The following is a 143,105-nucleotide window of genomic DNA, read 5'->3' on the forward strand; positions in this document are numbered from 1 at the left end:
TTTTCAGAAAGCAATGGGAACTCGACTAAATCTAAGTACTGCATATCATCCACAAACAGACGGACAGAGTGAAAGGACAATACAAACGCTAGAAGACATGCTCCGAGCATGTGTAATTGACTTTGGTGGTAATTGGGATAGCCATTTGCCATTAATTGAATTCTCCTATAACAATAGTTATCATTCAAGCATCGAAGCTGCACCATTTGAAGCACTGTATGGACGTAAGTGCAGAACTCCAGTATGTTGGGCAGAAATCGGAGAAAGTCAATTATCAGGTCCTGAAATTGTACAAGAAACTACTGACAAGATAACTCAGATCAAGGAAAGACTGAAAACAGCTCGAGATCGTCAGAAGAGCTATGCAGACAATCGTCGTAAGCCTTTAGAATTTCAAGTAGGAGATAAGGTACTTTTAAAAGTCTCTCCTTGGAAAGGAGTAGTACGATTCGGTAAGAAAGGAAAGCTAAGTCCAAGATACGTTGGACCATTCCCCGTGATTCAACGAATAGGACCAGTTGCTTATCGTTTACAACTACCAGAAGAATTGGCTGGAGTACATGATGTATTTCATGTATCCAATCTTAAGAAATGTTTAGCAGACGAATCCCTGGTAGTACCTCTTCAAGATGTAGAGGTGAACGAAAAGTTGAAGTTTATAGAGAAACCACTACAGATTGAAGATAAAAAAAGTCAAGTTTCTCAAACACAAACGACTGGTGTTGGTCAAAGTCAAATGGAATTCAAGAAGAGGACCAGAATACACTTGGGAACTGGAATCGGAAATGAAGCAAAAGTACCCTCATCTATTCCAGTAAATCTCGAGGACGAGATTTTTCTTAAGGTGGGGAGGATGTAACAACTGCCACTAAAATCCATAATTAGGATGGTAATTAGCTATTAAGAAAACCCTAATTAAGAAATCCAAGTAATCCTGCACTAACCCTAAAATTTCCAGAACAATCAGAATCAGGATCAGGGCCCTAAAACTCAGGGGGGAATAAACCCTAGCCAACGATTATCCTCATAACTAATTGTAAAATTCGAAAATTGAAAGACTGTCGACACAGCAAGCCTACATGCACGAAGGGCTACTCTATGAAAGTAGGGTGACCACTCGCGTAGCGCGACGCCTATAAGGGTACCCCCTCGCGCTACGCGACGGTGTCAAATTTTCAGTATAAATAGAGGGGGTTGGGACTTGAATTTTGGCACTTGATCGATGAAGAAACTCGCTGTATACGCTGAGTTATAGCAGAATTCATCCAACACACACACAATTATCGAAACGCTGCCGCAATCAGGGTAATAACTCGATCGCTATTACGATTCAACGTCCGATCGATTATAGCTATTCAACGATAGTCCGAGTGCTGCTCAATTGAGCTTGTACTTTGATTATTCATCGTGATTTCGACTTGAATATTAGAGTGCTGTTCGAATTCGGACTATGCTCTGTTATTCGTTGTGAATCCGATTGAATTATCGAGTATTGCACTGATTAATCGTTGTGAAGGTTTAATCTCGTGAATTGACGTAATTGTTGTATTAGTTACTAACCTGTGTGTGTGCATTGTGTTAAATTAGGTTTAAGCAAGGCTAATCAGTAGGCTTATATCTATTGCTCGTTAATCTGCAATGTGAGTCATTCTTCTTTTTAAACTCTTTTCTCACAGTTTGTGAGTCATTCTCCTTTTTAAATGGTTTTCTCACAGTTTGTGAGTAAGTATTACAATACCTCAAATTATTTTCAAGTTTATAATTACAGGGATTAAGTCTTTGTAATCACCAAATTACAGCTGGTATGTGGGGTATTGTGCACATTACTGTTATTATCACTCTATGTGAGTGAATATTACTCTATGTGAGTTATTATTACTCTGTGTGAGTACAACGTCACTATTTGGGCAACGGGACCCAATAGTGGTATGACCACAGTCACAGAAATGAATCGAGTGACAAATACCCATTCTTGATAATTGGTTGATAGAAACATTGTAATCGCTCTTAATACTGTAAATTATAACTAACGGGTCGTTTTAGAAAACATAATGATTCACTCAGTATTTCCCCGCTGACAAAACCTTTTTTCAAACATGTTTCAGGTGATCTGTGTGATCCAGAAAAAGTGCAGTAAAGCACTATCAAACTCAGAGAAGTGGCTCAGTGTAAATAAATGAATAAAACATGTTTTGGAAAATAAAGATTTCTGTGTGAAATCAACTATTGTACATTATGGGATTTATCCCTTAGACTTTGTATCATATATTAAACGAGCATTTTACGGATAAAAGATCCTGTTATAAAAAGACTTCCGCTGTCGCATAAATTAAATACCACGGGAACTGCCTCGCGGGCCCCGACTCCGTCCAGGGTGGGTCGGGGGCCGTGACAGTAGGACTTAATTAAGAGATTCAGATTCCTTGTTAACCGCTGCAAGCATGTTAACAACCATGGCAGATGTGATTCGTTAAAATCACGCGCGTCATTCTTATACAATCATCCTTTAAGGATTTCAAAGCCCAACTAAATGATTTATAAATCGTGGGTTAAATCACCTATGCAAGTGACCAATCTTATTAAAACATCCATTAGTGATGTAGTGCCTACGGGCCAATCTTATTAAAACATCCATTAGTGATGTAGTGCCTACGGACCAATCTTATTAAAACATCCATTAGTGATGTAGTGCCTACGGGCCAACCATATTAAAACATCCATTAGAGGTGTAGTGCCTATGGGCCGTAATAATTGTCTTATAAAGACAAAAGGCAGTGGTGGTCTATGACTCTCTGTCAGAAGGAGATAAAAGAACTACGGTTCAAATCTCTATGCCTTTGATTCTCTGAAATCTCGGCTAACGGTATAAAACATCCTCGTGATTAGGCTTTATGCCGCCAATACTATTTATATAGCTGAAATAGGATATATTCAAATCCTAATATTTAATGAAGTAATAAGTTAACCAAATATGGTCTCTGTTACCATGGTTGACAAGTTGTCATAAAAGACAATTATATAATAATCTCCTGAATAAAATTTTGTTATCTTCTGTAACAGATTCAAGTTACAATGGCGGATTCCAATGGAGAGAACAGCCATACAAATGAAGATGACTACGACAATGCGCCAGTGCATCTGACAGGCGCACAGCTAAAGGCTCTGATTGACAATGCTGTTCAGGCAGCCCTTGATCGTCAATATACTGAGTCCCAAGGCAGAACCGTATCAAAACCACCCTCCAAACCAAAGACACACTCCAAACCACCCTCTCAACCCAAGAAAGATGACGACAAACACTCATCCACTGAGAACAGCGTTCATCGCGATAGGGAATATACTGATGCATCAAATGCTAAGGGTTGCACCTACAAATACTTTGTATCTTGTAAGCCCCGGGAATTTACAGGGGAGAAAGGTGCTGTTGATTGTATCACCTGGATAGATGAGATGGACACTATTGTGGACATCAGCGGGTGTGCAGAGAGAGATGTGGTGAAGTATGTGTCCCAGTCATTTAAGGGCGAGGCCCTGGCGTGGTGGAGAGCGTTGGTGCAGGCATCAGGTAAGTCCGCTTTATACAAGATGACATGGGAGGAATTTATTGCTCTCATTAAGGAAAACTACTGCCCTCAGCATGAGGTTGAGAAGATCGAGGCTGACTTTGTGTCACTGGTGATGACGAACCTGGACTGCCAGGCATATTTGACGAGCTTCAATACGATGTCTCGCCTGGTCCCATACCTTGTGACACCAGAACCCCGAAGAATTGCTCGTTTCATTGGGGGCTTGGAGCCTGCGATAAAGGCGAGTGTAAAGGCCTCCCGGCCGAGGACCTTCAGGTCAGTTACTGACCTCTCCTTGTCTCTCACCTTAGACGCTGTCCGTCTGAGGACACTAAGGAGCAAGGAGGCTGAGAAGAGGAAACGTGAGGATGATACCTCACGAAGGTCTGGAAAGAAGCACCGTGGAAACGGTGACGGTAAGAGAGGGGCTGAGACAAAGAAAGATGGGCAAGCTGGTGAAAAGCCCAACTGCAAAATCTGCAAGAAACCCCACTCTGGGAAGTGCAGGTTTGCATCGAATTCACAGTCACAACCAAAGACTCCTTCCTGTGGACTGTGCAAGTCTAAGGATCATAAGACTGTGGAATGCAAGAAGATCAAGGATGCAACCTACTATGGTTGCAATGAAAAGGGGCATATCAAGAGCAACTGCCCTAAGAATGCCAGGAAACCGGAGGAGACAAATAAGACTAATGCTAGAGTCTTCCGCATGGATGCAAAGGAGGCAGTACAGAACGACAATGTGCTTACAGGTACTTTTCTCGTAAATAATATATTTGCAAGAGTACTTTTCGATTCTGGCGCTGATAAGTCCTTTGTAGACCGAAAGTTTTGTAAACTATTGAACATGCCGATCAAAACCCTAGATGTAAAATACGAGGTAGAGTTAGCAGACGGCACGATAGAAACCGTCTCCACTGTTCTAGAAGAATGTGAAATGTCCATTAAGAACCATTCTTTTCCTCTATCTCTACTTCCCTTCAAACTAGCGGGTTTCGACATAGTCCTAGGCATGGACTGGTTATCCCGTAATCAGGCCCAAATCATTTGCGGCAAAAGGCATATAGTGCTAAAGACTCCGAGTGGTGAATCACTTACCATTCGAGGAGATACGCAGTACGGATTACCCGAGGACGTATCTATGCTCAAAGCTTTAAGGTGTTTGAACAGAGGCTGCGTAATTTACATGGCTCAGGTGATAATAGAAGAACCTAAGCCGAAGATCGAGGATATTCCTGTCATTTCTGAATACCCCGAGGTTTTTCCTGAAGAACTACCTGGTTTGCCACCAGATAGACAAGTGGAGTTCAGAATAGACATCATTCCTGGAGCAGCTCCGATAGCAAGAGCACCTTACAGGCTAGCTCCAACGGAAATGAAAGAACTAAGGACCCAGTTGGATGAACTGCTGGCGAAAGGTTTTATCAGACCTAGTTCATCTCCCTGGGGAGCACCAGTCCTATTTGTAAAGAAGAAGGACGGATCGATGCGGTTGTGCATCGACTATCGAGAGCTAAATAAAGTGACCATCAAGAATAGATATCCTTTGCCAAGGATCGACGATCTGTTCGATCAGCTGCAAGGAGCGAGCTACTTCTCAAAGATCGACTTGAGGTCGGGCTATCATCAGCTAAGGGTCAGAGATGAGTATGTACATAAGACATCATTTAGGACTCGCTATGGTCATTACGAGTTCCTAGTGATGCCTTTTGGGCTCACAAATGCACCGGCTGCGTTCATGGATCTCATGAATCGCGTCTGCAAGCCGTATTTGGACAAATTTGTCATAGTCTTCATCGACGATATCCTTATATATTCCAAGAACCAAGCTGACCACGAGAAGCACCTCCGTTGCATTCTCGAATTACTACAGCGTGAGAAACTCTACGCCAAATTCTCGAAATGTGAATTCTGGCTACGAGAGGTTCAGTTTTTAGGTCACGTTGTGAGTGAGCGTGGTATCCAAGTGGATCCCGCTAAGGTAGAGGCAGTCATGAACTGGCAAGAGCCAAAAACGCCTACCGAAATTCGTAGTTTCCTGGGGTTAGCGGGATACTACAGGAGATTTATTGAAAATTTTTCAAGGATTGCTGCACCCTTGACTTCCCTGACCAAGAAGAAAGAAAAGTTTATTTGGGGCCCAAAGCAGCAAGAGTCCTTCGAAATACTGAAGCAAAAGCTAAGCAACGCACCTGTGTTGACATTACCGGAAGGCACTGATGAATTCGTAGTGTACTGCGATGCATCACACACAGGCATGGGGTGTGTGCTTATGCAGAAGGGCAAGGTGATTGCCTATGCTTCAAGGCAATTAAAGGTGCATGAAAAGAATTACACCACCCACGACTTGGAGTTGGGTGCCGTTGTATTTGCACTGAAATTGTGGAGGCATTACCTTTATGGTATTAAATTTGTGATTTATTCTGATCACAAAAGCCTCCAGCACCTGTTCAACCAGAAGGAGTTGAACATGAGGCAGCGCCGTTGGATGGAAACCTTGAATGACTATGATTGCGAGATCAGGTACCATCCCGGCAAAGCGAATGTGGTCGCTGATGCCTTAAGCAGGAAAGAAAGGGTAAAACCTATTCGAATCAATGCCAAGAGCATTGAGGTCAAGAACAATTTAATTGAAAGGATTTTAGCTGCACAGCGAGAGGCTGTGTTGGAAGCTAATTATCCTAATGAAAAGTTAGGAGTGACTGAAGAGCAGTTGACTCTTAGCAAGGATGGAATCCTTAGACTGAACGGACGTATATGGGTTCCGATTCATGGGGGACTACGAGATGTTATCCTCCAGGAGGCCCATAGTTCCAAATATTCGGTCCATCCTGGTGCAGACAAGATGTATCAAGATTTAAAGGCAAACTATTGGTGGATAGGCTTGAAAAAGTCTGTGGCCGCCCACGTAGCAAAGTGCTTGACTTGTGCTCAAGTCAAAGCCGAGCACCAAAAGCCGTCTGGCTTGCTACAACAGCCTGAACTTCCCGAGTGGAAGTGGGAATGCGTAACTATGGACTTCATAACCAAGTTACCCAAAACCAGGAAAGGAAACGATACAATATGGGTCATAGTTGATAGGCTGACTAAATCAGCTCATTTTCTACCCATCAAGGAGACGTATAGCTCCGATATGTTAGCCCAACTTTATGTGGATAAGATTGTAGCCTTACACGGCATACCTGTGTCTATTATCTCCGACCGGGATACTAGATACACGTCTCACTTCTGGAAGAGTTTCCAGCAATCTTTGGGCACGCGTTTGAACTTCAGTACGGCTTACCATCCACCGACGGACGGTCAGAGTGAGCGTACCATTCAAACGTTGGAAGACATGCTTCGTGCGTGTGCGATCGATTTAGGTGGTAACTGGGATAAGAATCTACCCCTAATCGAGTTCTCCTACATTAATAGCTACCATACCAGCATAAAGGTTGCGCCTTTCGAGGCATTATACGGTAGGAAATGCAGATCGCCTGTTTGTTGGGCGGAAGTAGGAGAGGTCCAATTATCGGGACCAGAGATAGTTTTCCAGACAACGGACAAGATTGTCCAGATTCGGGAACGTCTCAAGGCTGCCCGCGATAGGCAGAAGAGCTACGCTGATCCAAAGAGTAAGGATTTTCACTTCGAAGTGGGTGAAAAGGTATTGCTTAAAGTATCGCCCTGGAAAGGGGTAATGCGTTTCGGCAAGAAAGGCAAACTGAGTCCGAGATACATAGGACCTTTTGAGGTCATTGAACGTGTCGGATCAATTGCCTATAAGTTGAACTTGCCTGAAGAGCTCAATGGAATTCACAACGTGTTCCACGTCTGCAATCTCAAAAAGTGCTTCGCCGATGAATCATTGGTGATTCCACACACAGATGTGCATATAGATGAGAGCTTAAAGTTTGTAGAAAAACCTTTGTCGATTGAAGATCGACAGGTGAAAAAACTTCGAAGAAAGCACGTACCGATTGTAAAAGTCAAATGGGATGCTCGTAGAGGTCCCGAATATACGTGGGAAGTCGAAGACACAATGAAAGAAAAATACCCCTATTTATTTGAGTAAATCTCGGGTCGAGATTTATTTTAAGGGGGTGAGGATGTAACACCTCGAATTTTTGCGTCCAATAATGTGTTAACACGTGTCATTTGATTACACGTGGCATTTATATTAAATAAAGGACAAATTTTGACAAACCTTGAAAGTATATAAATTCGAGGGTTATAAATGTCAACAAGGGTAAATATACTGTATAGTAACCCTAAATAATGCTTGAACCTTCAAACGAATAAATCATAGATCGTACAGAAGCGAAACGCGAAAGAAAGTGAGAGATTACAAGCTACAGGGGTTAACCGTGTCAACATGTTTAATTATACCTCTGAGTGACCCTTTGACGTTCCCAAGGCTTTGTAACGGTATTGTACACTCACTAAAATATAATATATAAATTTCGCGAAGTTTCGTTATGAAACGAGAAAGTTACGATCGAATTCGTAGGAGAAGGGTTAAAAGCGCCAATAATGAAAGTTAAGGCTTTCTGAATAATTAATAAACTAAATAGGGACTTAACAACGCGGGTAAATAACACGAGGTCCTTAGTTGTAATTAACCGAGGGCCAAACCGCAAAGTTACCCCTTCAAACCCGAAAGGTCAGGTAAATCATTACGAAAGATTTCGTTATTAATTACCAGATTTTGTCATCATTACAAAAGATTCAAAAAAATTCAGAAATTTTGCCCTCTCGCGGCCCGAGTGAAGTTTTGGCCTAAGTTGAGGCGGGCCGCGAGCCACCTCAGATACGCGCCTGATATTTGAATCTCAGGCGACCCGCATTAAACATGCATGGAACTCCCATGCGGGCCGCGTGGGACGCCCAGATGCAGAAAACTTGGCTTTTTATGCCTTTTGAGCTTGTGAACGATCAAAACATCAATTAATGAAGCATGGGCGCCCCCTACTCGACCCATAACACTTAGGGACACCTGCCCATCATCCATGATCACTTGTAGCATGTGTTGTGATGATCTAATGGCCTTGTAAACACTATAAATAGCCACAATTGGCTCATAAGTTCACCACACCTCAAACACACTCATCTGATCATTCCAAGAGCTCTCAAGCATTCCTCTGTGTTCTTAAGTCTTGCCTTAAACTTCTGTAAGTGATCTAACCCTTTGTGGTTTCACATTTCCTTAGTAAATAGCTAAAAACCAAACCGTCGTAAATACGGTTTGACTTTAAAATAAATCAGTGATGGTTCAGTCTTATGACGAATCAAAAGTGGTTATGAGTTGGTATTTATGTGGGTAATAAACCCCTAAAAGGGTTCCCTCTGATCACCACTCTAACTATGTCAAATATCGAGTCAAACGCGCACTTAAAAAGTCAACAGAAAGTTGTTTTACCATTTTGTACATAATCTGCAATGTATATGCTATGAAACCTGTTTTGATGATCATAAAACATGATATTAAGAATATAAACTTGTTTGCGCTCGTTTGAATCGACCATTTGCTATATTGACACGGTTCGGAGCCGAATGTCGCAAAAGTTTGACTTTTGCTTTGACTTCAGTTCTGACCCGTTTTAGTGAGGTATAGATATACCTTAGGACTCTCTTAGGACCAGGTTACATGATGGTATAAACCTCTGTGATCGGTTCATGAGTTATCCGAGTCTTTTGCACATTTCCGTTAATCGCCTAAAAGTTGGCCGTAACGTCATTTTGAAAATAAAACGAGTATTTCGGACACGTGAATGGACCAGAACCTTGCTTATTAAATTATAAGCATGTCCTTAAAGTTTCACGTCAATCCGAGGTCTAGAATGAGAGTTATGCTAAATAGCGCAATTAAAGTAAACTTTTGTAATAAACGGCGCAATTAGCATAACACCTATCTAAACCAAGATTTCGTCACCAAAACTTTTACCCACTGTTATAAAATAATATTTTGGGAATTTTAGAGATTTTTAATAATTTTTACCTTGCTCATAACCTGCGGTTATGGCTACGGTTCGGTAAATACCGAATATGCCCTTTTCGGCCAAAACTTGAGTTCTACAAGGTCTTTTGACCCGATTCCGGTTGCTACTGATTTTAAATAATAAATAAAGTATTTTAGACTTTGTAAACTGTTCGGGAAACTCAGATTTCCTGTAGAACTCGAAAAGCTCTTTAAAAGTCTTTAAAATGACCGAAAAGCCCCTACGGGGCATAATATTAACTTAAACTCGTTACGGGCATCACGGGAGGTATCCTACTGATACCACAACCTCTTTAAGGCATATTGACTTAGGAAATAAGCGTAAGACTCTCATGGTTAACCGTTTCGCCTATCGCGCGCACGGTTCGGCTTACGAAACTAGTTTTCATAATTTAGCCGATACGGGTCAAACTATATTATTTGAACCCCAAAATCCAGAGTGTGAACCTTGAACCCATATAAAACAAGTCTCTGAACTCGTTTGGGGCAGAGTCACATTCCATTCTCGGTTTTCGCCTTTTCGCGCGATTAAACCATATTTATATTCCGGAACCAACCGGTCTAGGCTACGGCCAATATAAAGACCCGTTAGGATTCTAAGAGGTTAATTAAAACCTTCGTTCCAGATTAGGAGCCCCAGTAAAAGCTATCGGTGATTTAATCAAACTAAGGAATAATACTTGCAAAGGTAAATACTTTAACTTATTTCCCCTATATGGGCTTGGGTTACGGTATAATAATACCGCTTGATTGAGCATTATATTTTTCCATCGCTTAGGTGGTTAATTAAATAATATGATCGGCTCATTTAAACAGTTTTGTTTCTTAAAAGCCTTTGGGGGGTTTAATGACCGTTGTCCCGGATATCCTTGGCATCATTTTACGAAATGACCACGACCATCGACATCCCAGTGTAGGCGTACACCCGGTATATATTGTCGACATTAAATTAAAAGACGTAGCCGTTGGTTTTTATACTACGGTTTTACGCAATGTGGTGTGTCTATAAATCTTTAACCCGGCACGACCCGGGCTACTGAACGCATAAAAGAACATGTAAAACGTTCACAAGATTTTAATAATTTTCCCAAGTTATAAAAGAGTTTGTGCCTTGTGCATTCAAATCAATTTTAATAAACATTTTCAAATGTGTCAGTTGAACGTATTTACCAGTGTAAACTGACGTATTTTCCCCAAAAAGATTAAGTGCAGGTACTATACGAAATTGGCTGGTATTAGCTTCCTAAGCATCACGAACAGTCTCGCAAACTCGATGCCGTATCTGAATGAACAATATTTTATTATTTTGATCCGCTGTGGATATATTCGACTTCTGTAATACATTTGATATTATAACCAGAGGTTGAAGTATATATTATCTTTAAAGCTTCCACTGTGCATTTATATAATTGTGTGGTTTGACTATATTGTTGCCAACATCGTCACGGTAATCCCCCACCGGGCCCACCGGTAAGACACGTGGAAATCGGGATGTGACAGTTTAGGGTTACTATACAGTATACTTACCCTTATTTGACATTTGTAACCCTCGAATTTTACATACTTTCAAGGTTTGTCAACTTTAGTCCTTTATTTAATATTAAATGCCACGTGTAAACCAAGACACGTGTCAATACATTATTGGACACAAAATTTCGAGGTGTTACAGACCCGTTTATCTACCATCGCCATCGGTTAACCTAAACACTCGCTGGAGAGGGTAATTGCTATCGTTTCCGCCGCCGTGACCCCACCAGAAACAACCACCCAGTTCCCTATCTTTTCTTCTACAGTGTGTATGGTCGTATGGATGTAAATGAATGGTGTTGGTTAGGTCAGAGGTGGGATGGTGTTGAAGGTTTAAAGACAGAGGTGGTGTGCGGTGGTAAAAGTCTGTTTCAGGTTATGTGTGGTAGGTGGCGACGGATTGTGGTGGTTGTTGTGGGATATGCAGAGAATTAGAGAGAGAAATAAGATTGAGAGAGTGCTTGTTATACTTTCTTTCCATTCAATGGGGAGAAGTGATGAGAGAGAGAGGAGAGAGAGAAGAGAGAGAGTGAGGGGGGAGTTTAGTTTTTATATTTCTTTTTTATTTTTCAGTGTTTTACAAATAGTCCCCTGAATAATAATTCATTGCAAAATAGCCCCTGAAAGATAAAATGACAAAGATGCCCTTATGTGCAAGTCACATGACCATACTTAACTAAAAAATCTAACTGAGTTTGAGCTAAATGACATAACGTGTAGAATTTTGAAGCATTAAGGACAAAACTCGTCAAATTTTGAAGCAATTTGATACAAACATAAATGACAAAACTTGTAATTTACCCCATTCTAAATTTATACAAAACATATTCTGTTTTCTTTTTTAAATTCAAAACAATGGCTTATCAGTTAGTCTCAACTGTATTACTTTTGACAAATCATAAGTACCGTGTGTGCAATTTAATCTAAATGAAAATAAAGATGAAAGTTATCCAAGCAAATGGTCTTAGCAAGTGGAAATGTTGTGACTGAGCCAACATGTTTACGAGCGAGCCAACAAACGAGCTTACATTGGTTTGTTACTTCAAACGAGTTGTTCACAATCTTCTCCTAAGCGAACCATGAGCCATTGGCTTTTTAGATAGCAAATGATATGATTGATCTTAGGTGTTCTTATCGTTAAAATCACTTAATGAATAAGGGAATGAGTGATAGATGTTATTATGCTGGGTGGTGTGAAGTGGCTCCCCATGCCATCTTAAACCATAACGTCCTCAACACCGCCCCACCATGATTAAAGGGGGGTGTCTAAAAAGAGCCAGCCAAAGAGATGGCGAGCGATTTTTATGTATGTGTTGGTCCCAAAGAGATGGCGAGCACTGTTTATGTATGTGTTGGTCCCTGTACTTTTCCACCAATCTAACCTTTTCTTTTTTATTTAATGATGAGAGAGCCCACATCACTTGTTAAAATCACTTAATGAATAAATGTAATTAAAAATACTAATCAATAAGATACAAATGAGTAAACTGCCAAAATGGTCCCTGAGATTTGGTCAACTTTGCCACTTTAGTTCAAAATTCAAACCTTTTAAATCTGGGTCCCTGTGGTTTCAAGTCTGTTGCCATTTTCATCCAAAAGTAAAATATGGTCAGATTTTTCTGTTAACATCCAACTTTTTTGTTCTTTTCCTCCCTTTTAATAAAGGGTAAAATGGTCAGATTTTTTTAATTTGTTATAATAAAACGCTAAAGATCATTTTGCCATTAATTAAAAGGGAGGAAAAAAAAACTGGATGTTAACTGAAAAATCTGACTAGATTTTGATTTTGATTTTGGATGAAAATGAAAACAAAATTAAAACCACAGGAACCTAGATTCAAAAGGTTTAAGCTTTAGACTAATTTGGCAAAAGTTACCAAACCTTATGGACCATTTTCACCTTTTACTCTTAAGATTGCAGGGAGTGGGGCGTTGGTTGGGACGGGTGATGCCCTTCAACGCCAGCTGCTCCACTTCGGGTTGGTGTTGGTTGGGGCGGGGCATCACATTGCCCCTTTAGTGTGGGTATTCAGACTAGTGTGGAGCGAGGGTGCAGGGTGAGTTGGCTGGTTTAACATAGCTTGCTTTGGTTGGCTACTTTAATTAAAAAAAAAGGTTCATATGGCTGGCCACGCCACGCCACGCCACGCCACACCACACCACACCCCTCATTTTTCACCATAAGTTTATGTATCTCACAGCACGTGTCAAATATTGCCCCTAATCGAAACCCCTCAACTCCCCGCACTGCAGTCTAAAGGTTTAAAGTTGAAGGTTCGGGAAAATTGCTCGTGATTATTTTTGTAATAAGTTAGACAAACGTCATGCTTACGGACAAAAACACAACTCACGGATCATCATCCACTCGTCTCTTATGACAGCACAGCACTCACACCGTCCCCCACCCCACCACTTTATCTCTTCACCACCAACCTTTTCACCCAATTTTCCACCTTCTTTATTCCCCAGTCTTCCCCACCATACTCTCATCCCATTTTCCACTCACTGCCACTGTACCCACTTCTTCTCTCCATGAACACACTTCATATCTCTCAATTCCACCCTACATTCTTCTCACAATCGTCCCCTCACCACATTTTCTGAAAAACCCACAACATATTTCAACAAAAATGGATACAAATTTCCTATTTTTTTACCTTCTCTCTCTGTTTCTGTTTACGTTTTCCATTGCTTTCACACCCCAAGACAACTTCCTCATCAACTGCGGTTCAAACACCAACGCCATGGTCTCCGGCAGACAGTTCGTGGCTGATTCTGTTAAACCCGGGTCGGGTTTTCTATCTCCAGAAAAATCAATCACTCTCTCAAACCCGAACCCGAATTCTCCCAAACTTTACACCACTGCCAGAGTTTTCACTACTGTTTCCCGTTACCGTTTTGAGATCAATAAAACCGGAACCCATTTGGTACGTCTCCATTTTTCACCTTTTAACCATTTGAATTACAACTTGAGCAATTCAAATTTCAGCGTTTTAGTAAATGGGGTTTTAGTTTTACCCAATTTTCGAGCTGAGGTCACCGTTGTTAAGGAGTTTATACTCATGGTGGATATAACTCATCTTGATATAACGTTTGATCCTTTGGGGAATAAAGGGGTTGCGTTTGTTAATGCTATTGAGGTATTCTCTGCTCCAGTTGATCTTATTGTTGACGGTGGAGCAAAGTCAGTTGGTGTGAGTGGAATTCAAGAATTTAAAAATTTATCATCTCATATTTTAGAAACTGTTTATAGAATCAATGTAGGAGGGCCAAAGTTGACACCTTTTAATGATACCCTTTGGAGGAATTGGGTTCCTGACGAAGAGTATTTAGATATAAAATCATCTGCAAAAACTGTCGCCACCACACAGCTCCCAAATTATCAAACTGGTGGTGCTTCGAAAGAGATTGCTCCAGATAATGTTTATATGACTGCTCAAGAAATGAATAGGGGGAGTTTGATTATAAATTCTGTGTTTAATCTGACATGGGGTTTTCCGGTTGATTCGCGTGGGGGTTTACGGCATTTCGTTAGGTTACATTTCTGCGATATCGTTAGTCTTTCGGTTAATCAGTTGTATTTTAATGTGTACGTCAACGGGTTCCTCGCGTACAAGGATCTTGATCTTTCGACACTTTCGTTTCGTGTGTTGGCGTCGCCTTTTTATGTTGATTTTGTTGTTGATTCGGATAAATCAGGGGTTTTGGAGATAAGTGTTGGCCCGTCTGATTTGAGTACAAGTTTGAGAAAAAACGCGATTTTAAATGGTGTGGAGATTATGAAGATTGTGAACCCTGTTGACCAGAAAATGTCAACAAAAAAGAAGAACATTTTGATTTTGATTTCTTTGATTGTAGGAGGGTTGATTGTTGCTTGTTTTGTGATATTAGCAGTCTTGATTCTATTGAGACTGAGAAAGAAAACGAGAACAAAAACAACACAAGCCGAAAGCAATGGGTGGACCCCGATACCTGTTAACGGGAGTTCGCATAGTAAACATTCCGAAGGAACAAATAATGTTAACAGATTGAAGATCCCTTTTGTCGACTTACAGTCTAGAACGAATAATTTCGACAAGAGTCTGATAATTGGGTCGGGTGGATTTGGTATAGTTTACAAAGCGGTTCTTCGTGACAACATTAAAGTGGCAATAAAACGATGTGTTCCCGGTTCGAGACAAGGGCTCCCGGAGTTCCATTCGGAGATTACAATTTTGTCCAAGATTCGACACCGCCATCTTGTTTCTTTAGTTGGTTACTGCGAAGAACAGTCGGAAATGATCCTTGTATACGAGTATATGGAAAAGGGACCGTTAAGGAATCACTTATACGGGTCGAATCTACCTCCATTGTCATGGAAACAGAGGCTTGAAATATGCATTGGGGCTGCCCGAGGGCTTCATTATCTTCACACGGGTTCAGCACAAGGTATAATCCATAGAGACGTGAAGTCCACAAATATATTACTTGACGAAAGTAACCTCGCGAAGGTGGCGGATTTTGGGCTCTCAAGATCGGGCCCGTGTTTAAGTGAGACGCATGTTAGCACAGGCGTGAAGGGCAGTTTCGGGTACTTAGATCCTGAGTACTTTCGGAGGCAACAACTTACTGATAAATCGGACGTTTATTCGTTTGGGGTTGTGCTCTTTGAAGTACTCTGTGCTCGGCCTGCTGTTGACCCGATGCTGGGCCGAGAAGAGGTCAATTTAGGCGAGTGGGCGATTCATTGGAAGAGGAAAGGCATGCTTAAAAAGATTGTGGACCCGCGTATTGCTGACCAGATAAAACCGGCGTCTTTGAAGAAGTATGCGGACACGGCTGAGAAATGTTTGGCGGATTACGGTGTTGATAGACCGACTATGGGCGATGTATTATGGAACTTGGAATATGCACTTCAGATTCAAGAAACCGAAAGTGTGGATTCAGCGAGAACGGGTCACACAGGTGCACCAGAAACTGTATTCGGTGATGGATCGAGCAATGTTGATGGTTCACTTTCGGGCTCAAAAACAAACCTAGTTTTTTCACAGTTGTTGACCAACGAAGGTAGGTAACAAGTGTTTGATTTGTTTTGGTTGTTTACTGTCATCTGTTTATACACGGGTCATAAGTTACAGGACCGTAAGGTTGACATATAGATCCATGTAGTCGTGTATTCAGTATCACATATGTAAAGATGCAAATCTGGCACGTAATGTTAGGCCAATGACGTTTACATTGGTTGTTGATGAAGTTGATACACATGAATGCATTTCACTTACAACTAAGTTTAAGTTCAAAAATTAGTTAAAAATTGATTTATCTCTAATTAATAATTTACGGGTTTAACTTCTTCTTGTTTAGAGCTTTGCATAAGTGTTTAAAATTGAGATAAGGTGAATGAGACATCGATGTTTAAAGAACGGGTGCTTGAAATTGTTCAAGTTGAATGGTCTGAGTTTGAGCTGAATGCTTTGATTCAAGCTGAATGGCCTTCAGTTGAACAGTTCAAGCAGAATGATATGAGTTGAGCGACCCGAAAAGTTGAAGGAGAATGGTTTTGACTTTTGAGTATAACTACCAAGGCTACACATTATGGGCCTGTGGAGGGGGGCTCGTTGCCTCATCGCCAATAGTGAACACTGCCCCCTCGCTAGTGAGTAGTGATGGGCGCACATGCATTTAGCTCAAAAACATGAGATACGTTATGTATGCTTGTATCTTATTGTATAACATGATTATGAAGATAAAGGTATCGCAATATTCGAATATGATCCGAACGACATTCTTGAGGATGTTGAACCGGTTGATGAAGTGCAACAAGAGGTAAACATGCGGGCATTACGCAACAAGCAGTGGCGAAGCTTGAAAAAAAAGTTCGGGGGGTCGGAAAGTAACGGACCTAAAAAAATTTCTCTATCGCGTAGTTTCGAGGTGTATGTTCGGGTCGGACGTCGGCGATTCGATTCGGGTCGGGTCGGGTCGGGTCAAACATTAATATCAAATAAAAAACATTCCCAAACATTAAAAAAGAAGTTATCATTTTATTCTTCCACATAGCATAATCTAATAACAAAACAAGTTAACAAATCACCTAAATTTCAAACTCTAATTTCTATCTAAATCAAATCACAATAAATTGTGGCTTTTGTTCTTCTGGTCGATGTCCCAAAGTAAATGAATTTGGGTTTTTTTTTTTGATAGGGTGGGCTTTTAATTGGGCTATATAATAATTTAATTTGAGTTATATAATATACATTCTAGTATTATACCAAATATAATGATTTGGACTATAATATTTGGACTAATTAAATATTTTATTTGGGCTATATAAATAAAAAAAAGTAAAACCGAGGGTCGAAAACGTATATACCTAATTTTTTTTATAAAACCGGGGGGTCGAAAACATATATACAAAATCCTATTCGAAACATACATATATAACACTACTGACCGAAAAGTTCGGGGGGAGGGGGCGGACGCCCCTCCCCGCCCCTTAAATCCTTCGCCCCTAGCAACAAGCATACGCACCTCAACCTTCGTGATTAGTGTTAGCTTTTATAATTATGTAATTTTAATTTTGTTTATATAGTTTTTTCTAATTATGTTATTTTTTTGCTTTAAGTTATGTATTTTTTTTAATATTATTGAAATTTTAATTATAAAGTTTAATTTGGTTTTCCTCAGTTCAAAATGTTTTGCTTAATTATAACACTTAACAAACTAGAGTCTGAAATGTTAAATTTACGTAGTTAACGGTTTACAAGGCTTTATCTTTTGGTTCTACGATATCTCTTTTACAATGACATAATGTTTCCTGATTTTCGAATATGAATATGCCACAGTGACGTGCTTTTTAATAATCTACATTTCAATATTCAGAACAACATATCTTAGCATGTTAATTTCGCCGTTGCAACACGCGCCATACTAACTAGTTATGATTATTAATCAAACTTGATGTTTATAACTAACAAAATAACATTATCATATATAAATTAATAATATAGATTTATAGTTGTAAAATCTAATTTGACCTATCGTGACTAGCACTTGAAAAATTACTACAAGTCAATTGTAAATGTCCCTTTAAGACCGTCTAATCCTTTCTAAATAGAATCTTTAAAATACCAAATAAAATCAATAAATAGAAATATTAGGACAGACACTCATCCTTTCGCTTTTACTCATTATTGAACCACGTTTGAACTCGTGACGTGCAAAAGCGAATAAAGAAGAAAAGCCTCGATAGAAGTTACAGATCTTCATTCATGATTAGGTGTTTTGTAATCAATGTTGTTGTAGTTTGATCTGAATCTGTTGCTCTCAAATTTGAAACGGAACAGTTGATTTCTAATCAAAGCGGTTACTAGGGTTTGAAGATCGAGTTCGAGATGACAGAGGTTATACTCCATGTATATGACGTAACAAACAGCGGTTCTGACAATACTAACAACGCAATTCTTCAGATCAACCGGATTTTCAAAGACGGCATCGGTGTCGGCGGCATTTTTCACAGCGCCGTTCAGGTATATGTTTCATTTCGAAACGATCTAGGGTTCAAATTGCTGTTTCTCTTGTTAATTTTTGTTTGTTGAATATATTTTGGTGACTTTAGGTTTTTAGATTCATTTGTTTTAGTTGGTTTACTAGATATGAAAGTTATCATTGACTTGAATTTCAGTACATTTGCATTTGCATTGAGTATTGTTGAACTTAGTTATCACTTATGATTATTATGTACAAATTGGTTGTTACAGTCTACATAGTCTGACCTGTAATTAGGCATTTGTTAGATGGATTAGCTTATTGATGTTCGTTTTCTTGTTTTCTTGTAGCGATTATTTTGCGTATCAGGATATGGTATGCCCGTTATTTTATGGTGTCAAACTTTAACACGTGCAAGTATCAAGGAAATGCATATTTAGGGGTTGTTTGTTTACCTCTTAAGGAGGCTCTTAATGGTTCAGACCTCTTTTCTTTCTGGTTCAACACTTAATGGTTCAGACTGTTTGTTTCGTGAGCAGATGTCTGAATGGTTCAGACATTTGCCTCTGAATGGTTAAGCATTAAGTCTGAATGGTTAAGACCTCTAATCTGAATTGGTCAGACATTTGCCTCTAAATGGTTAAGCATTATACTGGCTCTTAATGGTTCAAACCTCTTACTGATTCAGCACTTAATGGTTCAGACCTCTTATTGGTTCAACACTTAACTATTCAGAAGTTGTCAAACAGCCCCTTAGTGACATATCTAAGTCCATTGTGTGGAATCTAAGATTTTGATGGAGTGGACCCAAATTGTGGACTATATACTAGATACTTATATAAGCTATGAATGGAAGTATCAAGTACTGGTTGATAAATATGCTAAATCGTCTAAATAATCACTAGAATGCTTATTCTTAACTTCTTGCAAATTAAGGGTCCTAATATGTGGTTGTTGATTGCTGCTAGAAATATGATTGGTCAATCTGTAAGAGTGAATACAGTGTTCATAATTCATTAGGAGAGAACTTATTATTAGCTTGCCCCCTATAGTGTCTAGTGATTTTATGTGCTTGTTGTATGTAACGTGTTTGTTATGGCAGGTTTATGGAGAGGATGAATGGTCATTTGGGTTCTGCGAGCAAGGCAGTGGTGTGTTCTGTTGCCCTGCCAAAAAGAACCCAATGTACACATATCGTGAATGTATTGTTCTTGGTAAAACAAATTTATCAAAATCTAAGGTCAACCAGATCCTGAGAGAACTTAGCAGAGAGTGGCCTGGAAACTGTTATGACTTGCTTTCGAAAAACTGCAATCATTTTTGCAACGAGTTTTGTGAACTCCTTGGTGTCCCTAAACTTCCAGGTTGGTTTTCTACATGGACTGCTTCAAATTGTTGCATATATATTATTATTTTAAATTTTGAAATTGAGAAGATCCTAAATTAAGATTAGAGTGTCTTGCAGTGTTGTCAATAGTGAAGATAGCGTTCGCTATCGCGTGCTTCATAGCGTATCAGCCATATCTCGCAATCTGTCGATTAGCGACTCCATAGCATCAATATAGTGGGATTTCCGGGATTTTTTTTTGGTTTTAATATAAATAGCGGGATTTTAGGCTTTTTTTTCTGTTTTAGTAGAACTACTTAATGTAAAGTATGTGTATATATATATATATATATATATATATATAATTTTATATATGTATATATATATAAAATTTTCTTCTAGTGTATCCCTAAACATTAAATAGCACCTGCTATTTCATCACGATCACTACATAGCGTATGGGTTGCTTGTCACTATCGTCCGCCATTCACAATCAACTACTATGGTGTCTTGCACTTGTAAATCTTTGTTCTGAGAGTATTTTGCAGGTTGGGTGAACAGGTTTGCTAATGCGGGTGACACTGCAGTAGATATAGCAGAAACAACAGCTACGCGGGTGAGCATCACTTTCCATTTTTTTGTGTTTTCGCGCTGTGGTGTCAAACAATTACCTATCAGTTAAATCTTTTTTTCTGACCTAAACTTTATTTTTTTCCTTTTTACAAAACGAATGTAGTTCAGACAAGCTAAAACAGAGATTGTGACAGCTAGCAAAGTGGCATATCGATTTCTCGCGGGCATTTCTTCAAATAATACCAACCCGGGGTCTCCAGATTCCCCTGGTGGTACCAACAGAAACAACCCTAGATTCCAACAACCTGCTTGGTTTAAAAATCTTGTGTCTGCTGGAGCAAAACCATCAACTAGTACTACACTTGAAATTGGAGACAACCAAGTTCAGAAACCGCAATAGCAAAGACGAGTATGAAACAGCATCCCTGAGGTCACATGAGATGTAAAACATTCTGTGTTTGTTTGTGTACTAGTTTTATTCATGTATGGATTTGTCACGGTCTTTTCCATTCTTGCACAAAGTTTGTTTGAACAAAATTGACTATTCTTTTTATTTCTTGTTCCCAGATTTGATAGCAATCAGTTCTGTAACGGCTAGAAAATTAAAACTCTAAATAAAACGGATAAATCTAACGGTCTCTTGTGATACAGAATCACTACACAAGAAAACTATTAGGGCAAACTAAATGAGAATCAATATACACATTTTTTTATGAACGGCTAATTTTTCCCCTTGAATACTTATATCTCCCACTGATTGAACCTTGGTCTCCTCACAAGAGATAATTCCTCTTGACCACTAGGCTATATAACTAAGTGGCATCAAGATACAGATACACCATTTGATTCTAATCTAGGCTCCAAGAACACCATTCACGTTGCCACACTTGAACTAGCATGGAAGAATTAATTACTCTCAAAATCCATTGAGAAAATTAACACACAAATTTCAAACTCATAAACTCACTGTCTTGCTTCATTCGATTAGTACATCTTTAAACTACAAGTACATCTTTAAACTACAATTACAATAACCGACCACTACTCCCATTATCCTTGTTCATGGGTTTTGCTAAATAAAATAAAAATGAAAAAACACATGTTGGAAAATAAACAAACTGCACAAACCATGGACTCATGCAAATAAAAGGAAAAACACAAAAATATAACTTATTCATTAAATGCATATATACTGGTTTATACTTTATAGTTTATAATATGATATTTGTGGTCTGGTTAAGCTAAGTTATGAAACACATTTCACTTTGGGATTGATCAAGAACGTTAAGATGCATACTATAACATTGTTTAGAAATGCGATGGGCAAGGCGCAAGAGACTCTCACATCTGGATCAAAATTTGTTTAACTTGATTAAATTCGGGTATGTAGGAGGGTGATATGTAAAAACAGGTTGTTTACTTGATAAAGAAAGTTAATTGCATATTGATCGCCCGAAGGCCCACCGTGGTAAAACCCGGTTCGGCTCGGTTTTGAACTGGCGACCTCCAGATAGGCCTGTAGTTCTAAACTTCATTGCCATCACCAATATCCTTTAAAGTAATGCTACTGGGAGTTGAACTTGGGATCTCAAAGAGAGAAACCAAATGACTAACCACTAGACCAACTTGTCAGAACGGTAATTACATATCTAGTCTAACAGAAATAATACGTAAACATATGTATACCCACCATGTCAATAAAAAGCAAAGAAACACGATACATTAACTTTTTGTTATTCAGTAACATCAACACTCAAGTACCAGTATTTGATTCCTCATTAACAAAGGATAAACTTAAGAAACAAGATCAAATGAACACAACCCACCATCCACTCACAATAGAGAATGATTCATCAAGATCTCCCCTGTAAATACACACAAAATAAATCATCACTGCATCAAACACAACACTTGAAGATGCATTCATCCTCTCATCATTCTATTGAAAACAAAGGCGTTCACACCATCATCTGCAATCTGGAGCGAAGAAATAGCTTCTGCAGCTTCCCAGTCTCTCTCCATAACATACGGTGCCTGAACACCACTCAAGAAATACCCACCATCACTCAAGCCATATCCATTCCATTGGTGTCCGGATCCTCCACAACCATCAGAAACCCAACATGTATCTCCATTTGGACTCCCAACAAGTTGCCGCGAGTGAGGAATGACAGTAGCTGTCGTTCTAGCATGACTGTCACCCATAAAAAGACCAAAGTTACTGGCACCGTATCCCCATGGATACCATTCTTCTTCTTCTTCCTTGTGCATCATGGCTGGAACACATGATTTGTTTGATTCTTCACCAATCAGGACGTGCAAAGCAACTGCCTCCGCTATGGCAGCACACTCTTCATCCAGCCTTTGTTGTTCTTCTTTCTTCTTTTGGTTCTTCTTTTCCAGCTCAGAAATTATGGCTGCTGATGCTGCGAGGGCTTTCTCCAAACGCCTTTTTTTCTTCTCGGCCTGTTTGATACGATCCATTTCGTCCTTCACCTGCTTCTTCTTAACTTTTCTAACACCAGATGGTGCTTTACCACACTCCATTATATCTTAATTCTATATAAAAACTTCAACTTTCTTTAATTAACCAAATCTAAAGTTTCCTCTAAAAAGTATAAATCATGACTATGAATTTTTTTTTTTTAGTTAATTTCTTCTTTCTTTTGTTATCTAGTACTATGAACCAAAAGACTAATCAAATGTAACGGTCACTCTTCTCGCCTGCCTCTACAACCACTCGGGTCTGAACGAATACCTCTTTTTACGAATAATACATTCCCAAACAGAAAGAACTGGAGAGAGTGTAAGAGAATGTTTAGCACCCATCAAACCACCCCTTCGCACCATTGTTTGTGTATTGATTTCCCACAGCGTTTGTGTATCACCAATTAAATAAATAACCGAATGCCGAAGCTTGTTCTTGTTCAAATTCACATGGCACACTCACCTGAAAGGAAATCAGATCAACACATTTTAAGAATGGGAAATCAGTAGATTCAATAACACACATAGATTAAAATGTCATATACCGCACACTAACATGAACACTCGCGTACTTTGTAAGGTGCATGGTTAAAAGCGATTATGATTATAAATTTGATTTATAAGATCCAATTAATCAGATTTGGAAAAACATGTAACAAGTTACAGAGATAAAAATTACTGACTAGACTAATGACAGGTAGACGGGCAACAAGCTGCGCCTCTGTTTTAATGAAAGTATTTGTTGAAACAAAAAATAATAATAATAAAAATAAAAATTAAAACGATCACTTAATTCTGAAACCTAGAGCTGAAAAGATCAACAAAGACTCCATAAAACATTTTTGCAGTAATAAAACCTCAAGATCTTGATAAATACAATCCCAATCCTACTAAAAAACTAATCAATTGACCTAGGTTAATAGAATTTAAATCAATAATAATTACGGAATACAAGAACAGTAATAAAAAAACAACTAATCAAACCAAAGATCCGTGAAAGTAAAGCAACTACCGAATCAATCACCAACCCAATAAAGCAATCTCCAAAAAAGAAAACCCCAATTAAATTAACTGAAATTAAATCAAAGACAATTGTAAATATGTATACTTGAGCACCAAATTAATATGATCTGATCAAAAGGGCAAATAAAGATAAAAACAAAATAGAATTGTAAAGAGAAATAAAAATCAAACCTTTTAAGAGGAAATTAAATTGGGGGTTGTGATTGTTGGATCTGTAGATGAAATCTGAGCAGGAAGGAGGAAAGAGCGAAGTGGATGATGTGATGATATAAACAAACAGGATCACATGATAGACAAATTGGAGATGAGAAGGGCAAATTGGTAATTGTGGGGGTAAGGGAAGGATGTAGATTAGAGACCAAATCAAGCGTTAAGATCACGTCGTCAAAAAGAGAGATCAGGTTTGGTGGGTTTTTGGCCCTTGGATTTGCGTCGGTTTAACGGCTTCGATTGTGTCACGACTTGTTGTTGTGGCGTTGAAGTCAACTTTTTGGTTATATCCACAACATATTTTGGTTAGATAATGATTGTATATGATATAGAATATTTTATTATTTTGTTATATGGTGACATTGTGACAATACACACGAATCATGTTTCAGTTTATAAATTCAAGGAAGTTCGTTATCATGCAAATATCCTTAGGCCAGGGGTGTGGCCTCGCGCCACCCCGCCACATCATCAATTTTGGCGCCCTCCCCCTTGTATGTTACCAAGGGGGCACTACTATCCCTTGTCCACTAGCACGCTAATGGCTAGGAAATGGCTTTGAAGGTGGGGCTATTCTTTTCATCCAATCAAATATCTTCTCATTATTTTTTTATTTTGTTTAATAAGGTGCTTTAAATCATTACATGCAAGTTAAAGGGTGGGGCTTTAAAACTCTCGAAGTGGCGTGATAAAACCCCTAGGGGCTTTATATCACACCCTCCAGCCTTATAACTCAAATTGCGTAAAGAAATTGATTTGCGTAGTAAATCTTAATTATGTTTTATGAAAGAATGTGAAACTAACATTCATTAACATTAATGAAAATTAATGAAGTTATAAGAATTTTCACAGTATACGACTTTAATATCTTTAGCAAATATTAATGTTTGCAAGACTAGACGTAAACGGTATTAAATATATGATTGGAGGCTTGTAAAGACTTGCAAGTCTATTGAAGCTCAATAAGTTAAACTCAGATTTGGGCACATTTCTCAAATGAGCTTTATTTCACGCTTGCGCTCGTTTAAGCACGACTTAAGCGAGCTCATTACTCACCATCGGCTTGGCCTCTGCACACCCAATTTATGCCAAAAATGTTAAAGAGTTATTTTATTATTATTTGATTTTATACATCTTGATGATTTGGTTTAATTAGTTAATCAAGCTGTGAGAGTCAACAGATAAAACAAGTGTTTGTATTTCAATATTTCATCATTATTTCTAAACAATATAATCAAAGGTTTAAAGAACAAGCGAGTGAATAGTGATGGAGTGAACATTTAATTTAGTTTCAACCCAACATAATCAAAGGTTCGAAGAACAAGTGAGTAAATAGTGATCGAGTGAACATTTAATTTTGTTTCAAGTTTTTACAAGGCTATGCTCTTCTACCTTTTCAAGTTTGTCGACAATATTTGGGCCAAATAATCACTCCCACTTCTGCTTCATACAATTGGGTCTATGAGCCCAAATTAAAAAGACCGTAGTTCTAGCCCAATGTGCGTTGATTGCAAATTTGCAACACATGACATATTAGGCATTGATTATAGAATCCTGCATAAATATTCAAACACAATCAACTCTTTGCTCTTGTATGTGATTTGGTAAGGGTGTTAATATTCACACATCATTTCCCTCTATCTCTCTCTATATATATACACATAGATATATAGAGAGAGATAGGCTGAAAAAGAATGTGAGAATAAGATATATGGGTGTGGCTAATGATGAATTGCGACTTACATCATCAAGAAGCAAGTCACGTGGTTGCAACATGTGAATAACATCTCCAATTGTAGGTCTGTTTTCAACCTCAGGGTCGACGCATCGAAGAGCAATCAATAGGATTCTCTTTAGCTCCTTTGATGATGGCACTTCTTGTAGACTTGGGTCCACTATATCATCCAACTTTTGGTCGCAAACCTTGGATTTAACCCACTCAACCAAGTACTCCTGTCACTACAAATGTTATCAAAGCGTTGAACATTTCAAAAACAACAATGTCAAGCAACAAACACCAAACCTTTCTACTGAATTCAACGAACTCCATGGGGATTTTTCCTGTTATAATCTCCATTATGACAACTCCAAAACTATAAATATCATTCTTCTCGTTAAAAGGACATGTGAAGTTATAATCTGGATCAATATACCTGAAAAAAATACAACTCCAAGACATGTTTTATGTAACATACAAATTGTACCAAGCAATGATCACATTAAATAAAAGTCAACAAATAAAAGAAACTAACCCCGACATTCGACTAAGAGAACGAGCTATAGATTTAGGGCGAAGGAGGTTTGTGATACCAATATATGATATCTTAGGATTCCATTGACGATCTAAAAGTATACTACTAGACGTCAAATGTTTATGTACAACAATTGGTTCACTATCCTCATGTAAGTAGACCAACCTACAATAAAACAATAATAACCAACTTAAAATTTGATTTCACATACGGGCAGTTTAGATAGAGAAAACATAAATATTACCCTTTTGCTATTCCAAGTACAATGTTCATCCGAATATTCCAAGTTAGAGGGCTAGTTCTTGTTGTGCAACCATGAAGCCATTGGTGGAGATCGCCATTGTCGATGTAATCATACACAAGCATCCTAAAATTCGCGACTTAATAACTCGTAGTAAGTAGCAGTTTTTGTTGCTTATTTAAACTAGTTATTATTATATGTATGATTATAATTATTTTCCCTTTATTTAAATCATATTCACCTTTTGTCTCCTTCAATAGAGTATCCAAGTAGTTTTACCAAATTCTTGTGTCTAATGCACCATATGGCTTCCACTTCTTCAATAAATTCGTCAACATTGTCACTAATAAAAGAAACAACCATGTAATTAGTAAAACTTCTCGTACGATTTTCATTCAAAATAACAAGTTAAGTTCAACTATGAGAATTCGGTAGATCAATAGAGGAAAAGTGCTCGAAATTAAGTCTCTACCTGGTAAAAAATGAATTTAAAATTTTATCTAACGAAGCCCGAACTTTATATATAAAAAAGTTCGATAATTATTTTTATAGAATTCGGATCAAGGGAAAACTCCTAACTTTAGAGAACTCAGTCTTCCCACTGTCGTAAAAAAAATTCGAAACGAAGTTTTTTTTTCTGAAAAGTTAATTTTTTTTTATGATTTTGGTTATTTTTTTTACCGAGTATTCTAAGAACTAACAACTTGTAAGTTGAGTTTTCATTTTACCTAAACCTATTCTGATAACTAATTTAAAGATATTAAACGTAAACCGTCACAAAATGAACAAAAAATAAAGTTAAATGCAACAAATCAATAAAAGAAAATCAAACCTCTTGCTTAAAAACTTCTTGATTGCAACTCTTTTGTTATCGAACAAAATGGCACGATAAACCTCTCCATGATCTCCGCTGCTGATCATATTCCCTTGGCTGAATCCATTGGTTGCTAAATGAAGTTCCCTTGCACTATAACTCTTGCACACCATATCCACCACATGATCCCGGCCGCTTCCCAGCCAATCGCTGTGACCCGAGTAAACCGCAGGCGAACTAATGCCTGTTTTCATGTCCCAGCCCCTTGGTGGCATCAACTCGCTCTCCCTCAAGTGGCTAGAGAAGTAGCAGAGGAAAATCATGACCAGAATGAAGATTATTAGTAGACCAATGCAGATGAGGATTGTGATCCATAGTTTCAGGCCGAAGAATCCAGTTGGGGTGGAGAGGTGGTGAGCAACTGATGATAATGCATGGATTGACATTAGTGGAATTAGGGTTTACAAAGCCTTGATTATGTTGGTGTTTACGCTGTTTGAAATAGTGACCCATGTAACAACTTCACCACCTTACGCGACGTGGAACAAGGGATATATTTTGTTAAATTAAATTTATCACCTTTATATATCTTCTCAATATATCTATATCTATATCTATATCTATACTATATAATAAAAAAAACTTGATTTGGGACACATGTCATTCAATGAAGGCATTAATAATTTATAAATAAATTTTAAATTTAAAATTAAAAAGATTTAAATATTATATTTGAATTTTATCTTGATTGTAAATCTAAAGTCTAATATAAATTTCGTAATAAAAAAAGTAAAACAATACCGAAACTTAAGAATTTAAAAAAATTAATGATTAATCAAAGAAACTAATAGATAAATAAATAAATAAAAAGACTTATTTATTCGAAATCGAACTCTGTAGGCGGAAATGTTCATAGAAATTATGATTTTATATCTTCGTCAAATGTTTCATATTGTAGAAGTGTAACTCATTGTTGATCATTGCCTTTTGGATTTACCCACTGTATACAGAGGATTTAAAGTGTGTCTTAAAAGATATACTTTTTTTTCATTATTTAATATATAAAACCAACTATTTAACTAGGTTTTAAAAATAAGTTATTTCATTATTTAATATATAAATTACATTTATTTAACCCGTGTAATATACGAAGTTCTAATTTCAACTTTCAGCAAGTAGTCTTCAAAGCCCAAAAAAAGTATTTCAAAAAATATTAAATGTTTTATTAAGTTTTCATTGGGCCATGAATCGAATTTTCAAAAGCCCAATGTAATTAAATAATAGAGTTAAATGTGATTTTAGTACATGTGGTTTGGTAATTTTACCAGTTTAGTCTAAATGTTTGAAACGTTGTTATTTTAGTCAAAATAGTTTCAAACATTGTCATTTTAGTTAACTCCTACTAAATATTATTTAGTTTAATATCTTATATTATAGATAATCCTTCTACTAAATATTATTAGTTTAATATCTTATGGATAATTATTATTTAGTTTAATCTCATTCTCATTTATAATATTATTTACTTGAATTAATTATATTTGAACATTTTGTTTAGTTTGATATCAAATAGATTTTACGAAACTTAAAATAAAATTAACTAATATTATTTATCATTTATACATTTACGGAGTTTTAAATAAAGAGTTAAATTTATTGAGACTTCGTTAACAAATTTTGCAACAACAGAATAATCTATTTTTATCATGAAAACCAAACACGGGGTTTTTTTAAGGATATATATGCTTTATTATTTAGTACAGAAAATTACATTTATTCAAACCGTGTAATGCGCATATTTTTAAAGATGTAATTTTTTTTATTATTTGGTATATAAAATTACATTTATTAAACCCATGGTATAAATGAGGTTTTTTTAAAGATGTATTATTTTATTATTTGGTAAACAATATTACATTTATTCAATCCGTGTAATATACGTGGTTTTAGAGATATAACTTTTTTATTTCGTATATAAAATTACATTTATTCAACCCGTACAATATGGTTCTTATACATATAACTTTTTATAATTTAATATATAAAATTATATTTATCCAACCCGTATAATAATGAGGTTTTTAAAAATATATTATTTTATTATTTAGTATATAAAATTTATTTATTCAACCCCGTGTAATACACGGGGTTATAACCTAGTATTAAGATAAATCTGAAGTGTTAATATATTAATTTTTCATTTAACATTGATTAGGCAATGTAGTGCAGTATTACTATTGGTTGTCATCAAGTTACCAAATCAAGTTACCAAAATATTCAAGTGTAACACAAAACCACCTTAAATTATTAATATGACATTTCGAGAGTACATTGCTAATGTAAATCAATTGCAAATTTAGTTTATACGTTTTCTAGATTACAAACTCTTAGGATATGCATAACGTTTTACATAAACTAGTATTAAGCCCACGCGTTGCAGGGTGGGGGCGTAAAACCGTGCTACAAGCGTTGGGTGGGGTGTGTGTGTGTGTGGGGGGGGGGGGAGGGCGTGAAACCGTGCTAACCGAACGATGGCCAACATCGTAAACATAAACGGAGTCGAATATAGGCAACTTTATTGAAGTTTAGAGGTTGTATGATAACTTTAACTAACTGCTTAAAGAAAAAGAAAAAAAAGTGATTAAACATCAGTAGACTAACTTATTTCTAAATTGAGGCCCTTGGACGAATGAGTCCCTAAGCAAAGGCTTTAGTTGGCTTGCTCTTGAGCCGGCTCTTCTAACCATAGATTGTTGTTTGGTATAAACTAGAGATGACCATTTTCTTCTCCTATCAAACGGATACTAGCCGAACAACATGGTATGGATACCGTTCACACAGGTGTTTCATGCCCAAACTAGTCAAGCGCTAAGAGGCATACGTTAAGGCAGTACTCATGGTTTTATAGCATAATTAAATAACTTGTATGATGTTAAAATATTTGATTTGGTAGCGTAAGTTTATCTTTTTAGCTATAGAAATTCTTGACGCAGTTACCTCTTAGTTTATACCGATTTCTTAGTAAAGTTTTGAATATGGTTGTTTACGAGCCGAGTCGAGTGGAGTGGACTTTTGCTCGTCCTTGGGTCATTTACAAACCGAACCAAGTTGAGAACCGAGGGAGCATTTTTCGAGCGACCCACGAGCGACGAGTGATTTTGACAACCATAAATTAGGGATGTTTCCTTCGATGTTTTTGTTGACGGATGACGACTAAGGTCCAACTGTCCGAGGATGATACTAAGCCTGAGGTCCGACTGTTCGAGGATGATGCACAGGTTGAGGCCAGTGAGGCGATGAGCATACTGCAGAGAACAATCGTCGTATTGCGGCGTAGGTTGATAACCGGAGACAATTGACGACGGACAACTAGCGAGGAAAAAAAAGTCAACACTGTTACTTAATGACTTAGGAAATATAATTGTAATTTGTGTATATATAATAAATTAATAAAAATTAATTCGAGTCAAACCAAGCAGAGTAGACCTTTGCTCGTGTTTGCCTCGTTTACAAACTGATTCGAGTCAATCGACTCGTTTACAACCGAGCGGAAAATCGAACAAATATTCTCCGAGCATTTTTCGAGTGAGCAGTGAGCGAGTGATGGGGAAAAACCCTAGTTTTGAACATATAAATTATATTTTTTAAACTAAAAACAAATAAATATGAAAAACAAAAAACATATACTAACGAAATTACCTATGAGAAAAATACAAGAAATAATATCTTATTAAGCTCCGTGTGAAGAACCTAGAAATCATAAGCTACGAGAGAGGAGTGGAAGCATCCAGAACCCACCCGAACCTCACTCCGAACCTCTGGCACCGGAGAAGCACCTAGAACACCACCTTCTTCACTATAAAAACCTCCCAATTTCATACGTCCACTCATCAAAACTGAAATTCAACGAATTCTGTCTACAAAACGCTCGCGATCTCTCTAAAACTTCTGAATCAATCTTCCATCGTTTCACAACTTCTATAGTTAATTTGCTGCAATGGCGGAGGTACAGATGGCTGACGCAGAGACGTTTGCATTCCAGGCTGAGATCAACCAGCTCTTGAGTTTAATCATCAACACCTTCTACAGCAACAAGGAGATCTTCCTTCGAGAACTCATCAGCAACTCTTCCGATGCCTTGGATAAAATCCGGTTCGAGAGCTTGACGGACAAGAGCAAACTGGATGCGCAACCGGAGCTCTTCATCCGGCTTGTTCCGGACAAGGTTAACAAGACCTTATCTATCATCGATAGCGGTGTTGGAATGACTAAAGCAGGTAATATACTGCATTCAATTTTACGTATCCGTTCGTTAATTCTGTCACTCAATATTGAGTTTGTTTGTTTGTTTTTTTTTTTTTTTTTTTTTTTTTTTTGCATGCATAATTATGCTACTTTGATACATAGGTTAAGTTTAACACGATGAACAAATGCTTGTTGTAATCCTCAATTACGCTATGTGTGATGTGATTTGCTTCCGTTATGTGCGGCTAGACTGGAATTATAAAAGTAATTATGCAAATAAATGGTCTATCATTGGGAAAAAAATATAGATTAGGGCATTTAATGAAATTGTGCGGTTTAACCTTCTGAAATTATGCAGATAATTTGTTAATTACTTGAAACATCTAGATTAGTAATAGATAATAGATGTACATAAATTAGGATTTAGGAATTTGCATCAGTTAGTGCATTTGATGATAATGTGCTTTCTATTCCTTCTTAAATTGTAAATTTATAAAATGTACTGTGTGCATGTGGTATTCGAAATATTGTTTATAATGTGGTGAGTAATGTATTCGGAACATGTTGGGATTAGAATTGCTCTACATGGGGGTCTCGAGGAAAATTGAACCATTAGAAGAGATCTAGTTAGGGCATTTGATGACATTGTGCAGTTTAGCTTTCTGAAATTGTTGGTTTAGACAATGTAATGTGTGGAAATTTTGTAAAAGTAATGATATATTAGTGATTAAGTGTTTCCAGAACACATTAAAAGCGAGCACTTGTTTAAAGTGTGTATGAGATTCTAAAAGTGTTTATGTAATTATGTAGATTTGGTGAACAATTTGGGGACCATTGCAAGATCCGGAACAAAGGAATTCATGGAGGCCCTTCAGGCTGGGGCTGATGTAAGCATGATTGGGCAGTTTGGTGTGGGTTTCTATTCTGCCTATCTTGTTGCTGAGAAGGTCATTGTTACTACGAAACACAATGACGACGAGCAATACATCTGGGAGTCTCAAGCGGGTGGTTCGTTTACTGTTACCAGGGATGTTAACGGAGAGCCACTTGGCAGAGGAACCAAGATTACTCTCTTCCTCAAGGAGGATCAGGTAATTGTGTGCTTCAACAGCATTTTTATCTGTCCATGTTTCTGCGATGCGTAAGGAATTAGTTACTAACTTTTGTGAATTTACTTTTTCAGATGGAGTACCTGGAAGAAAGGAGAATTAAGGATCTGGTAAAGAAGCATTCCGAGTTCATTAGCTACCCCATATATCTATGGACCGAAAAAACAACCGAGAAAGAGATCAGTGACGATGAAGACGAGGAACCTAAAAAGGAAGAGGAAGGTGACATTGAGGAAGTTGACGAAGAGAAAGAAAAAGAGAAGGGCAAGAAAAAGAAGATCAAGGAGGTTTCTCACGAATGGGAGCTTATCAACAAACAGAAACCGATCTGGCTTCGCAAACCGGAAGAAATCACCAAGGAAGAATACGCTGCTTTCTACAAGAGCTTGACCAATGATTGGGAAGAGCATCTAGCTGTGAAACACTTCTCTGTTGAAGGACAGCTGGAGTTTAAAGCGATCCTCTTCGTGCCTAAGAGGGCTCCATTTGATCTTTTTGACACCCGTAAGAAGATGAACAACATCAAGCTATATGTCAGGAGGGTTTTCATCATGGACAACTGTGAAGAGCTGATTCCAGAATACCTTGGGTTTGTAAAGGGTGTCGTGGACTCCGATGACTTGCCACTCAACATCTCTCGTGAAATGCTTCAACAGAACAAGATTCTTAAGGTTATCAGGAAGAATCTTGTGAAGAAATGCATTGAGATGTTTAATGAGATTGCTGAGAACAAGGATGATTACAACAAATTCTATGAAGCCTTTTCCAAGAATCTGAAATTGGGTATCCATGAAGACAGCCAAAACAGATCCAAGTTGGCCGATTTGCTTAGGTACCATTCAACCAAGAGTGGCGATGAGTTGACCAGCTTGAAAGACTATGTGACCCGTATGAAAGAGGGCCAGAAGGATATTTACTACATCACCGGTGAGAGCAAAAAGGCTGTTGAGAATTCCCCATTCTTGGAGAGACTGAAAAAGAAAGGTTATGAGGTGCTGTTCATGGTGGATGCTATTGATGAGTATGCAGTTGGGCAGCTGAAGGAATACGATGGGAAAAAGCTCGTGTCTGCAACGAAAGAAGGATTGAAGCTTGAGGATGAAACAGAGGAAGAGAAAAAGAAGAGGGAAGAGAAGAAGAAATCATTTGAGAATCTATGCAAGACGATTAAAGACATCTTGGGAGACAAGGTGGAGAAGGTTGTGGTTTCAGACAGAATTGTGGACTCGCCTTGCTGTTTGGTGACTGGAGAATACGGATGGACGGCTAACATGGAGAGGATCATGAAGGCACAGGCTCTGAGAGACAGTAGTATGGGGGCATACATGTCTAGCAAGAAGACGATGGAGATAAACCCTGACAATCCCATCATGGAGGAACTCAGGAAGAGGGCCGAGGCAGACAAGAATGATAAGTCAGTAAAGGATCTGGTGTTGCTTTTGTTTGAGACTGCTTTACTGACATCTGGATTCAGCTTGGAGGATCCAAACACGTTTGGAGGAAGGATTCACAGGATGTTGAAGCTGGGTCTGAGCATTGATGAGGAAGAAGGAGAGGAAGACGCTGAAATGCCTGCTTTGGAGGAAGAAGGTGCAGAGGAAAGCAAGATGGAGGAAGTGGATTAAGTTGGCTTATGCTGCTTTGATTCGGTTCAATCAGTGTCTGTTCAAACGATTGTCTAAATTGAGTACGTCTTGTTTTGTTTTGTTTTAAACTTGTTATCAAGTGTGTCTGGGTCGACGTGTATCAAGTGAATATTCCCTTTTTTTGTAGTTTGGTCACATGGTGAAAATGAAATATAGATCTTTTGGTTAAGGGCTTCATGTTAATGGGTTGGCGTGTATTATTACACACAACAATTGCAAAGATTCCAAAGACTGAACCTGAGTACGCAAACCAACTGGGAAGAACGGACGACTAGAGTGTTGATTTTTTTCAAAACAGAGACTGAACCTGAGTACGCAAACCAACTGGGAAGAACATCTGTGAAACACTTCTCGCTTGCAGGTTTAGTCCCTGTTTTGAAAAAATCAACACTCCAGTCGTCCCTGACGTATTCAATTGCTCGCAATTAACGGCCTGGGCCAAACTGTCGTTAGTCAACCGGTAGTTGACTATGGCATTACCGTCTTTTTACTTCCAAAACGTAGGGCAATTTGGTAATTTTGCAATTTACAATTCCTTAAAACACATATCATCCCTTATCAAACCCTCATTTCCACAATAATGTCCTTCCTTATTCTCCAGGAAGCCAAGTTAATTGTAGGTGCGATCGAAGATCTATGACGAAAATGGCTGGGGGTTTTTGGAGGGTTAGACCCGATGGCAGCTGCAAAGGTCAAGGTGGAGCAGATGCTGCTTAGATATCAACTGTTTTATTGTTGCTTTGTGTTTGAACAATTTTGATGTTTTGTTTGTTACTTTATAGTTGTGTTTGAACAATTAGGATGGTTCACTTCGGACAATTACTATTATGGTTATGTAGCCTAATTTTGTGACATTTGCCATTGTATGGAAGGTTATATACCATCTATATAACCAGTTTGGTTTGTTTGAATTGTTGACAATACACAAGTGCTTAAACAATAACTTTCAATTGTTATCAAACATAACACAAGCTCAACTACAACATAATAGACTGATCCTACCACATCATAACATAACACACTGATCCTACCACATCGTTAAAGACGAGTTCCTGTTATGACATCGTTAAAGATCTCTGATTGGTAAATGACGTTAAGGTCGTTAAGCGAACTAGAAACACCAAGAAAAGCGTGCCAAATCCACAGATCTTGTGACGCAACAGCCTCTAGTATTATAGTTGGATGACCATGATCGCCTCGAGTATATTGACCTCGCCACGTAGTATGGCAGTTCTGCCACGACCAATGCATGCAATCAATGCTTCCGAGTATTCCTGGAAAACCATGTCTTTCTTCGTGCGCTTGATAAAATTTTGGACGTCATTTGCGTTTGGTTTCCGCAGATATTTCTTTCTATAGAGGTTCACCACCCATTCGCAAAACTTGTACAAACATTCTCGTGCACTTCTTTCGGACATCCTTAAATACTCGTCCAACGAATCGGGTGTCGTCCCGTATGCCAGTTGGCGAATGGCCGTCGTGCATTTCTTTAAGTGGTGAATCCCCTACGGCCCCTAGCGTCGTATCGAAGTGTGAAAAATGGATCAGACCGCGCCAACTCGTCTACTATACGTAAGAACAGTTGAAGACTCATTCGGAACCGATGTCTAAACATCACTGCCGCGTACAAAAGTTCGTCGGCAAAATAATCGGCCACTAATCTATCATGGGCACCTAAATTATTAACACCGAAAAATAAATTAAAGAAATTATTAACACAGAAAAATAAATTTAATAATTTATTAACAATGAAAAATAAATATAACTAAATTATTAACGACAGAAAAAATATAACCTTCTTTGTCTCGGTTTATGGCGGTTTGCCTAGTTCGCGGTTGTGACTCCGTTTCTTCCTCTTCCTCCATGATCATCTTTGCTGCCAGCATTACGGCGTTCGCAAAAAACAAATCGCTTTCGCCCGAAGATGACGAACACCACGATGATGAAGTGGACATGCCTAAAACTTTATAAAAATTAAGGTAGTGTATGAAAATTGAGACTATTGGAAAGATTTGGGTTCAAATGGGTGGATAAAGAGTATATATTTATAAAGTGGGAATGAAAACATATTTAAAAAAACTAGCTGTTTTGTAACGACTTTATTTATTGAAAACTAGTCTTAACCCCCCGCGTTGCGGGCGAGGGCATAAAACCGTGTTGCCTGGGATGTGGGGCGTGAGGCGTAAAACCGTGCTAGATAGCAACCGAACGACGGCCAAAATCGGAAAAAGCGTAAATCAAAATCACCAATTTTTAACATCGAGTGACTCACGTGACGTAAAACATAGACGAAGTTGAATGTATACCGACATGTATTGAAATTTTGATGGGGTAAAAAAACTATGAGGGACTAAATATGACCACTAAACACCTTGATTAGGGCTGTTAACGAGCCGAGCCGAACCGAACGGACCTTTGCTCGTGCTTGGCTCGTTTACAATCCGAACCGAGCAGAGCGGCTCATTAAAAACCGAGCCTCAAATCAAGCGAGCGTTTTTCGAGCATTAAATATTCCGAGCGAGCATCGAGCGAAGTTCGAGCAATTTGGACAACCATGTTGCCCGATTTAAATTTGCTGAGAGAGATAGTGACAACGTTGGTCTCAAGTTTTTATGTCTTTAAAAACATGCACATTTCATGGTATTATATTTTTCTTATGAATAACAATGTTGTGGCCGACGAGGCGATAATCATATTGCACGAACAATTACGTTGAGAGCAGGAGACGATCGACTTAGGGTAATGACATGAAACATTGAGGCGATAAGCAGTCTGTCGTTTATCGATTTAGGGTTTAACTTTTAGATTTGATATTAATTTTTTTATTGGCGTGGCTGGTCTAGTACGTATAAATGTAGTTGTAAATTTGTATAAAGTGAACCAAAATCTAATATAGTGTTATATATAAAACTATAAATTTAATTTATATTTAAGTATATCTGTATGTGTGATGTGTATATATATATATAGGTGTGTGTATATATATGTATAATTTATATTTGTGTATATGTATGTGTATATACATGTTTATATGTATGTGTATTGTATATGTATATGTATATGTATATGTAGTGTGAGGTTCATTGGGGAACACTTAAAAAGTGGGGAACAGTGGGGAACCGACTCAAACGAACTCCGATTGGACTCATTTCAGTTGCGTTGGAACCGGCTCGTCGAACCCTAACTAGGATCTTTTAACCCTGAACCCTAAATCATAACCCCTAAACCTTAAATATATTAGGGTTTGGCTTTTAGGGTTTTTCTTTAGGGTTTAGCTTTAGGGTTTAGATTTAGTTTTTAGGGTTTAGCTTTAGGGTTTAGGGTTTAGCTTTAGGGTTTAGCTTTAGGGTTTAGCTTAGGGTTTAGCCTTTAGGGTTTAGTTTTTAGGGTTTATAGTTTAGATTGTACGGTTTATCTTAGGTTTTAGCCTTATTTTTTTAGCTTTAGGGTTTAGAGTTTAGGAGTTAGGATTTAGGGTTTAGGGTTAAAAGATCTTAGTTAGGGTTCGACGAGCCGGTTCCAACGCCGCTGGAATGAGTCCAATCGGAGTTCGTTTGAGCCGGTTCCCCGCTGTTCCCCAATTTTTAAGTGTTCCCCAATGAACCTTCCCCTGTATATGTATATGTATATGTATATGTATATGTATATGTATATGTATATGTATATGTATATGTATATGTATATGTATATACTAAATAAATATAATAATTCGAGCCGAACCGAGCTGAGCGGACCTTTGCTCATGCTTGGCTCGTTTACAAACCGAACCGAGCGGAGCGGCTCGTTTACAATCGAGCATCAAATCGAACGAGCATTTTTCGAGCAATTTCCGCACGAGCATCGAGCGAGTGGTGAACAATTTGAACGGCCCTAACCTTGATAAGTAACAACCAAACGGCGACCAAACTCGAGAAAAACGTAATAAACTAACAACACCATAATTTTATTAAAAAATGAACATATTAAAGTTTACCGTAAAAAAGATAAAAAAGAAAGAAAGAAATAACAAAACACAAAAAAAGAACAAAAACAAAAAAAAAAGCCATGTTAGGAATTTTTAGTATAAAGAAAGAAAGAAAAGAAAAAAAAAGAAAAGACAAAACCCAAAAAAAATCCATTATTCCTCAAGTGTTAGAAATTAATAGATTTAATCAATAGGCCCGTCTTGGGCAAAGTGTTAGAAATTAATAGATACAAGCAATAGGCCCGTCTTGGGCGTGCTGGCTGGGTGCTGGAGCCCGCCAGCCCTAGGCCGGTCCTCATATCGTTTAGCCAAAGTTATATTTAAAAAAAACATGTATTACATGGGTTGACTAAATATAATCTTATACATCAAATAATATTGAAAGTTATATACAATTTGATTTATAAATTATGTAATAAAATTGATATGATAATTTTTTTAATAGTGCAAGATAAAAATAAATAATATATTAATACAAAGTTTGGTTTTATGATAAATAATTTGGTTTATTTAAAAATATCTTAAATTAACAATTTAAATTTAAAAACAATATTTTACTAGAAAAATAGAAGGATTTCATTTTACATTCAAAGTATAATAAGATTTAATATTAGTTTATTATTTATGTAATTAATATAAGATAAAAAATAATATGTATGATGATAAATCAACGAACAAACAATTTGACTGGTTAAATAAGGTTACCTTATTATAATGCCATATGTTTATATTTATATATTTTTTGAATTATTTTAAATAATAAGATTGTGTTATTGTTGTTAGTAAAATCAATGATTTTATATTTGTAATTTTGGTTGGTATTATTTTATTAAAAGTTCATATTAAACATAGTTAATTATATTATGTGTTAAGTTTATTGTGTTTTAGTTCAAGTTACCGGTGCCATCCAAACTGTTTTTAGGTTTTATGTCTAACATTATATATACTATGATTCAAGTTACTGGTGCCATCCAAACTGTTTTTAGGTTTTATGTCTAGCATTATATATACTATGATAAAAGTTTAAAGTTTATTAGAGATAGTTACGTAAAGAATAAGTGTAAATTTGTATCAAAAATGTACACACCATAAAAAACGCTCATTATGTGTTAGTGCTTATAACAACCTTCATTATGTTGGAACTTTATAATTTATCAATGTGTTTAACAAACAACCGTTTATATCTTTATATTTATTTCATTTATTTAATTAATGTAAGATAAGTATGAAAACGAGAAGAAAAAGTCAAAAGTAGATATTTTTAATTGATGACACTTATATAATCTATAGATGGGTATAACTAGTTTTAGACGTTTAAAAGAGAATTACTTTAACACATGATGAGATGATGTTTATCAAATAGTGAAATATTTTTTATGTTTTTACTTTGGATTTAGGAGCATAAATATAACAAAGTAGATATAATAAAATACAACAAATCTATACATACAATAAAGTAAATCAATGGAGGGACACATGTTATTAATTAGAGCTATTCATTTTTTAATTTTTCCGCCTTTATATTCTACTTAATTTTTAATTAAAGTCTTTATATTCTACTTAATTATAGATAATTATTATTAATTAATATCTATTTATATTTAGGTTTATCTACATTTATATCTATCTATATCTATATATCAAAATCAAATCTTCTAAATTCTAATAAAGGATTTAATTCTAAAAATATTATTTATATTTTTAAACTTTTTCAACAATTAACTTGTCACACCCCAACCGATGGCGGAATCATCGGGGTATGGCACTGAGCGAAACAGATTGTCCAGAAGTTTCCACAACAACTATCATTACTATTTAGTTTAAATAATACGTCCCATACCGTATCCCAGATAATAAAACAAATTATTACAGATAAGCATCTAGTCAAATATACTGTTCCGACAACTCAGATTCAAATATAAATAATAAAATTGTTCAAATGCTTCTAGAGACTCGATCTGCAAGATCTACAGACAACTATGCTCTAGACGCTTATTCTAAGCTCGCCTTCCTAGCAGATAAGCATCCTAATTGCCTGTCACATACGTTAAAATAAAGTCAATACATAAAATGTAAAGGTGAGCATACAAGTTTGATATAGCATATAGAGTTCGAAATAGTTTACGCATAACCAGCACGTACACAGAGGAAAACGAAGCATGTTAATTATCGACATGGATCTATCGATACCAATGACTGCGGGTTGACTGCCCGAGGCAGTTCGCAATACATGATTACCACCGTAATCCATGCAAGTAATTGTCCTTAACAACCCCCGTGTGAATGGGTGCTGAGTCCAAACTCAAACTATAGTACTACGTCGTTAAGGCAGGTAGACAACATTCCACGTGTAAACATAACAACAAGCATTCATTTAGTCACGTAATACATGCAGAACGGTTAGCGTTTAAACAATTGAGTAGTGTGTTCGATTGTGATTTAGATAAGTAACGTATGTAACACCCAAAAGTGCTAAAGCAAAAAGGGTTCGAGTATACTCACAACGATTGATTGATGGATTGAAGGGAGCGCTTGAGAGTAGGGTTAGCCTGAATAGTTCGATAGCATAACGATGAGTAACGCGTTAAATGGAAACAAGTGATGATGGGTCGAACAGCCTGGTCGATCGAACTGTTGGTTCGATCGAACGGGTTGTTCGTTCGGTTGGACAGTCCGTTCGGACAGCCTGTTCGATCGGCCGGTAGGCTCGATCGGCTGGACTGTTCGAGTGGATTGTTCCTTCCTTTGAGTAGGATATGTTTGTGTATGATGGCTTGACCTTTTGAAGTTTTCGTTGTAGTATTTGAGAACATTGAAGTGTTTTTACCTTTCAGGTCGATCGATCGAACAGGCCTATCGATCGACCGGCTTAACCGATCGGTTAGACACTTCGTTAGTAAGTCCTCAGCAGGATGTCACCTGATCGGACAGCATGTTCGATCGGGTGGCACTCCAATACGTCGAACGAGTTGAAAAACGATTAAGTGTTGAAGCATAGTATCTCATGGTCCGAAGAGTAATGTTACCAATCAGCTCGTTCGATCGAACATCACTTCGTTCAATACCATACTTCATGAAATTGTTTAAGAGTGGGGCCATGTGCTAGCCGATCCGCTGGCCTGGTCGATCGGCTGACATGTCCGATCGGTTGGGCTGTTCGTTCGAACAGCCTGTTCGATCGGTCAGCATTCTGACCTGGTCGGCCTGTTCGTCTAACACTTAGTTGTTCTGATTGTTTGACGTTATATCGAGGTATTTTGACAATGAGTTGAACCATGGCACCTTCGTTCTTACTTGTTTCCTCTGCTCAGACAGGAATCACCCAAGTCCGGCCGGTGAACGGTTCGGAACGGTAGTTTAACGTTTAACCCGAAATCGGTGAACCTCGTAGATAGAACCCGAATCTTGAACCACACAACCATTAGAATGACTAGTGAGTTGGCTCAAGCTCTGTTTCTACCGGTTTGAAGGCATTGAGTGTAAAAGAGTCGAAAGAAAGTTGGAAAATCCATCTTTCAGTCCTTTACATTGTGTAAATGTTCAGATCTAGGATAGATCTTTGTTTGTTTATGTGGTAATCGGCTAGATCCAAGTGATTCTTGGTGGATTGAGGTTAAAACATGATGTTCTTGAAGAACACCATGATGACATCATCCTAGAACACTTAGATCTTGATGATTTCACGGTTAGAAATCAAGATTTGAAAGATAGAAAGGTGTAGGAGTGTGTATTGATCAAGAAAGTACAAGATTTAGGATGAAATCTTACCAGAATTGAGAGAAATCTGAGAAAAGAAGGGGAACACGAGCTGGTAGGTCAGAGGGTTTCCAAAAGTGGAAAGAATGACAATGACAGGCCTATTTATAGGCTTCCAAAAGGGGAAAGAGCTGGCCGATCCGCCAGGCATCCCGATCGGACAGCCTGCTCGATCGGACAGACCGTTAGATCGGCTGGGCTGTTCGATCGGCTAGGAGCCTGATCGATCAACAGCCTGCTTTGAGTGTTCGGTGCGACGATTTCTGATATTTCAATTTCGATTGAAGACGATATGAATACGATAGAGTTTCCTATTCAAATTACTTTTAATCCCAACCACTATATCTACATACAAGCATCTATGTATTTCACACTATCCTTTTTGCTACCATTCATCATAATTCGATTTCGATTGTGTTCGATTGAGTTCGAGTTTCGATTCAATTGATCACCACACATAACATAAAGTAAACACGCACAAGTAACACGTAAGGCACACACACACGTAATATAACACCAAATTCGCATGATTCGAGTTTCGAGTTCGATTGATGATTCGATTAGCTTGATTATTGATTGATTGACTTTATCGCATTGTTACTTCCTACTATTCACAGTCGTAAAGCGTTTCGCGTCGATTAAATATTCGATTACTTCGATTCCTTTGATTGACAACACTTACTCCACATAATACAATAATAAAACATAAAATAGATTAATTACAGTCAAAGAAGTCAAACTTGACTTGGACTTTGACTTTGACTTGATGACGTGGATGACGATCCGGATCCCAAACTGGCCGGAAATCTATCCTTGATGACGTGGATGACGATCCGGAGATTCGTGGTTTGGATGAGGCCCTTCTATCTCGGCCTTCGTCTTTAAAAAGCAAAGGTATTGAGCTGGGTGCGGATTTAACGATTCGTTCCCGCAAGAGGAAGAATGAAACGGTACAGATACGCTCCAGTGATCCTCTCCCATTGCCAAAGTTGAAGAAAACAAAGGGGGATTCTCATTCCGAAGGTAATATAATGGAAGAGCTAGATGAACACCTAACCGGAGGTAAGTTTTCGAGGGAGGAGGCAGCATTAGCTCGTAACAAACCGGCTCCTGTTTATTCAGGTGGTTTTGTTCCTGACAGTGAAGTGGAGAGCATGGAGGTGGAGAATCCGGCGGGTACAGATAAGGGCAAAGCCCATAGTGAACCGAAGGTGGTGACTTTTTCAGGTACGCACTTGGGATCATCTTTGGGTCCGGACTGTTTTATGGATGATGAGGAAGATCAAGTGTCTTCGCTTCCCTCATCTTGGTTCGGACCTGAGTTGATGTCCTTTTTTCGATATGCAGATTTGTTTTCGGATAATATGGAGATTGACCCAGTGACTGCTGAGGAAAAATTTATTCCTGACTGGGACATCCGGAACAAAGATACAGTGATGGATACTTTAACTGCTAGGACCATGCTTTTTAATATAAACACTCCGATAGATCATGCCAGAAGCCGAAAGATGAAGAATCCGGATCTGGGAGCTGCGGTTTTGACTAACCAGGCTCAATCGAACATTTTCGTGACGGAGCTTTACCGTAGGTGGATTGAGGCGGAATCTGTGCGGGAGAATTTAGAGAAAGAAATTCGTTCGTTGAAGCGCAAAGTCCAGAAGAGTCCGGAGGTGGAAAAGAAGATAGCTCAGTTGACCCAGGATCTTCGAACTCAGCAAGAGAAGGTCAATTCTTTGACTGCTCAGAATCAGTCGTCCCAAGCGGCTGCTGCTGCCGCAGCCGAGGACAGAGATAAGATCTCTTCGGAGTTCAAAGTGTTTTCTGAATCGATGAAACAGAAGGATGAAGAGCATAAGATGGTTTTGGCTAAGATGGAGGAATCTCTCAACAAGGCTCGTCTTGCTTATGAGAGCATGATGGCTGGTACGTCTATCTTTCTGCTTTACTTATCTCTTATTTTTCCTGTTTTTCTAACATTTTCCCCAGAGCGTGATGCGCTTAAATCAGGGGAAGCTGACTTAAAAGACCGAATTGAGGATATGAAGGCGGAGAATGCTTCTCTGAGAACAAAAGTGGACGGTCTTTGCGAGACAAAAGTTTGGATGCTTTCGGAGGGAGCCCAGCTTTTGGCAAAGAATATCCACAAGGGTAAAGAGATGACCGCCGCCGTGGCTGGAGTCAACAATGCAATGAGTGCGGTGGGCATCAACTCAGGTCTGCATGCTGGTTACGTTCATGCCTTGCAGAAAAAGACCCCTTTCAAGGAGGTTCCGTTACTGAATCGCAATGCCACGGAGGAGCTTAAGGCGGCGATTGCTTGCTTTGATACTCTCAAGTTTCCGGTGATTGAGGATCTTCCGAAGCTTGGTGACGCGCCTCTTAGTGAGATCAAGAAAGTTCTCCGTTTTGCCAATGCCGATTCTACGGATGAGTAAGGTGGACATGCCCAGCTCCTTGGGGTATGCACCTTGGAAGTTTTTAGTTAGTCCGGATAATATCCTTACTTTGAATAGTGAATACAATCGGTACCTTGACAGGTGCCTTATTATAATTTTAATGATGTTTTTACTTTTGAAAATTATCCTTTCGTGAATGGTATCGATATTTATTCCGGTTGTTTATGTCCGGATTATTTTGATGTAACTATTTTTGCACATGCGTCCATGTTTTGATGTGTACATTTTGAATTTTTAGAACGTTCTTTGTTAGATGTGGATCCGTTTTGTGTTTTGTTAAGGATAATTTTGAGGGAAATACGAACGATGCCAGTTCGTCCTTTCCCTTTAGGGTTGGACCCCTGAGTTCGGCCGGTGATTATTTATAAGTTGCAAATTTTGTTGATAGAAAAATTTATAACATTCTATTTATTGGGCTCGGAGTTAAATTTCTCCGATAAGCACGAAGTAAAAACATGTTAAACAATCCGCAGGTATAACCCTCTGCGGTTCTTGTAATATAACTTGTGCGGGCAAAAACATCCGCTTTACAAGGAAATTTAAAAGGTGATGGAGCTCGTAGCTTCCGTTTTACAATTATTTGTTTCGAAACAAACTTCTAAAGATAACATTTCTTCAGGTGCACTCCATTCCAAGTACGTGGAACGGAGGTTCCATCCATTTTGCTTAAAGTATACGCGCCGTCCTTTCCAGCCATTTTGATCTGGTAGGGTCCTTCCCACTTGGGGGCTAACTTCCCCGTTCCTTCAATTAGACTTGCTTCATTGCTCCGCATTACATACTCTCCGGCCTTGAATCGGGTTTCTTTTATTTTAGAGTTGTAGTGTCTTTCCAACTCTTTTTTATACTTGGCTTCCCGGATTGCTGCGAGTTCTCTCCTTTCTTCGATTAAATCGAGATTTAGACGGAGTTCTCGCTCATTCTCTTGTTGGCTCTGTTGTATGCGGGGTGTGGGGATCCCTACTTCTGCGGGTATGACAGCTTCTGTGCCGTACGTCAAGCTGAAAGGAGTTTCTTTGTTGCTCGTTTTAGGCATGGTCCGGTGTGCCCATAGGACATGTGGGAGCTCATCTGCCCACGATACGCCTTCCTTCCCCAATCGCTTTTTGATGCCTTCCACGACACTTCGGTTGGCTCTTTCCACTTGTCCATTAGCCTGGGGATGGGCCACCGAAGCGAAACTCTGCTCAATGTGCATTCTTTGACACCATGTTTTGAATGGTTTTTCCGCAAATTGCTTTCCGCTGTCACTTACTATACAAAGAGGCATTCCGAATCTGCACACAATGTATTCCCATGCAAACCTCAGCACTTGGTCTCCTGTGATCGTCCGAAGGGGTTTGGCTTCCACCCATTTCGTGAAGTAGTCGATAGCAACCAACAGGAACCTTACTCCTCCGGTGGAGACAGGGAAAGGACCTACAATGTCAATTCCCCATTTCTGGAACGGCCAAGCCGATGTTACGGGAACGAGGTTGTTTTTGGCGCGATGGCTAATGGGAGCGTGACGCTGGCAGTCTTCACATGATTGGAGCTCATTAACCGCACTTTGATGCATACCCGGCCAGAAATATCCGGCATTCATGATTTTTGCTATAACCATTCTCGGTCCGGCATGGATGCCGCATATTCCCCAATGGATTTCCCTTATGACGTAACTAGCTTCCTCCGGTGTTAAGCATTTTAGGAGCGGACCTAAAAAGGTCTTACGGTAGAGTTGCCCATCATGAATCTGATACTGTAGCGCTTTCACTTTTAGCTTCCGGGCCTGAGCTTTGTCTTCTGGGAGCGTCCCATTTTTTAAGTAATCCACAATCGGGGTCATCCAAGAGCTTTCAAGCATGGAGACCGACATGACTGACTTTGTCTGTTGGATGGCCGGGACTTGCAGGGTTTCGACTAGAACCTCTTTTGATAGATGATAAAATGCTACGGATGCAAGTTTGCTCAAGGCATCGGCCTTTTTGTTTTTGCTCCGCGGTATGTGTACTATTTTGCAAGAATCAAAGGAGGAGATTAAACTGTTGACCTGCTGAAGATACCGCACCATATTCTCCTCTCGCGCTTCGTACTCGCCGCTGACTTGATTGGCTACCAACAATAAATCAACATGCGCTAATACGGAGGTTGCACCAGCTTTGGCTGCGGTTTGGAGGCCTGCAAGGAGAGCCTCATATTCTGCTTCATTGTTTGAAGTTTTAAATTCGAAACGTAAAGCATAGGTGTACTCTATTCCTTCCGGATTTATTAGGATCAATCCTGCTCCCGACCCTTCTTTATTGGAGGCCCCATCCGTGTATAGGTTCCATACCTTTGGCAAGGCGGGTTTTTCCTTGGTGCTTTCTCCGGTTGGGACCTCTGTGAGGAAATCTGCCACTGCCTGGCCTTTTACTGGCCCTCTGGTACGATAGGTGATATCGAAAGCGCTGAGCTCTATTGCCCATTTGGTGAGACGTCCGGAGACCTCTGGCTTCCTGATAATTTGCTGGATCTGAAGATCGGTCTGCACTTCTATATTGAAGGCTTGGAAGTATCTTCGGAGGCGTCTGGAAGCATGTACCAAAGCGAGTGCCAGCTTTTCAATCATCGGGTACCGAGTCTCGTAGTCTTTCAAGATGCGGCTTACATAATAGACCGGGATTTGTGCTTGATTCCGATGTACTACGAGTACTGCACTTATCGCAAAGTGGGAAGCGGAGAGATATACCGTGACAGTTTCTCCGATAGTTGGGGCAGTTAGGGTGGGCAAGGATCCGAGGGAGACTTTCAGCTCCTGAAATGCCGAATCGGCTTCTGATGTCCACTCTATTTGGCCTTTCTCCGTTCGTTTTTTCAACACATTCATGAAAGGAACAGAGCGATCTGCCGCTTTTGAAACAAAACGATGAAGGGCAACGAGCTTTCCATTTAAAGACTGAATTTCTTTGACAGTTTTGGGGGGCTGCATGGAGACTACTGCTTTGATTTTGTCAGGATGCGCCTGGATTCCGGACTGGGTTATCCATACACCGAGAAACTTTCCTTCTTCTAACCCAAAAGAGCATTTTTTGGGATTGAGTTTGAGGTTGATACTCCGAAGCGTGGTAAAGGTTTCGAGTATATCATCTATCATGTCGTCTTCGGCCCGGCTTTTTATGACCAGGTCATCAACATAGATCTCTAGATTTCTTCCGATCTGATCTTTAAACGCTTTATCCATTAGTCTCTGGTACGTGGCTCCGGCGTTTTTTAAGCCGAATGGCATTTTAGTATAACAAAAGAGACCCTCGTTTGTTACAAATGCGGTCTTGTCCTCATCCTCCGAAGCCATCTGAATTTGATGGTAACCTTTATACGCATCTAGGAAGCACTTAAGACGGAAACTAGAGAGGGAGTCGATCTTTAAATCTATTTCTGGCAAAGGATAGCAGTCCTTTGGGCATGCATTGTTCAGATCGGAAAAATCGACGCACATCCTCCAGGTTTTGTCCTTCTTCGTTACCATTACTGGATTGGAGACCCATGTTTGGTACCGCACTTCCCTTATAATACCAGCACTCAGCAGCTTTCGTACGTCTTCGGAGATGGCCTTATTACGAGCTGGGGCCATGTTTCTTTTTCTTTGAGCTACCGGTTTTGTTGAATGCGACACCTTTAATTTATGTTCGGCCAAACACCGAGGAACTCCAACCATGTCGGAGGTTTGCCAGGCGAATACGTCGAGTGAATTGGACAGTAGCTTCCACAACTTCTTTTTGGTTTGTTCGGGAAGTTGAGCCCCAATTGCAATTTTCTGGTCAGGGAAGTGTGGGTGTATAGCCCACTCTTCCGTAAGAATATTTGAAGGCTCGTCATCACCGTTACTCTGTCGTATTTCAGCTACGCCGATTGTTGATTCGGAGTACAATGTTGCTACTCCTGCTTCAGTAGGGAATTTTAGCGCTCCATGTATGGTAGAACTGATAATTCCGAAGACGCACATACCGGGTCTTCCTAATATGACATTGTGGACGGACCTTGCTTCCACCACCAAATACGTTAAATTGACGGTTCGAACCAGACTTCCTTCTCCCATTGTTGTTGGCAAAGTGATTTGCCCTAAAGGCTGCACCACCTCTCCGGAAAAACTTACCAATGGCATTGATACTCGGATCAACTTCGCCTTTGTCTGTGGAGCTAGCTGTTGAAAACACTGCTTATACATGATTTCCGTGGCGCTTCCACTGTCGACGTACACTCTTCGGACCTTGTGACCCGCTATGATTGCGGACACTATGATTGGTTCGTCCTTAACTTCTGCCGGACTGATGGGAGGAAAACCGATGGTTTTCTGCATCCAAGCGGCCATGTGCTGACTGGATCGCTTGATGCCTTGGTTGTCCGCCCTTCTGATCATGCAAATCGCCGGTTGATTATTCGGATTATCCCCCGAATTCCCCGAAGATTTTCCTTCCTTTACTTCTTTGACTAGATGCGATAGCTTTCCGGATCGCACTGCCTTTTCTATTTCTTGTTTTAAGGACCAGCAATCATCTGTATTGTGACCCCGAGCATGATGGTAATCACAATATTTCTTGGAATTTTATCTCCCGGGTTTCGGAGTTTTGGTGGAGCGGGGAAGCTTTCCCCCTCCGCACTGAGGATTTCACTGGGAGTTTTGGAGAGATCTGATAAGTTATAAAACCTTGACCCGGAGCTTTTTCCGCGTAGAGGTCTGTCATTTCTGCTGTAGGGGTGCGGTCGTCCCCGGCTCCCCGATGGGGTTTTATCAAACACTGACCCACCGTTTTTCTTCCATGAAGACATCTTGTGTTCTGACTCCGGAGCTGGGTTGCATGCGTTCTTGCCCCGAGCAAAAGCTCTGGCTCGTTCCATGAGTACCTCCATCGTCTTTGGGAGGTTTTCGTGTAATTTTTCAACCAGCTGATTGTTCCGGACGCCATGACAGAATCCGGAGATACGCAGCTGATCAACTACCCCACTGATCTGCATACTTTCCCGGTTAAATCGGTCAATGAAACTGTCCAAAGATTCTCCATCCCTTCTCCGGATGTTGTGAAATTCGGTAATTTCTTTGGAGTAGTGCCTTTGCTGGCTGAAATTTTGGAGAAATAATCTTCGGAGCTCTTCAAAGTCGTTGATCTCACCTTCATTCAACGCATCAAACCATACTCGGGCAGCTCCGGTTAGAGTTTGTGCGAACATGAAGCACCATGCTGGCATCGGCCACTGTTCAACTCGTGCAGCTCCGTCAAAATCGAAGATATGATCATCCGGATCAGTTGTGCCATCATACTTTTTCACTGTAGTTGGCATTTTGAGCTTCGGAGGAAGTTTAGCGTGTGTTATACGAGCGCTAAACTTTGACTTGGCTGTCATGGAAACTGGATGGTACGGCTTGGTGAGTTCCGAATCGCTAATTACATCCATCTGCGCTTCATTTCGTATAGTCATTGCCGGCGAAGGTCCGGATGAACCCTGTACATATCTAGTATAAGTTTCCGAAGTGACAACTGTGGAGAAAGTAGGAGGGGTAATCATTGTGGGACCCATAGTCCTTATTGGAGCTTCTTCATGAAAGAGCCTGGTTCGTAAACCGAGGATCTGTTCATCCCTAGCCTGCTGTGCTTTTAATCTTCGTAGAAGACTTGCATTTTTGGAGAGAAACTCTGCATCAAACTCTGATGCTTGTGAAGTAGGAAGTAGAATAAATGGCAAGGTTGTTCCTGGCCCAGAGCTTAAAGTAGCTGAGGTTGTGGAAACAATACTTGCTGGTGCAGTAGTTTGTGTACTAACAGTCGTAGATCCCAGATTCAAAGAACCTGAGGCAGCCATTTGTCAGTTCTTTGCTCAAGAAATTCACTAAAGTGAAGGACTAAGAGCTTTAAGATCGGATGGCGCCAATTGAAGAACCAAAAAACCGTGGTTAGGCCGGAGCCTGTAAACGAGAGTTTGGATCTTGTCAAAGGTTGAGAAAGGTTCCTGCAAAACAGAAAACCGTTAGGCTCGCCGCAGAGATGGGAGGGCCCCTCTGCGACCACCCTCCGGCGTGAGGATAAGTATTTGTTTAGAGAGAGAAAATAGAGAGAGAAAGTAAGGACGGAAGCTCAGAAAACTGTACTTGGTTTTGTACTTGGCAGGGTATTTATAGTAGTCAACTGAGACGACGTCATCCAGGCAGACGCACTCGAATGGAGGTTCGTCTTCGGAGGTGCGTGATGTGGAACGGACACGTCTTAGGTGCCCGTCCCAGTGGAGCACGATTCGTCCTGAGGATAGTGTCCGGCTTCGGATATGCATCTTCAATAAATAATCTAAAAAAGTGTTTGGATGAATGCGTTTTGAAAAAGTATGTACCTACATCTTTTTCAAAACAGAACGCAAAATCTATTTCGAAAACGTAATGACAATCACCCCTAAATTGTTTTGTAACCGTAACCTAGTAACAATATATTATAAGCCTACGTGTGAAAAGCTAGAAATCATAAGCAGCACGTAGAAGGGCCTGGAGAGAGGAATGGAAGCATCCAGAACAAACCCGAACCTTACTCCGAACCAATGGCTCCGTAGAAGGGCCTAGAAAGTAGAAACACCACCTTCTTCACTATAAAACCCACCCAATTTCATGCATCTCCTCAGCAAAACTGAAATTCAACAAATTCTCTCTACAATCTCTCTCAATCAATCTTCCATCGTTTCACAACTTCTACTTAATTTGCTGCAATGGCGGAGGTACAGATGGCTGATGCAGAGACGTTCGCATTCCAGGCTGAGATCAACCAGCTCTTGAGTTTAATCATCAACACTTTCTACAGCAACAAGGAAATCTTCCTTCGAGAACTCATTAGCAACTCTTCCGATGCGTTGGATAAAATCCGGTTCGAGAGCTTGACGGACAAGAGCAAACTGGATGCGCAACCGGAGCTCTTCATCCGGCTTGTTCCGGACAAGGTTAACAAGACCTTATCTATCATTGATAGTGGTGTTGGAATGACCAAAGCAGGTAATAATTCAATTTTACATCTCTGTATATCAATTTTTGTCACTCAATTGTTTAGCATGCATTTTTAGTTAACGATATGTGTAATACTTACTTAAACCTAACGTGAAATTGTAACGCTCAATTTGTTTCATGAGTTTCGTTTAAGATGTGATTTGCTTCATATTATGTGTGGCCAGAACGGAATGATAAACCTAATTATGCGTTCAATTTTATGTCTCCATTCATTAATTTTGCCACTGTATTGTTTAGCATGCATCTCTAGTTAACCACAGGTTTAATAAATAGGTTAAACTCAAAGAAGAACATGCCTGTTGTAATCTGTATAAACCCTATGATTCTTATGAGTTTTCGTTTAAGATGAGCTTTGCTTCCTTATTTATGTGGACAAACCGGAATGACGAAAATAGTTATAGTTAATCATTAGAAGAATTCGAGATTAGGGCATTTGATGACATGATATGCAGCTAAGCCTCTGAAATTTTTAGTTGTTAACAACGTACTATGTGAAAAATGTGTGAGAGTAATGATATTGTAGTGTGTAAATGTTTTCAGAAAACGTTAAAGACGTACACTGGTTAGAATTGAGCTATATAGGGATTCAGTTTATCCTTTTTGTAAGGGACTATTGAATATTTGAATCTAAAACTGTTTTTGTGATTATATAGATTTGGTGAACAATTTGGGGACGATTGCAAGATCCGGAACGAAGGAATTCATGGAGGCCCTTCAGGCAGGGGCTGATGTGAGCATGATTGGGCAGTTTGGTGTAGGTTTCTATTCTGCCTATCTTGTTGCTGAGAAGGTCATTGTTACCACGAAACACAATGATGATGAGCAATACATCTGGGAGTCTCAAGCCGGTGGTTCATTTACCGTTACAAGGGATGTTAACGGGGAGCCACTTGGCAGAGGAACCAAGATCACCCTCTTCCTCAAGGAGGATCAGGTAATTGTGTGCTTCAATGACATCCTTGCTTTGTCGTTGTTTGTGAGAATCAGTTTAATAACTGTTTTTGGATTTACTTTTGCAGATGGAGTACTTGGAAGAAAGGAGAATTAAGGATCTGGTGAAGAAGCATTCCGAGTTCATTAGCTACCCGATCTATCTATGGACCGAAAAAACAACCGAGAAAGAGATAAGTGACGATGAAGATGAGGAGCCTAAAAAAGAAGAGGAAGGTGACATTGAGGAAGTTGACGAAGAGAAAGAGAAAGAGAAGGGCAAGAAGAAGAAGATCAAGGAGGTTTCTCATGAGTGGGAGCTTATCAACAAACAGAAACCGATCTGGCTTCGTAAACCTGAAGAGATCACCAAGGAAGAATACGCTGCGTTCTACAAGAGCTTGACCAATGACTGGGAAGAACATCTGGCTGTGAAACACTTCTCTGTTGAAGGGCAGTTAGAGTTCAAGGCGATCCTTTTTGTGCCTAAGAGGGCTCCATTTGATTTGTTTGACACTCGTAAGAAGATGAACAACATCAAGTTATATGTCAGAAGGGTCTTCATCATGGACAACTGTGAAGAGCTAATTCCGGAATACCTTGGGTTTGTAAAGGGTGTTGTGGACTCCGATGACTTGCCACTCAACATCTCTCGTGAAATGCTTCAACAGAACAAGATTCTCAAGGTTATCAGGAAGAACCTTGTGAAGAAATGCATCGAGATGTTTAATGAGATTGCTGAGAACAAGGATGATTACAACAAATTCTATGAAGCCTTCTCCAAGAATCTGAAGTTGGGTATTCATGAAGACAGCCAGAACAGGTCCAAGTTGGCTGATTTGCTCAGATACCATTCAACCAAGAGTGGTGATGAGTTGACCAGCTTGAAAGACTATGTGACCCGTATGAAAGAGGGCCAGAAGGATATTTATTACATCACGGGTGAGAGCAAAAAGGCTGTTGAGAACTCTCCATTCTTGGAGAGACTAAAAAAGAAAGGTTATGAGGTGTTGTTCATGGTGGATGCTATTGATGAGTATGCGGTTGGGCAGCTGAAGGAATACGATGGAAAAAAGCTTGTGTCTGCAACGAAAGAAGGATTGAAGCTCGAGGATGAAACCGAGGAAGAGAAAAAGAAGAGGGAAGAGAAGAAGAAGTCATTCGAGAATCTATGCAAGACGATTAAAGACATCTTGGGAGACAAGGTGGAGAAGGTTGTGGTTTCAGACAGAATTGTGGACTCGCCTTGCTGTTTGGTGACTGGAGAATACGGATGGACGGCTAACATGGAGAGGATCATGAAGGCACAGGCTCTGCGAGACAGTAGTATGGGTGCTTACATGTCTAGCAAGAAGACGATGGAGATAAACCCTGACAATCCCATCATGGAGGAACTCAGGAAGAGGGCCGAGGCAGACAAGAATGATAAATCAGTGAAGGATCTGGTGTTGCTTTTGTTTGAGACTGCTTTACTGACATCTGGATTCAGCTTGGAGGATCCAAACACGTTTGGAGGAAGAATTCACAGGATGTTGAAGTTGGGTCTGAGCATTGATGAGGAAGGAGAGGAAGACGCTGAAATGCCTGCTTTAGAGGAAGAAGGTGCAGAGGAAAGCAAGATGGAGGAAGTGGATTAAGTTGGTTTATGCTGCTTTGATTCGGTTCAATCAGTGTCTAAATTGAGTACGTCTTCTTTTGTTTTGTTTTGTTTTGTTTTGAACTTGTTATCAAGTGTGTCTGGGTCGACGTGTATCAAGTGAACATTCCCTTTTTTGTAGTTTGGTCACATGGTGAAAATGAAATATAGATCTTTTGGTTGCTATTAGTTTCTGATATGATTTAATTTAGTTGTTTATGTTGAAGGGCTTCATGTTAATGGGTTGGCGGGTATTATTACACACAACAATTGCAAATATTCCAAAGATACACTGCAAACCAATGTGAAGTTCAAAACAGACTGAACCTGTGTGACGCAAACCAACTGGGAAGAACGTCTGTGAAACACTTCCCGCTGCAAGTTCAGTCTCTATTTTGAAAAAATCAACGCTTCAGTCCCTAACGTATTCAATTGACTACGGCATTACTGTCTTTTTACTTCCAAAATGCAGGGCAATTTGGTAATTTCGCAATTTACAATTCCTTAAAACACATCCCATCACTTATCAAACCCTCATTTCCATAATAATACCCTTTCTTCTTCTCCAGTAAGCCATGTTAACTACAGGTGCGATCGAAGATTTATGATGGCGGTTTTTGGAGGGTTAGACCCGAGGCCAGCTGCAAAGGTTAAGGTGGAGAAGATGTTGTTTAGATATCAATTGTTTTATTGTTGCTTTGTGTTTCTTAGATATCAAGTGTTTTATTGTTGCTTTGTGTTTGAACAATTATGATGTTTTGTTTGTTACTTTATGGTTGTGTTTGAACAATTAGGATGGTTTACTTTGGACAATTACTATTATGGTTATGTAGCCTAATTTTGTGACATTTACCAAATTAGAAGGTTATATACCATCTATATAACCAGTTTGGTTTGTTTGAATTGTTGACAATAGACAAGTGCTTAAACAATAACTTTCAATTGCTACCAAACATAATACAAGCTCAACTACAACATAATAGACTGATCCTACCACATCATAACATAACACACTAACCCTACCACATCGTTAAAGACCAGTTCATGTTATGACATCGTTAAAGATCTCTGATTAGTAGATGACGTTAAGGCCGTTAAACAAACTAGAAACACTAAGAAAATCGTGCCAAATCCACAGATCTTGTGACGTAACAGCCTCTAGTATTATAGTCGGATGACCATGATCGCCTCGAGTATATCGACCTCGCCACGTAGTATGGCAGTTCTGCCACGGCCAGTGTATGCAATCAATGCTTCCGAGTATTCCTGGAAAACCATGTCTTTCTTCGCGCGCTTGATAAAATTTTTGGACGTCATTTGCGTTTGGTTTTCGCAGATATTTCTTTCTATATAGGTTCACCACCCATTCGCAAAACTTGTACAAACATTCTCGTGCACTTCTTTCGGACATCCTTAAATACTCATCCAACGAATCGGGTCCGTATGCCAGTTGGCGAATGACCGCAATGCATTTCTTTAAGTGGTGAATCCCCTATAGCCCCTAGCGTCATATCGAAGTGTGAAAAATGGATCAGACTGCGCCAACTCGTATGCTATACGTAAGAACAGTTGAAGACTCATTCGGAACCGACGTCTAAACATCGCTGCTGCGTACAAAGGTTCGTCGGCAAAATAATCGGCCACTAATCTATCATGGGCACCTAAATTATTAACACCGAAAAATAAATTAAATAAATTATTAACACAGAAAAATAAATTTAATAATTTATTAACAACGAAAAATACATATAACTAAATTTTTAACAACGAAAAAAAATATAACCTTCTTTGTCTCGGTTTATGGCGATTTGCCTAGTAAGCGGTTGTAACGCTGTTTCTTCCTCTTCCTCCGTGATCATCTTTGCTACCAGCATTACGGCGTTCGCAAAAAACAAATCGCTCTCGCCCGAAGATGACGAACACCACGATGATGAAGAGGACATGCCTACAACTTTATTAAAATTAAGGTAGTGTATGAAAAGTGAGAGTGATTGGAAAGATTTTGGTTGAAATGGGTGAATAAAGGGTATATATTTATAAAGTGGGAGTGAAAACATATTTAAAAAAAACTAGTCGTTTTGTAACAACTTTATTTATTGAAAACTAGTCTTAACCCCCCCGCGTTGCGGGCGAGGGCATAAAACCGTGTTGCCGCGGAATGTTGGGCCTGAGGCGTAAAACCGTGCTAGGTAGCAACCAAACGACGGCCAAAATAGGAAAAAGCGTAAAACAAAATCACGAATTTTTAATATCGAGTGACTCACGTGACGTAAAACATAGACGAAGTTGAATGTATACCGACATGTATTGAAATTTTGATGGGGTAAAAAAACTAAGAGGGACTAAATATGACCACCAAACACCTTGGTAAGTAACAACCAAACGACGACCAAACTCGAGAAAAAACGTATAAAATATCTAACAACACCATAATTTATTAAAAAATGAAAAATATTAAAGTTTATCGTAAAAAACAAAAAGAAGTCATTTAGGAATTTTTAGTATAAAGAAAGAAAAGTAAAAAAAGAAAAGACAAAACCCAAAAAAGTCACTATTCCTCAAAGTGTTAGAAATTAATAGATATAATCAATAGGTCCGTCTTGGGTGTGCTAGCCGGGTGCTGGAGCCCGCCAACCCTAGGCCGGTTCTCATACCGTTTAGCCTAAGTTATATTTTAAAAAACCGTGTATTACATGGGTTGACTAAATATAATTTTATACATCAAATAATATTGAAAGTTATATACAATTTGATTTATAAATTATGTAATAAAATTGATATAATAAATTTTTTAATAGTGCAAGATAAAAATAAATAATATATTAATACAAAGTTTGGTTTTGTGATAAATAATTTGGTTTATTTTAAAAATATCTTAAATTAACAATTTAAATTTAAGAACAATATTTTACTAGAAAATAGAAGGATTTTATCCGACATTCATAGTATGATAAGATTTAATATTAGTTTATTATTTATGTAATTAATATAAGATAAAAACTAATATGTATGATGATAAATCAACGAACAAACAATTTGACTGGTTAAATAAGGTTACCTTATTATAATGTCATATGTTTATATTTATATATTTTTTGAATTAAGATCGTGTTATTGTTGTTAGTAAAATCAATGATTTTATATTTGTATTTTTGGTTGGTATTATTTATTAAAAGTTCATATTAAACATAGTTAATTATGTTATGTGTTAAGTTTATTGTGTTTTAGTTCAAGTTATTGGTGCCATCCAAACTCTTTTTAGGTTTTATGTCTAGCATTATATATACCGTGATAAAAGTTTACTAGAGATAGTTACGTAAAGAATAAATGTAAATTTGTATATCAGAAATGTACACACCATAAAAAACGCTCATTATGTGTTAGTGCTTATAACAACCTTCATTATGTTGGAACTTTATAATTTATCAATGTGTTTAACAAACAACCGTTTATAACTTTATCTTTATTTCATTTATTTAATTAATGTAAGATAAGTATGAAAAAGAGAAGAAAAAATCAAAAGTAGATATATTTAATTGATGACACTTATATAGTCTATAGACGGGTATAACTAGTTTTAGACGTTTAAAAGAGAATTACTTTAACACATGATGAGATGATGTTTATCAAATAGTGAAATAATTTGTATGTTTTTTAACTTCGCATTTAGGAGCATAAATATAACAAAGTAATAATAATAAAATATAACAAATCTATACATATAATAAAGTAAATCAGTGGAGGGACACGTGTCATTTATTAGAGATTTTCATTTTTTAATTTTCCCGCCTTTATATTCTACTTAATTTTTAATTAAAGTCTTTATCTTCTACTTACTTATAGATAATTATTATTAATTAAAGTTAATTATTATATCTTTATCTAAATAAAACATTAATATCTATTTATATTTAGGTTTATCTACATTTATATCTATCTATATCTATATATCAAAATCTAATCTTCTAAATTCTAATAAAGGATTTAATTCTAAAAAAAATATTTATATATTTAATATTTTTTAACAATTAACTAATACATAAACATCTCTTATCTTTATCCATTATAATAAAATTAATTAAAAAATTATTCCAAATAATTAATTAATTAAAAGGTAAAGTTAATTTACATATTTATAATATTTACTCACAGATATTAACGTATCAATATAACACAATGAGCAGTGGATATATTTAATTGAAATATGTTATTAATTGTAATACAATGTAATGTAATGGGTTCGGCATATATTACAACTAAAAAAGTTTTTTGGTAATTAATTCAAGAAATTTATCCATTTTAATAACTAACTAATTCACGGTTCCAAATAATGTTAACCCGTGCAATACACGGGTTATTAATACACGTATAATAATTAATTAAGAAACTTTAGAATTCATATTTTTCTTTTTTTGATATTCAACCGTTGTAATATAGGGGCTTCCAAAAAATGTTACGTATCACTCACATTAATATTAGTAACAACATAATAATCTACTTATTTATCAAACTCATAATAATTATAACTACTGCAAAAGTCTACGAGCCGGTCTAGGAGTGTGTATAAGCAGTGGTCGTTTTTACTATCAACACCTAATTTTGTTATGTTGCATTGTGGCCACAAATCTCCACTTCCACTATCTGTCTGTTTTTCAATGACAATTAATATAAGTCAAGGCCAATCACTATACAAGGCTGGTTTTTAACACTACCGAATTCACTCATGGTCAATTGTATGCGAGATTATTAAGAATTAAAAGAGGGACGTGGTAAAACCAATAATCTTAGATAGAGATAATGAAGTTATGAATAAAAGATGTAATGTCATGTAAAAATAAATAAATATATAGATATTTATGAATTATGTGAATATTTTTTTGATTCAAATTATTTTCGGTAATGTGCGGATTATAATTCGATAATGTGCAGATTATAATTGTAACTTTTTATTTCTCATTAAATGTAATGTAATATGTATATACAATAATAAGTATTATATAATATCTTTATTTTTTATTATTTTATATTAACTCATCTATGTTAATTTAGTATACTAGATTAGAACCCGCGTGTACACGCGGTTTAACAAATGAGGGGTGGTTTTATTTTGTTTATTTAAAAAAAATATAGTTAACAATACCTTTTCATCCATGAGCACCATCTCAATAGCCCATATCTCACCAACCTTTTTGGGATTTGGTTTTCTCCAAAGCCTAAGTACTTTTACCTTTATCGTAAAAGCTGTTGTTTTGCCATCAATATCATTCAAATAGATTAGACTTCTCCCTTCCATCTCTGATTGTTTAAAATGAGCTCTGATTGTTTAGAATGATTAAGTCTACTATTTATAAGGTAAAGATGTATAAATAGATAATGTTTTTTTGAGTTATCATGAATTTTTAAAACTGATTTTATAATAACTTTAGATAAAACTGGTTTTATCTGTTTAGAATGATTAAGTCTACTATTTATAAGGTAAAGATGTATAAATAGATAATGTTTTTTTTTTTGAGTTATCATGAATTTTTAAAATTGATTTTATAATAACTTTAGATAAAACTGGTTTTATCTAGAATTTTATAAAAACTGATTTTATAATAACTTTAGATAAAACTGATTTTATCTAGAATTTTTAAATTAAAAACTGATTTATCTAGAATTTCATAAAATTGATAACTTTTATTAATGATCAATAGATGTTGATTTCTTTTATTAATGATCAAGAGATATCGAGAAATTAATACAAAGAATATATATTATTATTAATATTAATTCAAAGTTGAAAAAATCTTTACTTTTATATATATAAGATTTAGTTAAGTTATTTTTTAATATTATTATAATTTATTATTTAATAGAACATCGAAAGTCTATTACTGAATGCTATTCTTATAATAAAATTAAACAACAGAAAAATATTTATTTAACACTTTGCTCCTTTAGTTTTAGTCATTCTGTTACACATAACCTTATGATACATGAATACATTATCAGTTTTATTCATTCTGTTACACATAACCTGTATGAAACTTGAATACATTATCTAATTAGTTAATTCAATAGAAAAGGGTGTCACCTAACCTGGTTGGTAAGATTCCAATGAAACAAAAAAATGTTATTGATGTAAGTAATTCGATGATCAGTTAAGATGGTTTTTCAAGCCTCAACTAAGCAGAACACTAAACTCACTAAAAGGTTTGGCGTTAACACCATCAGAGACGATACGATTTTCAGATTTCCACTGCAAATAATCAGTACGGCTGAACTTGGTGAATCCCCTGCAACAACATAACAAACATTAAGACACTAATTCATGAAAAAGATAATCTGTATTTCCAGGCCAATGAGTTCCATCTTGCATTGTCCAACCTTCTTCCGGCATCTTTTGTGCTTTCGCTACAAGAGCATTAATCCGCACCTTAAATTCTTCATACTCTCTCTATCATCAAATTAACGAAATATTAATATAAGGGTAGAACACTAAAACAATTTTTTTTATTACATGAACATGTTAGACCTCAATTAAAAGTGAAAGTGTATACCTTCATTGCTCTACGTTCCTTGACAAAAGAAGGCTGAATCTTGTCCTTCAAGTAATCTATCTTCTGAGCAAAATAGTACTCGGGTGTTTTGGGTTCAAGGCTATGCTTCTTGCAAAATGGGACCCACTTCCTTGCAAACTCAGCAGTCTCAGAGAGGGACTCAAACATGAGCATGGCGGAACCATCATCAGACACATAGCAAGAGACTTTGTCAACAGGGTAATCCACAGCTAGAATCGACAGCACCGTGTTCGCTGTGATGAGTGGAGGTTCTTTTAGCGGATCCATTGTACTCACAAAAACATTAATAGGTGCCAGTTGTGACGGTTCGCCCTCCCTGTCATATCTGCAAATTTAACAATTATTTATATAAATAGAGAAAGACAAGTGTCGAGAAATAAAACCTTTGCAATGAAAATCATATATGTATACCTCAATGCAAGCCTGTCAAGGTAGGTCTCACGTTCAACAGAGAACCATTTTGGGAATTGATCAAGAAGCCATGACAATGCAAACCAGACCTCACATATAACAGATATCAACCACAATGGATAAGCATTATTCACTAGATGACTGCAACGGTATTGCAAAAAGAAACCCAAGATAATCAACCGTAAAATTATTACAATACAATATGGCGTCAGATGAGCTGATGAAATAGGCACCACTCTACTCATTGGTTGCCGAGCATCGTCAGCCCTGTCACATAAATCATCCACTTTTGTAGGTTAACTTAAAATAATTCTAATAATAATAATGAAACTGAAATGCACCTACATTTGCAATTCTTCTCCATTTGATCCAATCCGTTCAATCTCGTCCCCTCCTTTTCCTTCACCGCCATATCTGTTTGTCATTTGCATATTTTTCTCCTGTTTTAGCTTCCACCCTTCTACCCGTTCCTTCCAGTCAACGTTACCAAGGCCGTAAGCATTCAAGTCCTTTGTTGAGACATCAATCCTTACAGGAACTACAATAACATATACCATAGAATATCAAATCACATTTCTGCAAATACATGAAATAAACTTACTACTAATTAAAACAGCTAAAATCTAGTAACAAAAGTTAAAAGACACAGAAAAATACACAATCACATAAACTATCTAAGACTAATAAGTCGATGTAACCCTAAAATTCACCAAATTCCACTAACATTAGGCACAGATAGTTCCCAAATCAGATGAAATACCACATAACATGAACTCTCTCCGGCTACCTATGCCCACCTCTAAGTATGGCGATCCTCCGCTACAAATCATCCATCGGAGAGAAGAAATTCAGCCGGATATCATCAAATTCACATCAGATTTGCATCAATTTTCATTAGATCTGCTGCGAAGGTATAAGATATGAGTCGTTTTGTTCAGATTTATCTAAATTGTTTGGCATTTTGTTTTGGATCTGTTTGTTTTGCTAGATCCGCCACACAGCCAAAGCAACCACTCGCCGCCATAGTTCAGGCCATTACCATCGTACACCACCACGTCTGCCGTCGTGGACCAGTTGGTTGTCGCCACTGCCATTGAAACGGTTGTTTTTTCTTCACCCAAACGAATCGGAACTAATAGTTGACTGTATAAGATGAAAACGGATGATACAATTGAGGATTTTGAAATTAGGGTTTCTACATAGAAGATGAGAAGGGAAAGAGGATATGATGGGAAAAAGGGTGTGGTACGGGTTATAACAGATTATATAGGATCCAGAAGTTTGTTCATGGGTCGGGAGTTTTACCCGCATCCACAACCCATTTAATCATAGAAGCCCTCTTTGAATGACATGTGTTCCAAATTTGGTTTCTTTTATTATAGATAGTAGATAGATTAATATCTCCATTTTTTATCCGCATTTTCAAGAAATATTTTGTTGGAATTTTCGTGTAACTTTTAGAAAAATAATTATTTGTCAATTTTTCAAACAAACCGAACGCAGCGGAAAACATGTACACGAGGTTCGGTTCTAAACCGTTTCCACCAGTGATCTCATTACAATCAAAATAGGTTATATTAAAATTAAAGAATCGTGACATCCAAGAAAGACACCTTGGTTCAACGAACGATCTCGCTAGATGATCGTTGACCACGAAATCATATTTGTTCGTTTGAAACGATTTCAAACGAAGCCTTAATCTAAAAAGAAAAGTTCAAAACTTTACCGTATGCGTAACCAGAGAAACAATAGCTCCACTTGTTGCGACCCTTGAAAAATTGCAAGTAGAAATAACTTGTTCTTGTTCTTATTGCATGAGTGGTCAAGTAAAAAAAAAACAAAAGCAAAATCTGTCTCTTGATTTGAATAAGAATTCCTCTGTTGCCTTCAATTTGTTTTCGTCACTCATGAAAAGCAACGAGCAGAAGCCATTTATTCAGAGTTATGTGTAGAGTCCCCTTTTTTTATTAAAAGATATACATATACCTTTTATTTCAAAACAAGGATTAAGAATTGTAATCTAATCACAACTCCTTCATAATTATCTCATAATTAAAACAAGCATCTCTCTTTTTAATTATCTAAATAATTAACAATATATATAATTTATTATAATTAACAAATTAATTATAATATTAATCTGGCTCATCGTAATTATTCTGAATAATTACCAGTTTCTTTTATTACGCTTATTATTTCGTGATCCAGTGATTAACGATTAAAACACCGTGAAATGTTCGTTGCCCAAAGTATAACTCTTTGGGTCGTACCTTGACGGTAACGTTGAATTTTAATCGACAATTGAACATTATATCCAACAATCTCCCACTTGGTCGATTGGCCGATTAAGTTTCAATGTAGACAATAGTGGGTGCCTAGCTGCATCATATTGCCCCCGGCAAGGTATGACAAATTTATGCCAACTAATTCTTTACACTAATCAAACCTTTGGTTATGCAAATACTATAGCCCTGGTTATCGACTCATTTATCTCTCTGTATTGAACACTTGTTGAACATGAGACATGGATCCAATTCATTCTCATATATTATTCAACCATTTCTAATTCCGTTCCTAATTTGAAGTGGTTTATCAAACTACTACTAGTTCGAGCGTGGCCACGCGTTAACACCAGTTCAAACCAACGAAAGGCGCCAGAGTGTTCTTCTCCTAAGTATAGAAGCACAGATCCCTTTGGCTACAAACAACTCCCACTAAACTTCAGATCACTATCCTTATTACTGCCAGTTACGTACAGCGTTAGATAGAATCAAAGAGCAACCATTCATTTATGTTAGTTCTAGTATGTACCACAAGTCTAAGGATACAATGATCGTACCTATTCAAAATATCTTATGACTAAGATCCATGAAGATCATTTTGAAACGAGTTACGCCCAATATAATTCAACTAATCATATCAGTGAATATGGTTCTCAATACTTTGAGTATCCATTATATGGATCAACCATCTAATTCACAATAGTCTTTTACCAGATTGGTTCTCACGAATCTGATAGACTACGGACATTTTAGAATACAATATTCATAGATACTTAACGTACTAATATTTGAACACAGATATAATAGTTTAAAAGACATTCAACCATTAAATTCAAATAAACATAAAATACTGTTTACAGTTCAAAATGCACCAAATTACTAAATAACAAAATCAGATCCACTGTCTAGCATATCTAAGACCTATACTATCTGCATGCTTCTCGTGTTTCACTTGAGGTATAGGCTTAGTAAACGGGTCTGCTAGATTCTGATCAGTATCAATTTTCTCTACTACAATGTCTCCTCTTTCCAAAACTTCCCGTATGTAATGGAATTTTCTGAGAATATGCTTCGTGCTGTGATGCGACCTTGGTTCCTTTTCCTGAGCAATTGCACCTGTATTGTCGCAAAATATCTCGATAGGCTTCTGTATGCTTGGCATAACTCCGAGATCAGCAATGAACTTTTTCATCCAAACAGCCTTCTTAGCAGCTTCTGAAGCCGCTATATATTCTGATTCAGTGGTCGACTGGGCCACCACGCTTTGCTTAGAGCTCTACCAAGTTATAGCACCACCATTTAAAGTAAAAACATAGCCTGTCTGAGATCGTGAATCATCGCGATCCGTTTGGAAGCTTGCGTCAGTGTAACACTTTACTTTCAACTCTTCTTCCAAACCGCCAAATATCAGAAACATATCCTTAGTTCTTTTCAAGTACTTTAGGATATTTTTCACAGCAATCCAGTGACTTTTACCAGGATTCTGCTGATATCTGCTAGTCAAGCTCAGAGCAAACGATACGTCCGGTCTAGTACATAACATGGCATACATTATGGAACCAATAGCAGAGGCATATGGAACCTTTTTCATATCCTCTTTATCTTTGTCCAATTTGGGACACTGATGACTATTCAGTACGGTTCCACTTGCCATTGGCAAGAGACCCTTCTTGGAATCTTGCATTGAAAAACGTCGAATGACCTTATCAATATATGTACTTTGACTAAGTCCAAGTAGCCGCTTAGATCTATCTCTATAAATCTTAATTCCTAGAATATAAGCAGCTTCTCCAAGATCCTTCATTGAGAAACATTTACCAAGCCAGGATTTAACGTCCTACAGCATCGGGATATTGTTTCCAATGAGAAGTATGTCATCTACATACAGGATTAGAAAAGTAATAGAACTCCCACTTGCCTTCTTGTAAACACATGGCTCATCTTCGTTTTTTATAAAACCAAATTGTTTGATTTTCTGATCAAAACGAAGATTCCAGCTTCGAGATGCTTGTTTCAATCCATAAATGGATTTATTCAACTTGCAAACTTTCTTTGGATTCTTAGAATCTACAAAACCTTCAGGCTGCTCCATATAGACATCTTCTATAAGGTGTCCATTTAGGAACGCGGTTTTGACATCCATTTGCCATATCTCATAGTCATAATACGCGGCTATGGCAAGTAGAATCCTAATAGACTTAAGCATGGCTACTGGCGAGAAGGTTTCCTCATAATCAACTCCTTGAGTCTGAGTAAATCCTTTAGCAACCAACCGAGCCTTATAGGTTTGCACATTTCCATCCATGTCTGTTTTCAACTTGAAAACCCATTTACTTCCTACAGTCCGACATTCGGGAGGAAGTTCAACCAAATCCCAGACTTGGTTGTCATACATGGATTGCATCTCGACGCCCATGGCTTGGAGCCATTTTTCAGATTCGTTACCTGAAATCGCAGCTTTGTAGGTTGAGGGCTCTTCTTGATCTATTATCAAGACGTACCTATCAGGTGAATACCGATTAGGTTCATGACGATCCCTCGTACTTCTGCGGACGCCTAGTGTTACATCAGATTCCTGAATCCTCTCAGGTTCAGGTTCAACAATATTTTGTTGAGAGGCAGATTCGACTATTGGTTGATTAATTTGTGGTTCTCGAATTTCCTCAAGATCCACAAGATTATCTCCAATTCCTCGCGCCATAAGCTCATCCTCTAGGAATGTTCCTCGACGCTTAGTGAAAACTCTATTTTCAGCAGGATTATAGAAATAATAACCAACCGGATATGCATATCCAATGAAAACAACCTTTTCACCGCGAGGATCAAGTTTGTCCGAAGACTCACTGGTAACATAAGCGTTACATCCCCATATGCGAAGGTAAGAGACTTTAGGTGGTTTACCATGCCAAATCTCATATGGTGTCTTTTCTACCTTTTTAGTAGGAGCAATATTTACAAGACGTGTAGCAGTTTCAAGAGCATAACTCCAAAAGGAGTGTGGTAAGTTTGTACGACACATCATTGATCGAACCATATCTAATAAGGTTCGATTTCTCCTCTCAGACACACCACTGAGTTGTGGTGTTCCGGGTGGAGTTAGTTGGGATATAATCCCACACTTCTTGAGATGTTCATCAAACTCTTGATTAATGTATTCACCACCTTGATCGGATCGAAGTGCCTTAATCGTTTTCCCTAGTTGATTCTGTACTTCATTTTGGAATTCTTTGAACTTTTCAAAGGTTTCATGTTTAAACTCCATAAGATAAACATATCCATATCCACTATAATCATCAGTAAATGTAACGAAGTATCTTTCCCCGTTCCTTGACATAGTCCTGAATGGACCACATACATCAGTATGTATGAGTTCTAACAGGTCTGTCACACCCCGATCTCCACGTGTCACCGGTGGGCCCGGTGTGGGGTACAGTGACGTGGTTGGCATCGTCATAGACAAACAACACAATATAATAATGCACAGCGGAAGCAGAAATAGATTCATTTCAACTTTATTTAAAATGTAATAATAAACATCATAAGTAGTTGAAACGGATCCACAGGCGGATCAATAAAATAAGATAAATTGTTCAACAGTTTATTTGTCGTCCGAGCTTGCGAGACTATAGTGGACGCTCTTAGGAAACAGCCAGCCTAGTTCGTTTAGTACCTGCACTTAACCTTTTGGGAAAAATACGTCAGTTTACACTGGTAAATACAAATCAACTGACTCATTTTGAAAATGATTGAAAATTTATTTAAATGCACAAGGCATAAATATTTTTATTAACTTGGGATAATTATGCAATATAAACTTGTGAACGAATTACATGCTACTCGTACATTTGGTGGCCCGGGATCTGCTGTCCGGGCTAAAGATTAAATGACACACCACATTAAAGAGTTATACACGTCGGGTGTACGCCTACACCCCGTGCTCTGGTCGTGGCCATCTCGTAAGATAATGCCAAGGATATCCGGGACACGGTCAATAACCCCCCAAACCCTTAAAGTAAAACAAAACTGTTTAAACGAGTCGAACAAACTATTCAAGACTGTACACCCCAAGGGCGCAGGATTTGTGCGCTCGATCAAGCGGTATTCTATATACCGTACCCCAATCCCGTATAGGGAAAATAAGTCAAAATGTATTTACCTGAGCAAGTATGAATCACAAATGGTAAGTGTAGGTAGCTTTTACTGGGCCTCCTAATCTGGAACAAAGGTTTATAATAACCTATTAGATTCCTAACGGGTCTTTTATTTAAGCTTTAGCTTAGACCGGTTAGTTTTAAGGACGATACGGTACAAGCGCACGATTACGCGAAAGACCGGATAGAATGTGATTTAGACCCGACAAGTTTGAATACTTGTATAATATGGGTATACTAAATACATTCTGGATTTTGAGATAAAAATGATAACGTTTGACCCGTTTCGGTCAATTTACGCAAACTAGTTACGTAAACCGAACCGAACGCAAAAAGGGCGTTTCGGGTAGCCAACTGAGTCGTATTCAAGTTCCCTGAGATAATATGCTTAAAATATGATATAATATCAGTAAGTTATGTTCTATTATGCCCCGAATAATTTTAAATTCAATTTATGCCTTAGAAGGGCATTTTGGTCATTTAAAGGATTATAAAAGAGTTAATTTGGAAATCTGAGTCTCGGGTCTGATTTATACAGTAAATATACTTCATTTAACATATTATAAAAGTAGGGTATGACCCGTATACAAAACTTATCATTTAAAATCAAACTATGCACCGTAGGGGTATTTTAGTAATTTCACAAGGGCTAAAAATGCCAAAACTGGAAATCTGAGTTAAAACATTTATACTTACTGTTATTATATGAAAATATACTAATCACACCAGTAGGTATGAGTCTTATATGTTTAAAATGAGTATAACGCCTACTATGCGCTAAAAAACGCTAAAAATGCGATTTAGAGCCGTTTCCGGGTTTTTAAAAGAAAGCTGAGATTTTTATATTTCCAGAATGCTCAAAATAATTTATTTAACATATAAAATCAGTAGAAAAAGGTTTGGAGTCAAAAGGATGTATAAAACTCATTTTATGGCTTGAACGGTCAAAACCGGCATTAACCGAATCGACTTAGCGACGTATGATCCGATCAGCCAAAAATTAAATAAAAATCATCAAAAATCCCAGAATATTATATAACATCAGTGGGTAAAAAGTTTTATATCAAAACGTGGCCTGAAATAGGTTATACGCGAAGTGCGCCGTTTATTAAACATAAAGATATAGTTTTACGCTATCGACCATAACTCAAAATCTGGACCACTAACTGATCTCAAATTTTCGGTGCAAGTTTATAAATTAGTAATAAAGATTTCTACTCTTTCACTTTTCCAAAAATCACGTTTTATATCTAAAAGGGCAAAATAGTCAACTTTAAGCATAAATCGGAAACAAGCAAATGAATCGGCTAAGCATAGACTCAAGTATCAAAAATTCCAGAAAGTTTAACCAAAATAAAAGTGGTTCAAAATATGCTCTAATACAGATCTCAAACATGCATGCACGGATCCGAATTGATAGTCTACGAAAAAGTCGTTTTACAAGACTTTCGGTTCCGATTCGTATTTATACTATAGATTGTCGAGTTGATTATGATAAAACACATTCTTATGTTCATTATAAGTTATTTTTGATGATCAAACTGATTGCATGTCATCTACATTACCATTTAAGCTATTTTTCACAAAAACGATTTCTGTTTACTTTTTAGAAACAACTTTGACTCGACAAATAGCATGCTTAGAGTGGGAATCAGAGAATACCCTTTTGAGGGTTTGTTTCCCACATAAATACCAACATATCAGTGGTTTCAATTTGAGAAATGACAGAGCCAAACTCGTTTAATCGAAAAGTCAAACTATATGAACAACGCTTTGACTTTTAACTAGTAATCAAAGCAAGAACGAATTATGGAATGATATAGAGGCTTACAAAGGTCCTAATGAAGCTTAGTTAACACTTAGAGTCGGCCTTGTTGATCAGAAATGCTCCCGGAATGCTCTGTGAATTTTTGCAAGTTGCTAAAGCTCTTGTTTCTCCAACTCAAGACTCCCAAATGAGCAATTTGATCAATTAAATGGAGAAATCAGATGTCACAAGAGTGTAACAGGTGTCTTTACATGCATGGGAGCTGATTGGTGAGAAATGGAGGTGCACACAGCTGGTTCCAACTCAAATTTCGGGTCAAAACAGTCAATTTCGCGAAACTCTGCATCTGATAGGGGTTCGCGGCCCGCTTGGGCCTGTCCAGGCGGGTCGCCTGACCTGCTTAACAGCCAAACAACTTTCAATCTTGGCAGCTTTGGTCCCTGTTCTTGTACGCGATGTTTCGGCTACTTATCTTGACTCGTAAACCCCCAAACTTGGTTTTAAGAACCTTGGGACATTTACCAACATGGTAATGTCCTTGGATAACTTTGCGCTCAACCGAAAAGCCATGAAATTCGACGTTGACGCTTTTAACCCCTCAAGTACGGTTTTGGCCATAACTTTCTCATACGATAACGAAACTTCACGAAATTTTTACCACATATTCTAGTGAGTATATTTTAGCATTTCAAAGCTTCGGGTCTGCCAAAAGTTCACTCAGAGGTATAAATTCAACATGTTGACACTTTTGGCCCCTATAGTTTGTAATTCCTCACTTTTGTGCATTTTCCGCTTCGTATGATCCATGATCCATCCGTTTAAGGTTATAAACATTATGTAGGGTTATCATAGAGTCTATTTATCCATTGTTGACACTTTGGACCCTTACGTTCCATAGTTTTCACTGTTTGTCAACTTTAGTCCCTCTAAAGTTTGTTTTCACATACCGGAACCTTATGACACGTGTCAAGACATTATTGGACGAAATTTTTCGAGGTGTTACAAGGTCTTTGGCCCTTTCACTAGTTCCGGTAAAAGGGGCCTTAGTCATCTTGCCACTTAGACAACATTCGTATAAATCATAAGTCTCCTGGCCCGTGGATTCTAGAATCCCTGCAGTCTGGAGCTTCCTCATGCGATTGATGTTAATATGGCCAAGACGACAATGCCAACGATATGTTTGATTAAAGCTAGTTTTAACACGTTTAGAGGAAAGAGAGCATACCATATTATTTGATCTATTGTTAGAAGTATCTATTTCATAGACACCATTGTGAGGCTTAGCCTCAAAATAGAACACACCATTTAAAAATGCAGAAATGTTACCATTAACAAAATCAAAAGCATAATTAAAACCTTGTTCTCTTAAAGCAGAAACATAAATAATATTTTTAGTCAAACTAGGAACATAAAAAACATTGTCTAAAGAAATAAACAATCCAGAAGGTAATTCAAGAATAAATTCTCCAACTGCCTTCACAGCAACATTCTGCCCGTTCCCAACGTGCAGCTCTAAGTCACCCTGCTTCAGCTTTCTAATCCTTTTTAGTCCCTGCAAATCATTACAAATGTGAAAACCACATCCAGTGTCAAACACCCAAGATTTGCTCGAAAAGGAAAATAGATCAATAACATGTATACCTGAGGATTCTCCAATCTGCAGCTTCTTAAGCTTCAACTCAGCCAGGTACTTGGGACAATTTCTCTTCCAATGCCCGATCTCATCACAGTGAAAACACTTGGCATCTTTATGAGGCTTTGCCTTCGGAGTGGCAACCTTTTTGCCTTTGCCCTTGTCTTGCTTACTCGCCTTGCCTTTTCCCTTGGATTGCTTCTTCTTGGTAATTCTTCCTTCCCTAATCGCCAGCACTGGATTGCCCTTAGTTGGGATGTTTGTCTCAGCAGTTTTTAGCATCTGATGCAACTCTGGGATCGTTCTTTCCCACCCATTCATGTTATAGTTCATTACGAACTGATGATATGAATTGGGTAGCGAGTTAAGGATCACATCCGTAGCTAACTCATTACTAAGGGGTGCGTTCAGACGCTCTAGTTGATCAACGAAAGACTTCATTTTCAGTACATGAGCACTGACCGAAGTACCTTCCTGCATGCGACATGTAATGAGAGATCTCATCACCTCAAAACGTTCATGACGAGCTTGCTGCTGAAACATGTTTTTCAGCTGCTCACTCATCTCATATGCGCCCAAGTTTTCCAGATTCTTCTGAAGTTCTGGAATCATCATAGCAAGCATAAGACATGTCACATCTTGGGAATCATCAACATGTTTTTCCCATGTCCTACGGGCTGCACCCGTATTAGCAGCAGGTGCCTCGGGAATTGGTCCTTCAAGGACATAAGCCTTTTTCTCCGCCCTGAGAACAATTTTCAGGTTGCGATACCAATCCATGAAGTTAGAATTATCAAGTTTAGCATTTTCAAGGATGGACTTAAGCGAGAATTTGGTGTTATCAGAATTGTTTGTAGACATCTGTAGAATTTAGAAGAAAATTTTATTAGTAATTTTCATGCATTAACCTAATTCAATTTTGACCCAAGATATACAAAATTTTAGGAATTAGGATGAGATCCCATCTCCCCATAACTCAGTGAATGGACTTAGCACTCTTCACTGGCATAGATTGAAGGGTAGGTGACGATCACCAATTGTGTCAACTACACAATTCTCGGTTTGGGGTCGCATGACGAGTGTTGTCAAGCATTGGTACGTTAACCCCAACTACGCACACTTTCACAACCGTAGAAGACGAATGCAGGGTAAACACTAACATTTGCTCTCGTGTCGCAAAAGTGATATTTGTCCTCAAATAAGAACCGTAGCCCGGCCCATGTAAGCATGGAAATCGCGGAACTACCCCTAACCAAAACCGTAGGCCTGGATGCAGGGTAAACACTAGCACCAGGGGTTCGGGTAGATCAGTTCGGGTGTTCTTAATTTAGGGTGGTGTAGAATATCGATTTTAATTTGGGTTATATTTTAAAATTACCAGTTCGGGTCATTTTAAAATACTTGTACGGCCTATGGCATGAACATAGGCTATACAATTCCTTTGTAAAAATCAATTTTACGTTTTAATTTGTGACGACTTGAAACACCTTTCAATCACTCGACCGATTAATTTTAAATACCCTATTTCATCTAAGTTGGTCGTGTCGCAAATTTATTTTAATTAATAACTTTTATTAATTACGGTTTTCAAATTAACTTTTAATTTTTGAAAAACCGATTTTGATTTTTGTATTTTAAAACAAACTGTTTATTTTAATTACCTATCCAATACTTAATAAACCTTTTTATTAAAATTGTCGTTTTAATGATCGTGTATTAGTTATTAATTTTATGGCGTAATAAACATCTCATGGCAAAACGCAAAATAAATAAATAAATATGCAATTCCGGGTTCATAATATGTTCGGTTCGTTCGAGCCCAAGAACGTGAACCGAGCCCATTAAGTGTAGCACAAACCCTTTTGTGCTCCCACTTAATCTTGGATCCAATCCTAAAAAAAAACTTCCTTTTTTTGTTTGTTTAAATTTCCGATAAGGAAAAATTTAATGAGTTCTGATTTTTTTTAATAAAAAAAATATATATCGCTTTGATATTAAAATCATTATTTCAATATTTCCAACTTTTTAATTTATTTAACCACGTAGCTAAACAACTAATTTAGTACGCTTGTCAAAAAAAATTCTAAACCTGGATTTGCATAGTACGATCATTAAGCTAAACGAAATAGGTTAAGGCCAAAAATTATTTCAAAGAAGACTTTGACAAGTGTTCATGTTTGGCCTTAATAAAAAAACTTGCCTATAACTATTATACGTGACAAATTCCTATGCCAAATCTACTCGATTTTAAGCATGCAATTCTATAAACTACTTTATAACACTTTTATAAAATAACCTACTTTGATTTGTAAGGTGGCTCTGATACCACTATTGGAATTTTCGTGTAACTTTTAGAAAAATAATTATTTGTCAATTTGTCAAACAAACCGAACGCAGCGGAAAACATGTACACGAGGTTCGGTTCTAAACCGTTTCCACCAGTGATCTCATTACAATCAAAATAGGTTATATTAAAATTAAAGAATCGTGACATCCAAGAAAGACACCTTGGTTCAACGAACGATCTCGCTAGATGATCGTTGACCACGAAATCATATTTGTTCGTTTGAAACGATTTCAAACGAAGCCTTAATCTAAAAAGAAAAGTTCAAAACTTTACCGTATGCGTAACCAGAGAAACAATACCACTTGTTGCGACCCTTAAAAAATTGCAAGTAGAAATAACTTGTTCTTGTTCTTATTGCGTGAGTGGTCAAGTAAAAAAAAAACAAAAGCAAAATCTGTCTCTTGATTTGAATAAGAATTCCTCTGTTGCCTTCAATTTGTTTTCGTCACTCATGAAAAGCAACGAGCAGAAGCCATTTATTCAGAGTTATGTGTAGAGTCCCCTTTTTTATTAAAAGATATACATATACCTTTTATTTCAAAACAAGGATTAAGAATTGTAATCTAATCACAACTCCTTCATAATTATCTCATAATTAAAACAAGTATCTCTCTTTTTAATTATCTAAATAATTAACAATATATATAATTTATTATAATTAACAATTAATTATAATATTAATCTGGCTCATCGTAATTATTCTGAATAATTACCAGTTTCTTTTATTACGCTTATTATTTCGTGATCTAGTGATTAACGATTAAAACACCGTGAAATGTTCGTTGCCCAAAGTGTAACTCTTTGGGTTGTACCGTGACGGTAACGTTGAATTTTAATCGACAATTGAACATTATATCCAACATATTTATTATGGTGTTCGGTCTGGGCTTTGGCAAACCCACTTTACCGAAGTGGTAAAGTGTGGCAAACCAATGCCAACACCTTTGCCGATACGGGTGTTTGACGAAATGGACAAGATTCGGTGATGCATTACCGACGCGGGGAAGGAGGAAGGAGAGAGAGAGAGGGGGGGGGTGTGGGGTGGGGTCCATTCCAATCTCAACCAATCACATTTTTTTCCTTTTTTTTTAAAGTTTACCACTTCACCAAATGTCTAAACCATTGCCAACACTTTTCACCAAAGTTTAAACATTTTTCACTTATTGACGTGGCACACTATCATTGGTTGATTTTTTAATTTGCCACTCTCAAGTGTTTAACCACTCCTTACACTCTTATGTTGTTTAAAACTTTAAATTGTACCTAGTAACAATATATTTTAAGCCTACGTGTGAAAAGCTAGAAATCATAAGCAGCACGTAGAAGGGCCTGGAGAGAGGAATGGAAGGATCCAGAACACACCCGAACCTTACTCCGAACCAATGGCTCCGTAGAAGGGCCTAGAAAGTAGAAACACCACCTTCTTCACTATAAAACCCACCCAATTTCATGCATCTCCTCAGCAAAACTGAAATTCAACAAATTCTCTCTACAATCTCTCTCAATCAATCTTCCATCGTTTCACAACTTCTACTTAATTCGCTGCAATGGCGGAGGTACAGATGGCTGATGCAGAGACGTTCGCATTCCAGGCTGAGATCAACCAGCTGTTGAGTTTAATCATCAACACCTTCTACAGCAACAAGGAGATCTTCCTTCGAGAACTCATTAGCAACTCTTCCGATGCCTTGGATAAAATCCGGTTCGAGAGCTTGACGGACAAGAGCAAACTGGAAGCGCAACCGGAGCTCTTCATCCGGCTTGTTCCGGACAAGGTTAACAAGACCTTATCTATCATTGATAGTGGTGTTGGAATGACCAAAGCAGGTAATCATTCAATTTTTACATCTCTGTATATCAATTTTGTCACTCAATTGTTTAGCATGCATTTTTAGTTAACGATATGTGTAATACTTACTTAAACCTAACGTGAAATTGTAACGCTTAATTCGTTTCATGAGTTTCGTTTAAGATGTGATTTGCTTCATATTATGTATGGCCAGAACGGAATGATAAAACTAATTATGCGTCCAATTTTATGTCTCCATTCATTAATTTTGCCACTGTATTGTTTAGCATGCATTTCTAGTTAACCAAAGGTTTAATAAATAGGTTAAACTCAAAGAAGAACATGCCTGTTGTAATCTGTATAAACCCTGTGATTCTTATGAGTTTTCGTTTAAGATGAGCTTTGCTTCCTTATTTATGTGGACAAACCAGAATGACGAAAATAGTTATAGTTAATCATTAGAAGAATTCGAGATTAGGGCATTTGATGACATGATATGCAGCTAAGCCTCTGAAATTTTTAGTTGTTGACAACGTACTATGTGAAAAATGTGTGAGAGTAATGATATTGTAGTGTGTAAATGTTTTCAGAACACGTTAAAGACGTACACTGGTTAGAATTAAGCTATATAGGGATTCTGTTTATCCTTTTTGTAAGGGACTATTGAATATTTGAATCTAAAACTGTTTTTGTGATTATGTAGATTTGGTGAACAATTTGGGGACAATTGCAAGATCCGGAACGAAGGAATTCATGGAGGCCCTTCAGGCAGGGGCTGATGTAAGCATGATTGGGCAGTTTGGTGTAGGTTTCTATTCTGCCTATCTTGTTGCTGAGAAGGTCATTGTTACCACGAAACACAACGATGATGAGCAATACATCTGGGAGTCTCAAGCCGGTGGTTCATTTACCGTTACAAGGGATGTTAACGGGGAGCCACTTGGCAGAGGAACCAAGATCACCCTCTTCCTCAAGGAGGATCAGGTAATTGTGTGCTTCATTGACATCCTTGCTTTGTCTCTGTTTGTGAGAATCAGTTTAATAACTGTTTTTGGATTTACTTTTGCAGATGGAGTACTTGGAAGAAAGGAGAATTAAGGATCTGGTGAAGAAGCATTCCGAGTTTATTAGCTACCCGATCTATCTATGGACCGAAAAAACAACCGAGAAAGAGATAAGTGATGATGAAGATGAGGAGCCTAAAAAAGAAGAGGAAGGTAACATTGAGGAAGTTGACGAAGAGAAAGAGAAAGAGAAGGGAAAAAAGAAGAAGATCAAGGAGGTTTCTCATGAGTGGGAGCTTATCAACAAACAGAAACCAATCTGGCTTCGCAAACCTGAAGAGATCACCAAGGAAGAATACGCTGCGTTCTACAAGAGCTTGACCAATGACTGGGAAGAACATCTGGCTGTGAAACACTTCTCTGTTGAAGGACAGTTGGAGTTCAAGGCGATTCTTTTTGTCCCTAAGAGGGCTCCATTTGATTTGTTTGACACTCGTAAGAAGATGAACAACATCAAGTTATATGTCAGAAGGGTCTTCATCATGGACAACTGTGAAGAGCTAATTCCGGAATACCTTGGGTTCGTGAAGGGTGTGGTGGACTCTGATGACTTGCCACTCAACATCTCTCGTGAAATGCTTCAACAGAACAAGATTCTCAAAGTTATCAGGAAGAATCTTGTGAAGAAATGCATTGAGATGTTTAATGAGATTGCTGAGAACAAGGATGATTACAACAAATTCTATGAAGCCTTCTCCAAGAATCTGAAGTTGGGTATTCATGAAGACAGCCAGAACAGGTCCAAGTTGGCTGATTTGCTCAGATACCATTCAACCAAGAGTGGTGATGAGTTGACCAGTTTGAAAGACTATGTGACCCGTATGAAAGAGGGCCAGAAGGATATTTATTACATCACGGGTGAGAGCAAAAAGGCTGTTGAGAACTCTCCGTTCTTGGAGAGACTGAAAAAGAAAGGTTATGAGGTGTTGTTCATGGTGGATGCTATTGATGAGTATGCGGTTGGGCAGCTGAAGGAATATGATGGGAAGAAGCTTGTGTCTGCAACGAAAGAAGGGTTGAAGCTTGAGGATGAAACCGAGGAAGAGAAAAAGAAGAGGGAAGAGAAGAAGAAGTCATTTGAGAATCTATGCAAGACGATTAAAGACATCTTGGGAGACAAGGTGGAGAAGGTTGTGGTTTCCGACAGAATTGTGGACTCGCCTTGCTGTTTGGTGACTGGAGAATATGGATGGACGGCTAACATGGAGAGGATCATGAAGGCACAGGCTCTGAGAGACAGTAGCATGGGGGCTTACATGTCTAGCAAGAAGACAATGGAGATAAACCCTGACAATCCTATCATGGAGGAACTCAGGAAGAGAGCTGAGGCAGACAAGAATGATAAATCAGTCAAGGATCTGGTGCTGCTTTTGTTTGAGACTGCTTTACTGACATCTGGATTCAGCTTGGAGGATCCAAACACGTTTGGAGGAAGGATTCACAGGATGTTGAAGCTGGGTCTGAGCATTGATGAGGAAGAAGGAGAGGATGACGCTGAAATGCCTGCTTTAGAGGAAGAAGGTGCAGAGGAAAGCAAGATGGAGGAAGTGGATTAAGTTGGTTCATGCCTAGTTAAGTTGGTTCATTCAGTGTGTGTTTAAATGGGTGTCTGAATGGGTCGGTTTTCTTTCTTTTGTTTTGAAGTTGTTATCGAGTGTCTTTTTGTTGGTCGGGTATCAAGTGAATATTTCCTTATTGTGTAGTATGGTTAACATGTGAAATACATACCCCTTTTTTGAGTCTATTATTTCCTGGTCTCTGATTTTTCCCCAAATATAGTGCTGGATGTTATGTTCGAAACATGATAATGAGAGGTATATGAGGGGTGTAAATTCTATCGGTTGAATACATGTTGGTGAGTGGGTTGAGGTGTTACATAGGGAATTATTTAGCAATTTGGTTTATGGTTTATGATGTAGGTTTTTTTTTTAACCAAAATTTAATTACTTTTATTTCAATGAAACTAGGTTGAAATATTTTTTAATGAAACTAGTTTCCATCATCGGTCAAGTTCAATGAAACTAGTTTCCAACATCCTGCAAGACAAGTTCTCCAGTTGGCGTGAGATTCAGTACTGCACCATAGGCTATGGTAAGAGCTGCATAGCTAACCGGATAGTCTCGGTTTGCTGACCACACCACTTGTGGGAACCCGCCACGTACTGTTGGTTTGAACAATGAAGACAGCGAAGAGGTAAGAGCTGCAGGTTCCGTTGTAGTAGAACCAACAGGCGAATTTCGGCCCAGATGATCGATCCTCAAGGAGGATGGCTCGGACCCTTGAGTCGTCTATGAAGTTGACAGAAATGGATAAAGATTCAGTGTTGGTCCATGTGGTGGAAAGATTTGCAGTTGGGTAATCGAAGGGTGGTTGGGCAATGGTTGAGTAGCAATAAAAGATGAGAAACAATTCAAAATAATAACGGATCCATGGTGCCCTCATCATTAATGATTAGTGACCTTACAAGATTCTATGAAGATATCTGCCGTATTTTTTTTTTTCTAAATAGCAGATCAACACTAGATTAGTCAACTCCATGAGACTAGTTGACTCATTTGAGACCAAGTTTTCATCTAACTGGATAAAGAAAACCGTATCTTCAGCAGCAGTGGCGGACCCAGGAATTTTTCCACGGGGGTGCGAAACATTTTTAAAAATTTTAGGCCCCTATGTATATAAGTAAAAAAAATCGGTTCGTATCAGGTCGGGTCGGGTCATGTAAAATAAACGAACATCAAACTAAATTTATATAATCATCAAAAACATGTCAAACCTTGTTACAAACATAATTAAAACGTCGACGCCCTACGGGTTTTCATTTTTTGAAATCTATCCAAAATATCATCTAAAACTAATTTCTTAAGCAATTCTTTCTCTATATGACATAAGTTAATCGCTCCATAACATAATGTTTCAATTTTAATTTTCAACTATTCAAGCCCTAGAAATCATAACGTAAGTTGTAATCACCCTAAAAATATATAAACAACATAATCATCCTAAAAATATATAAACAACATAATCACCCTAAAAATCATCTAAACAACCATAAACAACGTCAAAACACATAAAATTTCAAACCTATTTAACAACTTTATTACCTTTTTTTCTCCTATAATATCAACCAAAATCATCAAAATAACAAAGAAACTTACCCGTGTTCGGATTCCGGTTAGATTTGGTGTCAAACGACGGTGGTATGGTGGCTGATTACGGTGGTCGCCGGCTGCTGGACTGTTGCCGCTGGGTGATGTTGTTCGTTGGCAGTGCAGGGACGCTAGAGAGAGAGATAGCGGGAGAGAATTTCTAAAGGTTTTGGGCTTTAATTATTTTATTATAGTTTGAAATATTGTTGAGTTTGGTTAATGGGCTAAGACTTAGTGGGCTATCTTGTTAGGAATTATAAGTGGGTAAAGGTATGGGTATTTGGGTTTAGTTAGTTAGGTATTAAAAGTTATATAATTTAGGTAGTATTTTTTTTAAATAAGAGTTTACTAAAAAAATTTAAAATATAAATTGATAACACTTTTTACCTAGGGGATGCGGACGAAAAATTTCAAGGGTGCGGTCGAAAAAATCCATGGGGTGCGGACGAAAAATTTCAAGGGGTGCGGACGGGATTTTCGACGGAATTAGCACTAATTTTTTTTCCCCGGGGGTGCGCCCGCCCACCTTGGGTTGGGCTTAGGTCCGCCCTTGTTCAGCAGGTGGTAGTCATCATCTTAATTTCACATGCTCTATAATACCTTACTTTTTAAGCCTTACGTTGAATGATTTTTGTGGCTCATATTGAAAAAAATGTAAGGGGATAAAAGTTATGAGTTGTTGAATGTGGACTTCATTAGTAAATCTTTTTTATGAAAACCTTATGATTGAATTTAATAATGTATGTACCGGAAAACTAAAAAGCTAGTTATTATCAAAATTAAAAGATAACATATGACACATGGCTAGATGTGATTTTGCTTGTGAGTCACCCACAAATCAATTTAGTTACTACTGTAGCTAACAACTTCTTCAATTATATATATAATAATGGGTATTCTGCTCGTACCACGAACCGAATAAAACATTCTAGTAGTCATTCCGCCGGTGTGGCAAGCGAAATGGGTAAAACTAGATCAATATGTTTACATAAAACTAGATCAATAAAACATTCTAGTAGTCATTCCACCGGTGTGGCAAGCGAAATGGGTAAAACTAGATCAAGATGTTTACATAAAACTAGATCAATAAAACATTCTAGTAGTCATTCCGCTGGTGTGGCAAGTGAAATGGGTAAAACTAGATCAAGATGTTTACATAAAACTATATCAAGATGTTTACATCTAAATCCAGGTCTACTATATCATGATCTCTTATTTCCTGGCAATGAATGCCGGGTGTAACGTTTTTAAAGATGGATTGGTCGACGAACCTCCATTGAACGTCCACACGACCACTAATTTTGGCAGCATATCATGTATCACGGAATTGATCTAAGGGTTTAAAATATTTTGAGACGTCGGTTTTGGTGGGCTAATTGATTGTGGGTGCTGGACTATATGCATTGATACGTGTGTGGGTTGAAAGATGACGTCCTTAAATCCATATTTTTCATTTAACTGTTGATGAGGCAACAATAACTCTACTGGATGTTAACGTTATATGGGGTTTATCGATGGAGGGTGAGCCAATAACCGGCATCGACCATTCTTTTAGTTAAGACTTAAATATTGGCAACTGCTAAGAGTTGTTGGGATTTACACCTAGCAACACATTCTTTTAGTTAAGACTTAATTTATGAACTTTTATCTACTAATACTACTAGCAACACATTGCGCATATGAATCAGAATAGATCATTTTCAACTAAAAGTGCAGCAGTTTGGTACGATGAAAATATGATACGATGATAGAGATGTGAATGTGTCACGGAAGGCCAAGGATACACACAATTTTATAACTTTACAAGACACTGCACCATAAAAAAATGTGAAAAATCAGATATACATATGGTAGGCCTACATATGTTACATTTCCGCAATCAGGTGTCTTTCTATATATCACTTCAAACAGTTTCGGTGTATGTTGCTACATCCAACTAATCAGATTGAAAAGCCATAGCACGACTTTCTTACTTGTCAGCCAACAAAGTTAAGTTAAACGGCATAGCTGTGGGGGCCCACTACTTGCTCTGTTTACGTCCTGCCATTTCATACCATGCCCAACTCAGTATCTTTTTTTATATGAGGCATAAACATCAACCATAACCCACACACTGAAGATCGTGTAGCCCAAACACGACCCTCTAACCCATCTAAGCGTGTCAAATCGGTTGATGGGTTGGCAGATAGTAATCAAATTGTAAACGTGTTAATTGGGTTGATAGGGTGTAAAAAATGGGTTAAATAGGTCAGAAAGGGGTTAGTGGGTTAACATGTTTAATTAAACAGGTTGGCTGGTCAACCTATTTATTATATAAACCAAGTCAAAACCCGAACACGACCCGTTAATTAAAAGATTAGTTGAAAATTTCTATTTTAACCCATTTGATCCTTCAAAATTAACAGACAGCTCAATCAACCAATTCAAACACAAATGGTCAAAATTTTAAGATTTAATAAAACCAGTACACGCGCGTGTGTGTGTGTGTGTGAGAGAGAGAGAGAGAGAGCAGTGTTACTGACCCAAGGTGAGCCGACTTGCTCAGGTTGACAATCGATAAGAGTGTCTATGACATCATCTGAGTTCTCTTTCTCAGATTCAACCTCATCGCTCGATAACATACGTATCTGCATGCATTACTAATATCAGAAACGAAGTGGCTAAATTAGGGTTTAACAACATTCAAACAGAAATATCTGTCTGACTTAAATATCCTTATCCACAATTAGAAAATATTTGGTAAAACATTACCCTTGGTTTTAAAATGCGCGCATAATGCGTGATGCACCCAATGCACTAATGAGGGCGCATCGCAACAGCTGATGCGATGCGTTTACGTGATGCGAGAATATTGCGCGCATTTCGCATAATGTGCTCATCGCATAATGCGCTCTGATGCACGCAACATTGTTTCTTATGCTTTTTTTCCAGATTTTATGAACTGTGTTCGGTTTTTTCCATAATTAACATCTTAGTATGCTTGATTTGAACCAAAAAACACAACTCTTATCTTCTAATTACGTCAGTTGTTTTACTTTAAGTATGTTTTTATAAGTTTTTATGTATAAATAATTTTTAACTATTTTTTTATAAAGAACGCATCACATACGTGATGCGCTCGCATCACGCATCAGTTTTTTGGACTAAACGCATCGGAGCGCATCACGCAATTTAAAACCAAGACATTACCACCCAGTGCACATGCTGATTTCAAAAGAATGAGAGAGAATGTGTGTGTGAAACTGTAAATACATTCCCTATACTATAAGGTTGTGAAATAAAGCTAGGCAATCTTACATGATCCTCAAAATCAGGGCTTGTCAAGTTGATTGAGAGGTTTCTCATTAGCAGCAGTACCTGAAAAATAAGAGCATGAATGAACAAGCCTTTATCGTCTACCAAAAATTATATACTAGAAAATTGACGAAAGCAATAAGGTGGCACTGCATACTGTTTCAACATCAATGGGGTCCATCTTCTTGAGTTCCTGCAAGTGGCCACTGGTATTGGGATCAAAGACGCTGCCAATAAACCCATAAACTTGAGCGAAGTCCGGTAGAACTGCAACATGACAAAAATAGTATACATTTTGAGACATCCACTTTGAAAATATGTTGCATCATAATAAAATACATATCGGAATGGTAAAATATAGGGCTGCAACGAACCAAACGTTTGGCGAACAGTTCGTGAACCGTTCGGCGGGAAGTTCGTTTGTGTTCGTTCGTTTATTAAACAAACGAACACGAACAAGAAATTTCGTTCGTTTAGTTAAATGAACAAACATGAACAGAGGTCGTGTTCGTTCATTTATGTTCGTGAACGTTCGGTAACGTGTTCGTTTGTGTTCGATAGTTAATTAGTGTTTCTAGTTTTTATATTTATTAGATACTTCAAAATTCCGACAAATTAAATATCTAATAAGTGTCAGTGTATTATATATTCTGTTCATGAACGACTGTTTGTGTACGTTAGTTTCCATTTGTGTTCATGAACATTAGTTTGTGCTCATTTGTGTTCGTCAACGTTCATTTTTGTTCGTTGCCTAAAATTAACAAACAAACACAAACGAACACGCACATAAAATCTCGTTCGATAAGTGTTCGTGAACGGTTCGCGAACACGTATATTTCTTAACAAACGAACACGAACAAGGTCTTGTTCGTGTTCGTTCGGTTCGTTTGCAGCCCAAGTAAAATAGTAAATTACCTCTAAGTTGAAGCTCATGTATTTCGTTTGCGGGTTGTGTTTTAAGAGCCCTCTCGTTACTGCTGCAACAGTTATTATCTGTTGATTGGCTTGTGGATACCCTATCATCTGTAACAAATGACAAGATAGTAAACAGCAAGATACAAATACAAGCAAATAAAAAAGAAAAAGATACTGCATAAAAATAATCACACCAGCACATACGGATTCCTTACCTTTGACCATCTGGGATAAACTACTTAAATCCTTGGGGTTACGGATTGTTGAACAAATGGCTGCATCTGATACAGATTGTTTCACCAGTGTAAGGGAATTTGTCCCTTGTACAAATCCAGGTTCGCTAAGAGCAGCTGTTTGAAAAGACGTCGTAACTTGAAAAACTGCTGGAACTGTCAAATATTACACCTCGAGTCAGTATAAGGATCTTGGGGGGTCATAAAGTTGTATGAAACTGACCATTTTTTGCAGCCTTTTGTGGATAGGGGTGAGTCGCCTTCCGTTTAGGACGAGGGGGAGGGAGATGTTCATTAGTACCATTTTTTTGGACCTTCAGAAAGTACTTCTGCGCATGACTACGAATCTGCAATCATTGTTTTCCATCGTCACGCACACTTGTTTATTTTTATTTAAATAGCATACAAGATTAAAAAAAAAACAAGCTTGACAGTTGACAAGGTCATGTAGATTTAATTCTAGTTGATGAATTTTCTAGCAAAAAAGTGCTGAAATTAAGAAATTGCATATAATGTACCTGGATAACAGTTTTGGATCCTATAAATGCTTCAATTTTCTTCCAGTCACGGTCAAATCTGTAGTTTAAACGATTTAACAGCAATCAGATAACTCGTCACCTATGAGAATCTATTAAACAGAGTTGCTAAACATTAGGGCCGTTCAAATTGCTCGCCGCTCGTCACTCGCTCGACGCTCGTTCGGAAATTGCTCGGAAAATGCTCGTTCGATTTGACGCTCGATTGTAAATGAGCCGCTCTGCTCGGTTCGGTTTGTAAACGAGCCAAGCATGAGCAAAGGTCCGCTCGGATCGGTTCGGCTCGAATTATTATTTTAATTAGTATATATATACATATACACATACATCTATAAACATGTATATACACAAATATAAATTATACATATATACACACACATACACCTATATATACACACACTTACACATACATATATACTTAAATATAAATTAAATTTATAGTTTTATATGTACCAATCTATTAGATTTTGGTCAACTATATACAAATTTACAACTATATCTACACGTACTAGCCCAACCACGCCAATAAAAAATTAAAATCAAAACTAAAAGTTAAACGCTAAACCGATAAACGACAGTCTGTTCATCACCTCAATGTTTCATGTCGTTACCCTAAGTCGATCGTCTCCTGCTCTCAACTTAATTGTTCGTGCAATATAATCATCGCCTCGTTAACCACAACATTGTTATTCATAAGAAAAATATTATGCCATGAAATGTGCATGTTTTTAAAGACATATAAACTTGAAACCCAACATTGTCACTATCTCTCTCAGCAAATTTAAATTGGGCGACACGGTTGTCCAAATCGCTCGAACTTCGCTCGACGCTTGCTCGGAATTTTTACTGCTCGAAAAATGCTCGCTTGATTTGATGCTCGGTTTTAAATGAGCCGCTCCGCTCGGTTCGGTTTGTAAACGAGCCAAGCACGAGCAAAGGTCCGCTCGGTTCGGCTCGTGAACAGCCCTACTAAACATGGTAAAAATATTAGATTATATATCAAATAACTGAAATAGAGCTCAATCATTGACACGGTTAGGATATATTTTATCTTATAAAAAATCTCAAGAAAGAACTAGAAGAATAGGTGGTCCAGTGAAGAGTTATATGCCTAAAATGAGATTATGCAGATTGCAGAATTCATTTTAATATGTGAAATGTGCATTAAGTTGTGCAAGCCTATGGGATTATAAACTTCTATTTGATGCATTTTGATATAATTACTTATATGTGTGCACATATAATGTATATATGTGTGGGCGCTCGGGGGGAAAAGTGAAATGGTACTAACTTTAACGTTATTTTACTAATTTCGTGAAAATAACGTTAAAAGCGGCGGATGGTTAATCATGCATCATGTGGTGACGTTGATAGCTGAAAGACACGGGGGTACATGCACCAATCAGTCTCTGTCCCGATTGTTTGAGTGTCATGTGTCTTAGGTCCAAGGCTTGATACAAACTACAATCGAGCTGGGGGTCTCACTGGAAGCAACATCTCTATTCCTACGGGGTAGAGGTAAGGCTGTCTACATCTACCCTCCCCAGACCCTACCTTAGCTTTGCTATTGGTGAGATTTACCAAGTATGATGATGATGATGATATAATTACTTAAATGACAAGATTTCACTGTTCCACCAACACTCTTCATGGAGAAATAATTAGCTCCAGCTTAAATGAAAATCAAAGTAGTGATTGGAGATTTCAGAGGTGTTACGAATAAGATGATTGGTGATGTAAATCAAAGTAGGTAACAGATAGAAATTTGAATATCAAATAGGACGGATAACCTATGTATCGATACAGTACAGATACAAAAGCACCACGCAAACCGGCTCATAGAGCAGCCCACTATTGATACTAGATACAGATTCATCACTAGTATTAACAATACTACAATAGGATCCAATCATCCAAAGGACACCATTCAAATTGCCAAATTTAAACTAGCAATGGAAAAATCAATTTTAATTCACAAAATCCCATGAGGCAAAATTAATACACATTTTCTTCATCTATAAACTCACTGTCATTCCTCGTGAATAAACAATTCTTTACATAGAGAGAACACATGACCCATGAACCCATGTTTCTAGTGTCCTAACATTTAGGGAAAAGAAAACAAATTGACTCGAACATGAAAATAAGCAACCTGGTTGACCGATTAATCCCATTTTAGTAGGTGAGCACCCTACATGTTTTGGTGGATCAGATTTCCAACATTTGGTAGGATCAGCCATTATTGTAAGTAAACAGATTTATGTAGTTAAAGGCGCATGCCTAGGCGCCCAAGTGAGGCTCGGCTCGGATCAGCCAAAGCTCCTTGAGTGCAGGTGCAGCCAGGCGCACATGCGCACTGAACAGGAAGAAAACCTGTCTGAAACAGCTAAAAGATAGCATGCGCTTTTTAAACGACTTACGCCTAGGCGGCTGTTGATGTGTGGAGTCTTTGGCCCAAGAGACTAGCTAAATCATATGGGCAGATTGGAATGTTTCCATAATTACGATTTCTTGTTCCAAAAGATTGTAGCCCTAAATCAGTTCTATCGTAATTCTCACCACCTCATAACAATATCATAACACTAGTTACAGCCTGTGGACGTAGGTCACACCGACCAAACCGCGTAAATCTCACGTGTCAATTTACCGCTTTCGTTTATTGTTTTCTCGTGTGTGTGTACGATATACCTAACAACACAGGCTCACCCTATGCGCCTCGAGCTTTTAACAACCTAGGACAGTAGGACCTAATCAATATAAGATACAGCTTTGACACCATACAATGAGATTTAAACCCTAAATCCCCTATATGTCTAAAAGAAAAAAAAACAACCGGGATTGCAACAATCACATGAACTCCAATAACCTGGAAATTAACCTAGTTGATCAATTTTATAGTTTCCTAGGTTAACAAAATTTTTAGAAAGTTTGGAACAAAAATGAAACCCTAGAATTGAGAAATAAGTATAAAGAAACTGACAGTTGGAGTGCTTCGAGGAACTTGTCATGCTCGGGGTCGGACCAGCTCTCGCGGGATTTAGTGATGGTGTAGGGTTTTCTGATCTTCTTGGAAGCATCATCGGCGGGTGAAGGCGGAGCCACGACGTCGGTGGGGGCGGAGAAAGAGCCGATATTAGGAATCGCCATGGGAGATGAATCGGAGTAGAAGGGTTGGGTTGGTGGAATTGGATACAGCAGCGATACCATGTGTTGGTGTGTTTGGGCGGTTTGAAGAAGAGTGAAAAAGGAGAAGAGATCATGTGGTTTTGTTTCGAACAAGCCACCTTAGGATACCACGACCACTACCGTAAAACTTATGTTCCCCCACCACCAGGTCAACATAGTCAAAATCAGCTATATAAACTAGTGCGAGTATGAGTGAAATCCTTTCATTTCCAGTCGACATATCCCCTTTCAATTCCATTCGACGTATCTTTTATATATATCGATTATTTCAATTCAGTATAGCAGTCGACATATCTTTCAATTCCTTACGATACCATTACTAGAAGTGCATTAGGTATAGCAGTCGACATATCCTTTGTATCAATTAAAATACATAAAAGTGAAAAAACCATCCCTCAATACAGTTTACAATACCAAAAAACTACCCTATTACACCACTTTGAAGCTTTTAGGTCATTCAAATCAAAATATAAAATGGAGTAACATATAAGAGCACAGTGACGAAGATTGAAATTTTTTTCGGGGGGTCGAAAACGTATATACCCAAAAATTTCTATAAAACCGGGGGTCGAAAACATATATACCTAAAAATTTCTATACGAAAACTACATATATAACACTACTGGCCGAAAAAATCGGGGGGTCGGGCGCCTCTCCCGGCCCCTTCAAAGCATCGCCCCTGTAAGAGCATACAATTCACATCCCTTCCCCGATCTATATTTCTATAATTATATTAAAAATACTACATTTTTGAAGAGGTATGGTCCCAAATTCCCTGCCTACATGGCAGGGACCACACCACTTTTGAGCATACAAGGCGTCCACATCAGCGAAGGAATCCAGAAGTTTCTAGAAACTTCTGGAAGATCTACAGGTGGCGCCAAAGATGCTCTATTCGACATAAAGGACACAACGTGTCACCACTCGCAGAACGCCACATAGGCCTGCGGCAAATCAGGGAGCAGAGCTGACAACACCGGTACGAGGTCTCCAGCGTAGGCAAATGTAAGAACGCCACGTGTACCACTATACCTGCCGTGACAGAGCAGACCAAGAGGATATTCCCCTTGGTCGGACAGCTGGCACGCGCCCACAGCTGGCACAGCTGCTCCTTCCTTCTTCACCATCAGGCTATAAATAGGACCCTTCATCATTCAGGTTCAGGATCTTTTCTCTCCATACTCACTCTATACACACACTGTTTATTACTCTCAGAACAGTATTTATTCTCACGCCGGAGCCTGGTTAAGAGGGAAATCCCCTTTCTCCCCCTCTTAACGAGACTGATGGTGGTTACTGTTTTGCAGGTTTCGAGCTATTGTCACGAGTAAGGAAAGAGGTTGAACACCATAAACGAATTAACCCCATCGGTTAACCTTGGCGTTAATCGGTGTTTCATCAATTTTCTATCTCATTTTCAATTAAATAATATTTTTGTACATTTATCATTATTTTCCCTCTCTCCTTCATTCCCAACAACTTTAAAAAAATATTAAAAAATTAGTATAGGTAAACATTGTTCCTCTAAATATATAGAAGAATAATAACATTTTCTCTTTCCTCTACTTTTGATAAAATGCATAACCCACTTATATAAAAATGCAAAACGCAATGTGAATGCTTAAAACTTACCAAGCACATGGGCAGCTCTATATCGTGAGATTTGGGTTTGGGCCTAGGGCCCTAATTTATCGAGCACCCAAAAGGCCTAAAGATTTGCAAAAATAGTTGACATATAGTTCGATCCGCATAATTCAATCCTACTTTTACGAATCCGTTTATTATCAACACTCGCAAAACAAAAACTTAGCTGTTAGTTTATTATCCACACTCACAAAATAAAAACTTAGTTGCCCCACTGTTTATAACCATCATATTTGAAAAAGGGCCTTGAGTCTTTACTTTGCCTTGGGTCCCATCTTTACTTTACCTTGAGCCTCTGCAATGGTTGAGCCCCCTCAAACCAAACATATTACCTCCATATTTATAAATCTCTTCAGTTTTCTTCACCGCATATTTTAGACAAATTTTACCATTTGAGACAAATTTTACCATTTTGTTCTTTCCAATTTCATATCTACTTTAAGCATGGATATCTCGTTCAACCTTAGCTCCATATTACACACTGTAGCAAGTTGCGAAACTCTTAAGAAAACGCAAATTCATAAATTAGTAATATTATATATCTCTTATAACAGAAGAATTATAAATTCATAATATTACACATTGTAGCAAGTTTCGAAACTCTTAAGAAAACGCAAATTCATAAATTAGTAATATTATATATCTCATATAAACAGAATTATTCTTATGTAAAGTCGGTAAAAAATCATATTTCCAGCGACATTTTCCAAACTTGTCTATTTGTTATAGCAATAAGTTGTTTTGTCCAGGAATGTTTTTTTAACAGAGTGCGGTTAGGATGTCGCTAACTGGTTAGTAGTTAGTATCGCCAAGTTAGTATTAAAATCCCCTTTGCCTAGGATGTCGCTAACTAGTTAGTAGTTAGTATCGCCGACTTAGCATTAAAATCCCCTTTGCCTGGATTTGAACCCAGGATCTTCATGAGAAGCAAAGCTTCCCACCTCCCCTTGACCACTCGCCAAGAGATCTTTCGTATTAGGGAATGCTTGTTACCCAATTTCTTTAACCCCCAAAAGCAATCCCAGACACCCTTTTGTTCAAACAATCAAAAAAATTGTTGTAAATACGAGAAAACAGCATGTCATGAACTATAAATTTGGATGATTCGAGGGGAACACAAGGGGTGTGAAAGGATGATGAATGAGTATGAAGCATATGATTGTTAAGTTGTTAACTTACAATCTTATAGATTATAAAGAATGATAAAACTGAGCAGAAAAAATGGCATGCTATGTACATGATGACCACAAAGGTTTACCCATAAATTTGGGTTCTTGTCTTTTAGAGTTCAGTTTGATGGGCTTCTTTCTGCTTTTGTTGCTTGCCTGGAACTCTTGGAAATAATAAGTTATTCAACTGTCTCTCCGCACTGTACTCGGAAGAGGCCTACAAAGACGTTTTCCAATCACAAACGCGTATTAAATTCTGATAAAAGAAGATAGAGTGAACTTCGGTTTTGCTCCCTGTGGTTTGGTCACTTTAAAGATTTTGCCCCAAACCTTTAAAAATAAGCCATTTTCCTCCAATAGTTTGCTATGGTTTTTCCATTTTGCTCAACAGACAGGTTGGATGGAGCTAGAGGCGGGGAGCAAAATGGAAAAACCATAGCAAACTATTGGAGGAAAATGGCTATTTTTAAAGGTTTGGGGCAAAACCGTTAAAGTGACCAAACCTCAGGGAGCAAAACGGAAGTTTACTCAAGAAGATATGTGTACCAAAAAGATAGTTCTGATGGTATAAATTATTTATAAAGTTTAATCATGACTTTGCTTCAGCAACATATTTACCCGCTTTTTAAATGCAAACCGCAATGTTTGAACTTGTCTTCCAGAGCACACTCTTACATCAAATCCCAGGCTATCCACACCAATAACAGCTACCTCCTGTCACATCTTATACAAGTAAGAACTTGCTTGTAAACACATCATCAAGAATCTTTTACGTAGCGTTGGAAGACAGATGTTACCTCCACTTGAAGTCCCTTGCATCTCCAACATAGTGATTTAAGGGCTAGTGTTGTCTTCTCTCCACCAGATTTAAGGCGGGATATGATTTTAGGAGCCGAATGTGCAATAGCATCAGGTTTAGCCCTCTTAAAATCTTCCACTTCAACAAAAGTCTGTAGAGGATTTGTTATATTTATGTTTTTTTTTTGTTTCCAAAATAGCAGTAACAAAGATAAACGCAAAAACTCTATTAAGTTGCAGGTCAAGATCTCAAAATACCTGATTTCCATGGGCTGAGATCAAATGAATTTTTACAAACTCTAGCTTATAATATGAAGTCCCGTTTCCTGAAACTTGATCTTTCTGCGATTCCTCTTCTGAGTTTGGACCATCTTGGGATGGTCCCGGTTCATACCTATGGCCATTGATGACGTCTAAATCTTCTTCTTTGCTTTCAGGTATCTGATCTGCTTCTTCATCTTTAGACTGACTGTCAAGCATATGTTTGTTTATGACAAAATTTTCTTCGAGAAATGTAGGTCTAAGAACGCCTTGAATAGCAAGACCAGCAGGAGGTTGGTCCATGTAGTCTACCGGATCATCCGATACAAACTGACAAGAAAAAAGGTCCACCCAAAAACAATAATGCCAGTAAATATACAAGTGATGCATTTAATTTGGGCAAATTGGATTTAAATAATCCCAACTTGCTCAATTTGGCCAATAATAATCCCAACTCAGTTATTGGCCGATAATAATCCGAACTGGTGCACTTTTGGCCGATAATAGTCCGCCGTTAGAAATAGCTTAACGGAGTTAAGCTTTTTTCCGAATTACAAACCGATGTTTTATGGATTTTGATCAGAACAAGGATACGAGTTGATTGATATAAAATTTAACTCGAAATACTGCCCCAAGCGACGAAAACGGTGCTTCAATTCGGGTGCTTAAACTTTCAATTAACAAAAATCAAGTCGTTTGAAGCACCGTTTCGAGGTAAGTTTTACATAAATCGAATCGTATCCTCGTTCTGATCAAAATCCATAAAACATCGGTTTGTAATTCGGAAAAAAGCTTAACTCCGTTAAGCTATTTTTAACGGCGGACTATTATCGGCCAAAAGTGGACCAGTCCGGATTATTATTGGCCAATAACTGAGTTGGGATTATTATCGGCCAAATTGAGCAAGTTGGGATTATTTAAATCCAATTTGCCTTTAATTTACAATGAACGTAGAAAATGAATTAACGGTTACCTGTGCCATCTGTTTAGCAAATTGCATCGGATGGGAAGAACGCATGGTGTCCAACTTTGCCCAATCACCGGGATCCTCGTCATCATCCCCCTCTTCAAGAAGTGAAACCCATTCCTACAACATTTAGGCATGAACGAAAGGTTATAACAATATTTCTGGCGAATGACAGAACAAAACACATAAAGCATTGATTGTCACATTATCATAGCCGCCACTCTCATCGTCGTCTTCATCGTCATCATAATCACCATCATCATCGTTATCCTCGTCATCCGTCCCACTGTCTTCATCCTCAATTTCCTCCATATCAAAATCCGACTCTGCTTGGCCTAACAGCTCCATCTCACTGACCATTTCAGTCGTGTCTAAGCCTATTATGACTTGCTGCATTGAGTTTATTGGTTAATTAACTACATAACTTGAAAAAGATGGCTGTCTTTACTCTTTAGATGCATCTACTCTTAAAATAATGTACTTAATAGGTTCGTTTTCCACAAAGAACGCTTGGCCTTGTCAAGCAAATTGAATACGATTCAACAGGCTGAGTGAGATATAATTATAAACCATGAATTCATGTTCCTTACCACAAGGGTATCCTCAGAAGTAAGAGTTTGAAGAATGTCTTCGTCATTTTTCACTTGGAAATATATATCTGAGAGGCATCAAAACAGGAGATTGAGTAAAAAAAAACAAGTTTCCGTAAGAAAATTCACGCAACGGGATCTTTGAGAGGATAACTTACTTCCATGTTCATCAGTGGCGTAAGGCAAATCTGGCCAGAAGATATTCTCATGGACTCCATCACCTACCGCACCTGAAAACATAAGCATCGCTTTGCTGTTTACCTGGCAACAGTAACAAGCTTGCAGTCAACACCATGTTTGATATTGTATAAATCTACAGTGCAGAAACGATCAACAATTTGTAGCTGTGCAACAGATGTTCTCTTTTATAGAAGTCAGTTCACATGTTTGAAAATGGAGACGGATGTGAATCTGACATCAGTGATCACTGATCAGACACATTCACTTAAAGAAAACAGGCACATAGACGCTTTCCTGCTAGTGTTAACTGACTCAAGAAATGATCAAATCATGTTATAAAAGCAACCGCTACAACGTTACAACTCAAGCCAGCCACATAACAAACCTGAGGAAGATAGCACTATTATGTTGACCCTTTAAGCTATTGTTTAACAGTCACAACTGCTTTCAGATTAAAATATCATAATAAAGGAGAGCCGTTTTAACGAATAATATGACTTTGTTTACTAGCTTCTAGTAATAATTCTATGTTTTAGCATCAAAGATCTACCTACCTACATATGATTCCAAAATTAGAAAAATTAAATACCTCAATAACAGTCCTGCTAGTTTCAGCAGGTCCAAGTATCGCATCTCCATTCTCATCGGATTCTTCAGAGTCCGAAATGTCCTCAGACGGATGATATCGTTGCGGTTTCGCTTGTTTCACCGGACCCGACAGCTCCTCTGCTGCCGAAGCCCTAATTCTGTTCTTCCCCAAATTGTTCCTTCTCGTAATCTTATTGCTAACAAAAATCAATGCAAAATATGCTACTTAATAATTATAAGTACCATCCCCAAAATATGAAACCTCTCTTTAGTTAATTAAGCCAGCTCGTTTGAATATCAGCTCAAATTTAGCTCATGTTCTACATAATACATTTATTAGTGAATAATAAGCAATTAGTTACTTACAAGACACGGTAAATGAATCTGGTTGAAGCAAGTAAAAGTTGAATTGTATGTAAGTAAAGTAATACCAGGGGATGAGTGAGCTGCGAGAGTTGGAGAGGAGGCGGGAATCGGGCGCAAATCGGACGGTGGGGATACGGAAGGCGGTTGCCGGTTCAATTACCAGCATTTCCGTATTCGATTGGAGATCAAAGATTGTTGATGACGGACGGAGATAGTGCGTGCGTTTATTGAGGTTCAGTTTTATCCGATTATATAAAAAGAAAGACGAGTTTGTTTCTGGGTGGGGGAAGAAGGTTGTGCTTAGGATACTTGTACTTTTGTTAATCGAATATTCTATACCAAATATCTTCGGAATTCGGATTGTACTCGGAACAAAACCGGTAAATCGGTAATATGACGCTTTAGTGTTTTTGCTTACTTTAACTTTATAATAATTATATCGGCAGGGGTGTAAAACCATGATAACCGAACAACGAACATATAATCAGGGAAAATGTAAAACAAAAACACGAATTTATAACATCAAGTGACTAACTGAAAAACATAAACAAAAACACGAATCTATAACATCGGGTGACCAACTGAAAACGTACATAGAAAATAAGTACGAAAACGTATTATATTTGACTCGATGCATTTTACATCGAAACGTAAATCGACTTTTATTTATATCGACGCATACGTTTCCTAGCGGCTAAGGTCTTGTTAGTTAGATCCGTTGAGCTTGGATGAGTTAAAACATGTAAATAACTCTTTAGAAAGTGACCCGAGACTTGAGCATTGGAAAACACCGTTTGATTAATCAAGAAGCTTAATGTTAGTTGCAGTGGCGGAGCTTGAACAAAAGTTTCGAGGGGGCGTAAAGTGATGGGACCCAATTTTTTTTTTTCATATCCTTATGTTTCGGGTGGGGTTGGGTTGGCTATTCGATTCAAATCGGGTCAAATAATAATAGTTCTAAATAAAACAAAGTGTATGTCTACCAAACTACCCATCATTTATATAGAAAGTTTATAAATATTTAGGATATACAATTTAGGAAAAATAATCAGGGGGGCGATCCTATATAATTTTAAAATTTTCGGACGAAAAATCGGAACTTATACACTTCTAACCGAAATATTGGGGTGGACGGATGCACCCCCGGGCATCCACAATACTTCGCCCCTGGTTAGTTGCCTTATAAAAGAAAAGCCCAACTTAAGTTACCACTGATCACACTTATTGATGACAAGTTACCAATAATCACATATACTATTGCTCGTAGTTGTTAATCAAGTACTGCTGATCACATTTATCATAGATGGATTGAGTTGATGTTGATTTCAGTCATTACTAACTTACCAATAATAATCAGCTCGTACTAGCACCACTTTCATGCAACTTGCAATTATACATACAGATGTGAAACAGTTTTCGATAAGTCACACCCCGATATTTCCACATATTACCGGTGAGCCCGACGGGGAGTATCGTGACGTAGTTGATATCATCATTGTCAATACACACAATATAATAGCACAGCGGAAGGCTTGGTGAAAAATTACTATTACAAACCATAGTGTCTAAGTGTCCAAATGAAAGAATATACAGACTTAGTTGTAATAAAGATCCACAGACGGATCATAAATAAAATATAAGAAACTGAAATAACAGACTCCAGGTATCTAGGGATTTGCAAGATCCTCTTATATGACACCTAGTAGCTCCAGCCTATTTACGTGAGGTACCTGTCAATCAGTCTTTGGAAAATACGTCAGTTTACACTGGTAAATACAATTAACTGACTCATTTTAAAACATTTATGAAAATTGATTTAAGTGCACAAGGCACAAATCATTTATAACTTGGGACAATTATTTAAGATAATCTTGTATACAGATTTACATGTTTGTCATACAATTGGGGCCGGTTTGGAAGCCGGTCATGATTAACCGACTCACCACTTATAGAACCCACAAAGGAGTTATCCCCAACATGTGGGTTTATTTTAGCATTTGCATCTGTCAGATGTATGCCTACACCATGTGCATAGGTCGTGGCCATTTTCAAATGAAATGAGCCGAGGATATCCAGGACACGGTCGTATTAACCCCCAATGTTTATGTTATCAAACAAGACAGATTAAAACGGGTTATGTAAATTTATTAATCACAATCCGATTAAATGATTTCATACCCGACCAAGTGGTATTTTTATAATACCATATCCAAGCCCGTATAATGGAAAATAAGTTAAAAGTATTTACCTGAGCTAGATGTGAAGAAGTAACTCAGCCGTATATTCCTAAAGCCTTATGAAATAGCTTCTACTGAAATCAAACTGTACGGAAGGTTTAATAACCTATTAGGATACTAACGGGTCTTTATTTAAGTCAAAGACTTAGACCGGTTAGTGGGTAAGTTACTTTACAGTTCTAAACGTTAGATTAAGCGGAGACCGGAATAGAATGTGGTTTAGACCCGACAAGTTTGGATACTTGTATAATATGGGTAAACTAAACACATTCTGGAATTTGAGGATTTAATGATAAGGTTAAACCCGTTTCGGCAATTTTATGTAAACTAGTCACATATACCTTCCGAACGCATAAATGCATAACGGTAACCAATTAACAAACTTCATTCCGACACATGAAGTCCCAAGTTGTCCGAATGGTACGAAACCGACGAGGGGGCAGAATACATACAAAGGTCGAACGAAGAAATAGTTTATCCATTATCCAAAAACTCCGGTTATCGATACGAGATGTTGGAAAGATGTGATAGTGATCGTGACTACTCATCCCCCAATTCCCTTTTTGGTTATTAATTTATGTGATTGTGTATTAATTTATTATTGGGTTATTGGATTTTATCACCCCTAACTATTGCCTATTGGCCGTTGTCACCCCCAACTATCACTTTGACGCCCCCCACCCCCAACTTAACACTTAGTGTGTTCTGACCGCGTCGTTAACTGATTACTAACTTTTGATCTTGTTCTTATACATTTGGGGTGTCCTAAGATCCTTAAAACCTTTGTAAGATCCCTATGACACCCCCAAAAGTATAACAACAAGATCAAAAGTTAGTGACCAGTTAACAATGAGTGATATAACACACTAAGTGTTAGGTTGAGGATGACGGGTGTCAAAGTGATAGTTGGGGGTGACAGTTGCCAATAACTAATAGTTAGGGCTGATAAAATCCAATAACCTTTTATTAGTTATGTATTAATTTTGATTTTAATTGTGTATTCATTAATTCCAATAACCCTTTATTATTTATGTATTAATTTTGATTTTAATTATGTATTCATTAATTGTTATTTAAATGTTTAATTTATTAATTATGTATTAATCTTATCGTTTATCATGTATTAATTTAAATTTTATCGTTGTGCTTAAAAGCCTAATTTATCTTTAACAAAAAAAAAAAAAAAAGATTTTAGGGTAGTGGATATAACATTTGGTTTGTTAATATACTAGGTTATAGCCCATGTATTACACGGGTTGAATAAATAAATTTTATATACTAATAATAAAACAATACATATTTAAAACCTCATTTATTGCATTGTTTAAATAAATATAATTTTATATATTAAATAATAAAAAGTTATATCTATAAAAACCATATTGTACGGATTGAATAAATGTAGTTTTATATCCGAAATAAAAAAGTTATATCTTTAAAACCACGTGTATTACACGGGTTGAATAAATGTAATATTGTTTACCAAATAATAAAAAAATTACATCTTTATAAATATGTGCATTACCCGGTTTGAATAAGTGTAATTTTCTGTACTAAATAATAAAAAAATATATATATCCTTAAAAAACCCGTGTATTGTATGAATTCAATAAATCTAATTTTATATATCAAATAATAAAAAGTTATATCTTAAAAAACCTCATGTATTACATGGGTCGAGTAAATGTAATTTTGTATAGTGAAAATAAAAATATTTAATATATTAATACAAAGTTTGATTTTCGTGATAAAAATAGATTATTCTGTTGTTACAAAATTTGGTAACGAAGTCTCAATAAATTTAACTCTTTATTTAAAACTCCGTAAATATATAAATGATAAATAATATTAGTTATTTTTATTTTAAGTTTCGTAAAATCTATTTGATACACCAAACTAAACAAAACGTTCAAATATAATTAATTCAAATAAATAATATTATAAATGAGAAGAAGATTAAACTAAATAATAATTATCTATAAGATATTAAACTAATAATATTTAGTAGAAGGGTTATCTATAATATTAGATATTAAACTAAAACTAGATGGAGGCTCCCGCCGCGATGCGGCCGGGGCTTACAAATTAAGACATAACATGTACATCAAGATACAGCCATCCAATGCAACTCAAACTGGATTTTCCCATTCCTCGAATCAACCAGACAGTACGTCTCATTGATTTTCCTGTTGTGCACAAACATCCCCCATACTGATGTTCACATAACCCAATCCCAATGATTCCTGTTTTTATACAACAAAACATGTAAGCCTGATTAGTATTGATAAGTTCAATAGACCGCATACCTAAAAGGATGATCACATATCTAAAATGCTAAAACGCTAAAACGGGTCAATTTAGATAATGTTGTTTCTCCAATGACCTAAAAAAGCAGGTAAAACTGAAACGGATCGAAACTCGGAGTAAAAATGCTTACAAACTTCTAAATCACTTTTGTTCATGCCCCGTAAACTCCAAATATTGGGTTGATGGCATAAGTTATAAACTCTAACCAAATTGGTCTTAAAGTTATAAACTATAACCAAATTCGTTTTAAAAAGATGAACCGTTCATAATCTCTTCATGTCATCATATCACATCGATATATATAGTGTAAACAAATTATAACTACACGGATATGAATCTAAATTAAATTAACACAAACGCTAAATAGACATGACTATAGCTTGTAGCAAACCAAATATTCGTTTAACTACATGTCTTGTAATTGGTTGACACGTTTTCGAAAACTAAATAAAATTATGAATAATTCAAAAAACATACCGAACATTTTCATGATGAATCTTATCTACGTTGTCCTACGAAAGAGTAAATTCGAAATCAAATACCTAAAACGGCATTCTTTTTCTCAGCACCCTTTTAGATCAATCTGACGCATCAGGTTCGTTTTTCCTGAATGAATCATGAAAAAACAAATAAGAGCGAATATATTATTTTTTAATCAAATACTAAATGAAACTGGTAGATGAAATAAGCCCAAAACCATAACTTTTCCCTGTTGAAGTCTAAGTAACTGGTAAGGGTACCACAACAAAATATTATATTAAAGTATTAGAAAGTGATGAATCTAAGAAGTATGAAACATGAACACATGAATCTAACCTCAGAAAATGGTGCAGCAGCGATCTAATCTTTAATTACCTGTAAATAGCAGCACAAAGCAAGAAAATAAAATTATTAATAAGAAAACTGATTAGTATATGAAATTAGTCCCTACCATACTTTACATTGTTAGTATGGATGAGCTGGGCTAAGAAATGGCTCAAAACAAATTTGGGTAAAACAGTCACAAGTTTTTTCCTTCTTTTGATAAAAAGGGTATAGGAAGTGCAGCAAGTAGAATTCATCTCAACTTATAACTGAATTAAACAACAAATATAACAAATTTGGTATAAACCAATAATGAACAAATGCAAGATGTAAAGCTTAAAAAACATGATTTTGAACAGTAACATTGACTGAATTTAGGCAGCCAATATTATATACTCCTAACATCATATTTTCATAAAAGGGCATATTTTATTCGATTTGCGTAAAGGGTACATGCGAATAATCAATGAAAAAAAGCAAAGTGGGAGATTAATAGAAAAGATTAAAAAAACTGCATAAATAATAAATCACGATTCAGAAGAGGATGATAGGGTTTTTAATAAAAATACCGAAAGATCATCGGAAAAGCCCCAATGTTGTCGAAAGTTGTTGGAAGCCTAAAAATCTCACCGTTCGTAGCCCATCGAATCTTGGTCGCTGGAAAATCGCCAACATCGCCGCTGGGTAACACCATCTCTGTCGTTATCATGGCCTATCAGTGTTGTGCCACCGTCTCCCCTACTCTCAAACGTCTCTCGTCTCTCTGTATCGCATATTCTAGACAAAGAGAGAGAAAGCATGAACATTGATAATGGGGATGGGTGTGGCTTTTTATTTTGGTGGACGACAAATGTCACTCCTACTCTATTGTACACATATTATTCAGGTTTGGTACGTTGTATACGTACAACACCACCATAATATGAAGATTAGAGCATAAATGTGGCACTATGAAGATTACACCAGTCACCAACCAAGCATTGTGTACAACAACACTTAGCACAAAACAACCCTTAAGCATCATGTACAATACCATAATGCACACTAATCTTACAAATTAATATATACTACAGATTATTTATCATGTAATATCCCAATTTAATAACCCATTAATGGTTAAATAATATAACCATTACAAGGAAGAGAAAGCTCAACATCCTCTTGCATTCTTCTGAGCAAAAAAAAGGTGCAATATAGCCTGCAATCAATTGCATATCAAATTAGTAAATTCGTATGTGAAAAAAGGGTGAGAGATTGATCTAATGTATACATAGTCGTTTGGACCCCGTTTAAGCTCAAAACCCCTCCACCGTCGCAAACCAGCGGCAGTGGCCACTTTATCACCACCATTACAAACAGTAAACAAACAACTTTCAACATAGAGCAGCCCTAAATCAAATCTACAACATATAAGAACTCTAATAGCCCCAAATCAACAACTCTACAAAACTTAAAATCGAAAGACCAAATACCAATACAACAAATACATCTTACCTAATGCGCCGGAAGACTGAGGATCACCCGTTACCATCGCCAATCTGCCCTGAGTTTGACTGCATAACACCGATCCACCTTTCTAAGACATCTTCATCAACACCAGAGTTCACAAACCGTCGCCTACTATCGAAGTCAGAACCCTAGGTCACCGTGACAGTCGCCACCGTCGTTGTGTTTGCGGCGGAACCCTAAACGCCGCCGCCGTGTCTCTTTCCTGCCTCTCTCTACCGTAATTTCTTTCTCTTCCTCTTGCTTATACAAAACCCTAGAGTAAATACTATGTTTGGAAAGGAAATGTGGCTCAAAGGGGCCGGTAGACAAAGAGGCAAAACAATGTATAACCTGCTAAGCTAACCTTACAACTAAGAAAAGCATGATACACAAACAAAGCCAAGAGTATAACAACAACATGCCTAAAGATGTTACAAATTAGAGTATTATATAATAATAATTATTTATAAGAGATTAAACTAAAATAATAATTATCTATAGTAATTATCTATGAAAGATTAACCAAAAATAATAATTATCTATAAAAGATGACCTAATATTATCACAAGTGTCCCTAAAGTGGTTTCTTTTATTATATAGTAAAATAAGATATTACACCATTTAAACAACGGGTATTTGATTCTCTTTACTTGCTATAGTTTTTTTAATTAACAAATTGACAAATTGATATGTTACTTAATTAACAGTGTCTAAGGGTGAGTACTAACTGAATCGTTAACCAAAATCGAACTGAAATAAACCAAGAAAAACTGTGAATTAACTGAAAACTGATTAAATGAAACCCGAATTAACCAAAAATGGTTGTCAATTTTTTGTACTCTCATTTAACTAAAATTAACAGAAACCATTCATATTTCATATATTCATAGCTTTTATACATTTAGTTCATGTATTTCATATTTATACCCTCATTTAATGTATTTATACCTACAGGGTAGAGATATGGTAAAAAGTGTCTAAAATGTAAGAAGGGTAAGAAGTGTTTTAAACCATTGGATATTTGATCTAATGGTTGAGATCAATAGGGTATAAAAATGTAAATTGTGTTTTAATTAGAGGGACCTTATGTAAAATTGAAGGGCATTAGTGTCTTTTTCAATGTTTGAAATATGGTAACCATATCATACACGACCAAAAAACTCATACATTTACTCCTTTTTCCTTAAATATCGGAATTAATGATTCACCTTAATTGTAGGAGGTCTTTGGTTGCATATTCGTCATACATTATCATAACGAGAACTGTAATCAGATTCATGGCATGGTGTTTTAAAACAACTGGATAAATTGACTATGATTCAAGTCATGGTGTTTTATCTGGAGACATTGTTCATGGCGTGGTGTTTTAAACATCTATGATTCAAGTCATGGTATTTTATCTGGAGACATTGTATAAAAATCGTAAACACCATGACTATGATTCAAGTCATGGTGTTTTATCTGGAGACATTGTTCATGGCGTGGTGTTTTAAACATCTATGATTCAAGTCATGGTGTTTTATCTGGAAACATTGTTCATGGCGTGGTGTTTTAAACATCTATGATTCAAGGCATGGTGTTTTATCAATACAAAACATTCCCAGATTTTAAAACACCATGACTATGATTCAAGTCATGGTGTTTTATTTGGAGACATTGTTCATTGCGTGATGTTTTAAACATCTATGATTCAAGTCATGGTGTTTTATCAATACAAAACATTCCCAGATTTTAAAACACCATGACTATGATTCAAGTCATGGTGTTTTATCTGGAATCCAAAAAACATTGTATTGTGATTACATCCATGGTGTATTAACATCTGGAGAATCAATACAAAACATTCCTAGAATTTAAAACACCATGAGTATGATTCAAGTCATGGTGTTTTCTCTGTAGACATTGTTCATGGCGAGGTGTTTTAAAACATCTGGATACATTCTGGAGACATTGACTATGATTCAAGTCATGGTGTTTTATCTGGAATCCAAAAAACATTGTATTGCAATTTAAAGATGATGAAAAGAAGATATGAACAATATACGATTAAAAGATGTTGCGATTAAGATGATGAAGAAATGATACGTAGGTGAAAATGGAATTGGATCTTGCAAAAAAATATGACGTCAATTTTTTTTTCCAGTTATCTTGAAACTCATTTAATTGATAAGAAAGGTAAATTACTAATATACTCTTTTGAATTAATTAAGATAGAGGACACTTGTCATCACCAAATTATTTCTCACATTTCTTACAAAAGTATGACTTTATACAGGATCCTTTACCTATACCTACATCCATTTCATGTATGTATACCTAAATTTCATGTTTTTAATAAAAAGTTTTAGCCCAACTTTGGTTTTGGCTATTAACCGAAATTAAATTAATTAAACCAAAAATCGTCAATCTAACTAAATAAACCAAACTGGATTAACTGAAAACGGATTGATTAATAAAATAGACTAATTGATGACCTCGATTTCGGTTGAGGAAATTACAAAAAACGAGTATCGGAATGCGATGTGTCGCTTCCGCAGCATCGCGCGGATATATTGCTAGTTTATTATAATATAAATAATTTGTTAATATCAAATTAAACTACATATTTTTTTTTTCAAAAGTGATCATAAATTTGATTGAGAAACCAACTTTATGCCTTTGTGAAATATACTGAAACTACATAGAAGTAGTACCTTGCCTACCTCCAACTTTCCTCAATCATTTGGTGCTTGCCTTGTTCAAAGAGGCAAGTTGCCAAAGTTGACAATTCTACAAGTGGCTTATTCTCTACTCTTTATATTACAAGGACAAATAAAACATAAGATAGAAATAAATGCTAATATGAAACCAATAAAATACAACAAACAAATAGCTATATACAGCAAACGAATTCATTGTTAACCTTGCACTTAGTTCTTATAAAATGTTATTGTTGACCTTGCACTTAGTTCTTATAAAATGTTGGGCTTTATAGAAAGATCCAAACTCGATTCTTAATCAATTTCTGTTTTATCAATTTGTCGCATACAATGTATCCGATAATGATACAAATTATATTGTAGATATCTAGTTAACTACAAATATTCATCGTATAATTCAGAAAAAAAAACCCTTAAAATTCTTGTTGACCAAGTCAACGTGATCTAGTTTTCATAAAGTTGGTTGTATTTATCTGTAAATAACCTCGTAATTTAAGCGTAACAAAACACCCCTAATAACCTAATAATTAAATCGTTGACGAAGACTTTTCATTAGTATAAAACAAAACAAAACAAACACCCAATCATTCCGTTGCTTACCGTGACTCCACAATCACACGATCCCGTCATCTTCCGCCGGTTTCTGCCTCTCCGATGGCTTCCGATCTCGCAACCAAGGCCAAAGAGGCTTTCATCGACGACCATTTCGAACTCGCCGTTGACTTGTACTCTCAAGCCATCGTCATCGACCCTCAGAACCCCGAACTTTTCTCTGACCGTGCTCAGGCTAATATTAAACTCAAAAACTTCACCGGTATATCTCTACTCCTTTTTAATTCTTTATATACATATAACACATTGATGTGATGTGACATGTTACTGGTTCTCCTGATACGTAGAAAATATTGTGGTCCTCGGTTTGCAATGGTTTTAACTTTTATGAATGGTTTATCTTGTGAATGATATTATTGTTATGTTTGGTGTTTACCTATTACCTAGTACACATGTTACTTGTTGCAGATGCTGTTGCTGATGCAAGCAAAGCAATGGAGTTGGACCCCTCAAATCCGAAGTCTTATTTGCGCAAAGGGTGAGTTTCAATGAGCCGAACAGAGTTTGTTATCATTCTGTTTTTACAAACATGCGTACTATTATAGTTCTGGAAGTTATTTTTTGATTTAAGATTGCCAAAAATCTGTTCATATCTCAATCAAAAAGTAATATATATGACAAAAGCAACATCGTCTGCCCCGACATGATTTGCACGATACATTGTTGTCATTTCCCAAATTGGAGAAAGGAATAAAAAACATGATTTTATGAAATGTTTGAAAAGAATTCCAAAGAGAATTTTTGAATATATTGTAACCTTTACCTTCTTATCTACAGAACGGCATGTTTCAGTCTTGAAGAGTATCAGACTGCCAAAACAGCCTTCGAAGCTGGCTCCAAATTAGCTCCAGGAGATACACGGTTCACAGATTGGATAAAAAAGTGTGACAAGTGCATTGTAGGTAATAGAATATTCATTAACATGTTAACATTATAGGAATCTGATTTTTAGATACAAGTACATGCCATTGCCTTTTCTGATGGTTGTTGGATTTCGATATCAGAGGAAATCGGTGAAGTACCAACACAGTCATCAGATGCAACCCTTACTAATGCTGTGGCTCCTAGTTCGACCACAAACGATGTTGAGGAAGTAATGAACATATCTAGTGAGGTGATCCCAACACCAGCCAAACCAAAATACAGGTTTGAATCTTTTTAAAATTATCTTACTTGCTCGCATGAGAATATTTCTTTTGATGCTTATTGGATAAATACGGGGAGCATGCTGTTCATTGTAAGGAACTCCCTGGGTTCAAATATCGGCATGACTGGGTGAGGGATGTTTTAGGGGACATCTTGAGGAGAGCGGGGATTTCTGCCAAGCAGGAGGCCCCTGTGAATTTCCTTACAGATCCCATGGAAGGGAGATCTACATTGAGACCAGCAGATCTGCTCGTCTTTGGCTGGGCGGGAGGGAAACATGCTTGTGTGGATCTCACAGGAGTCTCCCCCTTAGCTGGTTTAAGGGAAAGCGGGTTTGTAGCAGGACAAGCTAGAAGGAAAGCGGAATCAAAAAAAGTGGATAAACACGCTAAAGCCTGAGCTGATAACCAACATGCATTTGTCCCCCTTCGCCTTCGACACCTTTGGCTCCCTAGCTCCAGAAGCTATCCGTTTGTTGACTAGGGTCCAAAAGGTTGTCCACAACAGTTGCTCATCAACAGGGGGCATGGGTTTGTATTTAATAGGCTAGGGTTTGCTATTCAGAAAGGGGTAGCGGCGCAGCTTGTTGCTCGCTTACCTGCGATATTGATGTAACTCGGCCAGTTCATATATATAATTAATTTGCTTGTCAAAAAAAAAAAAATTATTGGTCTTGATTCTGACTGCATTAATAATTTTATATATGCAGACATGAGTTTTATCAGAAACCAGAAGAGGTTGTTGTGACAATATTTGCCAAGGGAATACCGGCTAACAGTGTGTCTGTCAATTACGGGGAGCAAATCGTACGTTGAAAAATTACTTTTATCCAATTGCAATATTTTCATCATGATTACTTTCTATAATTTTCATGGTTGTTCCATTAAGAAAAGTTTGTTCTTATATACTACTACATCTTGTCGTTGCTTTCCAGCTAAGTGTTACCATTGATGTGCCCGGGGAAGATCCATATACTTTCCAGCCTCGCTTGTTCGGAAAGGTGAGATACATGGACTCGTATTCTAACAATCAAATCGACTTATTTCTTTCTTTCTTTCTTTTAGTGGTTTAACACTATGTCACCTAATACTATATTTTCTAAATTAACAGATTGTCCCCGCAAAGTGCAGATACGATGTTCTCTCAACCAAAGTTGAAATCCGGCTTGCAAAAGCTGAAGCTATACATTGGACATCTCTCGAATTTGTTAAAAACAGTTCGGTTGTGCGACAGAGCAATGTCTATACAGGTAGATTGTTATATTTATGATAATTATTTTTGTTCGGCAGGATTGTAGCGTATAGCTTATATTATACTTTGGGGGGGGGGGGGGGGGTTTGTATGTGCATTTTAAAAGTGATTATTTGATCTTGAATAATTAGAATCGGATAATAAACTGTAGTAAAATTAACTGTAGAAATAGTGTTTTGATGTACTTATGTTGTTTAAAGTTGTACTGATTAGATGCAGTGGCGAAGCTTGAAATTTTCCACCGGGGGGTCGGAAGTCACTGAACCTAAAAATTTCTATATAAGTATTTTTTTTTTTATAAAACCGAGGGGTTGAAAACGTATATACCTAAAAAATTCTACACGAAACGTACATACATAACACTACTGAGCAAAAAGTTCGGGGGGTCGGGCGCCCCTCCCGGCCCCTTGAATTCTTGAAAGCTACGCCCTTGATCAGATGGCTTGTGAAATGGAAATTAATGCTCTTGGTTCATTTTTGGGACACTGATGATGTTTTTCGTTGTCATGTAGCTATTCAAAGACCATCTTATCCTTCATCAAAACCAACCAAAGACTGGGATAAGCTTGAAGCTCAAGTGAAAAGGGAGGTATGGACTTTAATTGTGTGCCCTTAGACTATGAGACACAAATCATCGTCTGGTTGTGTCGCTAATTGAGCGTTTTGTATTTTTCAGGAAAAAGATGAAAAACTTGATGGCGATGCGGCTCTCAACAAATTTTTCCGTGATATTTACAAAGATGCGGATGACGATACAAGAAGGGCCATGAGAAAATCTTTTGTAAGTCTCTTCTTTTCTTGATTTGCAAATTGGTCTTATAATATTTTTTTAACGGGTGAAATGGGTAAAATTTGCATCTTGTAAAAATGAAGCCTACTACTTGGGTAATCCTTTTTTATTTACTACACATTTTATTCAATAAAGTTATATCAGTACTTAAAAAGACAGCTTTATTAATCATTATTTAATGTACTAGTTATGAAAAACTATTTGAAAGTGTGCACTAGTTATGAAAAACTATTAGAAAGTGGACAAAGTGTTTTACTTTCAATGCAACCTGACCTGTTGTTTTGATCCATTACGCATTCTGCCTATTTTGGCACCTTCACTTATGAATGAGTCGGGTTCTGGTTATGCCGCCTTACTTCTAACGGCTCAAAAGTTGCCCAAATAGTACTTTAAATAATATTATCATTACATTTTTCTCTAACTTTCACTCACAACCACTTTCAAAATATATTAAAAAATTATAACGGGTGAACAGTGTCCCCCCAAATATACAAATGAACAGTAACATTTTCTCTCTCCTCTACTCACAAACACTTTTTATACCCTTTATAATATAAAAACCCCTCCTCACATAATTTGATGGTTAGGATGTGAATGCTCTAAGAGCATTCATATCCAAAGAACCAAATTTTGTGTCGGGTGTTTTTAAAATATAAAAAGTATAAAAAGTGGTTGTGAGTGGAGAAGAGAGAAAATGTTACTGTTCATCTGTATATTTGGGGGGACACTGTTCACCCCCTATAATTTTTCAATATATTTTGAAAGTGGTTGTGAGTGGAGGAGAGAAAAAAGGTAATAATAAATGTATAAAAAATAGTATTTAATTGAAAGGGAGAGAGAAAATGTAGTGTTTTTTAGTGTAATTTAGGGTGAAAATATAGTGGAATGGATGTGAATAATTTAACTTTTCTTTACATGTATAAAAAAACGAATTCATCGCTGAAATAATTTAACTTCTGTAATTATATTCGAGTCAGCTATGAAGTGAAATAATTTAACTTTTCTTTACATGTATGTTATTGGTTATTTGGTTGTCTTTTCTAAAAAAAATAACAGGTTGAGTCGAGTGGGACAGTGCTGTCAACAAACTGGAAAGAAGTGGGATCAAAGGTGGTGGAAGGAACCCCTCCGGATGGTATGGAAATGAAGAAATGGGAGTATTAAGATCGTATTTTGGCTCTGATTTGAAGCTGTTTGTCCATATTCTTTTGCTTAAGTCTATAAAAAGAGTTTATTCAGTATGTGCTAGCTTGCATTCCAGTCATATCTTCGGCTTTTGAAAGTGTGTTTTAGCATTCATTTGGTTGATTTTGTGGATACTTACTTTTCTATATATTAGAATTACCGAGATATATAAAGTGGATTGGCATGTTGAAGTATTTAGACCAATGGGGTGGTGGTCTATTGGTAAAGACAAATTCTTAAAAACACCTAGGTTGGGAGGAGGAAGTTCTTGGGTTCAAGTCCCATAGACGACAGAGATTAAAGAAATTAACCGTTCTAAAAAAAAGAAGTATTTGATATTAACTGATTATATATTTGGAATGTATTTTTGTATTCATGTATCTTTATTAGGTGTAATTACCTTTCCTTAGTTATCACTAGGGTAGTTACATTAGTTCTGTATATATAATTATATATGTTTTCCTTTGTTAATGAAATTATCAAGCATTCTCAATATTCACATGGTATGACAGCCATAATCTCCTACCTTTTTTTTTCTTTTCTCCCTTGTCGGCTACGGCCACCAAGAAGGCTACGGTCTTCAATTTTTTTTCTCATCCCTGTTTCACTAATCTCTAACCTGCATTCCAGTCCTCTGCCACTCGACCATGGGCGACCAATCCGCAGATTCCTCAAACAATTCCGGTAAACCCACATCCACCCCGTTTACACCGTTACTAATATCCAGAACAAAATCCGTACTCTAGACGACAAAAAGGTAACCTACTCTCAATGGGTCAAACTGTTTCAGTTAAACGCCCGTGGGTACAAGGTGCTTGATCACATCGACGACACCCTCCCACCACCTAAAGAAGATCCTACTCGTGACCAATGGCTCGAGATTGACACGATCGTTTTACAGTGGATTTATTCCACTGTGTCTGATGATTTATTCGGAAGAATTCTGGAAGACGAGTCCACAGCCCTCGATGCGTGGAATCGCCTAAAGAAAATCTATCTGAATAACAAGGGCCCTCGGGCCACCGCCTTAATGAAAACTTTCACCAATCTGACCTTGCGAGCCATGCCCTCTCTTCATGACTACTATCAAAAACTCCGCGAACTTGCAGCCCAACTCGCGGATGTTGACCAACCCGTATCCAAAAGCCGTCTCATAATCCAACTGGTCAGCGGACTTCCCGCTGAATATGATGTTATTGCAGCACAATTGCACAAAGATTTACCACCCTGGGAAGATGCCATTAACTTCCTAGATGCCGAAGAACGTCGCCAACAAGCGCGTCAATCACCTGTTGTTGCAGCCATCGTGCCCGATAATCCGCAACCACCATCGAACCCTCCTGCCCCTCGTACCTCTCCTCAGCGCCGGTCCAACTCATCAAACAGATCTGGCCCAGCCCAGCGCCGAAACCACAATGAAACCTGGCAACAAAACCGACCGAACTTTAACCGAAACCAAAATCAGTCTCGGCCCAGCAATAACAATTCCAACCGATCTGCTCCATGGGGTCCATCACAACAGTGGGCCTATCCCCCTTGGTGGGCCGGACCATCAGGCCCAAACTACGGTTGGGCCCCACCCCATGCCCATATCCCACCCAACCCAGGTGGGCCGCACCTTGGCAAACCAGCTCATGGCAGAATAGTGGCTCCTCTACTCGGTCTAATGGCAACAAACAGCAGTCCAGTTCCTCTTCAAGGCAGGCCCATATAACCGCCTTTGACCCTCTTGAACCCACGGATCTCGGTCAGGCTTTTCAGGCTCTTGCGGTTGATTTGGACGACCCACAATGGAACATGGACACGGGGGCTTCGGATCATCTAACAGATGAGGAAGGTATATGCTCTAACTCTCAATCTTTTAATTCCATTAAATCTATATTAGTCGGGAATGGCCAAAAAATGCCAATACTCGGATCGGGACACGCGTATTTCCCAAACCAACAAAACAATCTTCACCTTAACAATTCTTTATCTGTGGAATTTGATCCTTTTGGTTTCTCTGTGAAGGACCTGAAGACTGGGAAGCTTCTGAGCCGTCACAACAGTGACAACCACTTATACCCCATTCACGGCTCCTGCTAAAGTCACACCCACTGTTTTTGCTGCTTTTGCTCCCGAATCATGGCATGATCGCTTTGGCCACCCGAGGGCTACCGTTATTGATTTTTTGTCTTCAAATAAATTTATTGCTTGTAATAAGACTTGTTGTTTGTTTTGCAACTCTTGTCAACTTGCCAAGCATAAACGGTTACCGTTTTCTTTTTCCACTTCTAACACTGTTTTACCCTTTGATATCGTGCATTGCGATATATGGACTTCACCCGTTGTCTCTAACACAGGGTACAAATATTATATGATTTTAATTGATGATTATACCAAATACACTTGGGTTTTTCCTCTTTGGTACAAATCTAAAACTGTCACAAAATTTATCAAATTCTTTATTTACATTAAAACCCAATTTAATCTTTCCATCAAATCTTTTTAATGTGACAATGGTGGCGAATTCGATAACCACCAATTCAAAAACTTTGCAACCAGTGGCGGAACTAGAAGAAAAATTTAGGGGTATCCCAATTCTTTTGCCTACGATCATCACTAAGAATTCGAGGGCACTTAAGGAGCCATGTGCGCTTAGTAAAAATGGGCCTTAAATTTTTTCTTTTACATTGGGTCCTCATTGAGAATTAAAGTTCCATTAGAGGCCTTATACGCCTAGTATATATATATTATTAGTAGCTTAGAGACTCGTGTATTACACGAGTTGAACTAAAAAAATATTAAACAATTAGTAATAAGATTTAGAAATTATAATATGATATTTTGAGATAAGATATAGTTGAAATCACATAGTGATTGTATGAATGAGTGTTTTAATCAATCAATCTTTTTTAATCTATACTTTTTAATATATAGTCACTCTCTCATAAAGTGAAAGAGTAAAAACAATTAAATTTGTAGGATTCATATACAGTTTTATTTATTACATTTTAAAACATATGTTACATATCATTTTTTTTATTAATGGGTGTATCACACATGAGAATATTATTAAATAGTTCTCTATAAAACTTTAAAATTATTTAGAAGTCTTTTATAAATAATATTTAGTCTACAATAAAAACATCTGCAACAACAAAAAAAAGAAATTATTAATAAAGTAAAACTAATACTAAACAAAATGATAAATAAAGAAAGTTACTAATTAATGAAAGATCTCTTTTCCGTTCACCCTTTTCTGTTAAAAAAACAAAAAATGCTTAATCATTTAAGGAAAATAAATAATTAAAATTAAATAAAGTTCAAATATTGACAGATGTTACTTTTTACTCGAAAAGCATGTCTTTCCTTTTACATTCATGTATTCATCTTCTCCAACTTTTTATCTTTGTCGCTCCAACTTTCCGTCAACCGGAAAGTCAACCGGAAAATTTCATTTCAGCTTATCTTTATCTACACTCATTCATATACACTCAGGGGTATCATAATATTTGCTCAGAGTATCCCCAAGTAAATCAAACGGAGATAAAAATGAAAATTGCACTTCGCCAAGAAACTTGAGGGGTATCCCGGGCCACCCCTCCCAACCACATAGATCCGCCCCTGTTTGCAACCGAAAATGGCATGCAATTTCGCTTCTCATGCCCTCACACTTCCCAACAAAATGGGAAAGCTGAACGCATGATCCGTCGTATCAGTGAAATCATGCTTTCACTCTTGACCCACGCCTCTATCCCCACTACCTACTGGGTCGAGGCGGTCCACACCACTGTTTATCTTCACAACATCTTGCCAACCAAACTCCTAAACAACCATACACCGACCGCCGCCTTATACCTACGTCACCCGGAGTATGACCATCTTCGTGTCTTCGGGTGCGTGTGCTTCCCAAACCAATCCTCCACTCGACCTCATAAACTTGCTCATCGCTTCTCTCCATGTATCTTCCTTAGATATCCATCGGATTACCGAGGCTACCGATGTCTCAACTTGGCCACCGGGAAAACTACCTTCTCACGACATGTTACCTTTGACGAGACAGTTTTTCCCTTTGCGAAGTCACACCCACCCTGTGACTACACCCCTTTTGAATCTGATCTTAACAATACTATATTCACCCATCCTAACTCCTTTTCCGCCCCAAATACACATCCCACCTCTACCTCACACTCCAATTCCTCTCAGCCCACGACCCAAAACCAACCGCCCACTCCTTCCCAGCCAACCGTTCCAAACCACCAGCCCTCTGCCTCCAATACCTCGGCCCATGTTCCACCACCCTCTACTTCCACTGCCTCACAAGCCCAAACCAACCCTTCCACTACCACACCTTTGGCCCACTCACTAATCACTCCTCACCACTCGGCCCATACTCTCCCAGCCCTATCGCCCCATGCTCACCCTACACCATCTACCACAGCTCATTCCCCAGCTCCTCAGTCTCCACCAAACCCACCTACCAACACTCATCCCATGACCACATGACTAAAAGCCGGGATTACCAAACCCAAAGCCCCTATCAACCTTCACACCACCACTCAAACACAAATCTCCCCCATCCCTAAATCCTACAGCCACGCGTTAACTGATCCGAATTAGAAAGAGGCCATGAATGATGAATATAGGGCATTAATGGAAAAATAAAACTTGGGATTTAGTACCGCGACCCATAGATGCTCATATTATTCGGTGCATGTGGCTATATCGCCACAAGTTTCATGCTAATGGCACGTTACAACACTACAAAGCGCGTTTGGTGGTTAATGGGAAACCTTAACAGGTTGGCCTCGATTGTTTCGAAACATTTAGCCCGGTTGTTAAACCGACTACTATTAGGACCGTTTTGAGTATTGCGGTGTCTCGTCACTGGTCAATCCACCAACTTGATGTCAAAAATGCGTTCCTGCATGGAGACCTCAATGAAACTGTATACATGCACCAACCACCGGGGTTTGTTGATAAATCTAACCTGCATTATGTTTGCAGGCTTCAAAAGTCTTTACATGGTCTTAAACAGGCACCCCGCGCATGGTACCATCGTTTTGCTTCCTTCATTATTAAATGCGGCTTTCGAAGCGCATCTTGTGACACATCTCTCTTTGTTTATCAGCACGACAACTGCACAGCCTACTTATTATTGTACGTTGACGATATTATTCTTACTGCCTCAGATGACATCTTTCTCAAGCAGGTTATACATACATTGTCTACTGAGTTTGCAATGACAGATTTGGGTTCACCGTTCACTTCATCATTTTCTGGGCATCCATGTTACATGTAACAAAGCTGGCCTTCAACTATCTGATCGATGTCGTAAGGTCGGTCAAAAATAAAGTTAAAAGTGTCCTATTCACCTTTTACTAGTAAAGGGCAAGTAGGGTGTCGAATCCACGGGGAATCAGTGGAAAGTATGAAAGTTCGTTGCTTTAATTACCGTCTACGTCTAAACTAATTGCTTTTTGCAGTTTTTAGAATGATTGTGAAAACAAAATAAATTAGATTTGTAAACAATTGTGAGAAGAGGGACCAATCTCCGGGTTTTCAGGTTGTGTAGAAACACGGGTAACCTAATTACTACCAATTGGAAATCACATAGACATGATTTGCTAACTACTTGTTTTGATAAATAATTAACAGATAATATATTTGATTGCAATGATCCACGATCGAAACCGAAAGATTAATGCAACTGAATAGTAACCTAGATAATTACCAATCCTAGATTTCATAAACATGAACAAGTTCAATGGTTAAAGGTTGAAGACAATGACAACTTAGAATTTAATCCCAATTGTTGATGAAAAAAACCAAATAACTGATGAACGAGTATGCAAATGATAATCCAACAATGTTTAATCAAAAACAAATAAACAATAAAGATAAACTAACCGAATGATTAGTCAAATCTCAATCCAAAAGTTTGTAAAACTAAGTCAACCCGGTTCCTAACACAAACCCTAGTCCCGGAGATGATCACGGGTGGTTTAGCCGCTCATGTTCTTGATTTGATCTTCAATCTTGATGAGGAATTGCATGATTGATGATTGGATTGAGGTTTGGAACTCCAAAATTCGTCCTTGGGAAGTGGAAAACGGCTAGGGTTAATGATAATTTCGTTTGGGGAATGTTTGTGCTTAAATATGGTGGAAAAACAAGAAATTCGCAAGTCAGATCTGGATTCAGCGCCCAGTGCGCCAAAAACAACACCTAGTGCGCCAAACTATACTTTCCTTCTGTAGTGCGCTGAAATCAGCACCTAGTGGCGCCGATTGTTACCGAACTTCCCGTTTTTCATATTTTGGCCTTCCAACTTGTGTGTATGCTTCCAATACTCCATAATGCTTCCCGAAAACCTTCCGTCAAGCTCCAAAAGCCATCCGTTATGCTCCGAGTACCTGTAAATCAAAATCAACCCAAAGTAAACCGTTTCCATACACAAAATCATATAAAGCCTCATAATTAAACACTTTAAAACATGATTAAATACCCTCACATCACATCCCCACACTTACCTTTGATTGTCCTCAAGCAAACCAATACGGAACTACTCACCATAGTAACAACACCTCTAAACCGCTTAACCAGTTCAACAATTTAAGTCCCAAGTCATACCCGTCCCATAGACTAACACAATCGAGATTGACAGTCCGACAAGCAATTGGTGCAATTTCTAAAATTTAAGACTTGTTTACTCAGAACTAACATGCTTAGGATTATAACACATGCTACACGCCCCTCACAATCAACTCTCCTCTCGGTTTAAAAAACTGAACTAGCGTGTAGTGTGCTAGCATTTATATCACTCAAAACCAAACATGAAATTCTGTAATCATAGGCTTGTATGGCAATCACACCTCCATTGTATCATATAACACGGCACGCATCAAAAGGACTTCCGGTTTTGGGCTTAAGCTAAAGGTAGGAAAATTTTGGCTTATATTTATATATTTTTCGTGGCGAACAAACAAACGACCGAACCGCGACAACTTTATTTGCAACACATAATAACTAACACTTTCAGGTTGTTTCTACCCAAGAACATAAACAATATTCACAAAACTTCTATTTTTGCTCTTTTTTCTTTTTCGGTTGTTCATAATTTGTCGTTCACGGTCGGTATCAAACAATTCACATTAGGTGGACAAACGAAAAGGTAACTAGGCTCAACAGGGCTACTAAGGGTGATAACTAGGTAAACATAAAACGAACAAACAGGTGTACGGGATATCCTAATGCCTTTATCATTTACGTGCACATGTTAAACCACAGTCTCAGCATGCATCAAATCATACAAGTTCTAACACAGAATAACATGCGGCCTGCTCTCAACAAATGAAGTCATAATATAAATCATTCTATCATTCTACAGGCTCAAAATTCTCACCAAGAAAGGGTAAAAAGGATTGCCGACACGCAGCATATGCAATATAAAGCATGTTACCCCTAAATAGACATCTCTTTTCAATTCTTTTATCCTAAAAATACCTGTCGGACCTGCTCTCATGAAACTTAAAGGAACGACCATGACAAGGGACTATATTAGATTACTACCGGCAAGGAGCTCATTAGTGATTGAAACGTTCGGTTTTCGTAAAAATTTAGTTCACTTAAGGCGATGAAATTCTTTAAAATTTTCAAAATTTTCAATTTTTTCGCTTTTCATCATTTTCAATCACTTTTCAACCTCTTGTCCCAAACCTTCCCTTCCCGGGTTTCCATATCTCCACACTTGGGTGACATTGTCCCCAACGTATCATGCTTTTAAAACAAAACCCGAGAATACCAACTAACAAACATCATGAGCGGTCGTACCTAACACAATAAACAAAAACACATTCCCTAAACACAACATAGTTTAACACCACCAAGAACACGAATAAAAATGCAATAATAAAAGTGGAACAGACTCCCCTGGTTTAAAGTGTAGAATCCTCATGCGTCATGTTCCACCACGACCGTATAGCATTTCATTCGCGGCCGTGTCCACAAGTACTCGGATCAATCTCTACAATTAGTGTGCAAATCATCCCCGTCCAAATGGAGATTGAGTATGGACGGTTTTGACTGAACTCTAATTCGTGCATTGTTCGCCACTGCAACTAGAACGTGTTGAGGCTTCACCGAACATCCCCACACTTGGACCATTGCATCCGTAGAGATTTATAACCTGGTAACCTGCAAAAATAATCACGCAAAAACAAAACAAATACACAATACTCTACATCCTCGGGCTGCCTCCCGAGAGCGCTAAGTTTATAGGTCTTCAGCCAGACCGTACCTGATATACCCTTATGGTGGTCGAGTGGGATGTTTGCGTCCCATGGCCTCTACGTATGTACTCCGCCAATGCTCCGGTAAGTCATCCACTATCTTCCGCATTGGACCGAATAACTTTAACCTCCGTTTTGCATTATCACACTCAGGTGGCTTCTTTTTCTTCTTCTTCCCTCGTAGCTTCCCTTTGTCTGTTTTAAACTCCTCATGCACCACACTTTCCTTTTTCCTTACTACTTCGCTTCCTGCCACTTCAAACCTGTCAACCAATAAACACTCCTGTTTGGTTTGAATCTCCTTTGCAGGAGAGACATTTTCATCACCATTTTCAACTTTTGAGCGTTCACCTGAAATGGGAGGATTAGTCGCATCTGAAAACACATTTAACCGTAATTCACGGTCACCAAACTTCATACTTACCGTTCCATCAACGCAGTTTATAATTGCATGAGCAGTCGCTAAGAACGGTCTACCCAGAATGACTGGAGGGTGTGTGTTCTTTGAACTTGTGGCACAATCAAGCACTAAGAAGTCAACTGGGTAGTAGCACTCTTCTACCTTCACAATTACATCTCTTACAATCCCCCTCGGACACATGGGAGTCTGATCAGCCAACACCACGGTGGTGTTGACTTTTTGTAGCGGACCAAAATCATATTGGTCATACAGAATCCCTGGTAGAATACTAACACACACTCCAAGATCCAACAACGCCCTTTCTATTTTAAATTCACCCACTTGTACGGAAATAATGGGTGCTCCTGGATCTTGGAGTTTGGGGGGAAGGGTACCCAACAAAACGGCATTCACATTTGCAGTCAAATCAAGTTTTTTAGGAAACTTGTGAAGTCGTTTTTGGGTACTTAACTCTTTCAAACACTCCACATGATCGGGACTCTCTTTAATCACATCGAGTAAGGGTAGATTAATTTTAGCTTGTTTAAAACTTTCCCACCTCTCATCCCTTGGTGGGTTCTGATCATGTTGAGAATCCAATCCATTACCAACATCCTCCACCACCTCCTCAACTAATTGTGATGTTGGGGTAATTGTGACACTACCAATTTCAGAAGTCTGAAGAATACTTACAGCGTTGATGTGCACATTTCTTCCATTTTTCAAGCTAGATGACTGATGTGCTGGATTCACTGTGGTAGTACTTGGCAACTTACCTGGATCTCTTCTCAGCTGGGCTAGATCCTCTGCTAACTGCCCCAACTGCTTCTGCATTGCTTCAGATGTCTTGTCTCTAACCTCATTATCCTTTTGAATATCCTTCATAAACGACATGATCGCATCTAGCTTCGAATCATTCGAGTCGCCTCCACCACCTGAAGATTTACCTTGCTGGTTACCTTGATTCCTCCAACTCCCTTGATAATTGCTTTGATAATTGCCTTGATTTTGTTGTTGGTTGTCGGCTTGAGGCCCTTGATTGTATTGGCCTCGATTTTGGTAATCGCCTTGCGGGTAATTTCCTTGCCGATTATGATACTGTTGACCTCCTTGGTTGGGTACCTGAAAATTGGGGTTCAACTGATTAGCAGAATTACCATAACTAAAATTTGGGTGGTTTCGCAAACCTGGATGATATGTATTCGATTTCATATCATATTGCTTTCGTTCACCGTACAATTGATTCACTTCATCAGTCTGACCACCCAACACAGCACGCTCTCCGACTTGATGCCCTAACTCTCCACACTCAGTGCACACCGAAAATGTATTGGCGGTTTTAACTTCACCTCCCTTTCCGAGATTCATTTGAGCTACCTGCCGCTCAAGCAATAAATTTTGGTGCCTCAACTTCTCGACCCGTTCCTCAGCTTCATAATCGACTGACTTTGCTGAACTTGATCTTGCCCTCCTGCTTGATTGTGTCCGTCTCTTTGAAGTGGCACTTTGTCTCTCCAAATATGCCCAATCCGCAGCTTCTGTATTTGTGAGAAACGTACCATTGCTGATGGCTATAAGATCTCTTACATCATCAGGAAGTAGCCCATCATAAAACACCTTAATTAATTCCCATGTCTGAATTTCATGATGTGGGCATTTCCTAAGCAACTCATTAAACCTTGTGAACGCTTCATGGAACGGTTCCCCTGAATGTTGCTGGAATGCTCTGATTGCATCTCGAGCTTCACTAGTTCTATTCATGGTGTAGTATTCCTCCAAAAACACCAACTGCATCTCTTGCCAAGTGTATATACTACCTGGAGGTAATGTGGCGAACCAGTGGCGTGCTTTGTCTTTCAGGGTAAATTGAAACAACATTAACTTTACTTCATCCTTTGTAAACCCCGAAACCCCAATTGTTTGGAAAATTGAATTAAAACTTGCAATATGCAAGTATGGTTCTTCGGTCCTTTTTCCATAAAACTCGGGCAAATGGCCTAAGTATTGAGGCCTTACCTCAAAAGGTCGGTTATTATTTCCAATCGGTGTGACTATAGCCGACGAGTTCGGTACTACAACTGGTCGACAGTGACCTTCAACGCCTTGAATGGGTGCCCCTTGAACGACTTGTGGGACACCATCCATAAATTGTATCTGCTCGCCCCTAAACCGATTATTAGCTCTTTGATTTCCCGCATTAAACCGCAGAACTCCATTATGAACTTGATTTTGTGGAATCGGCCGCTGGATGTGATTTCTTTGGTTGACTTGTTGTTGTACCGGATAGCCTTGATTAACATTATACCCCTCATCGTATCTGTAATCAGCATATCTCCCATCGTACTGATTTTGGTAATCATCCTCCTCCCAACCAGATTCCCATGTATGAACACTGCCTTCTCTGTGGTTAGGATCCTCATCATACCCGTGTTGATGTTGTGGTTGGTTAAGACGAATAATTTCCCCATGTCGGAGATTAAAGTTTCCAGGTTGGTTTTGTGGACCTGGGTTGAATTGTGGAAATGGTTGTGGTGGTGGTTGATTCTGGTTTTGGTTATTGGGCTGGTTTTAAGGAATTGGTGGATCTGGAATGGGTGGAATTGGTTCGTTTTGTGCTTCGTTCTGTGGCTCTTGATCAACCATCTCGTTAGCTGCTTGTTCAAGGTCTTGCGCAACTGTTGATGACTGAGCTCTAGCTTTTACTGCTGAACGTAGAAGAACGCGATTCTGTCGAGCAGTCTTTTCTATCTCTGAATCAAACAAAAGCGGAGATGATTTCTTGGAAAACCTGGTATGCATGCAATATGAAATTCTCCTGCACACAGACAAACAAGAAACCGAGCGTAATACTGAACAAAAGAAATAAATGACAAACAAAAGGAAATATTTTTGGAATTTTGGGTTTTCTACTTTTTAGGTTTTTTGAATTTTTTAATAAAAACAACTAACTAAACTAAGCGCACCGATTCCCCGGCAACGGCGCCATTTTGATCGATGTCGTAAGGTCGGTCAAAAATAAAGTTAAAAGTGTCCTATTCACCTTTTACTAGTAAAGGTCAAGTAGGGTGTCGAATCCACGGGGAATCAATGGAAAGTATGAAAGTTTGTTGCTTTAATTACCGTCTACGTCTAAACTAATTGCTTTTTGCAGTTTTTAGAATGATTGTGAAAACAAAATAAATTAGATTTGTAAACAATTGTGAGAAGAGGGACCAATCTCCGGGTTTTCAGGTTGTGTAGAAACACGGGTAACCTAATTACTACCAATTGGAAATCACATAGACATGATTTGCTAACTACTTGTTTTGATAAATAATTAACAGATAATATATTTGATTGCAATGATCCACGATCGAAACCGAAAGATTGATGCAACTGAATAGTAACCTAGATAATTACCAATCCTAGATTTCATAAACATGAACAAGTTCAATGGTTAAAGGTTGAAGACAATGACAACTTAGAATTTAATCCCAATTGTTGATGAAAAAAACCAAATAACTGATGAACGAGTATGCAAATGATAATCCAACAATGTTTAATCAAAAACAAATAAACAATAAAGATAAACTAACCGAATGATTAGTCAAATCTCAATCCAAAAGTTTGTAAAACTAAGTCAACCCGGTTCCTAACACAAACCCTAGTCCCGGAGATGATCACGAGTGGTTTAGCCGCTCATGTTCTTGATTTGATCTTCAATCTTGATGAGGAATTGCATGATTGATGATTGGATTGAGGTTTGGAACTCCAAAATTCGTCCTTGGGAAGCGGAAAACGGCTAGGGTTAATGATAATTTCGTTTGGGGAATGTTTGTGCTTAAATATGGTGGAAAAACAAGAAATTCGCAAGTCAGATCTGGATTCAGCGCCCAGTGCGCCAAAAACAACACCTAGTGCGCCAAACTATACTTTCCTTCTGTAGTGCGCTGAAATCAGCACCTAGTGGCGCCGATTGTTACCGAACTTCCCGTTTTTCATATTTTGGCCTTCCAACTTGTGTGTATGCTTCCAATACTCCATAATGCTTCCCGAAAACCTTCCGTCAAGCTCCAAAAGCCATCCGTTATGCTCCGAGTACCTGTAAATCAAAATAAACCCAAAGTAAACCGTTTCCATACACAAAATCATATAAAGCCTCATAATTAAACACTTTAAAACATGATTAAATACCCTCACATCACTATCCCAGGAAGCATACATTCGCGATATCTTGGCGAGTGCAAATACGTCTAATTGCAAGCCCTGCAGCACCCCCTGTGACATGGATTCAAAGCTTAGTGCTCACACTAGTGCCCTTATCTCTGATGACACTCTGTATCGTAGCCTAGCTGGTGCTCTACAGTATCTCACCATCACTTGCCCTGACATCGCATATGTTGTTCAACAGGTTTGCCTCTTTATGCACGCCCCACGGGAACCACATTTTCAGTATTTGAAGCGTATTCTTCGCTACCTAAAGGGCACTAGTGAACATGTTTTTCATATTCGGCCCTCACCCTCGTTGAAAATCACCGCTTATTCTGATGCCGATTGGGAAGGTTGTCCGGATTCTAGACGCTCAACATCGGGGTATTGTGTGTTTCTTGGAGAAAATTTAATATCTTGGCCCTCCAAACGACAACACACTGTCTCCCGCTCCAGTGCTGAAGCCGAATACCACGGAGTTGCCAACACTGCTGCAGAAACGAGCTGGGTTCGTAATCTACTTCTGGAACTTCACATACCCACTCGGGAGGCCACCATTATTTTCTGCGACAACGTGTCGGACGTTTATTTATCTGACAACCCCGTTCAACATCAATGAACGAAGCATGTTGAGATCGACATCTGTCACACCCCCAAAATCCCACCTGCGGAGTACTACCGCTTGGAGGCGTGACTGACCAGGATCCAGCCACCAATCATACTGAACAAGCATATAAACAGTTGTAATAGTTTAACCAATACGATTGGTGTTTCAAAACAAACAAGTTAAGTTGCAAGCGGAAGCATAAGTTTAAAGTTATAACATAAGTTCAAAAGTTACAAGTTTAACATAGCACGTAGCAATCCGTGTCCCATAACGACCCTCCTCCATGCAAGCTCCAGCTCAGTACCTATGGTCCTGCAAAGCATGTAGTAACGAGTCAACAACTAGTTGAGTGAGTTCACGGTTGGGTGTTCGTTTTAGTTGTTTCAAAAACAGTTTTCCTTTAACTGGCATCCTGCCGTGGGGGTTACCCCAAAGTTTAAAAACGTGACATGTTCATTCCCAGTTACTCCGGCATTCCAGCCGTGGGGGCTACCCCATGTTAGTTATCAGGCATTTCGGCCGTGGGGGCTACCCCATGCGTACACTAGACTCGTTACCATATCGACTGCTGACTGTAGTCATGTTTATGTGCCCTGAAAAACATCAATGTCTATCATCATTGACGTGCCCCAGATCCATTAGTTCACGCCCGTCCTCTGCGGCACGGTGTGAGGCTTGTCAGACCTAAATAGCGCTATCTAACTAATGACCCGCTCGCCATTGGCCCGGCGATTAGTCGATACAAAAAGGAGGGACTTCGTGATAGAGTTTTAGTCTAGTACGTTTATCCGTCCATCCGGACGAGGAATCACATTCCTGAACCACTGACGTCCTACCCAAGGAGGACGAGGAATCCACGTTCCTTAACCCCGTTCCCAACCCAGGGAATCCCATGCTTTGTAGAGGGTGTGAACTCACCTTGGTTTGCTCGGCAGTTAATCACAGAAAGTCAATCAAGTCGCAAGTAGTCAATAACGTCCTAACACGGATATCACTTATAATCAGATTCGAACCAAGCAGTGCACGTACAAGTAGCAGTTACGGCATACAGTTTCTATCATGGCAGTTTAACAACAGTGCACAGTATCACATTTGACAGTTATATAAAAACCCAAGGTCCAAGTGTGAGGCCCAAACAGTTGGGCTCGTGATAACAGGCCCAAACAACACGTATAGAAGCACAGAAGTTGCTAAGTCCGGCCCACTAACCTAGGCCCAAAAGTGTGGTCTTGAGTCGCAACCGGACTCGCAAGCATGGTCTCGAGTCATGCTGTGTGTGCTGATCTCAGGTGGTTGCGAGTCGCAACCGGTGTCGCAACCATGGTTTCGGCTTGTCATGCTGAGGTCTCGAGTCGCAACGGGACTCGTAACCTGTGGTCTCGGCTTGTCCTGATATGGTTGCGAGTCGCAACCGCGTGGTCTCGAGTGGTCACGCTGTGGTTGCGAGTCGCAACTGGGTGATTGCGAGTCGGTATGCTGTCATTTTCACGTTCAGTGTTGATGCAGATGTAGTCAGCTTAATGGTACAATGTAATCAGGACCAAATCAGGAAACAACCAATAGAATTTCACTAACAAGTTTTCCTAATCAGGTTATTAGTCAAAATGGATCAAAATCACAAGGGTTTTCACATCTTCAACCAATATTCAAATTGTTCTTCAAACATTCAAGCATATTCATCACATATTCAACCTTTGTTCAAGCAAAATTATGAACTATCATTCACTACCATGCATCCTATCATGACAAACATATTCATTAGCCGATTTGTTTAGTATAAACACCCAACTTTTCGGATCCAAATCCAAGTGCAACCGATATCATCATTCACCTTTTTAACATACAATGAACCTATTCTCCACATCAAGTATTTATGCATAGTTCAACACATAACAAGAACATTCATGAACCGATTTCTTTTCAAAACATCATGCATAACTCAATCAACTACCATATTATCACATAATCTCATCATACAAACACAACATGAACATATTAACACTAAGCATTCAACCATAATCATCAAGAAACACTAACCGGTTGATGGGTTTCGAGGGTGTGTGTGGAGCTTCCAACCGGGTGTGTGTGTGAGCCGATCCAAGGTCCAAATCCGAGAATGAGGAGTGTGTTTATGTTCTAGAGTTCTAGTGAGAGAGAAGATAGGAGAGTGTGTGTGTGTGTTCTTGTTCAACAAATGGCAAGGTTTAACTAAGGTGTGGTATATATACTAGCTCCAAGTGTTGCACCCTTGATGGGTTTGTAATTCGGTTAAGGGATTTACGGCCCAAATGGCCCAACCGGCCAAAGGTTCTCGGCCCAAGGCCCATTCGGTCACTATTCACTCGAGACCTCACGGTCTCGAGTCGGGTTCTTTGTTTTCGGGTTGGGTTCTCGGTTCACTTATAACACGTATAAATATATACAATGCACACATAACAAGCACATATCACGTAAAAAGGTTCACGTTTATCATTAAGTTTAATCAGTTAATTAATCACATAACGTACAAGTAGGCTACATCAAGACACAACGAAAGGTTCTAGATTTCGAGTTGTCACATCATCCCCAAGTTGAAAGAAATTTCGTCCCGAAATTTGATGGCACTCACTGAGGAAGCTAGTCAAGTTGCATGGTTTTCCTGGTTTTCCTGGGGTGTCACATCCACCCCCCGTTGATCTGGAATTTCGTCCCGAAATTCCGTAGCTTCAACCTCAGTAGCGTTTGTACTGTTCTCAAACAGTTGGGGATACTTTTGTTTCATCCGATCTTCGCACTCCCAGGTGAACTCTGGGCCGCGACGTGAGTTCCAACGAACTCGAACAAGAGGTATTCTAGTGCTCTTGAGGACCTTAACATCCCGGTCCGTGATTTCGACTGGTTCTTCGACGAATTTCAACTGTTCGTCGATCGTGAGTTCCTTCAGAGGAACTACGTGCGTCTCATCTGACAGACACTTCTTCAGATTTGACACATGGAAAACGTTGTGAACTGCACCGAGTTCTGCTGGTAAGTTCAGTCTGTAGGCCACCTTGCCTATTTTCTCAAGGATTTCGAAAGGTCCAACGTATCGTGGGTTAAGTTTGCCGCGTTTACCAAAACGAACCACACCCTTCCAGGGTGAAACTTTGAGTAGAACCCGCTCCCCAACCTGGAGCTCAAGTGGTTTCCTGCCCTTATCGGCGTAAGCCTTCTGACGGTCACGAGCGGCCGCCATGCGTTGTCGTATTTGAGCAATCCGCTCAGTAGTGTCTACCACATGTTCTGGACCAGTGATTTGACTATCCCCCACCTCTGCCCAACAGAGGGGTGACCGGCATTTACGTCCGTACAATGCCTCGAACGGAGCAGCTTTAATGCTGGTGTGGTAGCTATTATTGTATGAAAATTCCACAAGTGGCAAATGCCTTTCCCAGCTGTTGCCAAAGTCGATTACACAAGCGCGAAGCATGTCTTCTAATGTCTGAATAGTTCGCTCGGACTGCCCGTCCGTCTGTGGGTGGTACGCCGTGCTCATATCTAGACGTGAGCCAAAAGACTTGTGCATTGCTTGCCACAGTTCCGAAGTAAAACGTGCATCTCGATCAGAGATGATAGAGGTGGGCACCCCGTGCCTCGAAACAACTTCCTTGAGGTATATCTCCGCCAGAGTGGAGAATTTATCTGTTTCTTTAATTGCCAAAAAGTGTGCGGATTTCGTGAGTCGATCCACGATCACCCAGATAGTATCGTTTCCGCGCTGTGATCTAGGTAGGCCAGTAACGAAATCCATGGAAATTTGCTCCCATTTCCATTGTGGTATCTCTGGTTGCTGAAGTAGGCCTGAGGGTTTCTGATATTCCGTCTTGACTCGCGCACAAGTCAAACACTTGCTGACGTAAGTTGCTATGTGGGCCTTCATGCTAGGCCACCAATACGTAGTCTTAATATCGTGGTACATCTTGTCCGAACCAGGGTGTACCGAGTAGCGAGATTTGTGCGCTTCATCCATCACAAGTTCTCGTAAGTCGCCATAGAGTGGGACCCAAATGCGTCCTGTTACATAATAAGCACCGTCTTCCTTCTGTTCTAAGCGTTGCCTCGACCCGCGTAGGGCTTCAGCTCTAACGTTCTCTGGTTTCAGTGCTTCTATCTGAGCAGCTCGTATTTGCGAAGGTAGACTAGAGTGGATCGTGAGTTGTAAAGCTCTTACGCGCTTAGGCGCAGTGTCCTTCCGACTGAGGGCGTCAGCCACAACATTGGCCTTGCCCGGGTGATACCTGATAGAGCACTCGTAGTCGTTCAGCAGCTCGACCCACCGTCGTTGCCGCATATTCAGTTCCTTCTGCTTGAATATGTGCTCTAGACTCCTGTGGTCGGTGTAGATGGCGCACTTGGTTCCGTATAGGTAATGCCGCCATAATTTAAGTGCGAAAACAACAGCTCCCAGCTCTAAATCATGCGTAGTGTAGTTCTTCTCGTGAACTTTGAGTTGTCGTGAGGCGTAGGCTATGACTTTATCTCGTTGCATCAATACACAACCAAGACCTTGAATTGATGCATCACAGTAAACCACAAAATCATCTGTGCCCTCTGGCAATGAAAGGATAGGTGCACTACAAAGTCTATCCTTTAGATGCTGAAAAGCTAATTCTTGTGCATTTCCCCAATGATAAACAACGCCTTTCTGCGTTAGTAGGGTGAGAGGCTGCGCGATCTTAGAAAAATCCTTAATGAATCTCCTGTAGTAACCTGCCAATCCCAAAAATTGGCGAATCTCCTTTGGTGTGCGAGGCGCAGGCCAGTTCTTAATAGAGTCCACTTTGGATGGATCAACGTGAATCCCATCCTTGTTCACCACATGCCCTAGGAAATGGACTTCACGAAGCCAGAAGTCGCATTTCGAGAACTTTGCGTAAAGCTGTTCCTTCCGAAGGAGTTCCAGAATAAGTCGTAGATGCTGTTCGTGCGCCTCTTTACTCTTAGAATAGATCAGGATGTCATCGATGAAGACTATAACAAACTTGTCCAGGTACGGTTTGCAAACTCGGTTCATCAAATCCATAAAAACTGCCGGTGCGTTTGTCAGCCCAAACGGCATGACCAGAAACTCATAGTGCCCATATCGAGTCCTAAAGGCCGTCTTAGAGACATCCTCTTCTCGAACTCTCAACTGGTGATATCCCGATCTCAGATCGATCTTTGAATAGTAGCTCGACCCCTGCAACTGGTCGAACAAGTCGTCAATACGCGGTAGAGGATAACGATTCTTCACAGTCACCTTGTTGAGTTCACGATAGTCGATACACATTCTGAAGGTACCATCCTTCTTCTTCACAAAAGTACTGGGGCTCCCCAAGGCGATGAGCTAGGACGAATGAAACCCTTATCCAAGAGTTCTTGTAGTTGCGTGGAGAGTTCTTCCAATTCTGATGGCGCTAATCGATAAGGTGCACGGGCTACAGGCGCAGCTCCAGGAGCTAGTTCAATCTGAAACTCGACTTGGCGATGGGGCGGAAGACCAGGTAATTCCTCAGGGAATACCTCAGGATAATCACGTACAACTGGAAAATCTTCTAGCTTCTTCTCCTTTTCTGTGGTATCAGTAACTAGAGCCAAAATCGCAGTGTGGCCCTTTCGTAAGCATTTCTGGGCCTTAAGAAGAGAGATGATGTTCTCAACAGCACTTCTCTTGTCGCCACGAATCATGAGAGGTTCACTACCTAAACCAGGAATACGAACGATCTTCTCGTTGCAAAGAATCTCTGCTCGGTGTTGGGATAACCAATCCATCCCAATGACAACGTCGAAACTACCCAAGACAATAGGAATAAGATCAACAGAGAAGGTCTGGTTAGCGAGAATAAGCTGGCAACCCTTGACTACGTGTGAGGCTTCCAAACTCTTACCATTAGCTAGCTCTACACTGTGCTTGTCGCTCAGGGGTGTAGGAATACGCTTAAGCATCTTACTAACTTCTAGTGACACATAGCTAGTATCGGCACCCGAATCAAATAAGACTGTAACATAAAAGTCGTCGAGAAGGAACTTACCCGTCACCACGTTGGGATCATTCCTTGCTTCACCTTGACCAATCACGAACACTCGTCCCCTAGCACCATTGTTGTTGTTGTTCCCATTGTTACCATTCCCCTGATTGTTGTTGTTGTTCTGATTCAGTTGGGGACAATCTTTCTTGAAGTGGCCTTCAGCTCCACACTGAAAGCACCCTTTGTTGTTACCCTGCTGCTGTCGCTGGTTCTGCTGAGGTTGCTGACGATTCTGATTGGCGGGGTATGCGCTCCTGCAATCCTTTGCAACATGACCAGGCTTGTTGCACCGATGACAGTTGCCCCTGGTGCATGGCCCACTGTGGTGTAGGTTGCAACGATTGCATTTGGGGTGATTTCCTTTGTACCCACCATGACTTTGACCACCAGATGACTGCTGACTGGGGCTCTTGTGATCATCCGTCTTTCTCTGCTGAGACTGAGTTTGCACCGAAGTTGAACCCCTGCTTGAAGTTCCATCCCATTTCCGTTTATCCCCACTAGAAGCACCAGAAGTAGTTGCAGCACCTATACGCTTCGGTAACTTGTTCTGCTCCACCGCCTGATCAGTGAGACGGTGAGCCAACTGTACAACCTGCTGGATAGTGGTCAAGTTTGCTGAAGTCACATGACTTTGGATCTCTGGCACCAGGCCCTTGAGATAGAGTTCAATTCGCTTATACGGAGGATCCACCATAGTAGGACACAACAAGGCTAGCTCATGCGATCTCTTAGTGTATGCCTCAATCTCTGACCCCGACATCTTGAGATTGTAGAACTCATCTTCCAGCTTGTGAATGTCGTCACGACTGCAGTATTCCTCCTTGATCATTTCCTTGAAGTTTTCCCATGGGGTGGCGTTGGCAGCAACCAACCCCAGCATCTGCACTTGAGCATTCCACCACGTGAGGGCCAAACCCTCGAGAGTACCAGTAGCATACTTCACCCTGCGCGCTTCAGGGCATTCACACATTTCGAACATAGATTCCAGTTTCTCAAACCAGTGTAGGAGACCTACTGCTCCTTCAGTTCCGCTAAAAGTTGTGGGTCGACAGTCCATAAAGGTCTTAAAAGTACACACCGATGCCTGAGCATATTGACCTAAGGTAGGTGAAAGAAAGACAGAGTTTAACACAAAGGTTGGTTCACGAGAGTAGGATCCAAATGATCCTAGAACAAATTCGGACTGCAGGATATACCTCCTGCGTTTGCAGCTGCAAGCGCTGCGGCAACTCGTTCGTTGATCAAAGCCGTCAACTGGGCTTGTGTCATGTTAACGCGTCCAGACATGTTTCTTCATAATAAGAGTAATACGTGTGAGAGAGGTTCGCGAAAGTACGATAGTAGGACAGAGTAAGCACACACGTGTTCAAACAACAGTAGTTATACTAATCAAGCATACCATGAGCAATGTACTACGTAACTAACAAGTAGGCAATATACACATATCATATTACCTAGAATGTCGAGCCTTGCATGCGGAGTGAAGTGTCGTTGTGGACCGTTGAGCACTAAACCGGTTATAGTCTGGTTTTAACAAAAACGTTTCTCCTTTATTAAAACCAAGTTCACTATAACCAATGGCTCTGATACCAATCTGTCACACCCCCAAAATCCCACCTGCGGAGTACTACCGCTTGGAGGCGTGACTGACCAGGATCCAGCCACCAATCATACTGAACAAGCATATAAACAGTTGTAATAGTTTAACCAATACGATTGGTGTTTCAAAACAAACAAGTTAAGTTGCAAGCGGAAGCATAAGTTTAAAGTTATAACATAAGTTCAAAAGTTACAAGTTTAACATAGCACGTAGCAATCCGTGTCCCATAACGACCCTCCTCCATGCAAGCTCCAGCTCAGTACCTATGGTCCTGCAAAGCATGTAGTAACGAGTCAACAACTAGTTGAGTGAGTTCACGGTTGGGTGTTCGTTTTAGTTGTTTCAAAAACAGTTTTCCTTTAACTGGCATCCTGCCGTGGGGGTTACCCCAAAGTTTAAAAACGTGACATGTTCATTCCCAGTTACTCCGGCATTCCAGCCGTGGGGGCTACCCCATGTTAGTTATCAGGCATTTCGGCCGTGGGGGCTACCCCATGCGTACACTAGACTCGTTACCATATCGACTGCTGACTGTAGTCATGTTTATGTGCCCTGAAAAACATCAATGTCTATCATCATTGACGTGCCCCAGATCCATTAGTTCACGCCCGTCCTCTGCGGCACGGTGTGAGGCTTGTCAGACCTAAATAGCGCTATCTAACTAATGACCCGCTCGCCATTGGCCCGGCGATTAGTCGATACAAAAAGGAGGGACTTCGTGATAGAGTTTTAGTCTAGTACGTTTATCCGTCCATCCGGACGAGGAATCACATTCCTGAACCACTGACGTCCTACCCAAGGAGGACGAGGAATCCACGTTCCTTAACCCCGTTCCCAACCCAGGGAATCCCATGCTTTGTAGAGGGTGTGAACTCACCTTGGTTTGCTCGGCAGTTAATCACAGAAAGTCAATCAAGTCGCAAGTAGTCAATAACGTCCTAACACGGATATCACTTATAATCAGATTCGAACCAAGCAGTGCACGTACAAGTAGCAGTTACGGCATACAGTTTCTATCATGGCAGTTTAACAACAGTGCACAGTATCACATTTGACAGTTATATAAAAACCCAAGGTCCAAGTGTGAGGCCCAAACAGTTGGGCTCGTGATAACAGGCCCAAACAACACGTATAGAAGCACAGAAGTTGCTAAGTCCGGCCCACTAACCTAGGCCCAAAAGTGTGGTCTCGAGTCGCAACCGGACTCGCAAGCATGGTCTCGAGTCATGCTGTGTGTGCTGATCTCAGGTGGTTGCGAGTCGCAACCGGTGTCGCAACCATGGTTTCGGCTTGTCATGCTGAGGTCTCGAGTCGCAACGGGACTCGTAACCTGTGGTCTCGGCTTGTCCTGATATGGTTGCGAGTCGCAACCGCGTGGTCTCGAGTGGTCACGCTGTGGTTGCGAGTCGCAACTGGGTGATTGCGAGTCGGTATGCTGTCATTTTCACGTTCAGTGTTGATGCAGATGTAGTCAGCTTAATGGTACAATGTAATCAGGACCAAATCAGGAAACAACCAATAGAATTTCACTAACAAGTTTTCCTAATCAGGTTATTAGTCAAAATGGATCAAAATCACAAGGGTTTTCACATCTTCAACCAATATTCAAATTGTTCTTCAAACATTCAAGCATATTCATCACATATTCAACCTTTGTTCAAGCAAAATTATGAACTATCATTCACTACCATGCATCCTATCATGACAAACATATTCATTAGCCGATTTGTTTAGTATAAACACCCAACTTTTCGGATCCAAATCCAAGTGCAACCGATATCATCATTCACCTTTTTAACATACAATGAACCTATTCTCCACATCAAGTATTTATGCATAGTTCAACACATAACAAGAACATTCATGAACCGATTTCTTTTCAAAACATCATGCATAACTCAATCAACTACCATATTATCACATAATCTCATCATACAAACACAACATGAACATATTAACACTAAGCATTCAACCATAATCATCAAGAAACACTAACCGGTTGATGGGTTTCGAGGGTGTGTGTGGAGCTTCCAACCGGGTGTGTGTGTGAGCCGATCCAAGGTCCAAATCCGAGAATGAGGAGTGTGTTTATGTTCTAGAGTTCTAGTGAGAGAGAAGATAGGAGAGTGTGTGTGTGTGTTCTTGTTCAACAAATGGCAAGGTTTAACTAAGGTGTGGTATATATACTAGCTCCAAGTGTTGCACCCTTGATGGGTTTGTAATTCGGTTAAGGGATTTACGGCCCAAATGGCCCAACCGGCCAAAGGTTCTCGGCCCAAGGCCCATTCGGTCACTATTCACTCGAGACCTCACGGTCTCGAGTCGGGTTCTTTGTTTTCGGGTTGGGTTCTCGGTTCACTTATAACACGTATAAATATATACAATGCACACATAACAAGCACATATCACGTAAAAAGGTTCACGTTTATCATTAAGTTTAATCAGTTAATTAATCACATAACGTACAAGTAGGCTACATCAAGACACAACGAAAGGTTCTAGATTTCGAGTTGTCACAACATCCATTTCGTCCGGGAAAAAGTTCGTATAGGGGACGTCACGTGTTACACATTCCATCCGATTATCAGTATGCAGACATATTTACAAAAGGACTTGCAAAGCAATTATTCAACCGATTCAAGTCCAGTCTCTGCATCCGCTCCACTACCGCTTCGACTGCGGGGGACTATTAACCGATTATATATTTGGAATGTATTTTTGTATTCATGTATCTTTATTATGTGCAATTATCTCTTTATTGTATTTCCTTAGTTATCACTAGGGTAGTTACATTCCTTCTGTATATATATGTTTTCCTTTGTTAATGAAATCATCAACCATTCTCAATATTCACATTTGGTCAACATCCGTGTCATCACTCATTATCTAAGAGTCTTTTTTTGAACGACAAACGACTTTATTCATCACCAAATAGAAATTTGTATGATTTACATATTCATATGGTTAATAAGCTACTAAGCCAACCATCTCTATCAAATCACCATATTAAAGTTAAAAACCAGAAACCTGGAAAATTATCAAATGCTTAAATACTCAAGTTGATAAATAGCAGTGGTGTTTATTACTTGACACGAAACTAGTTAAGTAAATACAAAGTTTAAAGTATAAGTAAACACGGTTTGGCTGGAAAAAACTTTGTTACTATTTTATGATGTAATGGGTAGCAAGTACCACAACAGGACATGGTACTAGTCCTTTATATCATTAGAGTAGACACCATTGAATTCCTTTCAACTCTACCAAACTTCCTGTTTTTGCTATAATAATACCCATTTTAATCTTTTACACGTAAATAACTAGTAAAGATTACCCGTGCTATGCTACGGGGTTTCGGTCGATACCTATTTTGGTTTAGCATAGCAACTAGCAACCGGAAGAAATAAGCTCAAAAGAATATCGACACATGTTTACATCATTTAATATCTTGGTTGTTTCATATTTACTCCAATGGGAACCCCTAAATACGTGAAGGGAAAAGACCCAACTTCACAATTTAGACCATCCGTAGTCATGCAATCGTGGGCGTTTTTATTCCAACCACGCCCCTTTTCGGCCCCCGTGGGCGTTTTTTTGCGAAAAAAATGTCTGGAGCGTGCTATATTCCGCGCCAGCTTCAAATCTTTTGCCCAATCACCAGTTTCCAAGCTTTATTTGTCCAATAACAATTTTTTATGGTTTTTCTTTTATTTAATTCTATTACACCACAATGCCCATATCCCCACTACACCCATTTTACAAAAACGCCCCATTGCTAACTGGGCTGCCATATGACGCACAACGCCCAAGTGGGACATTATTCATCCCAACGACTACGTATGGTCTTAGGATGCTTGCAAGACGATTGATTTCAATCTGTTCATAAATATGGTACTTTGGACGATAAATGCCATTTATGATCTTGTCAACTTAGGAAATTGCAGTACATTTGGTGTCGACTTTTGAGTTATGTCGAATAAAGTATTATTTTATTAGGTTGTGGGGTGGAAGCGGGGAGTGGGTGGGGTGAGAGGAGTCCCCACGCGGGAACATCGCCGCTGACCCACACCACCCGTGATTATTGATAAAAAAACGGTGAGTAGTCACTGCTCCCCACATCTGACCGTTGCCAGTTTTGTTTTACCGTTACCCTTTCAAACAGCATTATAGCAGTTGGTTTAATAATAACAAAATTAAATTGTTTTCTTATTTAAACACCACTTTTACATTTTATTTTTCTCACAACTCAAAACTACAAACCTCTCATACACCAAAACATGGGTGATGTCAAGAAAAAAGCTTCCGCTAGTTGAGGATCCGGTTTGAACCCGAAGGGACGCGTGTCGCAAATGAGACGAGACGGTTCGAGAGGTCCGAGTGCACCATTTCAACCCCACTCGGGTATTCAACACACTCTCAACCTCAACTTTTTTACTCCCAAGCTTCACAACCTAGTTTTTACAACACCCAACCCTACAAATACATCTTACATTTTACAAGTGCACAACTTATTACAAAATAACTACATGAATTCACACCAACTTTGTTGACGTTTTTCAAACTTACATGTGTTTTAGGAAATTAGTGGAAAGCTTTGCGGGTTTTCGCTTCAAGATGTCAAGAGTCCTAACCCCATGCCTCTTTTGTTGGATTGTTCATCATATCCCGCCTCCTTGCGGTGACATGAGGAACAAATCCTTTATCTTTTAAGAACTTGAATTATGATGTAGACTTTTAAAACTTATTTTATTTTGAAGTGATGTAAACACTATGGTTAACACTTGTTTATGTTTGAAATGGCATTGGAGTTTACATTTAATCATTTAGTATGTTTGCTAATTTGTATGTAACGAGAATCAATCACGATCACACCTCGTGCTTTCGTCTATGACAGGGTGTGACACTGTGTGTATCAGGTGGGTTTCTCCGCAGATGATGTTTGTGTATCTGGTGGGTTTATTATGAGGGTATTCATGATGGGATTTGTAATTTAATGAAAAAAAATTGGGTGAATTTGATTAGGTATGAATCCTCAATTTAATGAAAAATTTTGGTAGGTTATCGGGTAGAGAGAGGGGCGTTCAGATGTGATGGGAGTGGTGGCAATATGCAATCACTGAATCACATATGTTTGGGTGCTCAAAACTTGTAGCAAATGGAATGAAGAACAAGGTAGAAATTGATGATTCTAGAAACAAAAAAATGTGGTGGAGGATTGTAATTAGATCTCATAGGATGAAAAGTTTTTTATTGTGTGTTTTTGAAGTTGTTTTTTATTTACAAATTTATAAATACACTTTTAAATAAAATGATTGAAATGCCCTCATGTGCCTTGCACATGAGAGTTTAACTAGGTTAGTGCTAAAGGAGCAAGGGTGTAATGCTCTTAACAAAAAAAAAAAAAAAAATGATAGTGACTGTAAGTATTTAAGTTAAAGGGTATCCATTACAATCTTACAATCTGGTACATACATAAAGGACGAAATTGTAATTTACCCAATGTAATATGTTTTCATTAGACGGTAAAAATTCTAGTCATTTAACGTTTCAACACCACCGCAACGCGCCGTAACTATTTTCCTATTTATGCGTAGTTTAATTTCAGCCCGTTCTGTTGTCCAATTTAAATTTATTTTTATGGTTTTCAATCGATGTAAACATGTGCATGTGTCGAAATTCTTTTGAGCTTATTTCTTTTGGTTGCTAGTTGCTATACTAAGCCAGAATAAATATCAACCGAAATCACACAGCGTAGCACGGTTAATCTTACTAGTTGTTTACGTGTAAAAGATTAAAATGAGTATTTTTATAGCAAAAACATGAAGTTTGGTAGAGTTGGAACGAATTCAATGGTGTCTGCTCTAAAGATATAAAGGACTAGTACCATGTCCTGTTGTGGTTGTGGTACTTGCTACCCATTACATCCTAAAATAGTAAGAAAGTTTTTTCCAGCCAAACCATGTTTACTTATTTGTAAATACTTAACTATTTTCGTGTCAAGGAATAAACACCACTGGAGGGGTTCCCATTGAAGTAAATATGTAACAACCAAGATATTAAATGATACGCTCATTTAGGTTTCAAATCCGGCTCGAGCTCACTTAAGCTCGGCTCATTTCAAGTTTTTTAAACCGTTTTCGAGTAGCTAGGCTTGTTTAGTTACTCGCCTAATGATATTAATGCACTCCTCTCTCGTAACTAAACTTGAGAAATTGGTACACCATTAAAATATATATTCCCCTCTATTATGTGTATGTTAATAATTGACACAAAGAAAAAAACAAACATCTATCCACCACTCGATAGAAGTTAGATCCCCACCAAACTTTCACACTGCAAATTCTCCTTTCCTACTGTATAAATCTCAAACAACCATCTAACAAAACACATGCAAACAAAAATGGAATCCTCTACGGTGGTTCTGTATCCTGATCCAACAATCGGCCACCTAGTTTCCATGGTGGAGCTTGGAAAACTCATCCACACACACCACCCTTCACTCTCTATCATCATCCTCATTATTCCAACACCAGACAGCACCACCAGTAAATACATCAACACCGTCTCTACCACCACCCCTTCCATCACGTTCCACCACCTCCCCACCAACGTTGTTCCACCTGACTTCTCATCTAACCACTTAGACCGTGCTTTCGGGGTCCCGGAGCTTTACAACCCATTTGTCCACCATACCCTTATAACCATCTCGGAGAAATCCACCATCAAAGGTGTCATCCTTGATTTCTTTACTAATGCCGCTTTTCAAGTTTTTAAAAACCTTCATCTACCCACTTACTACTTCCATACTGGTGGTGCTTCTTTACTCTCTGTGTTTTTAAACATACCCGCTATCCAAACTATTAATGATTCCAATGCTTACTTTGATGTTCCTGGAGTCCCTCCTATCCATGCTTCTGATCTGCCACAGATTATATTACTAGAAAGAAACATGTCTACCAAACACTTTTTAAACACTTCTATCAACATGGCAAACTCTTCTGGCATCATTTTGAACACCTTCCTTGGGTTTGAAGAAAGAGCTGAAGACACCCTTCGGGATGGTAAATGCATCCAGAACGGGGTAACTCCGCCTGTTTATCTAGTTGGGCCTTTGATTGCTCAAGCGGATCCTACCGAAAACGAATGTTTAAAATGGCTAGACTCTCAGCCGAGTAAAAGTGTAGTATTTTTATGCTTTGGGAGTATGGGTGTGTTGAGCAAAAAACAGTTGAGGGAGATAGCTATCGGGTTAGAGAAAAGTGGGCAGAGATTTTTATGGGTGGTGCGTGATCCGCCACTAGACGGGTCGGATCTTAAGGATTTTTATCCTGAAGGGTTTTTAACCAGGACGAGAGATAAAGGGCTGGTGGTGAAAAACTGGGCACCTCAACAAGCGATACTTAGTCATGGTTCGGTTGGCGGGTTTGTGAGTCATTGTGGGTGGAACTCGATCTTGGAGTCGGTGGTGGCTGGGGTGCCAATGGTGGCATGGCCATTGTATGCGGAGCAGAAGCTGAATAGGGTGTATTTGGTTAAAGAATTGAAGGTGGCGGTTGAAGTGAAAATGTCAGCAGATGATTTTGTGACAGCGGAGGCCGTTGAGGAAAAGGTGAGGGAGTTGATGGTAGGCGAGGAAGGGGAAATGGTGAGAGAACGGGCTTTAGAGATGAGTCGAAGGGCGAAGGCTGCTGTGGACGAAGGTGGTTGCTCTCGTGTTGAGTTGTTTAAACTGACCCAACCATGGGTCGCGCAGTGAACCTTGATCATGAGATGAGATGAGATGTGGTCCCCCATTTCAGCTTTCACCATCAGTTATGACTTATGTTTTAAGTATCCCTATCAATCAAATGAATTATGGAAAATTTTACAACTTTTCAATATATAATAAATTAATTGAAGTATCCCTATAAATCAAAAGCATTAATGAAAAATTTACAATGTTGGTATCATTACCACAGGCTTCCCAGGTCCAAGATTTCAGAGTAGACGCATGATAACAAGCGACTACGTATTCACTAGATATCTCACACCAATACATGATCGAATCGTAAAACAGAAATCGAATAAATTAAACGAAACAATGATGCACAATTTTGACTAAACAGAACTTGAATTAACAGAAATTTCCAGTACAGAAACTTGATTGTTGAAACCCTATTTATAAGTGTTGAAGGGGTGGGACTTGAAGGATACGTCGATCACAGAACAGTTGTGTCGATTCCTTCATAACCGCAATGTAAGATTAAATATATTTTATGTTATATTTAATCTAGTAGCCATTATAATCAGGGTGAGGTTCGGCTAGAAAGTCCAAGTTTCCTAAAAAGTGTAAAAAGTCATAAAACACAATAATTTCAGGCATAAAACACACCTAAAACTCACAAATAATAGAATGAATATTATTAAAACACCATATTCAAACTCTAATAGTCCATAAAAACTTCAAACGCACCATCGTATAACTATGAATATAAAACACAAAATGCTAAACAACATAAAACACAATAATATTTGTCATTCCATAATCAGAGCCTTAACATCTAAAACACAACACAAACCCCACATACATGATGTTTTAGTAATCTTCATCATATTATTTGTGGGTTTTTGGTGTGTTTTATGGTTGACATTATGGTGTTTTATGACTTTTTACACTTTTTAGGAAATTTGGACTTTCTGGCCAACTCCTAGCCTTATAATCATTTACATTATATGGATCAAAATATATAACAATCCTATTAAATAATTAGTTGGTAATTGTTGATGGGCCAAATTACCCTTATTAACTAATTAGGGTTTCCTCTTGGGTGCATATATAAGGAGACTTATGTAGAGGTTCTAAGGTTAGACACATAACCTAATAATCATAACATCAATATCGACCTCCATCTCCATAGCCGAACTCCCTTATTAAGTTTTCATCATCACCATCATTAGATTGCACCCTAAGGAGGAACCAGACCAAGCTGGCAATCATGTCAAACACTGTTGCTGCGTCTCCATCTGGATTATCTGCTGGCCTGTACTGATGCAATCAAATGTATGTTTTCATGTTTTTCATTATGTTTAAACAGAACTGATCAACATGTGGTATCAGAGCATATGTTGATTAGTCAGTTCTGTTTTCGTATCCATCAATTCTGGGATAGAAATCTGGAAAACATAATTTTGATAACTTAATAATCCTAACAGCCGGTTTCGAGTCATAAAGATCCACTCGAGATCACTGTTTCGAGGAAAAGAATTTGTTTTAAATATCTCGAAATCAAAACGTGTAAGCTTATTACCGAAATCTGTTTAGAAAAGCCTTAAAATTCAGGTTCCGGGTTTCCATAATTTATGTTTTATTGTTAGGGTTCATCATATGTTCTTAGGAAAATTCGAAAATTCCTTTATGTTTTGGAATGTAATTAGGATTGATGAGTGTTTTTCTTGTTTGATCCAATTTTATCTTTTAAGTTTATTCGAAAACTGTTAATTGATAATCAGATAAAATTTTCGAAATATTTTGACAAAATTAGATCATCATTAAAACAGGAAACCGTATCTCAGAATCCCTTAGAATTCGAATTTTCAGTTATGTTTTTACATTAACAGCTGTTAACAGGAAGTTTCGAGATCCCTTTAACGAATCTCGACTCGAGACCATAAGGTCTCGACTCGAAATCATAAGTGTTCTCAAACCTTCACAACTCGAGACAACGATTTCGACTCGAGACCACAGGGTCTCGACTCGAGACCACTGAGGTTTCGACCAAGGGCTTCAATCTTCATCACTCGAGACCATGGTTGCGACTCGAGATCTCATCAAGCACTCGAGATCTCATAAAACACAGTAGTCGAGACCATGATTACGACTCGAGACTGAGGTTGCGACTCGAGACCATTAATGAGTCGAGACCTCATAATGTTACAAGCTGAGTCGAGACTTGACTCGAGATCTCACTCGAGACCTCATAACTGAGTCGAGATCTCGCTCGAAACCTCATTATTTTAGGCTGTTTAATGTGAACTAAGACTTAGCTCGGCGCTAACAGGTGGTTTGCTACTAAATAATTGGTTTTGTAATTACTTAGTTAATTAATAAGGATCAAATAATGTTTTACAAAACCAAAATGGCTTTACTTGAATAAGCTTCTGATGTATCATTTCTGGCCAAAGCTGATTTGATACATCTACTTATCGTTCAAGTATTACGAAAGCTATGTTAAGTGTGCATCATAAACATGAATGTCTTAATATCTGGCCAAAGCTGATTTAATTCCTTCATAGATGGCATACTTAACAAGTGCATAACTAAAGTGATTGTCTCAATTTCTAGCCAAAGCTGATTTGTTACAACCACTTTGCACACATGCTTAAATGATTACACTTCTGGCCAAAACTGATTTGTCTTCGTTTAAGTAGAACTTTAAATAGTCTATTATTTTGATGTTAGTAATAGACATATCACAACCTCTTCACATAATGATCCTTATATTAATGATCCTTAATTAATTTTTATAATCATTTCGTCTGCCTTATTCTTAGTACCCATAATTTTACTCACTATAATCCTCTTCTAGAAATCTATATTTCATCTACTCTAATTCCTAAATCTAATATGTTTAGCTTAAAGTTTCTATAAGAATTAGCTCTTAAATTAAATCCTTGATTATCTCTTAAGACACAATAATCCTATTGCTCTCTTCTGATAAAGCACTACAGAAGAAAAGTAGAGCATAATGATTAGGATAAATTGAACATGATGTCTCTTATGATAATCAAGAATAAGTGTTGTCACTAAAAGGTTATTCCAGATTAAGTCTTTCCTAAGACTAATCTATAATTGTGGAATAATCACTAGAACTCCTAAGATGCATGCCTTCATTTAAAATTCTAAACTATAAAGTTAAGTGGTGTATGTAAATATATTATAACTAGCCTAAGATCCCGCGAGTTTCGCGGGTGGCTTAAACACAAATATATAATATCTGTTGGCATTGAAGCCCATGTAGATCATCAAAAAATGCTCGCTTCAAAAGCACAATCTGGTTAATGTCCATATAATTATCGATTCTCCCATTCAAACCCACGATTGCATGTTTGTTACCACGTACATATTCAATATTCCGGAGGTTTGTTAATAATTAGAATTTGAACCCTAGGGTTTCCCTATTGTCCAGAAAGGACTTGAGCAAACTTGCAAACATGGTATCTAAAATAGAAGTGAAGTTGATACGAAGCATGGTGTCGTCGCCGCTAATGGTGTCGTCGCTAATGGTGTATAATTCTTGTAGTGTTAAAACCCTCTCACAACAGGGGTCTACAGTTTGTGTATCCTGGTAATATAGTGAGGGTAGTGAAGGAAGTATGGCCTTCTAAGCGTGGTACAAAAAACTGTGTTCTAAAATTAATTAAAGCTTCAAGAGAATCAAATAATCAGGTGTAATAAAATGACATGTAAAAAAGGCGTTCTGATGTGGTGCAGGAAGTTGTAACTATCAGATAATTAGATGTTTGCTGTAACCCAAATTCTGATCTAAAACGACATTTCTGTGAAAAAAAGGTGAGCTGTTTCATGATATGTGTGTGAAAGTCTTTTAATTTGGGTTTAAAAATGAAGAAAATAAATAAACTTTTGATGGGATTGAATGTTCACAGCAAGTATAAAATTGCTTATATGTTAAAACAGTAAAAAATAATCTGTAAGTTCAAAGTTGAAGCATAATAAGTAAAAAAACAGAATGGTGCCCAATCATACATGGGTGTGTCTGAGTCTACCCGGTAGCATTAGGAGCATCCTCCAAAACGGTTTAACATGTGGATTTCAACTCTCTCTTTAGTCTTCCTTTTGGATATTGGTGCTTCATCAGCAGCTATCGCATGTATATCATGACAATAATGGGATTTAACTTATTATAAGTAGCATAGCACATCATTACTATCCTGGACCTTCATCACACAAAAGTCAACGTCAGTTGATTTTTTAAAATTGATCAGTATAAGAAGTTTGCATATTTTAATAACCAACCTCAACAGTTGATAAAACCCAAAGACCTGTAAAACAACCAACATTTAATCAACAGGTAAACATAAAACAACACATGAGTCAACTGAATCATTCAACCGAACTGAGTCAACTCACCAATATCTCTGCAATGACTACAATAAATCGACCTAGATCTGGCCAGATCTTCCTCCGCCCTCTCGAGAAACAAAGATGCAACCCAGATCTTCCACCAAGTCTGGGAAATCACAACCTAGATCTGATTCAAATAACATATAACAGAGATGGTAAAAAGAAAGATCAAACAAAAACAAAATAATCAGTAGGAAGATCAAAACAACCAAAATTTAAAAGATACCTGAAGCTTTAGTATACATCGACCTAGAGCTGGCCAGATCTTCCTCCACCATATCGAGACACAAAGATGCAACCCAGATCTTCCACCAAGTCTGGAAAATTACAACCCAGATCCGATTCAAATAACATATAATAGAGATGGTAAAAAGAAAGGTACCGAGCGGTCAAACCAGTCGATCTGGTGTTGGATCTACAGAGATTCATCTCTCAGAAAGCTTAGATCTTGAAGCGACCGGGAAAGAAACCCTATAATCTCCTGGAGAAAGATTCATGACAGAGAAAGGGAGGAGATGGAGATGGTGGCTAGGATAATGAGGGAGGAGATCTGGTGACGGATGTAGAAAGATTCATCACAGAAAGGAAGGTAGCGAGAATTAGGGTTTGTTTCAATTTTGAAAGTCGGTGATAGAGTATTGTAAGAGCAAAAGCGTATTAAAGAAGCAAATGGAATAAAAAGAGGCGATGTTTTCCCTCCTAAATGTACTAAAGGAGGCGTAAGGAGATGCCAGGTGGCAATTAATGGATTAAAATTATGCCAAGTGGCACCAAAATGTTTTGTTTTAATATAGATAATAGATGTACAATACCATGACCCATAAAGTTAAGGGCTTACGCATGGAAATAAGTACATTTTTCCAGTACATTACATACTAAGATTTTCACTTAGACAATTTGATGCCTTAGAAATCAACTGTAACACTCAAAAGTACCAAAGTATAATGAGTGTGTTGATAAGCAACATATGTACAAAGAAATAAATGTTTGAAGCTGGAAAATAAGTTGTTACTCACCTTACAACCACTTAAAACTTTAAAAGAGGATTGTTTTAACTTCTAAGGTCCATAGACAAATTACAAGTAAAAGATTCCAACTCTAAGGTTCTTCAAGGGAGAATCTCACAGCATAATTATGCCATTAGACTAGGCATAAGCCACGAGACTATCCATTATTCAGAAGAACAGTTGGATAAGTTAATTAGGTAGTCACTTACTAAAGATATTCAAGTCTGCTAATTTTAATATTCCAATTAACACATGATTAGTTGACTCTAGTTCCATACGTTTCC

General features: G+C 38.3%; 14 protein-coding genes and 2 long non-coding RNA genes across 17 annotated transcripts; 9 read left to right on the forward strand and 7 right to left on the reverse strand.

The window, feature by feature from the left end:
• Nucleotides 1-13,461: 13,461 nt before the first annotated feature.
• Nucleotides 13,462-16,336, forward strand: LOC110905125 (probable receptor-like protein kinase At5g24010). Its single transcript, XM_022151008.2, has one exon. The coding sequence runs from the start codon at nt 13,700-13,702 to the stop codon at nt 16,121-16,123; it is 2,424 nt and encodes an 807-aa protein (XP_022006700.1). The 5' UTR covers nt 13,462-13,699; the 3' UTR covers nt 16,124-16,336.
• A 1,879-nt stretch (nt 16,337-18,215) lies between these two features.
• Nucleotides 18,216-21,007, forward strand: LOC110905126 (deubiquitinase DESI2). Its single transcript, XM_022151009.2, has 4 exons — nt 18,216-18,577; nt 19,639-19,900; nt 20,412-20,479; nt 20,600-21,007. The coding sequence occupies exons 1-4, from the start codon at nt 18,443-18,445 to the stop codon at nt 20,834-20,836; spliced, it is 702 nt and encodes a 233-aa protein (XP_022006701.1). The 5' UTR covers nt 18,216-18,442; the 3' UTR covers nt 20,837-21,007.
• A 1,123-nt stretch (nt 21,008-22,130) lies between these two features.
• Nucleotides 22,131-24,272, reverse strand: LOC110905127. Its single transcript, XM_022151011.2, has 2 exons — nt 24,118-24,272; nt 22,131-23,386 (listed from the first exon to the last, which is right to left on the reverse strand). Exon 2 carries the CDS (start codon nt 22,981-22,983, stop codon nt 22,360-22,362), a length of 624 nt encoding a protein of 207 aa, XP_022006703.1. The 5' UTR covers nt 22,984-23,386; nt 24,118-24,272; the 3' UTR covers nt 22,131-22,359.
• A 2,283-nt stretch (nt 24,273-26,555) lies between these two features.
• On the reverse strand, nt 26,556-27,909 carry LOC110907901 (probable serine/threonine-protein kinase At1g01540). The gene is made up of 4 exons (XM_022152818.1): nt 27,482-27,909; nt 26,891-26,992; nt 26,673-26,775; nt 26,556-26,573 (listed from the first exon to the last, which is right to left on the reverse strand). Exons 1-4 carry the CDS (start codon nt 27,907-27,909, stop codon nt 26,556-26,558), a joined length of 651 nt encoding a protein of 216 aa, XP_022008510.1.
• A 3,306-nt stretch (nt 27,910-31,215) lies between these two features.
• Nucleotides 31,216-34,635, forward strand: LOC110905128 (heat shock protein 83). Its single transcript, XM_022151012.2, has 3 exons — nt 31,216-31,740; nt 32,519-32,799; nt 32,892-34,635. The coding sequence occupies exons 1-3, from the start codon at nt 31,461-31,463 to the stop codon at nt 34,440-34,442; spliced, it is 2,112 nt and encodes a 703-aa protein (XP_022006704.1). The 5' UTR covers nt 31,216-31,460; the 3' UTR covers nt 34,443-34,635.
• Nucleotides 34,636-51,102: 16,467 nt separating this feature from the next.
• LOC110905129 (heat shock protein 83-like) lies at nt 51,103-54,388 on the forward strand. The gene is made up of 3 exons (XM_022151013.2): nt 51,103-51,621; nt 52,287-52,567; nt 52,653-54,388. Exons 1-3 carry the CDS (start codon nt 51,342-51,344, stop codon nt 54,198-54,200), a joined length of 2,109 nt encoding a protein of 702 aa, XP_022006705.1. The 5' UTR covers nt 51,103-51,341; the 3' UTR covers nt 54,201-54,388.
• A 5,786-nt stretch (nt 54,389-60,174) lies between these two features.
• On the reverse strand, nt 60,175-65,109 carry LOC110907902 (cellulose synthase A catalytic subunit 1 [UDP-forming]-like). The gene is made up of 7 exons (XM_022152819.1): nt 65,038-65,109; nt 64,377-64,731; nt 61,519-61,711; nt 61,174-61,440; nt 60,742-61,087; nt 60,569-60,638; nt 60,175-60,477 (listed from the first exon to the last, which is right to left on the reverse strand). The coding sequence occupies exons 1-7, from the start codon at nt 65,107-65,109 to the stop codon at nt 60,356-60,358; spliced, it is 1,425 nt and encodes a 474-aa protein (XP_022008511.1). The 3' UTR covers nt 60,175-60,355.
• Nucleotides 65,110-74,662: 9,553 nt separating this feature from the next.
• LOC110905130 (heat shock protein 83-like) lies at nt 74,663-77,964 on the forward strand. The gene is made up of 3 exons (XM_022151014.2): nt 74,663-75,181; nt 75,847-76,127; nt 76,213-77,964. The coding sequence occupies exons 1-3, from the start codon at nt 74,902-74,904 to the stop codon at nt 77,761-77,763; spliced, it is 2,112 nt and encodes a 703-aa protein (XP_022006706.1). The 5' UTR covers nt 74,663-74,901; the 3' UTR covers nt 77,764-77,964.
• Nucleotides 77,965-81,077: 3,113 nt separating this feature from the next.
• LOC110905131 (protein REVEILLE 6) lies at nt 81,078-87,743 on the reverse strand. Its single transcript, XM_022151015.2, has 9 exons — nt 87,312-87,743; nt 84,314-84,371; nt 84,019-84,142; nt 83,778-83,951; nt 83,563-83,670; nt 82,805-82,914; nt 82,651-82,710; nt 81,876-81,980; nt 81,078-81,393 (listed from the first exon to the last, which is right to left on the reverse strand). Exons 1-9 carry the CDS (start codon nt 87,536-87,538, stop codon nt 81,343-81,345), a joined length of 1,017 nt encoding a protein of 338 aa, XP_022006707.1. The 5' UTR covers nt 87,539-87,743; the 3' UTR covers nt 81,078-81,342.
• A 2,497-nt stretch (nt 87,744-90,240) lies between these two features.
• LOC110905132 (uncharacterized protein At3g49140) lies at nt 90,241-94,375 on the reverse strand. The gene is made up of 10 exons (XM_022151016.2): nt 94,146-94,375; nt 93,716-93,911; nt 93,105-93,207; nt 92,947-93,014; nt 92,561-92,746; nt 92,363-92,476; nt 91,387-91,719; nt 91,128-91,280; nt 90,949-91,044; nt 90,241-90,547 (listed from the first exon to the last, which is right to left on the reverse strand). Exons 1-10 carry the CDS (start codon nt 94,244-94,246, stop codon nt 90,443-90,445), a joined length of 1,455 nt encoding a protein of 484 aa, XP_022006708.1. The 5' UTR covers nt 94,247-94,375; the 3' UTR covers nt 90,241-90,442.
• A 3,926-nt stretch (nt 94,376-98,301) lies between these two features.
• Nucleotides 98,302-101,338, reverse strand: LOC110905133. 2 transcript variants are annotated; one of them, XR_004879920.1, is made up of 6 exons: nt 100,923-101,335; nt 100,565-100,626; nt 99,998-100,205; nt 99,441-99,479; nt 99,167-99,230; nt 98,302-98,560 (listed from the first exon to the last, which is right to left on the reverse strand). It is a non-coding gene; the product is annotated as an uncharacterized LOC110905133 (long non-coding RNA). The 2 variants fall into 2 exon arrangements; XR_002572923.2 differs by having other exon boundaries at nt 99,998-100,626; nt 100,923-101,338.
• A 2,855-nt stretch (nt 101,339-104,193) lies between these two features.
• On the forward strand, nt 104,194-108,790 carry LOC110905135 (protein SGT1 homolog B). The gene is made up of 10 exons (XM_022151017.2): nt 104,194-104,429; nt 104,636-104,705; nt 105,005-105,129; nt 105,232-105,373; nt 106,083-106,179; nt 106,308-106,373; nt 106,484-106,622; nt 107,137-107,213; nt 107,301-107,405; nt 108,471-108,790. The coding sequence occupies exons 1-10, from the start codon at nt 104,270-104,272 to the stop codon at nt 108,576-108,578; spliced, it is 1,089 nt and encodes a 362-aa protein (XP_022006709.1). The 5' UTR covers nt 104,194-104,269; the 3' UTR covers nt 108,579-108,790.
• Nucleotides 108,791-109,291: 501 nt separating this feature from the next.
• LOC118486799 (branchpoint-bridging protein-like) lies at nt 109,292-110,855 on the forward strand. The gene is made up of 2 exons (XM_035983593.1): nt 109,292-110,436; nt 110,610-110,855. Exon 1 carries the CDS (start codon nt 109,630-109,632, stop codon nt 110,311-110,313), a length of 684 nt encoding a protein of 227 aa, XP_035839486.1. The 5' UTR covers nt 109,292-109,629; the 3' UTR covers nt 110,314-110,436; nt 110,610-110,855.
• A 10,681-nt stretch (nt 110,856-121,536) lies between these two features.
• Nucleotides 121,537-122,079, forward strand: LOC110907903 (uncharacterized mitochondrial protein AtMg00810-like). The gene has a single exon (XM_022152821.1). The coding sequence runs from the start codon at nt 121,537-121,539 to the stop codon at nt 122,077-122,079; it is 543 nt and encodes a 180-aa protein (XP_022008513.1).
• Nucleotides 122,080-136,062: 13,983 nt separating this feature from the next.
• Nucleotides 136,063-137,604, forward strand: LOC110905136 (UDP-glycosyltransferase 88B1). The gene has a single exon (XM_022151018.2). It carries the CDS (start codon nt 136,082-136,084, stop codon nt 137,447-137,449), a length of 1,368 nt encoding a protein of 455 aa, XP_022006710.1. The 5' UTR covers nt 136,063-136,081; the 3' UTR covers nt 137,450-137,604.
• Nucleotides 137,605-141,837: 4,233 nt separating this feature from the next.
• Nucleotides 141,838-142,288, reverse strand: LOC118486800. Its single transcript, XR_004879921.1, has 3 exons — nt 142,210-142,288; nt 142,041-142,131; nt 141,838-141,941 (listed from the first exon to the last, which is right to left on the reverse strand). It is a non-coding gene; the product is annotated as an uncharacterized LOC118486800 (long non-coding RNA).
• Nucleotides 142,289-143,105: the final 817 nt, after the last annotated feature.

The sequence above is a fragment of the Helianthus annuus genome, chromosome 14 (genome assembly GCF_002127325.2).
Source record: "Helianthus annuus cultivar XRQ/B chromosome 14, HanXRQr2.0-SUNRISE, whole genome shotgun sequence".
Lineage (NCBI taxonomy): Eukaryota > Viridiplantae > Streptophyta > Magnoliopsida > Asterales > Asteraceae > Helianthus > Helianthus annuus.

What these genes read in the sequence shown, in the direction of transcription:
- LOC118486799 (XM_035983593.1), top strand. Translation starts at nt 109,630, where the DNA reads ATGAAAACTTTCACCAATCTGACCTTGCGAGCCATGCCCTCTCTTCAT.
- LOC110907902 (XM_022152819.1), bottom strand. Translation starts at nt 65,109, where the DNA reads ATGGCAAGTGGAACCGTACTGAATAGTCATCAGTGTCCCAAATTGGAC. An exon ending in AATGGAGAAGAATTGCAAAT is followed by an intron (nt 61,441 to 61,518) that starts GTAGGTGCATTT and finishes TTTATGTGACAG; the next exon opens with GGCTGACGATGCTCGGCAAC. An exon ending in ACAAAAGATGCCGGAAGAAG is followed by an intron (nt 60,478 to 60,568) that starts GTTGGACAATGC and finishes ATGTTGTTGCAG; the next exon opens with GGGATTCACCAAGTTCAGCC.
- LOC110905132 (XM_022151016.2), bottom strand. Translation starts at nt 94,246, where the DNA reads ATGCTGGTAATTGAACCGGCAACCGCCTTCCGTATCCCCACCGTCCGA. An exon ending in AGAGTGGCGGCTATGATAAT is followed by an intron (nt 92,477 to 92,560) that starts GTGACAATCAAT and finishes TAAATGTTGTAG; the next exon opens with GAATGGGTTTCACTTCTTGA. An exon ending in TTGCTAAACAGATGGCACAG is followed by an intron (nt 91,720 to 92,362) that starts GTAACCGTTAAT and finishes TTTTCTTGTCAG; the next exon opens with TTTGTATCGGATGATCCGGT.
- LOC110905135 (XM_022151017.2), top strand. Translation starts at nt 104,270, where the DNA reads ATGGCTTCCGATCTCGCAACCAAGGCCAAAGAGGCTTTCATCGACGAC. An exon ending in TCAATTACGGGGAGCAAATC is followed by an intron (nt 106,180 to 106,307) that starts GTACGTTGAAAA and finishes GTTGCTTTCCAG; the next exon opens with CTAAGTGTTACCATTGATGT. An exon ending in GGGCCATGAGAAAATCTTTT is followed by an intron (nt 107,406 to 108,470) that starts GTAAGTCTCTTC and finishes AAAAAATAACAG; the next exon opens with GTTGAGTCGAGTGGGACAGT.
- LOC110905131 (XM_022151015.2), bottom strand. Translation starts at nt 87,538, where the DNA reads ATGGTATCGCTGCTGTATCCAATTCCACCAACCCAACCCTTCTACTCC. An exon ending in GATCCAAAACTGTTATCCAG is followed by an intron (nt 84,143 to 84,313) that starts GTACATTATATG and finishes CAATGATTGCAG; the next exon opens with ATTCGTAGTCATGCGCAGAA. An exon ending in AGCAAGTCGGCTCACCTTGG is followed by an intron (nt 81,394 to 81,875) that starts GTCAGTAACACT and finishes ATGAAATGGCAG; the next exon opens with GACGTAAACAGAGCAAGTAG.
- LOC110907901 (XM_022152818.1), bottom strand. Translation starts at nt 27,909, where the DNA reads ATGTCAATCCATGCATTATCATCAGTTGCTCACCACCTCTCCACCCCA. An exon ending in AAGAAGTTTTTAAGCAAGAG is followed by an intron (nt 26,993 to 27,481) that starts GTTTGATTTTCT and finishes TTCTTTTATTAG; the next exon opens with TGACAATGTTGACGAATTTA. An exon ending in TCTATTGAAGGAGACAAAAG is followed by an intron (nt 26,776 to 26,890) that starts GTGAATATGATT and finishes CGCGAATTTTAG; the next exon opens with GATGCTTGTGTATGATTACA.
- LOC110905130 (XM_022151014.2), top strand. Translation starts at nt 74,902, where the DNA reads ATGGCGGAGGTACAGATGGCTGATGCAGAGACGTTCGCATTCCAGGCT. An exon ending in TGTTGGAATGACCAAAGCAG is followed by an intron (nt 75,182 to 75,846) that starts GTAATCATTCAA and finishes GTGATTATGTAG; the next exon opens with ATTTGGTGAACAATTTGGGG. An exon ending in TCTTCCTCAAGGAGGATCAG is followed by an intron (nt 76,128 to 76,212) that starts GTAATTGTGTGC and finishes TTACTTTTGCAG; the next exon opens with ATGGAGTACTTGGAAGAAAG.
- LOC110905127 (XM_022151011.2), bottom strand. Translation starts at nt 22,983, where the DNA reads ATGGAGTGTGGTAAAGCACCATCTGGTGTTAGAAAAGTTAAGAAGAAG.
- LOC110905125 (XM_022151008.2), top strand. Translation starts at nt 13,700, where the DNA reads ATGGATACAAATTTCCTATTTTTTTACCTTCTCTCTCTGTTTCTGTTT.
- LOC110905126 (XM_022151009.2), top strand. Translation starts at nt 18,443, where the DNA reads ATGACAGAGGTTATACTCCATGTATATGACGTAACAAACAGCGGTTCT. An exon ending in TTTTTCACAGCGCCGTTCAG is followed by an intron (nt 18,578 to 19,638) that starts GTATATGTTTCA and finishes TTGTTATGGCAG; the next exon opens with GTTTATGGAGAGGATGAATG. An exon ending in CAGAAACAACAGCTACGCGG is followed by an intron (nt 20,480 to 20,599) that starts GTGAGCATCACT and finishes AAACGAATGTAG; the next exon opens with TTCAGACAAGCTAAAACAGA.
- LOC110905136 (XM_022151018.2), top strand. Translation starts at nt 136,082, where the DNA reads ATGCAAACAAAAATGGAATCCTCTACGGTGGTTCTGTATCCTGATCCA.
- LOC110907903 (XM_022152821.1), top strand. Translation starts at nt 121,537, where the DNA reads ATGGATTCAAAGCTTAGTGCTCACACTAGTGCCCTTATCTCTGATGAC.
- LOC110905129 (XM_022151013.2), top strand. Translation starts at nt 51,342, where the DNA reads ATGGCGGAGGTACAGATGGCTGATGCAGAGACGTTCGCATTCCAGGCT. An exon ending in TGTTGGAATGACCAAAGCAG is followed by an intron (nt 51,622 to 52,286) that starts GTAATAATTCAA and finishes GTGATTATATAG; the next exon opens with ATTTGGTGAACAATTTGGGG. An exon ending in TCTTCCTCAAGGAGGATCAG is followed by an intron (nt 52,568 to 52,652) that starts GTAATTGTGTGC and finishes TTACTTTTGCAG; the next exon opens with ATGGAGTACTTGGAAGAAAG.
- LOC110905128 (XM_022151012.2), top strand. Translation starts at nt 31,461, where the DNA reads ATGGCGGAGGTACAGATGGCTGACGCAGAGACGTTTGCATTCCAGGCT. An exon ending in TGTTGGAATGACTAAAGCAG is followed by an intron (nt 31,741 to 32,518) that starts GTAATATACTGC and finishes GTAATTATGTAG; the next exon opens with ATTTGGTGAACAATTTGGGG. An exon ending in TCTTCCTCAAGGAGGATCAG is followed by an intron (nt 32,800 to 32,891) that starts GTAATTGTGTGC and finishes TTACTTTTTCAG; the next exon opens with ATGGAGTACCTGGAAGAAAG.